The sequence below is a fragment of the Rattus rattus genome, chromosome 7, assembly GCF_011064425.1.
Source record: "Rattus rattus isolate New Zealand chromosome 7, Rrattus_CSIRO_v1, whole genome shotgun sequence".
In the NCBI taxonomy this organism is placed as follows: Eukaryota; Metazoa; Chordata; class Mammalia; order Rodentia; family Muridae; genus Rattus; species Rattus rattus.
In genome coordinates this window covers 36,452,154-36,595,364 of record NC_046160.1, presented here as the reverse complement: position 1 = coordinate 36,595,364, position 143,211 = coordinate 36,452,154, and the positions used below count along the sequence as shown (strand labels likewise).

At 47.4% G+C, this 143,211-nt stretch overlaps 2 protein-coding genes across 2 annotated transcripts in view; one reads left to right on the top strand and one right to left on the bottom strand.

The window, feature by feature from the left end:
• Window positions 1-38,700: 38,700 nt before the first annotated feature.
• Window positions 38,701-125,528, top strand: Greb1 (growth regulating estrogen receptor binding 1). Its single transcript, XM_032907497.1, has 33 exons — window positions 38,701-38,782; window positions 56,499-56,850; window positions 61,516-61,635; window positions 63,315-63,491; window positions 71,999-72,181; window positions 73,464-73,607; window positions 75,888-76,016; window positions 79,637-79,750; window positions 80,153-80,296; window positions 82,305-82,490; window positions 86,526-86,876; window positions 88,138-88,266; window positions 88,985-89,113; window positions 90,062-90,259; window positions 90,876-91,056; window positions 92,566-92,761; window positions 93,708-93,844; window positions 96,680-97,019; window positions 98,057-98,172; window positions 99,614-99,810; window positions 100,704-100,808; window positions 102,281-102,909; window positions 105,471-105,573; window positions 107,244-107,402; window positions 108,732-108,874; window positions 112,881-113,042; window positions 114,901-115,105; window positions 115,758-115,932; window positions 116,889-117,107; window positions 119,337-119,472; window positions 122,276-122,476; window positions 123,171-123,309; window positions 124,520-125,528. The coding sequence occupies exons 2-33, from the start codon at window positions 56,694-56,696 to the stop codon at window positions 124,681-124,683; spliced, it is 5,868 nt and encodes a 1,955-aa protein (XP_032763388.1). The 5' UTR covers window positions 38,701-38,782; window positions 56,499-56,693; the 3' UTR covers window positions 124,684-125,528.
• An 11,360-nt stretch (window positions 125,529-136,888) lies between these two features.
• Window positions 136,889-143,211, bottom strand: part of Ntsr2 (neurotensin receptor 2) — a 6,663-nt gene continuing 340 nt past the window's right edge. The window contains 5 exon segments of the mRNA XM_032907496.1: window positions 136,889-137,218; window positions 137,220-137,388; window positions 138,788-138,878; window positions 140,311-140,584; window positions 142,907-143,211. The exon segment at window positions 142,907-143,211 is cut by the window's right edge and continues 340 nt beyond it. Coding sequence (XP_032763387.1) covers window positions 137,069-137,218; window positions 137,220-137,388; window positions 138,788-138,878; window positions 140,311-140,584; window positions 142,907-143,211 — 989 coding nt within the window. The 3' untranslated portion in view covers window positions 136,889-137,068.

Here is a 143,211-nt window from a genome sequence, read left to right as displayed (position 1 = left end):
TGTGAGGCATGTTTTTAGGTGGGACAGGAATGGGATGATCTGCAGGACTGTGGTCAGCATCTTCAATCAGGCAGTGTCTGGTTCGCTTGTACTGGCCATACTGTGTTATGGTCACCTTACCTTAATGCCTGCCCAGATCCTCAGAGGCAAGAATTAGGTCCTGTCACCTGGGAACTCACCAGACCTGAACCGAGGGTTAGGGCCTCCTGGAATTGGCCGAGGAATACATTCAACTCAATTATTTGGTACCAGGTAACTAACCATGCTTGCCACTGAGGTTGCATTTTTCTCTCCATGTCAGGAGATCTTTGAATCTTTGCAGGGATGTAGGAAGCTAACGGCCCAACAGATACAGTCAGAGAGGAGAGCGGCGGTGGGATTCCCGAGGGTGAAGTCACTTAGGCAGCCTGTCCCTTTGTTTCTGGACTGTAGAAAAGAGTTTTATTAGAGAATATGCTCCTGCATTCTAGTTATAGTGCACCTTGTAAGAAGATGACTTTGAGATGTGTCCAACAACCACCAACCATCACAAGTGCCAGCTTCTTGCTGTCTTTGATGTATTTTCAGGAATGACACACACCCTTGGTGTCCCCTTTCCTCTATGCTGCCAAACTGACTCTTACCAGAACCTGGGTGTTAGTGGTAACAAGGACTACCACTTCTGCTTCTGCCACTGCTACTGCCACTGCCACTGCCACTGCCACTGCCACTGTCACTGCCTCTGCCTCTGCCTCTGCCTCTGCCTCTCCTTCCCCTTCCCCTTCCCCTTCGACTTCTCCTCCTCCTCCTCCTTCTCCTCTCTCCCCTTCTTCCTCCTCTTCATCTTCTTCCAAGATTTAATTTTAATTATGTGCGTGTGTATCTGTGTATGGGTATGCGCACATACATGTATGTAGCTGAGGCAGCCAGAAGAGGGTGTCACATATTCTGGAACTAGAATCAAGGATGGTTATGGGCCACCAGATATAGTTGGTTAGAACTGAACTCAGGTCCTCTGGAAGAACACTGAGTATTCTTAACTGCTGAACCATCTCTCTAACCCCTGGATTTCTCAAGTTTTCAGAATTAGCATAATTTTTGCCTTTTTTTTTTGTTTCTAGATTTGCAATTTACTAGTTTATTTAAGTAAAGACAACAATTGCAAGCATGATGAGAATACTTACTATCCCAATACTGCACTGTCTGTTTTCTATGCATTTATATGTTTTGACATTCCATCTGTAGCACTTAGTGCATTAAAAGGACACACAACTGATTATTATAAGAGTCTACAAGCTAAGTTTTATTATCTATAGTCCATTCCCGAGGAAAGGCAGTTTAGAGAGCCTAGTGATAAACCATATTACTTGCAAGGGGCCCGATAGGTATTTTAAACCATAAACCCCTTGGGCCTCTGGTACCTCTGGGTTGTCTGGCTTCTGGAGAGATGTTATGATTTGAATATGAAATGCCTCTCAAAGGCTTCTGAACTTGGTTGTCAGCTGATGGGCTTTTGGGAAGTTGTCCCCTGACTGTTCTCTGACTTGATTCATGGATTAATTCCTTGGTGGATTCCCAATGCCATGATACTTTTGTAAGATGGTGCAAATAGAAAGTGAGGTCATTGAGAGGTGTGGTCTATGGGAGGTGTTCCCGTTGGGAATGTGGTCTATGGGAGGCGTGGTCTGTGGGAGGCGTGGTCTGTGGGAGGCGTGGTCTGTGGGAGGCGTGGTCTAGTTGGGAGAAGGTCCTTGAGTGTGTGCTTGGGGATAGGACTTTCCCTGTTCTTTCCTAGGACATGCGAACTGAGCTGTTCTTCTGTGCTCTCCCCATCATGTTGGATGAACTCTCTGTGAGCCAAAACAAATCTTTTCTCTCCTTCAAGGCCGAGGCAAGAAGACCATGAGTTCAATGTCAGCCTGATCTACATAATGAGGCTCTGTCTAAAAGAGAGAGAGAGGGAGGGAGGGAGGAAGGAGAAATTCCAAAATCTCCAAAATATGTAAGAGTTCAGAGAAAGGTACACATGCCAAGACCCCAGTGGATTTCAGAGTAAACACCAGAAAGCTGATTGTGTCCTTAATGAAATCTAGGAACAAGAAATCAATGAACCATAGCACAAGCTGTTAAGTGTCCCAACTTGTGAATAGACAGTGGAACAGAAGTCATGCTGTGACTAACCAGACATCAGAGAAAAATGACACTCGTGCTTGGGAAACACTAAGGGGTGATACAGGGATATGGAAGGGTGGAGACATTTATTTATGGTGCCACCCACAAGGAAGGATGGAGCTGGGGATCCAAGCCTGTGGCTGTTCTGTAAGGTGGTATCCCAGTGGCCTCCATGTGTCCCTGTGTAGATCTAGTTAAGAGTTGGATGGCTTGTGGGTTTTATGAGGCAGAAGGCCTGGTGCGTTTCTGTTACATCACCGTGCTTTCTGCTAATGCTATGTCTGTAGCATGTGAGAACGTGAAGGGCTGAGGAGTGTTCAAAGGGTTATCTCCCCTACTTGCTCAATCACTCCCTCCCTTAATGGAAGCCTCACGAGTCTTAGGTCTTCTAAGAAGCAGCCTCCTTCATGCTTGCAGACATATACATATACAAACACACACACAGAGATACACAGATACACATACTCAGTATACTCACAGAGACACACAGACAAAGGCACACACACCTCTTGGTGTCATGTAGACCAAGTGTGTTTGGTATTAGAGCAGAGAAACATACATACATACATACAAACAATACATATTATAAAGGGACATTGATTAAATTAGCCTATGAGGGGCTGAGTAGACCAGCCGTGGCCATCTGCATGTTGATCAGATGGTCCTCCCACTCCACACAATCCTTGTGTCTTGTGCTGGGGAGGAATGAGAGCAGTAACAAGTGGAATGCCCAGAAGAGCTGTGTGGTGATGACAGAGAGTAGCTTCCCTTTGGCTGGAATGCTCTGGGGCACTAGGTGAATGCTTGGAAGAGACCCACTGTCTCTGCCCTCCACGGTAGCTCCTGAGGGATCTGAAGATAGTTCCACATGCCTTCTGAATTATGTACCAGCTTTTAAAATTTAGACTGGGGTGCTGGCTTGGTTCAGATCTCTAGAGCCCTGGTAAAATGCCAGGTGTGCCAGTGTACACTTAGAACCCAGTGCTGGGAGGGCAGGGGGGAGGAGTGGAGAGAGGAGGATCCCTGGTGCTTTCTCTCATCAGCCAGTCGAGTCTGATTGTTGAGCTTCAGTTCAGTGAAAGACCCTGTCTCAAAAAATTAGGGGTTAAGACCAGCTGGTAAGATGGGTCAGCTGGCAAACCTGAGCCAACCTGAATTCTATCCCCCAGTGGTGAAGGGGGAGACCTGACTCCACATGCACTCCATGGCATGCATGAGCACAAGCACAGACACACCCTGAACATGCACACACACACACACACACACACACACACACACACACACACACACACACACACTAAATAAGTGAAGTATAACAAAAAGTAAATAGGGTGGAGAGCATGACGAAGACACTTGTTGTCAACTGGCTTCCACAGACACACAAAATTTAAAACATATATATTCTAAAACTTCATGTTTTTCTAGTGTGCTGGATAGTTTTATGTCAACTTAACATAAACTAAAGTCATATGAGAAGATGGAATGTCAATTATGAAAATTCCTCCATAGGATGAGGGCCGTAGGCAAGTCTCTAGGGCATTTTTTAATTAATCATTGATGGGGGAGGACCCAGCCCATTGTTGGTGGGGCCACCCTTGTATTGGTAGCCCTGGGTGCTTTAAGGGATTAGGCTGAACAAGCCAGGAAGCAGCACCCCTCCAAGGCCTCTACATCAGCTCCTGCCTCCAGGTTCCTGCCCTGTTTGAGGTCCTGTCCTGACTTCCTTCAATGGTAGATTACAATGTGAAAGTGTGAGCTGGATAAACCCCTTCCTCCTCAGCTTGCTTTTGGTCATGGTGGTTCATCACAGCAATAACAACCCTAACTCTTCTTGGAGTTTGCATGACCATAGCTATGGCGGACTGCCCTGGGGATGGGATTTAAGAGTTGTAATTATTCCCCACACACCAGTTTGGCTAAGTACTTACTTCTCTTGCTGCCATGAAGCAAGCTGTCCATCATGGCTGGGGAGTCTCAGTTACAGAGGCCTGAGGCAGCTATTCACACTGTATCCTTAGTCAGGATACAATGATGGGTGCTTATACTGGGCTACTTATTGGGACACCAGGATCCCAGTTCAGTATGGTAGCTTGAATAAGAAACACTGCCCCCCACCCCGAGTTGGACCCAGTTGGTGAAACTCTTTAGAGACCTTATGGAACCTTTAAGAGGTGGAGCCTTGCTAGAAGTCTGTCACTGGGGATGTGTGACCTACTTTTTGGCTACTTTATTGGTTTCTTATATCTACAAGCCTTCTCTACCCCCAATCTCTTTTCAACCCCACAACATTAGGTAGGCAAGAAAGAAAGTTAGAGGGGAAGGGGGCATAGATCTCTTCAGCCTACTTCCTGCTGATTAGTGGCATCAGGTTCCTTGGGGCAAGTCCAGTCTTCGTCGTCGGGATATCTCCAACCAGCAATCTATCAATCCAGCAAAAGCACTAGGAAGCAGAAGCAGCGGGAGGAACAGCTGCTGCAGCCTCTCTGGGTGCTGACATTTTATGCCCTCTCTAGAATCCCCAGAATTCCAAACATAACCTATCTTCGTCTAGCAGAATCAAGTCATGCCCCTGCCAGGGCATGAGGCCAATCATAGCTGCTGTGGACAATCCGAAGCACACCTGGGATTAAAACCAAAACACATTTCTAGAACATAACTGGGTTTTTTAAGAAACCAGAATTCTCACTACAGGGAAGGGCTTTGAGAGTTTATGCTCCCACCCCTATCTCCAGTTGGTGCTCTCTGCTTTGCGTTTGTGGTTGGACCTGTGATCTCTTAGCTCTGACCACCTTATGCTGTGCCTCCCCTGCCATTATGGGCTCTCCCTCTGGAACTGTAAGTGAAGCCAAATTCTTAGGTTGCCTTGGCCATGGTTGTTGTGTTTTATAAACACGATAAAGAAGCTAGGGCTATGGTTGGTGGAGGTGTGGTATGGTGTCGGTGGTAAGGTATGGGGAAAGGGGTGCTTCTGCAGGCCCATGCGAAGGCTTCCCTTCCCTCTGAGGTACCAGGCACACTATGGTATAGTATAGAATAGAGTTTATTTGGGGCATGGGGAGGGATGTTGAGGGAGTTAGGAGAGAGAGAGAGAGAGAGAGAGAGAGAGAGAGAGAGAGAGAGAGAGAATGAGAATAGATGAATAGAGGCCAGTCATGAGCACATGGAGAGAGAAGGGGGAGAGGAGTGGGGAGAGAGGGGGAAGAGGGTAAGGGAGCAAGAGCAAGAGGAGAAGAGGAGTGAGGAGGGGGTAAGTAGTACACCTGACTGTTGCCAGGTAACTGTGGGTCAACAATGGTACTTTATCACAACAGCAGAAAACAAATGCCCTAGGGACTGGTGCCACCTCCAGTGGAATGATCTCCTCACTTCAATTAATGAAGGTAATCGCCAGGGGATTCTGGATCTCACAATCTGAGTTGAGACTAACATCACAGCAGATAGTAAGCTTTGGTGTTTTCTAGTGATGAACCACAGTGACGATAACAATACTGTGTCCCAAACTGCTCTCTGCTCTGATGAGATACCTTGTATTCGGTATCAAGAAACCAAAAGAGAACAGGCACAGTGCCTTTAACAGTCCAGTTCTGTGCAGTGGGTATTGTTCTAATATTGGACTCTCCTGGCTTGAGGGTCCCACCTTGCTCTTTAGAATCCTTGTGCCTCTTTGGGTGTCTGTGTGGTCCTCTGCACTGATATACACAGAGGTCATGAAACTTGTTCCTTAGTTGTCATTCTTGTTCCCTCCCGCATTGACTTTGCAGGTACAGAAAGGAGTGTTTTCTGTTTCCCTTGAGGTTTTGTAACTAAGGATTCTGGAAACTTCCCTAATTCTTCCACCTATTTCCCTGAGATCATGCTGTATTGTTTTATGGTAATTTGTTGGATTGGCCTCAGGACAGAACAGTTGCCTGTCAAGCATAAACCCTTTACTGTGCAGGGTGGTGATGTCAACACAGCACTTAATCTCTAGGGGGTAGGGAGGGGGGTTGAGGGTGGAGCACAACTTTAATCCCAGCACTCGAGAGGCAGAGTCTGTGAGTTTGAGGCTAGCCTGGTCTACAGAATAAGTTCCAGGACATTAGGGGCTACACAGACAAACCCTGTCTTGAAAAATCAAAACAGCAACAAAACACAAACCAAAGTCACAAAAAGTACCCCTCCCCCTTTACCAGATGGGATTATTTTCAGCGGTCTTTACACATCGAGAGCTCATATCTCTATAGGAGAGATCAGTCCTCATAATGTAGACGGCAGAGAAGGGTCCTCTGGGTTCTTCCTGGATTTCTAGTTCCTGTCCCCACATGACCTCCTTGGCTGTTTTCCATCACTGCACAGTCCTCTCCAAGGATTACTGGCGGTTGGAATTTACATTTTCTTGAGCAGATTCCCCACTCCCTGCAACTTAGGGCTTGTCTCTGCCTTTCATTCCTTCCTCTGTACCCCTTCATTTGGGTGGGCACGAGTCTGGCATCGCCTGTCCCCCAGAGCCGCCTCCTCTTTCTCAGCCGGATGAAGCCCTGTGGCTTTTGGGCGGCATGGTCTCAGCCTCCTGCTTCTGCCCTTCCTCTGGCCCTCACCCCTCCTGCCCAAGGGCTGTTTCCCCACCCTTCCCTCCTCTCCACTTGCTTCTCCCTGCTGTATGACATCTGCCTGAGAAAGAACACACACAACCTCTCAAGAACAAACAGTCACTTTCCAGGACAGCTAGTCTAAACTCAAATTTAGAAGGAAAGAAACCAAACCAAACCATCCCTTTAAAGTCAACACAAGCCAGAGAGATTTAGCTTCAGAGAGAGATTTGGCAGAGATAATTTTTTTTTCTTCTATCCAGATCTGCAACATTCACATTTCTTTCAGACTTGATTTTGTATCATTACTCTTTCCATCTCTTCCTCCTCCTCACCTCCCAGTGCACGTTTGGGTGTGGGTGTGGGCATGCGCGTGCCTCTGTCCATGTGTGGAGGTCAGAGGACACCCTTAGGTGCTGATCTTCACCTTCCTTATTGTTTTGAGGCCCTGGGTTCAACCCCTCAGGAGTTCAGGATGCCTATATTCTCAGCACTGGGTAGGTAGAGGCAGGAGGATTAGAAGTTCAAGGTCGTCCTTAGCCACATAGAGCCTTGGAGGCCAATCTGGGCCACTTGCAACCTTATATTAAACAAACGATGCTCCCTGCCCCCAAGAATCCAAGGCCAGTGAGATGACCCAGAGGGTAAAGGCTCTGGCTGTTGAACCTGATGACCTGAGTTCATTTCACAAGACCCACCGGTGGGAGGAGCGAACAGACTCCTGAAAGTCCCGTGACCTCCACAAACGTCCTGCAAGACCTGTGCACTCCCCATGAACACACTAGCTAGTACCTGGTATGGTGGCATTGACAGGTGGGGCCTCCAGTGATTGATAATCACAGGAATATGGTTGGCATTCTAATAAAAGAGGTCCTGCCTTTGTGGCCTGTGTGGACACAGTAAGAAGGTGCTGTTTTTAAATTGGAGACTGAGCCGTCGTCTGACATGGATGGGGCTGTACTTTGATCTCCGACTTCTGGCTTCCAGCATGTGAACTACAGCAGGGAGAAGCAAGTGGAGAGGAGGGAAGGGTGGGGAAACAGTTCTTGGGTGGTGGCATTGTCTGAAGTGCCCTGCTATTGCAGCTTTCGTGGGCTGGACTGGTCACCTATCCCCTCAGATGCTTCATGAATACATCTGGGCAGTTAGCCTGGCCAGTTGCAATAAAGACCCAGCGTAACTCAGGTACTATTCTTACTTTGATTTTTGAGATAGGATCCCACTTCTTAGCTCTAGCTAGCCGGAAACTCACTATGTAGACCAGGCTAGCCTCAAATTCACAGTGATCTTTGAGTCTTTGCCTGTCGAATGCTAGGACTAAATCAGTGTGTCACCACACAAATGTTTGTTTTTTGGTTTGTGTGTCCCCGTGCATGTGCACATGTGTCTGCAGGCATGTGTGGCCCCGTGTGCACGGGCATGTGGTGGCTGGAGGCAGACGACAGACAGGCATCTTTCTCAATCATTCCCCACCTTGCTTTTTGAGACAGGGGCTCTCACTGAGCATGGAATTTGCTGACTTGGTTCGATTAGAACTCAACAATGTCCTATAACCGTGCACAGGGATTAGGGGCGGGCTGACCTTTGCCAAGCAGAGATTACAGGCACAATCCATGTGCTGACTTTTATCTGGGTATTGGAGAGCTGAACAGGTCCTGTGCTTTCTTAGCAGGCTTCCTACTGACTGAGCCAGCTCCCCAGCCCCAGGCACTGGCCTTCTTAGTAAGTTACGTAAGCTTCTCTTGATCCTTAGCAGTTTTCCTTGACATTTCTTTGTTGAAAGCTCCGGGTCGTCGTCCCCTTGGGACTTCTGGGTTCTTTCTCATTATGTGCCTTTTCCATGTACATCAGGCAACACTAATGAGATGGAAAAGCTCAATCAGATTTAGGCTCATCGTTGGTATGGTAAATGTCTGAGTGACACCTCAGGCTTCCATTACAGAATACTTTATGTCAGCTTGCCTATCCTTGAGGTGCTAGGATTGGCCAGTGTGATATGAGTACACTGTAGCAGTTCAGGCACACCAGAAAAGGGCATCGGACCCCATTATAGATGGTTCCGAGCCACCACATGGTTGCTGGGAATTGAACTGACTGCTGAACCATCTCTTCAGCCCTATTATTCTGATTTTTATATTTAAAAATTCCCCACCAATCTAGGCCTTCCATCACAGGTTGGTAATCCCAGCTACTCAGGAGGCTGAGGCAGGAGGATCACAAAAGGGCTGTATCCTGAGTTCAAGTTTATCTTGGGCATCTAAATGAGTTCCTGTCTCAAAATTTAAAAGTTAAAAAAAAGAAAGGTCTGAGATACAGCTTCAGTGGTGGAGTGCTTGCCCATCATGTAGGGAACCCCTAGGTTTAATCCTTAGTACTAAAAAAACATCACTCAAACCTCCATCTCTCCCACTGGATAAAGGCACTAGTGATAGCAATTGATTTTGCAGAGATGGTCATATATCCTGATTCACAGAAAGAGACAGAGAGAGACAGAGACAGAGGAGAGGAAGGAAGGAAGGAAGGAAGGAAGGAAGGACCTTCCTTCCTCTCCTCTGTCTCTGTCTCTCTCTGTCTCTTTCTGTGTCTCTGTCTTTGTGTCTCTGTCTCTATCTCTGTCTGTCTCTGTCTCTTTCTGTGTCTCTGTCTCTATCTCTGTCTGTCTCTGTCTCTTTCTGTGTCTCTGTCTCTATCTCTGTCTGTCTCTGTCTCTCTCTCTATCTCTGTCTGTCTCTGTGTCTCTCTGTCTCTCTCTGTGTCTGTCTCTGTCTCTGTCTCTCTCTCTCTGTCTCTGTCTCTGTCTCTTTCTCAAGTGCTCACATGCCACAGTGTGTCAGAGGACAGCTTGCAGAAGTCTGTTCTTTCAACCCACCATGTGGGTTCCAGGGACTGAGTTCAGATTGTATGTCTTGGTGAAACGCCCTTCCACTGAGTCATCTTACCAGCTCCATTCTTTTCACTCATTACAAAGGCCTTTTCTGTAGTCTACGTGTGCAGAAGTAGTGTGTGGTTCCTTTTTGCTTCTAGAACAATCTTCACAAGCTGACTCACCAGTGCGAGTTCTGTAGCTGGTGGTTTGTTAGTATCATGCCCTGTGTTGTGATTTAATGCATTTATTGTGTTCAGTCTTGCAACATAGTTATTCTTTTTTTTTTTAAAGATTTATTTATTTATTTTTATGTATATGAGTACACTTCAGACACACCAGAAGAGGGTATCAGATCTCATTACAGATGGCTATGAACCACCATGTGGTTGCTGGGATTTGAACTCAGGACCTCTGGAAGAGCAGTCAGTGCTCTTAACCACTGAGCCACCTCTCCAGCCCCCAACATAGTTATTCTTTTTGGTGTTTCACTTGCTCACCAGGGAGCAGTGGCTCCTGTACACTCAAGCTTTTGGCAAGAGCACAGGACTAAGGGGCTGGGTTCACTTTTTGCCAAGCTGAGAACAAAGCTGTCCTCTAGAGCAGTGCTTCTCAACCTGAGGGGTCATGACCCATATCCTGCATATCAGATACTCACATTATGATTAATAACAGTAGCAAATCTACAGTTATGAAGTAGCAACAAAAGTAATTTTATGGTTGGGAGTCACAACAACACGAGGAACTGTATTAAAGGGTCGCAGCATCAGGAAGGTTGAGAGCCACTGCTTTAGTGAATGCTTGGCTGTGGACACCCAGGAGTTGATGGAACAGCATTAGAAGGTCACGTTGTCCATTTCTCGGAAGACATTTTTCTAGAGGTCATGGCATTCCTGACATTGTGCAATCTCCCCACTTTATAACTGGCGAGCTGATACACAGAAAACTAAAGCCCAACTTAGGGAGTCAATAACGACAACAGGGAAAAAAAAACTTTGGCCTTGGGTTCCTGGGAGCCAATAAAGGAGTGAGCATGGGGTGGGGAGAGCATTCCAGGTATCAGAAGGCACATAGTAAGCTTGCTCAGAGAAGGCACAGAAGTGAATTCAGAGAACCCTGGCTTCAACCAAGAACAGCCCCATGGAGTAGGGGAGGCAACAGCAACACCATCTTGGAAAACTGGGATGTCTCCATGACAAAGAAGTAGCCTACAGACCTGAAGGTGATGGCCAGCTGAAGGGCTTGTATAGGTAAACACACTGGTTTTCCATAGACCTCATCTATGGGTTTGTTAGCCTCTTACCTCCTTGGGACATCAGCACCTTGAGAATGGAGAGCCCCCAGTGACTCATGGGTGCATGGTTGGCCCTAAACAGATACCCAGCACCCACTCTTACCTCTTAGGGTTGTGTGGTCCAGCACCTGCCTGAGCCAGGGGTACCCTTCCCCCTTCCTTTCTTTCAAACTTCGTATTTCTAAGACAGCTTGTCTGTTACCAGGTGATTTCTAACCTGTGGCATGAAGGTGTCTCCGTGGGGGCAGGGTACTAACTTTCTATTCAGACGCAGTGTTGGGAAAGTCCCAGTGAGCTGCCGGCATCTCTCAGGGTCCAGTGTACAGCAACGACCTTGGACATTACTTCTGGACAAAGGAATTGCTGTAATCTCAAGCTGCTTAAATTGAAGTTTATATAATTTATGAGCATTATATTTAAATCACATGTTATAATTTATGCTATATATAGTATAATCTATATAGTTTAAAATTCTAACAGCATAAAATTTACCATCTTAAAGTGGAGAGTTAGGAATTCCTGAGCCGGCTCAGTGATTGAGTACTCGTTACCCTTGCAGAAGATTCAGTACCAACACAGTGGTTCACGGTCTGTAACAACTCCAGTCCCAGGGGATCTGACACTCTTATGACCTCTGAAGGCATCAGGCACGAGCATGGTGCACAGACACACAAGAAGAAAAGACACCCATGCAAATGAAGTAATACAATAAATAAAACTAAAGAACTTGAAAAAGAGAGAGCAGTTGGCAGTCGTTCACCACTCACTGTGCTGGGTCATGGCACCTCTATCAAAGCAGCTTTCGTATTTGCTTCTCATTTAAAAAGTTTATTTAGGGATGCAAGTGCACTAAATTTCTCTGGAACCCCTTGAAAGAGCAACAACCGTTTCAGCTGTAATTACCCCACTTTTTTTTTTTTTTTCTGCCAAAGGTCACAGACCAACCACTGTGACAAATGACAATTACCTTGTGGCACTTGTGGCCTTTGCCCACCTTCTTCCCTGAACACACTCCTTTCTGGGAACTACATTTAATTTAGTAAAGCTCAAAGAAGGAATTTATAATTCTTTAAAAATTATCTTGATGTTATTTAATTTTGTGTATATGTATGTCTCTGTGTGGTACACGTATGTGAGCACATGTGCCTGTAGAGTTCAGAATGAGGCCTCAGACCTCCGGGAGCTACGGTTAGAGGCGGCTGTGATCCACTAGAATCTTACATGAAGTTCTGAGCCACCTGATGTGGGGGATGGGAACTGAATTCCAGTTCTGTACAACAGTAGCAATGCTCGATTATTTATTTATTTATTTACTTATTTATTTATAATTTAAAAAAATTAGACATTTTATTTATTTACATTTCAAATGATATCCTCTTTGCAAGTTTCCCCTCTGCAAACTCCCTATCCCATCCCCCCTCCCCCTGCTTCTATGAGGGTGCTCCCCCACCCACCCACCCACTCCCACCTCACCACCCTGGATTTCCCCTACACTGGGGCATCGAGCCTTCACAGGGCCATCCTCTGCTACATATGCAGCTGGGGCCATACAAACCCATTCAGCTCCTTTAGTCTTTTCCCTAGCTCCTTCATTGGGGTCTCCGTGCTTAGTTCAGTGGTTGGCTGTGAGCCAACCTCTGTATTTCTCAGACTCTGGCAGAGCCTCTCAGGAGACAGCAATATCAGGCTCCTATCAGCAAGCACTTCTTGGTATCCACAATAGTGTCTTGAGTTTGGTGTCTGTATATGGGATGGATCCTCAGGTGGGGCAGTCTTTGGATGGCCTTTGCTTCAGTCTCTGCTCCACATTTTGTCCCTATATTACCTTTAGACAGGAGCAATTCTGGGTTAAAAATTTGGAGATGAGTGGGTAGCCCCATCCTCCAACTGGGGGCCTTGCCTAACCTCTGAATATGGTCTCTACAGGTTTTCCCTCCCCTTTGTTGGGCATTTTTAGCTGATCTCAACCCTGTTGGGTCCTGGGAGCCTCTTGCTTTCCTGGCATCTGGAATGTTCTGGAGGCTACCCCCAGTTCCCCATCTCCCATTGCTACACACCTCTGTTCAATTTCCAGACTCTTTGTATATCATCCCCATTTCCTCCTATACTCAATCCTCCCCCTTCTTCCCCACCTCCTCTCTCCTTTCCAAGTCCCTTCAACCCTCTAACTCCTGTGAGTATTTTTTCCCCTTTCTGAGAAGGACTGAAGCATCCACACTTTGGTCTTCCTTCTTCTTGAGCTTCATATGGTTTGTGAGTTGTGTCGTGGGTATTCTGAGCTTTATGCCTAATATCCACTTATCAGTGAGTGCATACCATGTGTGTTCTTTTATGATTGGGTTGCCTCACTCAGGATGATATTTTCTCTTTCCATTCATCTGCCTTCGAATTTCATGAAGTCATTGTTTTTAATAGCTGAGTAGTACTCCATTGTGTAGATGTACCACATTTTCTGTACCCATTCCTCTGTTGAAGGGCTTCTGGGTTCTTTCCAGCTTCTGGCTATTATAAATAAGGCTGCTATGAACATAGTGGAGCATGTGTTCTTGTTATATGTTGGGGCATCTTTTGGGTATATGCCCAGGAGAGGTATAGCTGGATCCTCAGGTAGTACTATGTCTAGTTTTCTGAGGAACTGCTAGACTGATTTTCAGAGTAGTTGCACCAGATCTGCAATCCCACCAACAATGGAGGAGTGTTCCTCTTTCTCCACATCCTCACCAGCATCTGCTGTCACCTGGATTTTTGATCTTAGTCGTTCTGACTGGTGTGAGGTGGAATCTCAGGATTGTTTTGATTTGCATTTCCCTGATGACAAAGGATGTTGAACATTTCTTTAGGTGCTTCATGATCAGTCAATATTCCTCAGCTGAGAATTCTTCATTTAGCTCTGTACCCCACTTTTTTTTCGGAGCTGGGGACCGAACCCAGGGCCTTGCGCTTGCTAGGCAAGTGCTCTACCACTGAGCCAAATCCCCAACCCCTGTACCCAACTAAGGGTACTCTAACTTCTTGAATTCTTTGTATATATTGGATATTAGTCCTCTATTGGATGTAGGATTGGTAAAGATCTTTTCCCAATCTGTTGGTTGCTGCTTTGTCCTAACCACAGTGTCCTTTGCCTTACAGAAGCTTTGCCATTTTTTGAGGTTCTGTTTGTGGATTGTTCTGATTGTGGATCTGTTGTTGAGTGTAAGCCATCAGTGTTCTGTTCAGGAAAATTTCCCCTGTGCCCATGTGTTTCCCACTTTCTTTTCTATTAGATTCAGCGTGGCTGGTTTTATGTGAAGGTCCTTGATCCAGTTGGACTTGAGCTTTGTACAAGGAGATAAGATTGGATTCAGTTGAACCAGCACCATTTGTTGAAAATGTTGTCTTTTGTCCAATGGATGGTTTTAACTCCTTGGTCAAAGATCAAGTGACCATAGGTGTGTGGGTTCATTTTTAGGTCTTTACTTCTATCCCATTGATCTACTTGCCTGTTCCTGTGCCAATACCATGCAGTTTTTATCACTATTGGTCTGTAATACAGCTTGAGGTCAGGGATAGTGATTCCCTCAGAAGTTCTTTTATTGTTGAGAATAGTTTTCGATATCCTGAGCTTTTGGTTGTTCCAAATGAATTTGTGAATTGCTCTTTTTAACAGTATGAAGAATTGAGTTGGAATTTTGATGGGGATTACATTGAATCTGTAGATTGCTTTTGGCAAGATGGCCATTTTTACTATATTAATCCTGCCAACCCATGAACATAGGAAATTTTCCATCTTCTGAGATTATCTTCTATTTCTTTCTTCAGAGACTTAAAGTTCTTGTCATACAGATCTTTCACTTGCTTGGTATTTTATATTATTTGTGACTATTGTGAAGGGTGTTCTTTCCCTAATTTCTTTTTCAGCCTGTTTATCCTTTGAGTAGAGGAAGGCCACTGATTTGTTTGAGTTAATTTTTATATCCAGCCACTTTGCTGAAGTTGTATATCAGCTGTAGGAGTTCTCTGGCGGAATTTTTGTGATCACTTAAGTATATTGTCATATCATCTGCAAATAGTGATATTTTGACACCTTCCTTTCAAATTTGTATCCCTTTGGCCTCCTTTTGTTGTTCGTTTGCTCTGGTTAGGACTTAGAGCACTATATTGAATAGATAGGAAGAGAGTGGGCAGCTTTGTCTAGTCCCTGATTTTAGTGGGATTGCTTCAAGTTTCTCTCCATTTAGTTTGACGTTGGCTACTGGTTTGCAGTATATTGCTTTTACTATGTTTAGGTATGGGCCTTGAATTCCTGTTCTTTCCAAGACTTTTACCATGAAAGGGTGTTGAATTTTGTCAAATGCTTTCTTAGCATCTAATGAAATGATCATGTGTTTTTTTTTCTTAGAATTTGTTTATATAGTGGATTATGTTGCTGGATTTACTCATATTGAACCATTCCTGTGTCCCTGGAATGAAGCCTACTTGATTTTGGTGAATGATCATTTTGATGTGTTCTTGGATTCAGTTTGCAAGAATTTTATTGAATATTTTTGTATCAATATAAGGGAAATTGGTCAGAAATTCTCTTTCTTTGTTGGGTCTTTGTGTGGTTTAGGTAACTGTGGCTTCAAAGAAGGAATTGGTTAGTGTTCCTTCTGTTTCTATTTTGTGGAATATTTGAAGAGTATTGGTATTAGGTCTTCTTTGAAGGTCTGATGAATTCTGCACTAAAACCATCTGGTCCTGGACTTTTTTTGGTTGGGAGACTTTTAATGACTGCTCTTTCGTTAGGGGTTATGGGATTGTTGAGATGGTTTATCTGCTCCTCATTTAACTTTTGTACCTGGTATCTGTGTAGAAAATTGTCCAATTCATCCAGATTTTCCAGTTTTTATGGTAGGATCTGATGATTTTTTTTGGATTTCCTCACTTTCTATTGTTATGTCTCCGTTTTCATTTCTGATTTTTTTTTTTTTTAAATTTGGATACTGTCTCTGTGCCCTATGGTTAGTATTATCTATTTTCTTGATTTTTCTCAAGGATCCAGCTCCTGGTTTTGCTGATTCTTTGTATAGTTCTCTTTGCTTCTACTTGAATGATTTCAGCCCTGAGTTTGATTATTTTCTGCTGTCTACTGCTCTTGGTGAATTTGCTTCCTTTTGTTCTAGAGCTTTCAGACGTGGTGTTAAGCTGCTAGTGTATGCTCTCTCCAGTTTCTTTTAGGAGACACTCAGAGCTATGAGTTTTCCTCTTAGCACTGCTTTCACTGTATCCCTTAAGTTTGGGTATGTTGTGCCTTCATTTTCATTAAATTCTATAATGTCTTTAATTTTTTTCTTTATTTCTTCCCTGACCAAGTTGTCATTGGTAGAGAGTTGTTCAGCTTCCATATGTATGTGGCTTTCTGTTGTTTTTGTTGTTGTTGAAGACCAGCCTTAGTCCATGGTGATGTGATAGGATGAATGGGATTATTTCAATCTTCTTGTATCTGTTGAAGCCTGTTTTAAGATTGATTATATGGTCAATTTTGGAGAAGGTACCATAAGGTGCTGAGAAGAAGGTATATTCTTTTGCTTTATGATGAAATGATCTATAGATATGTGCTAACTTCATTTGGTTCATTACTTCTATTAATTTCACTGTTTCTGCTTCATTTCTGTTTCCATGATCTGTTTATTGATGAGAGTGGGATGTTAAAGTCTCCCACTATTATTGTGTGAGGTGCAATGTATACTTTGAGCTTTAGTCAAGTGTCTTTTATGAATGCCCTTGCATTTGGAGCATAGATGTTCAGAATTGTGAGTTCTTGGTAGATTTATTTTGATGAGTATGAAGTATTCTTCCTTATATTTTTTGATAACTTTTAGTTGAAATTTGATTTTATTCTATATTAGAATGGCTACTCCAGCTTGTTTCTTGGGACCATTTTCTTGGAAAATTTTTTTTCAGCCTTTTACTCTGCGGTAATGTCTGTCTTTGTCACCAAGGTGCGTTTCCTGTATGCAGCAAAATGCTGGATCCTGTTTATATATCCAGTGTGTTAGTCTATGTCTTTTCATTGGGGAATTGAGTCCACTGGTGTTAAGAGATATTAAAGGACAGTGATTGTTGTTTCCTGTTGTTTTTGTTGTTACAGTGGAATTATGTTTGTGTGGCTATTTTCTTTTGGATTTGTTAAAAGAAGATTACTTTATTGTTTTCCTCCGTGTGTTGGAGTTTTCCATTTATTATCCTTGATTTGTGGAAAGATATTGTATAAATTTAGTTTTGTCATGGAATATCTTGGTTTCTCCATCTACGTTAATTGAGAGTTTTGCAGGGTATAGTAGTCTGGACTGGCATTTGTGTTCCCTTATGTCTGTATGACATCTTCCCAGGATATTCTGGCTTTTAGAGTCTCTGTTGAGAAGCCTGGTGTAATTCTGATAGGTCTGCCTTTATATGTTTCTTAACATTTTCCCCTTATTGTTTTTAATATTCTTTCTTCATTTTGCACATTTGGTGTCTTGATTATTATGTGACAGGAAGAATTTCTTTCCTGGTCCAATCTATTTGGAGTTCTGTAGGCTTCTTGTATGTTTATGGGCATCTCTTTCTTTTGGGTAGGGAAGTTTTCTTCTATAATTTTGTTGGAGATATTTACTGGCCCTTTGAGTTTTTTTTTTTTTCTTCTTCTTTTTTTTTTGGTTTTTTTTTTTTTTTTTTTTTCGGAGCTGGGGACCTAACACAGGGCCTTGCGCTTCCTAGGCAAGCGCTCTACCACTGAGCTAAATCCCCAACCCCTTTACTGGCCCTTTGAGTTGGGAATCTTTGCTCTCTTCCTTTTATTATACCTATTATCCTTAGGTTTGGTCTTCTCATTGTGTCCTGGATTTCATGGATGTTTTAGGTTAGGAGCTTTCTGTATTTTGTATTTTCTTTGACTGTTGTGTCAATGTTTTCTATGGTATCCTCTGTCCTTGAGATTCTCTCTTCTATCTCTTATATTCTATTGGTGATGCTTGCATCTATGACTCCCGATCTCTTTCCTAGGTTTTCTATCTCCAGGGTTGTCTCCTTTGTGATTTCTTTATTGTTTCTATTTCTCAGTTTTAGATCCTGGATGGTTTTACTCAACTCCTTCACCTGTTTCGTTGTGTTTTCCTGTATTTCTTTAAGGGATTTATGTGTTTCCTCTTTAAGGGCTTCTATCTGTTTACTTGTGTTCTCCTGTATTTTTTTTTAATAAGGGAGTTAGTTATTTATGTCCTTCTTAAAGTCCTCTATCATCATCATGAGTTGTGATTTTAAGTCAGAATCTTGCCTTTCTGTGTGTTGGGGCATCTTGCTGTGGTGGGGAACTGGGTTCTGATGATGCCAAGTGGCCTTGGTTTCTGTTGCTTAGCTTCTTGCCCTTGCCTCTCACCATCTGGTCATCTCTGGTGTTAGCTGGTCTTGTTTTCTCTGACAGTGGCTTGACCCTTCTGTGTAAGTCCGTGTGTCAGCACTCCTGGGAGGCTACTCTCTCTGGGTGGTATTTTGGTATCGAGAGCTGTGGCATAGCTTTATCTCTGTGCCACAGATGGAAACCGGAAGCAGCAGCAATACTCTTAACCACTGAGCCACCTTCAGAGCCCCAAATTATGTCTTACAGAGATGAAATAGCTAGTTAACATCCCATTCCAAGACACTAACTCTATACATAAAAGAACTGATAATAGTAAAAGAAGCTAATTCATTCACTGTATATGTATTTAGATTTACTACGTTACATGTTTTTTGGTCTATAGAACAAAGCAGACATGAATCCTGCCAAGATTTTCTTTACAACAATCAAGCAAGAGAACTTACATTTTTACTAAATAACTCCCCCCCCCCGCCCCAAACAAAAACAAAAACAAATCCCATGCTTTTGCTGTCCAGGATTGTTGAGGACTGCTCGAATTGGCAGTAGGTGCAGTGAGCTGTAAGTGGGTAACCCAGTATCTTAGTTTTATTACTGTGAAGAGACACCCTGATCATGGTAACTCTGATAAACAAAAACATTTAATTGGGGATGGCTTACAGTTTCAGAGCCTCCTTCGGGTATTGTCATAGCCGGAAGCATGGCGACTTCTAAGCACGTGTGGTGCTAGAGAAGGAGCTGAGAGTTCTACATCTGGATTGGTAGGCAGCATAAAGACGCTATGCCTGTTTTTAGCATCTGAGACCTCAAAGCCCGCCTCCCCGTGACATACTTCCTCCAACATGGCCGCACCTCCTGATAGTACCACTCCCTATGAGCCTGTGGGAACCATTTTCATTCAGGTAGGGTGTCTGGGACCTCAGTTGTTACCAGAGTCATGTACTCAGACTTAGGAGTGTCCTCACCTTGAGTGACAAAAGGAAAGACTTCAGGTCTCATGTATTAATTGGAAGGTTTCCGTAAGACACAGCTATGCCTGGCACAGGAAAAGTGTGCTGTGACCCTTCTGAGATCTAAAGAATTCTCAGGATGTTTTGTGCAACCTAACTAATTTTGTGGTTTACTGAACTATCATTTAACATCTGTAGACAAAGCTGGAGAGTTGGCTCAGTGGTTAAGAGCACTGGCTGTTCTTCCAAAATACCTGGGTTCAATTCCCAGCACCATATGGCAGCTCACAGCCGTCTATAAATCTAGGTCCAGGAGATCTGAGGCATACACATGCAGGCAGAACACGAAAACAGCAAGATGGTAGGTGGGCACACCTTTAATCCCAGCTCTCAGGAGGCAGAGGCAGGTGAATCTCTGAATTCAAGGCCAGCCTGGTCTACAGAGAAAGTTCCAGGACAGCCAGGGCTACACAGAGAAATCCTGGGTAGCAGAGGGGTAGGATTTGTAGACAAAGACAGTCAGGTCATTCAACTACAAGGCAGCAAGGGAGAAGGCACCCACGGGGGCAGAAAGAATGTCAGATGCCTACAACACACCCCTGCAATGGCGAAGCAGATGAGCAAGCAGTCTGTCTCTGTCTTTGAGCCAAGTGGAAAATTTTTAAAGGTTTTTGTGGGGCCAATATTTTTCCCGTTTGTAGTTCCAGTGGGCGAGCAGCCCAGGGCAGGCTTTCAGACAATGCCCTGGTTGATCCTGGCAGCTGCCTGGCATTCCTTCTGTTTTTTTCAGTGGTCCTGGGACCTCTTAGAAACCACCCCCCATCATCTTGGTGGGATGTATTTTGATCCCAGGATTGAGGACGACCCCTGTCTGCCTTTAGAGTTTGCCATTGGAATTGGAGGCTGGGGCCGCTCTCACCAGCTGGAGTTCATTGTCCCTGAGCTGCCTTCAAAGTCCTTCAAGGCCACATCTTCCAAGAAGCTCTCCCTGGTTCCCTTGTGGTTGGGAGTTTCTTCTTTTTTTTTTTTTCCGGAGCTGAGGACCGAACCCAGGGCCTTGCACTTGCTAGGCAAGCGCTCTACCACTGAGCTAAATCCCCAACCCTGGGAGTTTCTTCTGACTCCCAAATGTTTCAGTGAACAAGAACGTCCCATTTCCCGGTCATTTTTAGATCATTGTTAGTTCTTACTCCTGCCTAAGAAATGTAAGAACAGTGGCTTCCTTGAAATAATTCACATCCATTTCATGCCGAGTGTTCATGCTGTACTATTCCCAGGTTTTGGTCTTTTGTGTATCAAAAAACTTAGATGTTGACTGAGGACATCCTGGCTTGGTATTTGTAGCCTCCCTTACCTGGTGGGGGGAGGTGGGGGAGCCATCACTCTGATGTTTCATTTAGCCAGTAGTGCATGCAGCCCTCCCTCGGTTCCTCCCAGAACTCATGCATCCCAGACTGGTCTTAGACTTGTTATATAGCTCAGAAAGATCTTAAACTTCTGACCTTCTTGCATCTACATTTCTGTCCTAGGATTACCAGTGTACACCATCGTGCCAGGTTTATGCAGTGCTAGGGGTCCAACCCAGGGCTTCATGTGTGTCAGGCAAGCATTCTGCCCAACTGAGATGCATATATACATACATACATACATACCGGAATTATATACAAACAAATGACTACAGTGTCACACACACACACACACACACACACACACACACACACACACACACACGGCCCCTAGCCTCTCAGCCAGTGATTTCTGGGTGATACTCTGGCAAGTGCTGAACTGAGCCTTAGGGTTGTAGATAATGAGTATAGCCTGGGTTCATCTGTAAGGGAACTCACAATCTAAAGGAGGATGGCAAGACAGGTGGGGTGAGAGTAGGGAGTCCTTTGACTGGGATACTGGGTCAGATGAGAGGGAAGTGACCTATATGCCAAAGGCAGTGGGAAGTAAATGATGTCCTCAAACCCAGGGAGGGAGATATAGGCTTAGAGTAACACAGAAGCCAAGTGTGTGTGTGTGTGTGTGTGTGTGTGTGTGTGTGTGTGTGTGTGTGTGTGTGGTTTGTTTGTATGTAATTCCCACAGAATATGTGTGTGTGTATGTATGTATGTATGTATGTATAGACAGAATCTCACTATGACACCTTGGATAGCCTGGAACTCAATATGTAAGCCATGCTGGCCTCCAACTCACAGAGATCTGCTTGTGTCTGCCTTGGTGTGTGTGTGTGTGTGTGTGTGTGTGTGTGTGTGTGTGTGTGTGTGTGTGTGTGTGTGTGCCATCACATCCAACATTTGAAACTTAGCTTTTGAGACAAGGTCTCATGATGTGATATCTTTGAATCATTTAAACAGTGCTGTTATATTGTAGCCTCCTAATACCTCCATGTGCACAAGGTACTCAGGGTCAGAGAAAATAGTTTTTCCAAGTCAGAGATGGCATTGTTGAGCCTGGACTTCACTGGCTGAGAGACCACGACTCCAAATCCTACATCACTCCTGTACCCTTTGTCAACCCGTATCACCATGTCATGCAGTATTACTGCTGCTATTGTTGGTGTGGTGTCCTTGGATTTCTATGCTTCTTGGTTACTGTTTGGGGAAGAGAAGATAAAGAGGATGGGTCTTGACTGCAGAAGGCTTGTTAGTGGTAAAGAACTGGAGATTACAACCAAAGGAATGAACCCGAAGGCTCAGGAAAGTGCACAACAACCTCCAAGGACCAAAGAGCACTTGCACAGTCTTTGTGGCTCAGCCTGTGTAACTTTTCTCCGTGCTGAGTCCTTTGCTCCCTCCTCCATGTTGTATGACTTTCCATGCACCGGTTTGTCAGTGGTGTTTCCCCTTGTTACTCTATGAGTGCCTTTGAAGTTGGGTGCAGGTACCATCTATCTCTACATCCCTCGGATTCATGCTGTGCTTGGCACACGATAGACACTTGAGGGCCATTGTTGAACCCATTCATCTACCCTCCCACATGCTCATCCATCTGTCATCCGTCCATCCACCCATCCATCTATCCATCCATCCATCCATCCATCCATCCATCCATCCATCCATCCATCCATCCGTCTATCCACCTATTCACCTGCTGACTCACCCACTGTTCATCCATCCAACCATCTGACCACTCACCCACGGATCCACTCACCCACCCACCCCGCCACTTATTATCCATCCACCTACATGCCCAGTTGCCCATTCATCCAGTCAGCTAGTCAATAGCTATTCATCCATCCGCCTACCCACTCGGGTTTTTGTTTTTGTTTTTGTTTTTTTTTTAAATAGGATACAGTATCAGTAGTGACAACCGGAGGGAACAGGTCAAATCTGACACAGATTGTGCTCACGAAGAACTCATAGGGGTGAGGGGAAAACCTTATGAATAGAAGAGAATGAATGATTGTGATGACTGGAAGACATTACTTGCTCCAAACCTGAGATACTTCAAGAAGAAATCAGGTTTTTAAACTTATTTCCTGTCCTGAATGGTATAGGCTTGAGTGAGGCAGCTCTGACTCCTGTCCTGCTTCCTCTGTACCCTCCTGTGGCGATGGTGGCAGCACCATCTGGCCCTCCCTCAGCTGGAATCCCAGTATGACATGTGGCTCTCCATGGGGGCTTGAGTATGGAGGGAGGGAAGGGACCATTGACTTGGTAGCTTCAAGCTGGCCGAATCCCTTTCTCCTCCTGTGTCTCCCAGGAGGGATTCTGTTGAAAGGACCAGGCAAATGTTCTGTGGCCAGAGTGATCACTCACTTGCCCTCTTCTGGGAACAGAAGGTGACAGCATACTTCTCTGAGAGCAAAGGCGGGGTGCTTTGATAATATGCTTGATCCAACCTGTTAGGAGTTTGTGACACATTCAGACTCCCCAGAGGCAGAGGAATTCTTTCCCCTTCCCTGGGCTTTGTGAAGGAGAGGCCCTCGTGGAGCTGCCCGCTAAGACTGATTTAGCCACAGAAGAGTTTGGAATGCAGCTAGGAAAAGCCTCACTGGGACCCAGTGTTTCATTTTCAAAGGGACTTCGCAAACCTGAACCTGGCATTAAATTGGAACTGTGTAGACAGCCCAGTAATGGGAACAAAACTGTCAGTGACTTGTGCCAGCTCCCTGGAGTGGAGTTAGATTTCTAGTTTCCTGCTGGGGGTCCCCAGGACACCATAGGCAGGTAATTGTCAAGTGTTAGGGATTTTCTTACCAGTTGTGTGTGTGTGTGTGTGTGTGTGTGTGTGTGTGTGTGTGTGTGTGTGTGTGTGTGTTGGCCTTGCTGGGAGAGGCAGCGTATTCTCTCTCTCTCTCTCTCTCTCTCTCTCTCTCTCTCTGACCCTGGCATGGGACCTTAGCTGGGGCTCCTACCAGGGTGCTTCCATGGGACATATTAAGGTCCCTGCAACCCCAGAGTACTTTCTAGAACACAAATCTGGTCTTGTCACACAGGGTCCTCAAACTCTGCCATGGTTTCTTTTGGGAGTGAGAGAAGTTGGGGGAAGAGGAGGGGTGAGTGGGATAGTGTGGGAACTAGAAAGTCATCTTCCCATTCCCTCTCCAAGCCCCAGCCTTGTAAATGGAGCTGAGAGTCTCCTATTTTTCCCTGCTGAGACTATGTGGCAGGGCCAAATGGACTTGCTAATGCGCCTACCCAGGGCTTTGGGGTAGAGCAGCTGGGGGCTTACCTAAATAGAGGTTTCACAACTGCAAAGGGGAGGACAGCTCCCAGACTGGGAAGTGTCTGACTGGAGGTTTTTCCTCTGGAAGAGGAGGCATGGCTGCCTTTTTCTGTGGAGACAGGACCCTCCTCCTCCTTAGTGAGGTGTGGAGAGGGCAGGAACCTAGCGTTTTGCTTTGGGGAAGGGAGTCTTCCTGCCCAGGAACAATAGGAACGTAGAAGAGGAAAAGAGGGCCCATTCTGTTATACCTGCTAGATCAAGTCCAAGTTCCTTAATGTGCACCATGGGCAACCTGACCCTGTCTGCGTTTCTAAGTGTTTTTTTTTTTTTTTTTTTTCTTGCCCATGTTTATAGAATGTGCAGGCAGTAGGCCCAGGATTATCTGAGTGAGGTTGTGCAAGTATAGAATGGGGTCACATTGTGGTGGTTCCTATTACAAGGCCACACTTGCCCTGCCCTTGATCTCCCAGCAAAGATAGTCTAAGGCTCTTTGAGGTCATTCAGTCACCACCATCTGGAGCCATCTTGTTCTTGTGCCACAACCTGCTGTGTGGGCTGCCTTTTGTCACTGCCACCTCCTAGCTGGGTCGGATGCCTTTGTTTGAACAGAATCAGGTTTTCTTTGAGATGTCTGAAGTCAGCCACTCAAACCAAGCTGTAGCTACGAGGTGTAAGAGCTAGAAGGACTTGGGTGACGGCTTTGCAGGGACTTGCTCCTGTCCCCACCACCATGCTGGGGCTTAACCTTCAGGATTCCTTTAACTCCTTGTGTAGTCCCTTCCCATGAATTCCATGAGCACCCAGTCCTCTCCTCCCCACTTCAGTGATCAACCCTCACTGCCTAACATGGCCCACCAATGACAACAACCCAGATACCCTTAGCAGAGGGTTGTTAAGGCTGCCTGTCACATCCAGTCATTATAGGCGGGGGTGTGGACACTGCTCATCTATCCTTTCTGAGTTCAAGAGATGGGCAGCCCCTGTGACGTTGTTATCCAGGACAAGTCTCTCTGTAGGTTTTAGGGACATGTAAACTCTAAGCCTTTCTCCTGGCTTCTAGGATTACTTGGCCATGGGAGCATTAACTCTAGTCTTCACATGGTTCTCTCTCCTCATGTGTCTGCCTAAAAGTTCCTTTATAGATGCTGGAGAGATGGTTCAGCTGCTAAGAGCACTTTCTGCCCTTCCAGAGGACCTGGGTTCAATTCCCAGGACATTGGTAGCACATGACCACTTTTAACTTCAGCTCCAGGGGATCCAATGCCCTCTTGTGGCTTCTGTGGATTCTAACCCCCCCTCTATATATATAAAGATATATATTAAAGTTTATATTATATATAATTTAAAAATTAAAAGTTCCCTTTTAAAATAAGATTGCTAGTCATATTGGAGCAAGGGGTCCATACTACTTCACTATAACCTCATATCTAATTTTGTCTACACTGACTGTGCTTCTGAGAAGCTTGTATTCTGGGGATAAGAATTCCAACAGGAGAAATTTGTAGTTTAACCCATTATTGATGCCTTCTTGACTCAAGACTGAGTGGCATATTAAGAGTGAGGGAAGCAGAGAGGAGGGGCCATCCCTTGAAAGCCTGGTGGACTAGGGGACTCTTCATACCATTAGCTCAGTGGGTGGTTCATCCACTTAATAGCTTGGTTCCTGGGACAAACTTGAGGACTTTGGGACAGGTATTACTTTAGATCTCTGACCTTGACCTGCCCACTGCCCTCTCCTTCTGGCCTGAGGAGCCTCTCTAAAGGACTCTTTGGCTGTTTGTATCTCTGTAATCAGTGGGGGTTGGAAATGCACTTGATTGATGGGGGAAGCCACTCTGCTGGTTCATAGTTTGCGACAGACAGGCTCTGTTTATCAAGCCAAGAGAATAATGATGGAGTTCCCAACCTCTAGAATAATCTCCTCTGTGATATGTTCTCAGGGGAGTTAGGGGAGAGGACAGATGTGTGAGTACCTGTGAATGTTCAGGGACTTCTGGGTCTTTCTGCAACTCCTGAGGGTCACTGTCCTCTTGGAGGTACCATAGCTATTGTCACAGAAATCACTTACTAAGGCAATGTGTGTATAAAATAGTGAGGAACCTTTTACTATGACTTCTGATGAATTGTAATATACTTATTAGCCCACTGTTAAGTCTGCATCACAGACAGTTTTCTTGCATACTACGACTTGGCTTAGTGGCTGAGTACTTTCTCTAAAAACTTCATGATCCTTTTTTCCCCCTCTCTATTTGCTTCTGGTTTTAGAAATACCCAAAAGGTCATGTCTCTCTGCAGACTCTTATAAATTATCTGTCATACCATGCTGTTAGAACCTTTTGGATACTTGGACAATATGCTATTTTAAGTGGTTGTTCCTTGACATTTCGGCTGTGTGTCTTGTTTCCGTGTGACTGATGGTAGAGAAGATACTGAAGGGTTTGCAACCAATCAAGGTTTTGGTTATATCATTATTTTCCCTGCCAGTTTCTTTACCTGTAACCCTGTTGTGAAGTAGCCACTGTGCCCACCTGGGTATTCACGACAGCCGTAAAGTGCGTGACATTTATATTTACATAGAGGTTCTTAGACTGACCATTGTGTGTGCTTGTGTGCTGTGCTGTGCTGTGTGTGTGTGTGTGTGTGTGTGTGTGTGCATGTGCCTCTGTGTGTGTATCTGTGTGCATGTGTGCATGTGCCTCTGTGTGTGTTTTGTTGTGGAAGTGAGAGGAGAATTTTGAGTGTCTTGCTCTGTCATCCTCTGCCTTAGTGCCCTGTCACATCATCTGTTACTGAACCTGAGGCTTGATACTCCATTTAGATTGGCCATCAAGTTCCAGGGGTCCTCATCTCATTACCTTTCAGTGCTGGGGTTCCAGCTTTTCCATGGGAGCCAGGTCGTCATACTTGCACAGTAAGTGTGAAGCATCTCCCCAGTCTTCCACCCTGTTTCATATACTAGTTTCCCTCCAGCCTATGCTTGCTCGTAATTCTTATTTCTGTGACACTGGAGAACTAGGACTGATGTATTTAGGAACAACAGAAGGGAACTGGGACTTCGTGGAACTAGAGAATTTCCCAAGGAGTAGTTTGCTTTCTTTTTTGATCATTCATTTTCAGGAGGTGTTTTATTGCCCATCCTTCATGAACGAAAGAACTAAAGAGCCTATAGCTCTAACAAACTGACACATGCCCCTTAAATTACTGCCGTTTACCCTCTTTTATGGTGGAGAACCTACAAAAGGAAGTGGCCTCACTAGCACAGGTTTCTGATGTCAAGGTTGGTAGAAATATGAAGATCCATTCAGGAGGAAATTTGTAACTTTATAATCATCGAAAGTAGAAATGTATTAGGCTGGTGGGTGTAGTGTCTTATACCTGTAACTTTATTATTTGGGAAGCCAAGGCTAGAGGATTGCTGTCAATTTGAAACCAGCTTCAGTTACCAGAATAAGTATCAAATCAATAAAAGGGTTATATAGTAAGACCCTGTCTCAATCTTCTCACCCCACCAAAAAGTCCTACAACCACCATCAACTATATCATCATCATCATCATCAACAACAACAACAATAAAACAACAGCAGCAGCAGCAACAGCCACCTATCAGGAGTGATGGCTCCTGCATATATCCTAGCTCTCAGGAGGCTAAGGCAGGTGGATCATCATGGATGATGGCCATCTGAGGTCTGCATGGGCCTCAAAGTGATTTCTGGGACAGCCTGGAATACCAAGTAAGACTATCTAAAACAAACTAGGAAATACTATATCAAACTTATTCTTTGGTATACAACCATAGTAATTTTTCTTTAAAGGTAAATTTGGCTGCTCCTAGGGGTTTCTCATCATGTCTAGACACTAGAGTTCCAAAGTTAGGGCCAGGATATCTAACAGGACACAGCTTAGCTGAGCAGCAGCGTTAGGGGACAGTTAGAGATGGCTGGGTCTGAGCAGGGTAATCTAGTCCAGGTCTACCTTTTCTCTGCCAAAACACTACACCACTGGTGATAATTGGTGTCACTTTGAACAGGACTCGCAAGGGCAGTCCATTCTAGTTCTAATACAGAAAGAGATGAAATGGGAAATAATATTCATAAAATATAAGACTGTGAATTTTTGCATACAAAATGCCCTCAGAAGTTTTATCTTTTTTGTAAGAAAATCTGTCTCTCTCTCTGTCTCTCTCTCTGTCTCTCTCTGTCTCTCTCTCTGTCTCTCTCTCTATCTCTCTCTGTCTCTCTCTGTCTCTCTTTGTCTGTCTGTCTGTCTCTCTCTGTCTCTCTTTGTCTGTCTGTCTGTATCTCTCTGTCTCTCTTTGTCTGTCTGTCTGTCTGTCTGTCTCTCTCTGTCTCTCTTTGTCTGTCTGTCTGTCTGTCTGTATCTCTCTGTCTCTCTTTGTCTGTCTGTCTGTCTCTCCCTGTCTCTCTGTCTCTCCCTGTCTCTCTGTCTCTCTTTGTCTGTCTGTCTGTCTGTCTGTCTCTCTCTCTCTCTGTGTGTGTGTGTGTGTGTGTAGAAAGACTATAGGATTCAGAGGGGATGGCGGACACCAGGAGAACATGCTTATTAGTGAATCAGCTAAGCAGGACTCACATAGGCTCACAGAGACTAAAACAGCAAGCACAGGCCTGCATGGGCCTGTGGCAGGTTCTATGTGTATGTTATGGCTGTTAGCTTAGTGTTTTTGCCGGACTCCCAAGTGGGAGCCGGTGTGTCTCTGACTCTTTTGCCTGCTCTTGGGACCCTTTTCCTCCTTCTGGGTGGCCTTGCCCAGCTTCTCTTGTCTTATTGTTTCTTGTTTGTCTATTGCCTCTTGGAGGCCTGCTCTGTTCTGAAGAGGAAATGGAGAGGGAGTAGATCTGGGGGAAAGGAAGGTGAGGGGACAGCTAGGAGGAATGGAGGGAAGGAAACTGTGGTTGGGATGTATTTATGAGAGAAGAATATTTTCAATAAAAAATATTTATTTACTTTGTGTGCGTGTGTGCATGTGTGCGTGCATGTGTGTGTGTGCATGTGTGTGTGTGCGTGCATGTGTGTGTGTGTGTGTGTGTGTGTGAGAGAGAGAGAGAGAGAGAGAGAGAGAGAGAGAGAGAGAGAGAGAGAGAGAGAGAGAGAGTGAGGAGTTAGTTCACTCTGGGATTGGGTAGGTCCCAAGAATTAAACTCAGGTTTTCAGGCTTGGTGGCAAATGCCTTTACCCACTTGACCATTTTGTCAACCCTAGTCTCGTCTTTTTGATGACAGGTCATTGGTTGTCTTTGTCAGGAGGGACCAGATGATTGCTGCACTCTCTTAACCACACTAACTGCGTGGCGTACAGCAGGTCTATATCAGTGCCTTGAGGCACTAGAGAAGCCGGGAGGTCAGACAAGCTTTGTCAGTTCCCAAGTTGAAGGTCCAGCCCATGCCAACATATTATTAGCATAATGAGATGTTTGCGGGGACAGGTTCTCCCAGACTCCTGCTAGGCTGCTTGTCTAGCCTGTTCCAGAGATCCACGTGTCTCCATCTAGTGCTGGGGATTGAACTCATGCCTGCATGGTAAGAACTCTGCCCACTGAGCTTCTCGTCAGCCCTAAAATTAGACGTTTAAACTGCCCTCTTATGTGTTAACGTCAGTTCTAATGAGAAGGAGCCCTGTGATAGACACCAGTGGAGAACGTCTTGCAGAACAGGCTTCGTAAGCCTCTGTATTTGAGCCCTGAGGGGGCGTTTTGGATGAGCTAGGACTGCTTTCAGTTAGACCAGACCTAACAGACCTAGCAGTGCCACCTAGAGACCACAGTGATGAAGTGCCAGGGCAAGCAGAGGGCTCTGAGGCTCTGCGGGGCAAAGCCACTGTCAGAGAGGCCAGTCATCCTGCCTCCCAGGAATGCTGGAGTGGAAGCTCAGTCTGTCTCAACTCTGGTATAAACAGAATGGGAGGCAGGGCCGTGTCCGGTCTCTCAAGATGAAACTGAACAAGAGAAGGCTTGGTGTGGGAGCATAGCAGGTTCATCTCGTGCTTCCTACCCGGGTGACCTTGTGCGAGCCCTGACTCTTTCTCCTCTTTGCCAGCTGGGATTATGTGGTGATGGAGTGAGGTGGTGTGTGACACCCAGGCGGGAGTGTCCTGTGCGGACAGGCTTTGTGCTGTGCTCATGAGCTGGAAAGGGCCACCTCTGCAGGCTCACAAACTGTGCTCATACACGGTGCTATGAACATAACACGGCCTGTCTGAACATCCTCTTCTCCCAGAAGGGTCAGCGCGACCTCCACGTCTGGGACGGGTTTGGCCTTGGTCTGTTTGGTCTTATCGTGGCTTCTCATGTCGTGCTTTCCAAAACACATCACTCATCCCCTCGGACACGGGCTGAACGGACACTGGGCTCCAAGGCCGCCTGTATTGCCCACTCCTCCATCTTGAGCCCTGTCTGTATTAGCACAGAAAGTGCCCAGCCAAGCACCCTTGGGGGTTGAAGTGGCCGTGAGGCTTCTGGCCAGTGCTTTGTCAGCAGAACCCACTGGGTAGGGCTTCTGGCAAAGCAGTTGTTTTCTGGTATGGAGTCTTTCTGCTTTTATCCTTTGCCCTTACTCCTCCTCCTGGTCTGGAGCAGGAAGCAGTCGCCTGTCTGCAAATGGCTGAAGGCGCTTTGCTCATTGAAGTCATTGCAGGACAGAGCTCGGAGGTTAAGCTACCAGGGCTGGGTTCTCATTCTGTGCAACCTGGCCTGACTACCCGTAAGGGAGTGTTTCCCTACCCTCAGCCTGACAGCACGCTAAGGATTTAGTACTGCACATTTTAACAAGTGTGTAGGGTGTGCCCTTGTTTCCTGCGTATTTCCTTTTAGAATGACGGCCTCTCTTGAGTTGCATGAGCCCTTGGCCAAGACTTCTGCCGACTGTACTTACACAGACTTCTGCTTCTTGTGATGAGATGAGGTCATCACTCTTGGGGGACCTGCCCCTCCTGGGGCTTCACGGAGTTGAAAGAATCTTGTGAAACTCGAGTGCAGAGTGGAGCTCAGGTATTGGTGAACAGCATGCCTCTTGGCGTAGCTGGAGTTCCTCGTTTGTGGGATGACAGAAACAGAATAGAGGTCATTGGTGAGATGGATGCTCCAAGGAAATGGACAGGTTGACCCAGGAGGATGTGTCCCCAGTCCCTAAAGCTAAAGCCTACTCCTTCTATTGTTCTGTTAATATGGCGTCCTAAACTGCTGTAGGGTCTACCAGCCCCTTCAGCCCATAATTTCCCTTCCCTTTAGCTTTTATGAAGGCTAATCTCCTTTCTGCTGTGTGAGATTGTGTGGAACCAGCACGCAATCTCAAGGACGGTTGTCTTGGGTTGTAACGTCAGTTCTTTCTCCAGCTATATAGGTCAGGAAAGTGGTGCACAGAGGCCGTTTTGGACAAGCCTGGACCTTGCCGTGTTGGTTGGGCAAGGGTCCTGAATTAAAGGTTTTTGCTCTGTGTCTGAAAAACACATTACGGAAATCCTGGTGGACACTGTTCTGATAGGCTGCAGGCTTGTCACTCCTTTGCATCAACTCCAAATTCACACACACAGAAGTTTCTTATGGGAGAACACTTTCCTAATGTATCCCAGATGGCAGTTTACAAACTACAGACAGCCTAGCCGAAAGCGGTGAATTCCCGGAATTCAATGCTCTATTCTCTGCCTCTGACATAATACTGTTTCCTATTATAAAACCAAGGGGCTTGGACTGAAGAGCGATTTTCAGCCTTTCACTGTCCGAAAAACCTACAAGGAGCATTTGGATGTACAGAGTTTGTATGTCCTGGGAGAAATCTGGACTGCGAATACTTTTATGAACTGATATATGTACACCAAGGTGTATTTTTCTAGCCAGAGATACAGCTCAGTGGCAGAGTACTTGCTTAGTATGGGCAAGACTCTGGGTTCAATCCCCAGCATCGCCAATAAGTCTATAAGTTAAACAAAGTTTTCTTACTAGAGTTGGGTTAATAGAGATGCATGGGGTGGCTCAGGTCTGGGACCCCAGCTCTTAGGAGGCTGACACAGGAGGCTGGTAAGTTAGAAGGCAGCCTGGGTTATATGCTGAGTTTCAGGCTAGTCCTTTTTTTTTATGTTTATTTATTTCATGCAAGTGAGTATACTGTAGCTGTCTTCAGATACACCAGAAGAGGGCATCGGATCCCATTACAGATGGTTGTGAGCCACCATGTGGTTGCTGGGAATTGAACTCAGGACCTCTGGAAGAGCAGCCAGTGCTCTTAACCTCTGAGCCATCTCTCCAGCCCCAGGCTAGTCCTTTCTACAGAGTGGGTTCCCATTTCAACAGGCAGCAACAATAAAACAAACAGACAAAAAAAAAGTTGAAACAAACAAAAAGCATCAAAAAGTAGGCATAAATACCTATCTTATTAGGCCATTGAAAAGATTGAACAAGGAGAGAGTCACTTTCCTGTGTGTACGTGTTTGTCCTGAAAGAGTGAGTATTCAGAAAGGCAGGAGTAGCTAAGTGATTGAAGATGCTGGTTGCTCCTGGACTCTGTTCCCAGCACCGCAAGGTAGCTCATAACCTTCTGACACTCCAGTTCTGGGGGATGTGATGCCGTCTTCTGTGGGCATTGCATGCATACGTGTGTGTGTGTATGTGAGTGAGTGAGTGTGTGTGTGTGTGTGTGTGTGTGTGTGTGTGTGTATGTATGTATGTATGTATGTATGTGTACAGGCAAAACATGCACGTATATGAAATAAGAAAAAAAAATAACTCTTATATAATTAAAAGGACCGCCACACAACTTTGCAGAAGCCATCCAGTAATCAAGCAGGATGAAGAATTAGTTTCCATCAGTCCCCAGAAACCATATAAAATCCAGATGTTGTGTTGTATGACTGTAGTCCTAGCCTGCTACTGTGAGTTGGAAGGTAGAGACAGGAGATTGACTGAAAGCTTGTGCACATGGTATGGCAGAGACAAGAGAGACCTCAGTAAGGTGCAAGTCCAGAGTCAACTCCTGAAAGCTGACCCTGACCCCCACAGGACCTGGTCCCCAGGGTGCTGGGATACCCATATGCCTCTCTCTACCTAAGAAATTGTTTAAAGGAAAGAAATGGTGTTTTCAGCTCTAGCTTAGATCTACTGAAACAGAATTTTAACAAGACACCTCAGGCATTCCTATACATATTAAAGTTGACCTTTGCAAACCAGAAAAAAAAAATCAGACTAAGTCTATGTTAAATTTTAAGCTAAGAATTAAATGAGTTACAATGAAAACTGTGTGATGCATAAGAAGGAAGACAAGGGACAAATAAGACATAAAATTCAGGCTGGGCATGGTGGCTCATGACTTTATTCCCAGCACTGGGGAGGCAGAGTTAAGGTGGATCTCTGTGAGTTCAAGGCCAGCCTGATCTACAGAGTGAGTTTTAGAACAGCCAAGACTACATAGGGAGATCCTGTCTTTAAAAAAATAACATAAAGTTTGGGTTCTTGATTACTTGGGATGATGGACTCGGTAAAGCATGTGAGAGTGTTTGCTGGTGGGGACCAGACCTTCATTGTACACCAAGCCACTAAGTCTTTGCAACATCCATCTGTACAAATACGCCTTGCATCTATTTAAGTAGAACATACACTATTTTTTAAAAGAGTTTAGAGGATCAGGAGATGGCTCAGTTAGTAAAGTGCTTGTTCTGGAGGCATGAAGACATGATTTTGGTCCCGACATCTACAGGAAAGCCACATGTGGTGGTGATGCTTGTCTGTAATCCCAGCACTGGGGAGTCAGAGACAGCAGGATCCCCAGGGTTCATGGGCCCCCAAGTCTTGCTGAATCAGTGAGCTCTAGGGTCATTGAAAGCCTTCTTTCAAAAACTAAGGTAAAAAGTGATTGAGGAAGACACCTGACATTGGCCTCTAACCTTCATGTGCACTTGCACACACGTGAACACACAGGTGCACACAATGAGCATGTACACACACAAACAGAAGGAAGGAAGGAAGGAAGGAGTTAAAGTGAGAGTTACTTGGAGGAGGAGGAACTGGGGTTGGCCAGGAAGGGCTGGGGAGCCCGGTGTCTGTGAGGTAAAGGCTGCCCTGGCTGTCTTGGGTCAGAGACACTATGGGCTGGGTTATCTGTCTGTCCTGCGGCTGCCAGCTACGGGAAGCATAACTCAGGTGGCCTCGTGTGAAGGGTAAGTAGGCATCTCTGGTCGCCTCTTACTGACTTAGCAGACAGCTCACATAGTGCCCTGATTCCCATGTGGCTCCTTACAGATCTCCCCGTGGCCATGTGTGCAACTTATAGAAATTACCTGTGATTGGGGCCAGAGAGATGGCTAAGTGGTTAGAGCGTGTGCTGCTCTTTCAAAGGGCCAGGGTTTGTCCCTGGCACTTACGTAGTGCGAGCCACCTTTAACTCCAGTTCCAGGGGGTCTGATGCCCTCTTCTGGCCTCTGCATGCATTAGGCATACATGTAACACGCATATACATACATACATGTAAGCAAGACACTCAGACACAGGAAAAATGTTTTTAAAAAATTGCTTGTGTTCTTTTGCGCAAGCAAAATCAAATAAAGTCAGAGGATACACACATTAGGGAGGAGAAATAAAAGTGCCCATAATTTTGCTTTACTAAATATACCATGTTCACATTTTAGAATATTTTCTTCCAGCTGTTTTTGCCCTGTATATTAATGAACGAGAGAACATGGTGGTACTTGGAAGGGGGAGGATCAGGAGTTTAAGGTCAGCTTTTGCCATAGGGTGAGTTTGAGGCCAGCCTGGGCTAATAAGCTGTGTCTCCAACAAACAGCCAAACAATTCCATAATGGGCTAAAGGCGTGAGTGCTGTGGCTTTCGACCCGAGGGCATGCTCTCTGGTACTCTACTACTATTTCACGAATTTTGCTGCTTGAGGATCTCACCTTAAATGTGCAGCAGCCAACAGTGGTAATGAGTTAACACTAGCAAGAATAATGTGGAAAATGTTAATTTTTTCCCCCTTGGAAAGTTTTGGCAAGGATCTGATATTCAGGGTCACTCCATCCCCCCATACCCCCCGTTACTGCTGCCTCTAGGAGAACCTAGGAGACCCTCCTTAGAGACACTCGTGCTATTTATGTGTGCTCTGTGCCGGGTGATGGGTAAGATCTCTTGCAAGAAATTGTTATTGAGAAGTTGTGGTGTGCTCGGTGGCGGGGGTGAGGGTGGGGGTCTCTGAAAATTATACTCATGGTCAGTTGCAGCCAGAGACATAAAAACGCTCATGATTCCCTTGACTGGGACCTGTGACTCAAGGGCAGAGTTCATAACATTATTGTTTTGAGCGAAAGGCACCGAATCCTTATCTCTTCTTAAGCTGTTGTTGGAAGATCCACCAAAGACTGTATCAGTGGGGGAACAAAAAAAAAAAAGAAAAACCAAACCAAAACACAACACAACAACAAAACCGTGGCCGCTGGGTCATTCTGACCCAGAACTGCCTGGAATGCTTCTAATTGTGGCAGCTGGCAGTGCTGAGTCACCTAGGCAGCCCCAGCCTCTTCCGTGGTGAGCGTTCACAATCAGACTCATTGTTTTACAGCCAGGGATGCTTGCCGGAGCCTGTCTGGGTTTGTAGGAGGAGGGGGATGGTGCATCCAAGTAGTGAGCTGTGTACAAGCTTAGTGGGTACCAACAGAGTCACATTGCCTGGAGATCGGGTGAGACAGGGATGTGGCTCATTAGAGACTGTTGCCATGTAAATTGCCTTTGCAGAGCATTTAGGACGTGACAGGGTTTGTGAAGGGTTTGGTAGGATCCCACTGTCTTTTAAAACTCTTCAGCTCAACAGTCTTCTGGGAGTTTTTTTAGTCCTCGTTTTGCTGAAGAAAACGAAGACTCTGGGGAGTGGCCACTCATCCTCACTGCTTATCAGGTACCCCTAAAATGTTTACCAGAGGGAGAGTAAGTGAGAAAGAAATTCAAACGCCAGTGGAAGAAAAAGACCTTAAGGAGAGAGATTGGCTGATGTGGACCCAGAGTGGGTCCCAACAGTTCAAAGGTTCCTTCGTCTGCCAGTGACCCAGTTTTTAAGTTCTAGGTTCAAAAGATAGAAGGTGGGGGTTCAACATAGGCAGAGAACACGAGACAGATGAGGAAGTGTATTTATGACTGGCAGGGGTATTTATAATCTTCATTTAAAATGATAGCCAGGGCCTGGAGGGATGGCTCAGTGGTTGCAGTCATCTGTAACTCCAGGCTGCAGAACATCCAGGTTTGATTCACATCACCCACGTGATGGCTCACAGCGATCTGTAACTCCAGTACCAGGGGGTTCCAAAACCCTCTTCTGGCCAGCATGGGCACCAGGTATACACGAGTGGTGCACAGACATACATGAGGGCAAACGACTCATACACATTTAATTAACCTTTAAGGAAAGGACAAACACTGACGGCAACCACTGCCGAGTACGTCATTCTACTTAATCCCCACAGAGTCCCCATAAAGCATCATTATCTTCATGTCCTGCCAAGGAGGCCGGAGGGCGGGGCATGGGGTCTGCCATGGTTCACAAGGTGACAGTGGGTGGGCTGGGACTGGAACCCAGGCCCAGATGTCCCTGGAGACTCTATTTTCCTGTAATAGAATAAACCTATGCCAGGGGCGGACAGTTCACTGTGAGGTCTGAACTTTTATTTTGTCTTTGACGGAGGAAAGAGACCACGTGAGAAGGGGCTTCAGAGCCTTCTTTTCGTAGAACCAAACCTCAAGTATCGGTCCTGCTTCCAGAAGAGAGTCAGAGCAGAGAGCCAAGCAGGTGTGGAAAGTTCTCGGGTTAGGGTAGGAGTGTGAGGTGGAGTTTATGTGGAGTCCTTGTTTCTTTGTTCGTTTTTAAATTTTATTTTATTTTATTTTATTTTATTTATTTATTTTTTTTTTTGGTTTTTTTTTCCGGAGCTGGGGACCGAACCCAGGGCCTTGCGCTCGCTAGGCAAGCGCTTTACCACTGAGCTAAATCCCCAACCCCTTAAATTTTATTTATATATATAAGTACACTGTTGCTGCCTCAGACACACCAGAAGAGGGCATCAGATCTCATTTACAGATGGTCGTGAGCCACCATGTGGTTGCTGGGATTTGAACTCAGGATTTCCGGTAGAGCAGTCAGTGCTCTTAACCTCTGAGCCATCTCTCCAGCCCTCGTTGGTTTGTTTGTGTTATTAAAGCCAATACCAACATGCTGTCATCCTGGTCTACCCTCGTCCTTCACATAGATGCATAAATCTGAAACTTCCAAGTTTGTTTTCTTAAAATATCTCATATCTGTCAGACTGGCCTTAAACGTGCTGTGTAGCATCAAAGATGGTGTTGAACTCCTCACCCTCTTGCCTCTAGGGTGCTGGGATCATGGATGGACACATAACTGTATTTGACTTCTGCTGTGCTGGGGCTTGAACCAGAGCTCTGCATGCCAGGCAAGCACTGTACTTTTATCTCGTATGCAGAAATACAGATAGACTTTCTTACTCCAAGCGGGGGTGGGGGATACAAATAAACAGTCATTTATGCTTATAATACAACATGCATTCTTAAAAAATCATCGCACCATGGGAGACTGTGATAAAAACCTGTGTTTATTGGGAAGGGGTTAAGGACACAGCTCTCAAACACATCAGCGGCACATTTTAAAAAGAGATAAAATACTAATTAAAAGGGTCTTACACATGTGAAAATGGTTAAAAAAAAAGTCACAAACCCCATGGTGAATACAAAGTGCTACCTTGAAGGGCACAGGTAAATTTGGTGGAGTCATACACATGGAGGTGACCACTGGAAGTAGCCTGTGTTACTGTGGTAAGAGGAAGAAAGGAGCTGTAGAAATCCGTGGAAAGTTCTAATACCCCACGTGCAGGGCAGATCTTATAACTATATGCTGGCTGGAGTAGCTGGTGGGTCTTGAAGTGTGTCGGTGCATGCATGGTTTGTGTGTTTCTATGTAGCTCAGCCCAGCGAGGTGCCGTGTAGGTCCTCTTGCTTTGTATATCAAAATTGTGCCCATTTAAAAGCTTAAAAACAAGCAGATTGGATCGTCTTGTATCTATCAGTTCATCAGTCTGCCTATCTATCAGTCAATACATCTGTCTGTCTGTCCATCTGTCCATTCACCTTCCCACCTGCCCATCTACCCATTTATTTTGAACAAGCACATATTCATGCCTTTGTGAGGTCTACATAGTGGCTGCATGTTCTGCTTTCTCAGAACACTCTGTGCTTGGCTGTCTCCCTTAACATGGAGGGATCTGCAAAAGAATGTACATGTGTCTATCCCATGTCAATCAAAGTGCCTGGGAATAAAAGAGATCTGTGCAAGTTGTTGGCCCCTGAGCTCCAGACTCACATGACAAAGAGTATTTGGAAGAGCTTACTTGCAGTGGGTGCCTTTTACTGGGAAAGAAGGAGAAAAGGAAATGGCTCATGCCTTTGTGAGATCTACATTGTGAGTTCCAGGCCAGCCACGGCGAGTAAGACCCTGTCTCAAAAAAAAGAACTTGTTTCATTGCAATTTATTTATGTGTGTGTGTGTGTGCGTGCGCGTGTGTGTCTTGGAGTGATGTGCACATGGGTCACAGCAGACATATAAAAGCCAGCAGACAAGTGTGGGAATTGGTTCCCTCCTACCATGCGGGTCATTGGGGATTGAACTCAGGTCTTCAGGCCTGGCAGCAATCAGCCTTATGCCCTGAGCTATCCCATGGGTCCTAAAAGCAGATCTTTTTTTAATGCTGATTTCAGGCGGGGTCAGCTATGGTGAGTGTGATGGTGGAAATTCACTGTCAGACCAGATGTTTAAGTCTCCGTTTGCTAATGTCTTTCAGTTGACTACATTTCTAGGAGGGACAGCTCTCTCTGCTCTTTGATCCTGGCACCTAGCCCACAGGATGACAGTTGATCGAGCTCTATATAAATGAAAGGTAAATAGTTTGTTTATTGATTAATATGGTTTGAATACTTTCTTTTCCACCTCGAGCCCCAGAATTCTGGAATTCACTAATTTGAGGGAAGGCTCTGAGCACAGTCTAGCTGGACGGGCAAACTAGAGCCTCGACTTCCACGAGCACCCCCCAAAGCTTGCATCAGCTCTTCTTAACTCTTTGACTATGCCCAATAAAGTTGTAGACTTATAGTATTTTTCCTAAAAATGGGTATTTGAAGTGTTCATGCTTTGTTGTTGTTGTTTTTGTTGTTGCGTTGAGCTCTTTGCTCCTCCTTTCCCCATCTCCTTTTCCTTCTCCTTTCCCAGTGAAAGGCACCCACTGCAAATGAGCTCTTCCACACACTCTTTGTCATGTGAGGCTGGAGCTCAGCGGCCAAGCACATGCACAGATCTCTTGTATTCCCCGGCACTTCGATTGGCGTGGGATGGACACATGCACACTCTCCTGTGGATCCGTCCATGTTGGGGGAGACAGCCAAGCACACAGACTGAGCGTTCTGAGAGAGCAGAACATGTGTAGCAGGCTATACCAGGAATGGTAGGGCTGTGAAGGAAGGAGGTGGGGGAGGGGGTTCTGTTCAGTGCTAGAAGCAGGTCCACCATGCTCTGGAAGTGGTACTTGAGCTGGGTATTAAATAATAGTAGGGGTTCGTATTTTGAGTGGACAGTAAGGGCTTTACAGCAGAGCAGGGTGAGCGTACAGCAAGGGACTGCAGCTGCCATCTTCAGGAAGCGTCCAATGGGTGCTGGGTGGCAGCATCTCCCTGAGCGTGTTCCCGTGGAGCTTCATGTCCTAAAGTGACCTGTAAATTGCTCAGGGACACGTTTAGTCAAACTCAAGGCATGCTTACTTGTTGATGGTTGTTATCATCGGTTTCTGGAGCATTCTGTTGAATAAGCAGAGACTGTGGTGCTCCTTGAAGGTCATTACTGCTAGACTTTGTGGTTGGGAGGGAAAAATAAAAGCTAATGTGGTAGCGGCTGGTGTGATGGCTGTGCCCATGACCTTAGTGTTATGTTTACGTGGAAGGGGCTTTTCCACGGCAAGGAGCATTTGAGATGGAGAAGGGAGAGATTTAAATCAGGAGGACAATTCACACCGCACCCTCAGTAGCACTACACAGTGGTGGTAATGTTGAGGGGGGCTTTCTCCTGCCTTGCTATCACCCCCCCATGCCTCCCTTCCTGATGCAGGTCACAAGTCTATTTTTATAGGGAGGGAAAAGCAAAACCCTGTCAGCTTTGCTAAATTTCTTTGTAGGCTAATGTAAACCAACTTAAAAGTTAACTGCAGGGCTGGACAGATGGCTCAGTGGTTAGGAGCACCGACTGCTCTTCCAGAGGTCCTGAGTTCAATTCCCAGCAACCATGTGGTGGCTCACAACCATCTGTAATGGGATACAATGCCCTTCTGGTGTTTTGAAAAAAGTACTCATATAAATAAAAAAAAAAAAGTGTTAACTGGGGCTGGAGAGATGGCTCAGTGGTTAAGAGCACTCCAACTACTCTTCCAGAGGTCCTGAGTTCAATTCCAGCAACTACATGGTGGCTCACAACCATCTGTAAGGAGATCTGATGCCCTCTTCTGGTGTATCTGAGGACAGCTACAGTGTACTTATATATAATAAATGAATAAATCTTTTTAAAAAAGTGTTAACTGATTAGAACAAAAATGAGAAACCCCTACAAACACTTGAAATCTTCTGTGTAGAGGCGACTGCAGTTTTCTGTCAGTGCCTTTATGAGTTTTGCATATCCGCAGGCCGAGAACTCACTGATGATGGTTATGGCTTTACCCCTGCTCTGCCTGGTGTTGTAATGTACCAGGAACTGCTGTAAGCACTCTGTGCATAGTAACTTACTGAATCCACACAGTCCCTCAAAAACAGTCTCTTTTTCAGGTTCGGGGTACTGAGGTGCATTATAGTTAACTTGCTCAAGGTTGAATGTCCAGTAAATAAAGCACAAACCCTGTCGTGGGTCTGGAGCACATGGTGTACAAACTGCTGTTTAATCGTCCCTGTGTTACAACTGAGACACTACAGCGATCAGACTATAGTATACTATATACCCAAACACATATATATTAATTTAAAGGATACTGTATACAGCTATGGAATCGTTATGTTACGTCTATGCACCATTTCCCTGTGATGCCCACAGAGGCCAGAGGAGGGCATTAGATTCCCCTGTAACTGGAGTTACAGGTAGTCAAATGCTACCACGTTGATGCTGAGAATCGAACCTGGGTCCTGAGTAGCAAGTGCTCTTAGCCACTAAGCCATCAGTCCAGTTCCACAGTAGCAGTGTTAAACCTTTTGTGTTTTCTTCCCTTCCTCTCTCCCCTCCCCTCCCTCCCTCCCTCCCTCCCTCTCTCCTTCCTTCTTTGTATTCTTGTATGGGGACTGAACTCATGGCTTCTAGCTAAGCCTTCCACCCATGAGACATAGCCTCAGCCCACAAATCATCCTCTTGCTGAATGTTACAGCTTAGGAGGTTATTTGCAATGCCTTCGTGCACAGCTTGCATTGTACGTGGGTGTTGTAGGTTACCTGAGATCCTCCTTCTTGGATGTTTCTTTAGCCTCCCCGGTTTCACAGCAGCACCAGCAGTGCTCTGGCAGAAGGTCACAGGTGCATTATGTGTGGAGGTTTTTCTCCGACCTCCTTTGAAGGACAATGATGAGGACAGAGACCCCACAAAGCTGCCTCAGGGCTCCCGGAATTGCACCAAGCAGAACCACCAGGGGGCGCTGCTCCATAGTTGACAAGAACCTTAGGATGTGTGGTCAGAATGTCACCTTTCCTATGTCCCCGGTTTAGGTAGGGCTGGGGGTAACAGGGTATACAGGTGTGTTCATGTCTTAATTCCACCCCGTGGTACCTGGTACTTTGGGGGATGGCATTTCGAAACATCTAGGAACGGCCTTTGCTGACTCGAGCAATATTAAGAAAAATTCAACTTTTAGATCTTGTCACATAGGTAAAAAAAATTTTATGTTGGCATTGAAATTCCCAACATGTATTCAAGTAAGTTATCATTGTAGGCAGATCAAGGTTAAAGTTGTGCAGTTAGGTTACAGTCTAGAGTCCTGGATTCGTAGAAGAAATGCACAGGTGACTGTAAATACCAGCTGGGGCTTGCTCAGAGGTTTGCACAGCGGTAAAACCAAAACGGTGCGAATGAACGAGTTGATGTATGTCCCTTAGGGCCAGGGGGATGCTCAGTGGGCGCGAGCACTTACAGTGTAAGACTGACGATCTGAGTCCAGATCCCTGGCACCCATGTAGAAGCCAGGTGTGGTTTGTCCCCAGATCTCCCCACGAATGCCTTGTCATGTGAGCGTACCTATATAGACACGCCTGCACAAGCGTAAATAAATAAAAGCTATGCACCTTGTGATTCTCAAGGGAGTTCCCGGTGCCGGGGCGCGCCCTGTGTTTAGGAGCTGGTGACTCTGAGGGACACTGGTTGCTTCCGGTTCACGCTACTGCCCTGCGTAGCTGAGCTCTGGCGGCCACCGTCTGTTCTCCACGCTAGCATACTCGGCTTCGTGCTCCCAAGGACAGAAACGTCTATGTTGTTGCAAAAAGACCGGTGGAACTGCCTGCAATTTGACCAACGGGCCGTTATGTACCTGCAGGGAGAGCGCTGTGACCCATAAGTGCTTCGGTTCTGAGAACATTGACCCGGCAGGAGCGGGCAGATGGAGCTCCGAACTGCCAAGTCCCCTTTCTTTTCTGTGGGGAGTGGTTGCGGTGCTACGTGGCTGCAGATACCATTCGGTGTCAGGGCTCCTTAGCTATGGTGTCAGGTCGAGCCCCGCTCCCCGGGCTCCCTGCCATGCATCAGAGTGGAAGGGAGCAGCCCACCCTGTCCTGCCCTGTGTCCTGTTCTCCCAGGCAGATCAAAGGTGCCGGGTGAGCGAGGAGGGTGAGCCACTTCGTGCTTCCTGCCTGCCCTTAATGGGGATTTGCAACCTGCTCTTAGCTCGGTTTAGGGGCTGCCTGAAGTGACCAGCTTTCTTTAAGGTACGGTGGATTTGACGTTGGGGTTGAAGAGGTCTGTGTTGGCTCTTGTTTATTTATGACAGCATTGGCTGGGATAAGCAGATTAGCCGAGGGTATTAGCCTTTTGTAAGGTGGGGGGTGGTATATAATTAGAAGGAAGCACACTTAATTGTGTCCTTGGGACTCTTTGCCGTGGTATCTAAGAAGGGGGTCAATGATTTGTTTTATGCAGGGTGGATACAAAAGCCACGGTCAGAGCTATCACAAAGGGCAGGCTAAGGAGACTTAAGATACTGAGTCTGATTTAAGAGTCCGATTTGCTGGCCCCGGAGAGCAGGCTTTCCAGTGACGTCTTCTTGGTTTTGTGATTCCATTCACTGTTCACTCCGGCCAGAATGAAAAGCTGCTCTTTTTGTCATTCTTTTCGAGAGCACTCAAAGATCTGCAAAGAATCACCCTGACCTTCTATGAGCAGATGTCTGCAAAGGGCGCAGTAGGTCGATGTAGTTTCCCCACAGGCTCAGGGGAGGAGGGCTTGTAGCTTGGTCACCAGCCACCTTCCCTGTCCCCCCAACCCCCCACCCTCTCTTTCCTCCATAGCACCTGTGGAGTTCATGAGTTCCTGCAAGGCAGACCAGGGAATATACATTCGAATGCCCCGTTTCCTGCCAGCAGGGCCGCCAAAGAGTTTATGGGATGCAATTCTGCAGTTTAGTGCCTTTATTGCCACATCATATACAGGACCTGCTACTGCTATAGCATTGGAGCCACTAAGCCTGCTGGGAGTGACTGGGAGGGATGAGCATGTCATCCTCAGAGGGAATTGCTTTGTTCCGTTCTAGTCTTCAAAACTTTGCTCTCAAGTCAGCAGGATGGCACAGAGGGGGAAGGCTCTTGCTCCTGAGGCTGATAACCTGAGTTCGATCCGCCAGGCCCACATGGTGGAAGGAAATAACTGATGCCTGCAGGTTCCTCCCTGGCTTCCACATGCAGTGTGGAGTGTGTGCGCTCATGTGCATAGGTAGGCATGCATGTTTGCATACACAAACATATACATGTACATATTCACAAACTTTGGGCTCCTGGGACTCGAACCCCTCCTATTTTTGTTGTCTGGAGGATCCTTCTAGTTGGAATCTGTCCAAAGGTTGGAAGATGGAGTCAAAGTTGTTGGTGGCCAGAGCCTGGGGTCTATAATGAGACCTTGGGTGCTCTATGACCGTGTGGCTGTCTCTTGTCCTCATGTATGGTTCTGGAAGGTGGGCAGAGAAAGATTCTGGGGGAAGTGTCCTCTGAAAGAACTAGAACTCAGGGAGGCCTGGGGATGGTTTGGGCTGCATTCGGAACAGGAGGGCAGGGGGAAGGTTGAGAAGGGAGGCCACTGGGGAGCCATGCATAGGCCCTGGCCTTGGAGCCTGGCCTTTCTTCTCAAGGTAAAGGGGAAATTGGACAGTGGTGGGGATATATGGGACTGGGCCCCATGAGGCCCCATGCAGGGAGTATTTCAGGCCTGGGTGAGGACTCGGAGGGTTAGGAAGGCCTGGTTTGCTGTGTCGTTTACACCAGTCTCCTGCTACTTCTCTGTGTTTTCTGCGTTGCTGAGACCACTGCTGGCTTCTCACTTTTTTTCTGAGCCAGCTGAGCGCCCTCCGTGATCTTACACAGGGTGAAGTCTTTGTGTCCTCTGTACTCTCCCTCTATGCAGTTTCACTAGGCTTCCCTACACCTTTGTGGCTTCTCACGGCTCTTTCTGAAGGCTGGAACTGTGTCAGGAGGCCTGGCTAACCTGAGAGTCTTCTGCTCCCCCTTCTCTTTCTCTAGGAGATGAACACCATTGGTGTTCACACCGACTATCTGTCTGGCCTGCCTAACTGAGGGATGTTTTGGGGCAGGATTGTGACCTGTGCACGTTCTCTTAGCTTAAGGTGGGAATGAGATACTTCCACTGTGCACCAGGCTTAGGTCCTGGAAGCACTGGACTCTTGTGTCAAACTGGGAGGAAAATGATCTTTGCTTCTCATTGGAGCAGGGCAGGCCAGGCCAGCCATGCCAGGCTACAAGCATCTGTGGTTTGATCACATCAAACACCTGATCTTGGGCTTTGAGACTCTTGAGGCAAGCTGTGCTATCTCTAGAAGTCTGGGGTGACTTCGGTGGTGGAGAGAGAACCTTTCTCCATGGGAAACTGTTTCGGGCACCGAGGGAGATGGGGACAGAAGCGAGTGGACAGGAAGAGTTTGAGCAAACGCTTTTGCTGCTGTACTTCAGGGGAGCTGGTAGCCGTAGATAGTCTCTGTGGCTTTTGGAGAACAGATCCAGGTCCGTGTGGAGATGCTGGCAACTCACTGGGGGTTGGGTTGGTGAATTTTAGATGAAGATTCAGCTGAAGGAAGACCATACAGCAATGGTGGCTGAGCAGCGCTGGGTGTGCTCCGGAGGGAGGAATGCACACCGTGCTCCCTGATGCTCAGGAAAACGCTTCTCAACCGTGGTTGGAGCCAACAGCACTAAGCTCTTCAGGTACTACCTGAGGGACAAGAGTCAGCCAGAAGACTCTGTAGATTGTAGCTGGGAGTTGTCCTAGGGACTCCTGAGGACCTCAGTTTCAACCCAGCTGTGTTCATCTGATGCAGGTCGCATCTGAATGCTGTCAACCCCATCCTCCATCCTCCAGAGCTCTCTGTCACCTCCCCTCACTCCTGCCTCTTCTCAATAGTTGGTGTCTAAGGTCTTCAGCAGCCTAGCAGCATGGGACCTAAAGAGAATGAATATATCTATATATCTATACATATTCATATTTATATCTATGACACACCTACTGATTTATAAATTTAACGCATAGACTAAATGTCATTAAGTATTATACTATGAAATATAAATTACAGACTGGGGAGATGGCTCAGCTGATAAGGGTTCTGCTGTGCAAGCATGAGGGCCTGAGTTCAGATCCCAGGGACACACTGGAAAAGCTGGGTATTCTGGCATTGTCAGAGACAAGAGGATTCATATAACCCGATGGCCGGTTGCACAAGATGGAGATGCTGCGCTTCATGTCGAGCCAGTGGAGAGTGATAGAGGAAGACATTCAAATGGACTTCTAGCTCCTTCACAGGCACACGCGAGCATGCCTCACATACCCAAAATCATTAAGAAATACATGCTGAAAGTGATGGAAATGAACAGGTAAAATGGCTAGACGGAAGGCTTGTGTTTCTGTGTGCTGTTGGGGTTTGTGGCTGTGATGAATCGGTTCTGCAATCAGGTCTATGTGGGTGCTGTCTGGAGGTTACAGCGGGATAGGAAGAGCCTTATTCTCTGAATAGTTGCAGGATTTTCTTGACTCTCAATGTGACAAAGGGGTAACACCAAGCTTTGAAGTGAGTGCATGCTTACGTTCTTTAGGCCAGTATCCTAGCAGGTGTCATTTGACATGATGTGTCTGTGCTGAAGAACCAAAAAAACTGAGTTACGGAAAAGATGACAAAAGTCTCTCCTAATGTTTTAAGTAAGTCTACAGTTTTGTGCTAGGTCACATTCATAGCTCTTTATGGCTACACACAGTCACAGGCTAAGGTTTGCTAGAAGTTGTCATTGCCTATTATAAAATTGGGCAATGTCATGTCACCACTAGAAAAGTTACTGGCAGAGATGGTTATGTAGGTTTAGCCATGAACACAAGTGTGCCTGACATGCTTCTATTTACTGTTTCAGCTAGTCAGAGATTCTTTGTGTGTGTGTGAGTGTGTGAGAGTGTGTATGAGTGTGTATGTTTGCATGTATATGTGTGTGTGCATGTGTGAGTGTGTGTTTGCATATGTGTGTGAGTGAGAGTGTGTGTGAGTGTGTGTTTGCATGTGTGTGTGAGTGTGTGTGTGCATGTATGTGTGTGTATGTTTGCATGTATGTGTGTGCGTGTGTGTGTTTGCATGTGTGTGTGCGTGTGTGAGTGTGTGTGAGTGTGTGTTTGCGTGTGTTTGCATGTTTGTGTGAGTGCGTGTGCATGTGTGTGAGTGTGTATGCATGGGTGTGTGTGAATGTCTGTGTGTATGAGTGTGTGTGCATGTGTGTGATGAGTGTGTGATGAGTGTCTGTGTGAGGAGTGTGTGTGATGAGTGTGTGTGCAAGTGTGTGTGATGAGTGTTTGTGCATGTGTATGTTTGCATCTATATGTGTGTGTGCATGTGTGTGTTTGCATGTGTATGCGTGTGTGTGTGAATGTGTGTGTGAGTGTGTGTGTGTGTGCGTGTGTGTGTGTGTGCGTGCGTGTGTGTGTGTGTGTGTGTGCGTGTGTGTGTGTAGGCCTGAGAATAGATTGTGGGGGTTGGTTCTCTCCTTCCACCATGTTAGGTTCCAGGGACCAAACTCAGATCGTTGGGCTTGGTGGCAAACATCTTTAATTGCTGAGCCATCTCACTGGCCTGTTTCCTTTCTTGATTTACCTTTTGACTTTCAGATAATGCCTTGTGCTGCAATGTTTCATTTGTTTCTAGACCGTCTTTTCATTCTTTCAGTAGACTATCAGAGTTTAGCTTCCTTAAGTATTCTGTAGCAATTAAATATCTTTCTTCACACACACACACACACACACACACACACACACACACACACACACACACACACACACACACACACACCCTGAAAACACACATGTATCCAACCACCCTATCAAATATAGGAGCATCAACATGCGTGCATGCATCTGAACACACAATGATAAGCACGCATCCATGCTTGCGTGTATCTAGATTCACAGCTGTGTAAGACAGGCACATACTCCCCTCCCCTTCCCTCATTTTTCAAACAGGGTGAGTCAGTCTGCCCTGTGGATTTACAGTCTATGAAAACTAATACTCCCATGTCATACTTCTCTTTTCCCTGCAGATACTGACTGGTTCATTTCTAGGCTTCAGATTCTAATGAATCTCCCAACACTCCATCCCCATATTTTCGTAGAGCTCAAAGAACTTCCAGTGTGGTGTAAAACACCACACAGTCCAGTCACCTTGGGACATCCTTCCTGGAGCTCCCGAGTCCCCTGCCACCATGTGACTTCACAGCTGTTGTCACAGGTACCTGCGAGCACCTTTACTGTCTCCTGTGTCGGGGGTCCCTGTTCGTAGGCTCCACAGCTGCACGTTTCCTAGTAGCTTCTAGAGACCTAGAGAAGACATCTAGAAATGTCTTCTCTCATTTCTTTGGATCATGATTTTGATTGGGTAAAAAGTTCTGGGTAGAAAAGTTTCCCTTGGAATTCCAAGGTATTACGTTATTATTTCAAATGTCTGGTGTTGCTTTCGGGAAATCAGAGACGCTGTGGTCATTTCAAATCTAGAATTCGATTTTTTTCTCTTCTTTTCCTCATTGGCAACCTAATATCTCCTGGCCATATACCTCAGATCATGTTTTTGTTTCTTTTTATTGTATGGGTACTCATAGGGTTCTTTTGATCTAGACTCTTCTATCCTGCAGTTCTCTGTTATTTCTTGTGTACCATTACTCTCTTGCCCGTGCTCCTCTTCCTGGAACTCCTAGGAAGCTCATGGATGAGTCTCAATTTTCTTTCTTTAACCCCTAACCTTAAAGAGTATCTTCTAGAATGTCAACAGGATAAAGACATTGAAAGAAAACATGGAGCCGGGCGGTGGTGGCTCATACCTTGCCCAGCACCTGGGAGGCAGAGGCAGGAGGATCTCTGTGAGTTTGAGACAAGCCTGGTTGGTCTACAGAGTGAGTTCCAAGACAGCCAGAGCTACACAGTGAGACCCTGTCTCAAACCACTCCCTCTCAAGAAAAAAGAGAGAGAGAGAGAGAGAGAGAGAGAGAGAGAGAGAGAGAGAGAGAGAGAGAAGGAAACCATGAAAACACTTTCCTTTGGTATTGGTGCCTGCCAAGGTCTTGACCACCTTTCTTGAAATGGGTGGGGGGGTTAATTAATTATATAAATATTCTCAGTGACTTTATGAGATGTTTTAGAGAGCCTAAAAGCAAATACTGAAGTTAAAAGAATCAGAGGATAGAAAAGATAAAACCATTTGAATTATTTAGTTATATACTCGGACAATTGTAATATTAAGCTAACTTTCTTTAGTAGTTAAGTATGTCATTGTCCTGTCGTACTTTTAGGCTCTCCCACTGAAGCTTAAATTTCCTATATTTAGGCAGCTTGGATGAGTTCACTGCTGTTTTCTGCATGTTCTTGTTTTGTAACATTCTGTTCTTGTTTCGTGAGTACCGGGTCCCAGTGAGAATCCTAATTGTGGTAGATTCTATTTTCTCTGCAGTTTTGTTCTTTGGCTGTCTCTTTCGTCTTGAGCTTTGAGGGTAAAGAATTTCCCAATAGCCTTTGCGACGTGCAGTTTTTTTCTCTTACATCACACAGGGACTGCTGTGCTGTACTGTGTCATTTACCACATAGGATCTAAAATTCTAATCCTTTAAATGAGTGAACGCCCTGATTTAGCAAGAAAAAAAAATGACTAACCATGCTATAGGTACTATGTTGGACACTTCCAGATTCTATCTCTTTCACACTCTCTCATGACTGACCCTGCCTGTCTAAGCCCTCACTGTTGAGCTGAGCCTCTGAGGAAAGTTCTTTGCTTTGTCCCAGCTTCTGTGGACTGGTGAGGACTGTGTTCTACTGTGGCTACCACTCTGCCTGTCAGAGTCTCTCACCGGGAGAGGCTTCAGATTCCGAAGGCCAAGAGTACTGGGAGGGACTGCTCTCGGCTTTGGCATGTGGGCAGTGTGTCAGGGCAGTGAGGGACTTCAGAGGTCCTTTGCAACCTTGCATCTGTGACTGCAAGAAACTAACGATGCCGTGTGCTCAGAGGTCAGGGAAGGAAGGAACCCAACTCAAGGAAGCCTTTTGCTGGCCTTGAATTCCATCCATGGCACACTGGTCAGAAATTGTAAGTTGCATTTATTTATTCTGTGTGTGTGTGTGTGTGTGTGTGTGTGTGTGTGTGTGTGTGTGTGTCTGTACGGCACACATGTATCATGGTACTCATGTAGAAGTCAGAGGACAACTTAAGGGGCAACTCTGCTTCCACCATGTGGGTTGTGTGGGCCAGACTCAGGTTATCAGGCTGCCGAGCCATGCGGGCCAGCTACCCTCCTGAGCAGTTTTTAAGTGCGAGTGTTGGATCTTACACTAAGCCTTTATGTCCAGACCTTTGGTTCTCACGGTGAAGTGAAGACTCTGACTGGGCTGCTTTCCATCTCAGGTCAGGTCAACCCCTCCTTAGCTGGCAGGTGAGATGTCCCGGCCATGACCTGGCTATAAGGTGGAAAATTGCCATGGTATGTGGAAAGTGCCCACACCGCTTGGTTGTGGTCCAGTAGGGAAAACAAAAAGGGCCATGGCATTTCATAACATCCTTAGTGCTACTTCGACAGTCTTATCTATCAGGGTGTCCTTATTGCTGGGATGTCAGCAATGCCTGCTGATAGGGAGTGTTGTATATTTCTCTCTTGCTATCGCTTGTAGATATTAAAACTTCGGTGTTTGCTTAGGGTTGTAAGATAAAATTCTCCTTTTCTTTTCTTTTTTAAAAATTTATTTTATGTGTGTGAGTGTTTTGCCTACATGTTTGTGCACCACTATGTGCCTGGCGTCTGAAGAGGCAAGGAGAGGATATTAGATCCCCTGGAACTAGAGTTATAGATAACTATCTATATGCCTACATGTATCTGTATCTGTATCTGTATCTGCATCTGTATCTGCATCTGCATCTGCATCTGTATTGTATCTGTATCTGTATTGTATCTGTATCTGCATCTGCATCTACATCTGCATCTGTATCTGTATCTGTATTGTATCTGTATCTGTATCTGTATTGTATCTGCATCTGCATCTGTATCTGTATCTGTATTGTATCTGTATCTGTATCTGTATTGTATCTGCATCTCTCCAGTGATCCACCTACCTCTGCCTCCAAAGTGCTAGGATTAAAAGCATAAGCCACCTACACTTGGTCCAAAGTTAAGATATATATATTTTAGAATTTTATATATGTATATATAATATAACTTCATTATATATATATATATGTACATACATCCACATGATCAAAGTCCCTCCCCATTATATATCTGTATATCTGCATGCCATGTGGGTGCTAGAACTCAAATCTGGGTCCTCTAGAACATCAGCCTTAACCCTGAATTATCTCTTCTGCCTTTTTTCTTTTTCTTTTCTTTTTTTTTTATGAAACGTTCGTTTTTATTTATTACTATTATTGTTGGTGTGTGTATGTATGTGTCTGTTTTGTATGTGCATGATGTGTGTATAATGTGTGTGTGTTTGTATGTGAGTATGGTGTGTGTGTGTGTGCATGCGTATGGTGTGTGTGTGTGTGTGTGTGTGTGTGTGTGTGTGTGTGTGTATGAGATGAAAATGTGAGCACAGATAATGTGTGTGCTGTGGCCCAGGTGTGGAGGCCGGAGGACAACTTTTAGGAATCCGTTTTTCTCTTCCACCTTGGGTTTTGGGGAGTGAGCTTAAGTCTTCAAGATTGGATAGTAAGTGCTTTTATCCACTAAACTATTTTGTCATTCCAGCCCTTAAAACTAAGATTATTTTTTTAAATAAATGTTAAATGGGGTTTAGAAATGAACTAGCCTTTCACTTAGAAGCTACATAAATTTTGGTGTTTTGAGACAGGGTTTCTCTGTGTAGCCCTGGGGGTCCTGGAACTTGTCCTCTAGACCATGGTGGCTTTGAACTCAGAGCTATATAAATGTCAATAAAATATTGTGCATAGAAAAATCTAGAAGGATAAGTGTCGACAGTAAGTGGATTTCAGCAATGGGTATACAATTAACTGTCTTTTACCCTTTTAAGTGTTTACCATAGTTTTAAATTTTCTATAGCATTTTATGTACTTTTAACAACAGAAGTAAAACATATAAAATCGAGCAATTGTGTCCATAGTGTAGAAGTGAAAATTATGTGCACACAGAAAAGCTTTTTTTATTTGTTTATTCATTTATTTCCAGTCAGAGTCTCACTATAGATATCTCTGGTTGGCCTGCAACTCACTATGTGGACTAGGCTGGCCTTCAACTCCCAGTGATTCATCTGTCTCTGCCTCCAAAATGCTAGGGTTAAAAGCATAAGCCATCTACATTTGGTCCAAAGTTAAGATATATATTTTTATAACTATATATATATAAAAATAACTTCATTATATATTATACACACACACACACGTATATAATGTTCTTTGATCAAAATCCTTCCATTATCTTCTCTTACCTTCTCTTTCCACTAAACTGTTTCTTCTTCCCAAGTCCTCCCCACATTTTCATGTCGTGTGTGTGTGTGTGTGTGTGTGTGTGTCCACTGCATTTAATCAGTGTTTCCTGCATAACCGTGGGTATGGGTTATTTGCTTGAGTGGAGGCAGTGTGCTGGTGATTGTATCACTGAGGAATGTGACCAAAGGGAAGGACCACTTAGTCCTAGACCCTACCAGATCTTTCAAAAGCAGAGGAATTTACAGCCTTGCATGAGAAGATTAAAACCTTTTTAAAAACAGACATTTACTTTAATGTGTGTATGTGTGTACATGCATATGTGTTTACAGATGTCACAGGATACCTAGAGATTTGGTTCTCTCTCCCCACCATTTTGGTTTTGGGACTAGAACTCAAGCCCTTAGGTTTGGTGGCAATCACCACTGAGCTATCTTGCTGACTCCCTGAGAACATTTTTGTATTTTATGTATGTTGTGTAGCAAAAGCAGATAGCCAGTTTGATTTATACATCATTGAGTTCTAAATGTTCTGTGCATAAATTAGTTTCCTCTGCATGCTGAAAACCATTGTTGTGGTCAGAATTCCATGCTGTGGATAGATGTTTACTGTACTCAGCAGTGTCCTGTGTCTCTGTTAAATACCATGAAGGTTACATAGTTCAAGTAATAAACATTGCAATTGGAGAAGAATAGGAAACTTTAATTTATGCATGCCTGTCTTAAAACTTGCTGTCATGTCCGCTCTTCCACTCAGAAAAACATTCCTTCTATGTTGATTGTTTGGAACAGGGCAGTGTATTTATTTTAGAAAGAAAGTGCTAGTGTGCCCTTTGACACTTGCAAACATATATACAATGTATCTTGTTTATATCCGCCTTGTCTCCCCATTCCCGAAGTTGCCATTTCCTAAGTGTGAGAACTTTGCTTGGCCGTTGCTCTTAACCACAGGCACCCTTTTCACCCCTTCCCCTCCCATTTCAAGTCTTTCAACAAGGGCTCCCTCGGGTCCTGCACCTCCAGTATTAATTTATAGTCAGTAAAATGCAGTGTTAATTTTAAGGGAACAAAATATGTGTTCGCCAGCCACCACTCCTGGGAAGGAGGGAGGAAGCCTGGAGCCTGGCTCCCGAGGACGGCTGTTCTCTGTTCCCCTTTACTGCTCTCTCCGCCTTAGGTATCAACTGGCATGGGCTGTAGAGTTCCCTGGGCTCTGGGTGCCAGTCTGGTACCACCAGGCAAACAGATAGGGTTGTGGGTGGTTGCGGTTTGCAAGGCTCCATGTTGATATGCTAACAGCAAGCTCCTCTTGTGTGCCTGGGGCTGTTCAGCCAAGGATACTGTATAAGCAGGAAGGTTTGTGATGTTATTAGTGGTGGTTATTAATGGTGGCAGCTTAGGTGGACCACTTGGAATTGGGAACTACACAAGCTCCCCACCACCCCCAGTGTGTTCCTGACCCTGAATTGAGAACCATACACCCTACCCCCCATCCCAATGCCCCCCAACTCCACCCCCAAGGATGACCAACTCCCTCATGAATATCTTGAGTATGAGACAGATAAAACAGGTCAGCAGCAAAACAAAGTAGCCTGTGGACAGGAGGCCAGGTCCTTTCCAACCATCTTCGAGAGTGTCCCCTGCTGACCTCTCCACTCTGGAGCACTTTCTCTTTGTTGATTTCTTGAACAATATATTCTTAGGTCATTCCCTGGCTGTGGGAGAGCTGGTGGAGGGCCTGTGGGCAGTAATTCTTGCCATAGGCAAGCAGGAAGTGGTTAATAGGGAGAGTCTCTTGACTCAGCTGGAAGAGGAAGGCTGTTGGCCTGCTGCAGGAAGTCCACAGACCATATTATCCATTTGCCCTTCAGGTTGGAAGTAGAGCGTCTTAAGTTCTACAGTGATGTGGAGCAAAGATCAGGAGAATTTACAGCACAGGTTTTAAGGCAAAATTGGATGGGCCACATTTTGCTGGGTGGCGAACCTGAGTGCCCAACTAATGTGTGTATTATATATTAGTGTGCTATAGACAGAAACTAGGAACTCCTGTCTGGGTCCCCGCTCTTGACATCTGGTGCTACTCTGTGTATCTTAGGTTATTTTAAAATTTAACACTATACTAGAGAAGCATGCCAGGACATACAAGAAAGGGATTTGACTGCTTCCTATAGCTCTCGCCGCACATGGACAGGGTTTGTGTGTTCTCTTCTGTATGCAGTATTCTTGTAAATCCCCTCAGGCGTCAGTCAGAAAGAGGCCTTAAGAAATTAAAAGGAGTAGAGCATCTAAAGACTAGCCTTAGTTATAATTTAGTCCGCAGTCTGAGACCTCCTACATCCATTTTGATTATTTAGAATTTAAACTCTCTTTGATAAACTTTGGACAGAAGATATACCCTGCCCAGAAAGAAATGAAAAGCTAGGCATGGGGGTGCGCATCCATCATCAGGAAGTGGAGGCAGGGGGATCAAGAGTTCAAGGTTGTCTTTGGCTTGAGTGGGAGGCTGGGCTACTTGAGACCCTATATCATATATGTGTGTGTGTGTGTGTGTGTGTGTGTGTGTGTGTGTTTGTGTGTGTGTGAGTGTGTGTGCATGCACATTCATGTAGAAAAGAGGAAGGGAGTGAGAGGGAGAAGAAGAGATTGATTGTCTGGCTTTATGGTTAACTTACATGCCGTAGCAAGGAAGTGGCCAGAGGACAGTGTGGCCCTAATGTCCCTTTTGTTGAAGTCACATGAACAAGTAGTTATTTTCTAGGAGTTGGAAGGAATTCAACAGATGAGGATAAAAGGAAGCAGAGAGAAAGAAATATAAACCCTGAGCTAACATTAATGTCAGAGCCTAACACTGGAAACCATCAGGAGGGTATAGGACACTGGGGGCTTGCTCTTGGATCAAAGACAGACATTTAACCATAAGTACAAATCAGAGAAGTGTTTGGGCAAGTGTCTGGGTTTTCTCTCAATGGGATGTCATGAGCCATTTTAAAAGCAATGATTTAAAAGGGGGATGAGGCATGTCAAGTGATTTAATTATATATGATTATCACTCTGTGGACACAGTCCCTTCCTAGCCAAAGTCCTGAAGAGAATTAAATTTGTAAAAACACAGCACAGTGGCAGGGCTGGTCCAGACACTCAGAGGATACGCTCTCTCTTAGCAGGTGAGAGGCAATGGGTTTCATCCTCAGGGCTGCAAACAAAACACAAACAGATCAAATCCCTGTGGCAGCACACTGCTGATTCATACCACCATGCATTTGGGGGGGGGTGTTGTTTTTATTTTATTTTTAAGACAGGATTTTGTGTGTGTGTGTGTGTGTGTGTGTGTGTGTGCGTGTGTGTGTGTGTCTGGATGTCTTGGAACTTGCCTTGTATAGATCAAGCTGGTCTCAAACACACAGAGATCCTCCTGCCTCTGCCTCCTGAGCACTGGGATTAAAGGTGTGCCTTGCCACTGCCACCTGGTTCCATAATGCATTTGTGTCTTGGAATCTCTGGGCTAAGTGGGAGCTGATGGCAGAAGGCTTCCTCACCAATGCTTCTGTATGAGCAGTAGACAGAACAAGGAATGAGATCTGCAATGACAGAGAGCAAACTTGCTGCAGGGCTGGGGAGTGACAGCCTGGGGATGATGATCATGTCACAGTTGCACAAAATGGAGAATAGAGTACAAACCAACGAGTTGTCTACTTTGCTCTGTGAATTAGTTATGAATTTGCCACAGATAAAGCAAGGGTGATTGTCTTGTGGGGATGGAAATATCAGTGGTTTCCTCTTTTTTCCCCCTAGGTTCTGGGATTGTTCTGCATGACTCCTTATGATAGAGACATTCAGTAAACTAAAATATAGTCTAAATGAGAGGTTCTCAACCTTCCCAATGCTGTGACCATTTAATACAGTTCCTCATATTGTGATGATTCCCCACCATAAAGTTAATTTTGTTGTTACTATGTAACTGTAATTTTGCTACCATTATGAGTTGGAATGTAAATGTCTGTTTTTTTCTAATGGTCTTAGGCAACCCCTTGGACCCTAAAGGGGGTCATGAACCACTGAGAACACTTTGGACTCTAAAGGGAGATTTTTAATAATCAGCCTTTTACCAGAAACAGTAGAGATGGAGGCTGCTAATCTGGCCTTTAAGTGTGTGTGTGTGTGTGTGTGTGTGTGTGTGTGTGTGTGTGTGTATGTCTCCTGTAATCCTAAAGCTTGGGCTCATCCTCTCCTGTTGTCATGGATATGAATAGTCATTCCTGGCAAAAGTTATCTCATTTGCCTGGGGACCCTTGGAGGCAGGATCCTGTCTCTGGGAAAATCAGGAGAGCCTAAACTCTTCCTTGTGGGATATTCTAAGAGGCAGTGGGCTCTGAGTGTGGAATCAGTGGGGGTTGTTACTTATATAACTTCCTGTAATTGCCTGGCAGTAGCTGCAGAGAGCCGCCCTCTTCTGTCTGGGGCTGAGCAGAGGCCGCAACCCGTTCCTTCTTGCTGCTGCTACCTACTGCTGCTGCGGCTGCTCTGTTTGCCTCTCCATCGGGCTTTGTGGGGAGTCAGCCCTTCTCCGCAAAACTGAAATGTCATTTTAACCAGAAGACTCTTATCCTCTCTGTGCTTTGGAGATGGGCAATTCTTACGCTGGACAGCTAAAGAGCACGCGGTTTGAAGAGGTCCTCCACAACTCCATCGAGGCTTCCCTACGCTCCAACACCCTGGTGCCCCGGCCCATCTTCTCCCAGCTGTATCTGGAGGCCGAGCAGCAGTTGTCATCATTGGAAGGTAAGAGACTCTCACTTCTTATGTCTGTGTGTGCGCGGTGTTTATTATGTCGGCTAGCTTCAACGGCCCCATTCAGAAAATCTAGAGTCTAGTAAAAAAGAATTAAACTTGCACACAGATTTTTTTTTTTTTATTTGTTTGAAAGTAAGTTTCAAATAAAAAAAAAAAAAAAAAAAAAAAAACAAAGAAGAAAAATCTTGGACTTCTGAGAGACAGGGAGAATGCTGCAGGCGAGGCTCTCCTGAAAGCAGGGTTTGTATCTGATAAGATAAGATTTGTGGGTAAGGGATTTTAATACGTCTGACCCTCCTTTCTTTCCCCCTGTGATTCGTGGTTTTTATCTTTTGTAAAGATCACTTAGAGGTTACGTCTCTGTATGGTAGCAGGTGTAAGAACCTCCCAAAAGCTTAAAGGAAGTTAAGAGTAAGCCTTTATGAACTTTACATGTGCTAAGACTTAAATTAATAAGTGATCTGTAAGTATGGGGAGGGCTTGAGAATTTCCCTTCTCTGGAAGGTAAGCTGTGTGTGTGCTCAAGTGAGTCGCCTGACTCAATCCATAGGATGAGACAGCTGCTAGTCTAGAATCATTTATTTATTTGTAAGCCCATGCTTTTTGCTTAAAATTACACGCAAGTGTCAGTAGCGTTTGAAGTAGAAAAGGTCATGGTTTTAAAGTGCAAAAAAAAAAAATCATTAAACAAGAAAAGAAAAACGTCTGTCAGGTTTGTCCTATGTTGGGCTTCAGGGGGGCTGTGTATGGCGTGCCTGTCTTGAAGCAGCCCTGTGCCCAGCAAGCTCGTGGATGCCAGCACGCCCTTATTTTTCTGAGAGGACAAAGTGAGCCTCCTTACAAATGGCACAGATAAGGACCTAACCAACCTGGGTCTATGTCTAAGGGAAATTAGATCGTGCCCAGCACTGTCAGTGAGGACAATATGAAATTCTCTGATGCTCATTAAGGGAGTGCCGGGCTATAGGAAGTGTCTCCGTGACTTCACGGGGAGCAGAGAAGTCCTTAGATACTAGTTAATCGATCCCACTACAGGCTTCTGTGAAGGACGGTTTCCAGGGACATCCTTAACTACTTACGGTGTTGACAAGCCTTGCTAGTGTCAAATTGAGAGCAGCCCTCATGCTGATAATTTAGAATACTCGGGGCAGTGTCCTAAAATCTACACTCTGTTCACCTGCTGTTGCTGAGGCCCAAGGCGACTTGGAGATTTCGAGGGTCTCAGAACTGCTCTCTCAGCGCTGGCTGTCGGTGTTGGGACAGACGTCTGGAGAGTCAGTACACTGCTGCTCGCACAGGAACAGAGAGAGGCAAGGCGCCCATGGAGCCTTCCAGTCACCTTCTCTTGCAGCTGAAGATCTCCCTAAGAGTCCCAGCTGGCCACCTCTAGTTGTAGGGAGGTTGCCTCTGCTTAGGCTCTCTTCTTTGTTCAGTGTGTGGTATTTTCCAGTGATCTCCCCCCCCACCCCCCACCCCTGCCGCCCTGACTCTGCCAGAACCCGGGAGTTACTTCTTGCTTGTTCAATGCTCTGCCTCTGAGCTTCATCCCAGCCCCCAGGGACAGTGTGGAGACTTATGAATTTGATTACTTAGGTGCTGAGTGTCCCGAGCTCCTTGCCAGATGTCAGTGGGATTGCTCAGCCTTTGAGTTTGGGTGATGACTTGACCCAGCCGCTCTGCTCGGCAAATAGCCTGGAACCATCCTCGGGGATTTTGTTTGCCCAGTTGCAAAAGTCAGCCTGAGGATTTGGTGGCGGCGACCTTTGGGCTTGTTAGATGCCACCATACACCAAACACTAAGCTTGGGCCGTATCTTCTGCATCATAAACCTTGGAGCAGACAGGCATGTTTTTTGGGGGGGGACCTATCTTGTTTTGTCTGTCTGTCTCTTGTCAGGGTCTTTTATCTGATGGCTGGCCTTCCTCAGACAATACCATTGTTGATGATTCTTATGACCAAGGTGCCGGGACACTAAACACCCGGGGATCTGGTAACATTTTATGTATTTGTGGGGGCAATTTAGCGGGGGCCTTATAATAGCTTTGTTCTTTGAATTAGGGCTCTTATCTACTGCCCCCCCTTTTGGGGAAAATCCTTTTTACGCAGTACTGACTTTTCAAGAGAAAGCCCAAGAAGTCAGATAACTGCATCAGCTCTAGGCATCGCAGATTTACTATTTGAATGGAATGGGGTCAATCTCTATAACCCTGCCTGCTCAGAATGATGAACGTCTCATGGCATGGAAAGAGACTTGAGCATAAACCCCAGAGTAAATGGCCTTATGTGTCTGTAGTCAGGGCGCTCTGGGGTCCTTGGATTTCTGTTTTATTATTAGTGCACTAAGCCCTGATGGTTTTGTCTAAGACCACTCTAAGGCTCTCACCCTGCCAGGAGACCTCCGTAAACATGTCTGTTTAGTCTGCTCCAGGCTTATGCTGGCTGAGGAGTCCATCAAAGTCCGGAAAGTCTGCCGCAAAGCAGACCTTTGACCTTTAACCCTGCCTGCAGTTTGAGCCCTTTGGCTCTCTGGGGCTTAAGACCCTCTTCTCTTGTTTCTTTCTGAGTGTGTTGGAATGTCTGCTCATTGGGTTTAGCAGAATAATGCACAACCCGTTCTCTGTGGCTGATTCATGCCTCTGGCTTTGGTTCTTGGGGGAATCTTGTGTGAATTTCCACTCCAAGGCTGGTTGGTGTCTGTGTCACTCTGGGTCTGCGCAGAGCTGGATCAGAGCTCCATGTGACCTGTGCCATCTGCTGTCGTGCTGGATGCTGGTGCCTGGAGTCTGGTGGAACGCTGAGATGTGGTACAGGGGCTAAACTGTGCCTACGTTAAGTATGGGAAGACGCCAAGGAGATGAGGCGGCTCGGCTCACCCCTCCCGCTCTGTGTGTTCGTCTTGTGCAACCTTTCCATACCACTTGGTGTTTGTCCTCGGCACCCACAAGGTCCAGGGCACCAGGAAGGATAGAGAGCGGTTATTTCCCTCTCAAGGTCTTGGCTCCAGTCAAGTAATGTCCCCGGTAGCTTGGACAGTTATCATAGGTACAAAACTTGGTGTCACTCTAAGGTGGCACGTTTTCTAGCACAGTGGATCTCTGTCTTCTTAATGCTGTGACCCTTCAATTTGGTTGCTCATTGTTGTGGTAACCCCCACCCGGAAAATTATTTTCGTTGCTACTTCATAACCAATTTTGTTACTATTATACTGTTGTACTGATAGACAACTCCTTTGGGGGAGGTTGTGACACATGGGTTGAGAACTGTGTTCCAAAATATGTAAGTCACAAGGGCCCTAGGGCTCACCTGGTAACCAACATGCTTTGCACAGAGAGGTAAGTTGAGTGTCCTGTGGCCACACAGGCAACAGCAAACTAAGAACTGAAATGTGGCTTCCCAGAGCTGTGGTCTAGACTTTTCCATTACACATAATTCTGTTGTTAACCTAAAACCTTTGGAGGGAGGGAGGATATTAGAGCTAAGTATGAGAATAGTAGGAGACATGAAAAGAAGCCAGCAGTCAAGAGACAGGCAAACAGGAGACAGCCATATTTAAGGGTGCTTGTAAGGACCCTTTCCACAGTTAATCTATGTGCTGTTTGGTACTTGAAATATATAGGTATACTGGGAAATATTTTTAACCAAGACACTGTGAGAAAAGACAACGGAAGGACTGGATGTTAGCAGCCTTGAAAAAGTTAATCTTTGTGAACCTCCAGCTTTCTCCAACTGTGGGAAAGGCTGATACTTACTTGGAACCGTGAGCTGCTCTTTCCTCAGCGTGGGCCCTGCACTCAGAATCTTGCCGGGTGCTGGATCAACGAGGAAAGACAGGAGTCGGGGCTGCATTAAGCTCACCATGCTGAGGGGTGGTCTCAAGGCCCAGGCTTTCCCCATCAGTTTCACAGTCGCGGTTCCTCCTTTCTTAAAACAAATAATAGCATGTCTGGCCTTATTCTAGAATGTTCTGGAACACCCCCTCCCCTGTGTGTATTTTTGCATTTCTAGCAATGAATGTATGCATTCTCTGGATGAACTCTAATGTAGAGCACAGCAGCTCTCTCATGCAATGTTGAGGTCATGCTTGCTACTTCTGTTTGCAAGAACATCAGAGACACCAGCAGGCTCAGCTACAGGCCCTTGAACAGCTGTGGGTCAGCAACTCTCTCTCAGCCCCAGATTCCTTATTTGTGATACAGGTTACATGTTACATGGTGATACTTTGTAGTGAATGTTTTAGGAATGCCGCTGTGTCTTTGTCCAGGTTCAGTCTTTAGCAAGCTTCCGTATCCATAGCAACTCCCTCGCACCCAGGCAGACACTGCAGCTGTGGTGGCTACAGGAGAAGTGAACTTGATCCTGAGTCTTTGTGCATCTTGGGGAGTCATCCTCCCTGAGACAGCCTTGCCTTTTCCTCCCAGTTCAGAAGATCAGGATGCCCAACTTCCTAAGGACCAATGAGTTACAGAGCAGCAAAGGTTTACCGAGTGCTTCTTAGAGCAGTGTAAGCCTCATTTCCTTTGCATGATCAGTTCCCCAGGCCCTGGGTCTTTATTGAGCTTGTAGCTTCAGGTTGAGGGAAAGGTCCCAGAGCAGGCTTTCGAAGCCCTACGGCAGCTTTCTTTTTAAACCATCCCTGTTGTCTCCCACATCTAGGCGGCAGCCGAGCAGACAATGAGGAAGAAGAAGAAGATGGAGAAGGAGGGCTAGACCCCAGCAGTCCCCCAAATGCCTACCAGCTGCCCCCTCCTCCTGAAGGATGTTGCACCACAGATGGTAAGACACTGTACCCCTGCTCGGGGTCTACAGCTGGGTCATAGAGCTCCTTGTCCCCTGAGATGTGAACTGGATTCATGTTCCTATACAGGCTACACAGGAGGCTGAGAGTTGGCCACAGTAGACAGCCTCAAGTACAAGAATGGCATGGGGCCCAATAGTCATTGTTTTGGGTCTGTTGTTTGGAAGTCAGAATATACTTTCTTTACTCAAGTTGACCTTGCAGGGTATTTGATTTGGAATGGGGTTGGGATGGCCTTTCGTGTCTTGTCAGTTCTTGGCTGTGAATCCAATGTATTTGCATTATCTCGAATCTGGGCAGGCAGCAGTATCATTGCTGTTTTGCTGATAAGGAACAGAGGCAAGGCAAGGCACGGTAACCTCTCAGTGTAGTGGTGAGAGCTTATGTTCTGTACTGGGAGAGGCCCGCAGGTTCATATTCTAGACCCCGCTACTCTGTAAACCAAGGGTTGTCCACCACTGTTTGAATAAATAGCGGTTGACTTATTGAGCCCTTGTTCTGGAAGTTCAGGGGTTAAAGATGAGAACTTGGGGGTCATCTGGGGGAGACAGATGCTTTATGCCCAGTGTGTGGGTGGTATGCTTGGCAGCATGGGGACTGAAGGAAAACTCCAGATGTAGGCAGAGAGCTTCAGAGAAGCTCCCTGGAGAGGAGGATCCTTCCTCTGGGTTTTAGACAATCTGCACGAGTTAGCAAGGAGACTTTCATGGGTTGGGGAAGCTTGGGAATTGCAGATGAAGCAATAGTGCAAAGGCTTATGGGGTGAGTTGCCTTGGAGCCACAGGTGACTGAACAGGGCATTCAGGCAGGGCCTGGGAGTGGTGACAGGCTGGGACTGGAAATCGATCAGGGTAGCTGCCAGTGCCCTTTGCACTCTGAGGCCTGACCTTGACCCTATCCCTGACCCCGACTCTGAGGGCCAGCTGATGTTACTGGGACAGAGAAGTCAGTACAGCTGTTAACAGGAGTCCCCAGAGGGAAGGGTGAGAAGGGCGGTCATTAAAATGGCTTTCTACATCACTACAGTAGACCCTGACTGCCCAAAGTGGGCTGCTTGCTGGGCTGAGAGAAAGTCTGATGAGGGACCAGTGCAGAGAGCCCAGAGCAGCCAAAGAAAGGGAAGTCTGTGAAGGTTACAAGGGCCCAGAGTTGACTTCAGGGATGGGAAGGGAATCTCACATCTCTCTGGTGGTTATCAGTTCAGGAAGCCTGTGACGTTAGCTCACCCTCATCTAAGGCAAGGCTCAGGAGAGAACCTGAGAGATCCCAGCCATCCCCCTCTTCTTTATCTTTTCTTGAAGACTTTTGAGAATTTACTTTTCCACATAGGGAGTATATTTAAAAGTTTTGTAAACACAAGGTTCAAAAGATGTCAAGAGACTTCTGCTGGGGACCTCAAGCTCCCACTGGGGGAGCTGAGGAGGCTCTGGTCTGGCCCTTCCCCTGAGTGTACCCATTCTGCAGCCCCATAAAGTGTATATAGTATGTGAGAGATGAGACAGCTCTCACTTTCTGATGGCTTTGTCTTGTTTCAGAGGTAATTAATGTCAAACCCCGACTTGGCAGAGACAAGGGTTGTTGGGTGTTTCTTCTGCCCCTAGGACCTTGGTTTTGGGAGATCTCAGGACAGTGTGTGAGCCCTGTCTACCCCTTCTAGGCTTCTGTCAGGCTGGGAAGGACCTACGTCTTGTCTCCATTTCCAATGAGCCCATTGAAGTGCCTGCAGGCTTCCTCCTGGTGGGTGCCAAGTCTCCCAGCCTACCGGACCACCTCCTGGTGTGTGCAGTGGACAAGAGGTTCTTGCCCGATGACAATGGCCACAATGCCCTGCTCGGTGAGTTCCTTCTTTTCTTTGTGGCTCCGTCTGCCTGTGGTGGGGTAGGGAAGGGAGGCTGCTGGTGAGAGGGGTGCTTCGATATTCTATACACATCTTTTCAGCTCTTTTGGTACATTTCTTTATGGAATGGAAGGAAAATGGGAATTACTTTAAAATATGAACTGGCTGCGACTAGTGAGATAGTTCGGTTTGTAAAGTGTTGCCATGCCCCTACCTTGACCTTTACCAAACTCCCTGTGAAAATTACCTATGAGGCTGAGGGAATCTCTGTATCTCTGAGGGAGCTTGCTCACCAGTGCACGCAGTCCTCGTATTGAGACTGGCTTTTGATGCAGTCGTGTAAAATGCCAGGTCTGATGGCTGTGCTTTCAATAACTCCAGACAGACAGATCCCTGGGGCTTACTAGGTAGCCGGTTCAGCTGAATTATCAAACCCAAGGATATCTCGAAAATCAAGCCAAATAGTTCTTCAGGAATGACAGCCGAGGTTGACCACTAGGATCCCCACACACATCTGTATTTGCTTACACACATGACATGTAAAAGATGACTGGTTGCTTCCCTTAGTATTAACTTTTTTCATAGTTTGCCTTACAAACTTACCTTTGCCTGTCTGGACCAGAATAGTTTTAGACAACTACTAGGCAGGAGAGTGAGGCTGTGAGGTGTGTGTGTTGTGTGTGTGTGTGTGTGTGTGTGTGTGTGTGTGTGTGTGTGTTGTGTGTGTGTGTGTGTGTTGTGTGTGTGTGTGTGTGTGTGTGTGTGTGTGTGTGTGTGTGTGCATCCCTGCCATTGGGTGGTCACATCTGGTTGATTAGCAGACTCTCCAGCTGTCTTCTGCTTTGATTTGCAGCTCCACCTAGAGAGGCGGCATCTGTCACAATTCTGTGGGAGAGCTTAGACTTGTTCGTGAACTTGCCCTAAGTCATGAGAGTGAAGAAGACACCAGGAGCCCAAGTTCACGTCTTTTAGGCTCTGAGTTCCTCCCTTCCTCACTGTGCCCTCCATGCTTTTGCTGTGGTTAAAGTTCAGTTGGGGTTGTTTCTTTCCCTTCTGCCCATGGGAACCTGCCCATAGTTAGTCCACTAAAGTCCTGATGACTCATCGTGATGAGAAGACCAAACCTGACCTCTTGCTGAGATGACATTACCATGTTCTTACTGTGTACCATGTTCCCTTCATGTGCAGCATCAAGGAAGAGGCAATAAGACCTGGCAGAGGCCAGGGCCCAGAGATCTCTGTTTACTGTTTACGCACTGACTTCCACATGGCCTCTTTTACCTCCTTCACCATGCAGTAGAGAGGGCTTTGGATATATGCTCCAGCCTTGTTCTTGTCTAGTGACTTTGGCTTTGCCCATTCATCTCTTTGGAGGACTGGGTAGTGGAAGACTTGGCAGTGGTCTGTTCTCACATGGGGCCTCATCAAGGTAGAAGAGAAAATTCCTGGGACAAGGCCATTACAACCTCCTTCATATTCTCCATATGACCCAGTCCTTTAAACATCCAGTTTTGTGCTTCTTATGGTCCCAAACCAGGCGTGTGTGTGTGTGTGTGTGTGTGTGTGTGTGTGTGTCTGTGTGTGTGTATGTGTGCGTGTGCGGGGGTGGGGTTCCTGAGGCAGGTCTGTGCACTCATTGAGATCAGTTCTTTACGAATAATGCTGGGAAATTACCTATGAGGCTGAGGAATTCCTGTGTCTCGGTAGGAGCTCGCTCACTGGAGCACGTAGTCCTCGTATTATGGCGGCACTTCACACAGCTGGCTTTTGATCTGCTGGTGGGGTGGGGCGGGATGAGGTGGGACAAGGTGGGGGGGATCTTGTCTGAATTCCACCCCTTTGTGACTATACGGGAATTGCTGGGGCAGTAAATCAGGGAGGGTCTGCCTCTCGAGCCTGGGAGACAAGCGTCTTCTTCCAGCCCCTTCTCCTCTATCCCCTAATAGCCTGGCTCCTCCCCAGTGGCTGGAATGCCCAGGAAGGAACTTCGTTAATTGCTGGCAAAAAGCCATCCGGCATGAAGAACAAGGGCTGGCTGGAAATAGCCTGTGCCTTCTCCTTTGAACATAACTTTATGCTCTCTGCTTGGACACTTAACACTGTTTTGGTTTCCTGCTATTAACCCGAGTGGCTGCCCAGGACAAGGTGGTCCCCACATCTCGCGCAGTAACCAGGCTCAGCCCTGTTTACTGATCCATAAAACAGGGTCTGCGGATCGTCTCGGAGGAATATTGTTCTAGCAACTTTGAAGCTGTTGAGGGCTTTTGTCGGAGAAAATTGAAAGATTCACATTCTAGGTGTGTTCTTCAGATTTTGCTGTTGCTGTTGCCCGTGATCAATCTGAGTTAACCAATACTCTGATGGGTAACATCAGAGAAGACCACATCTGTCTTCGTGGCAGGCCGATTTCTTAGGTGAAAATGGGGCTGTAGTTTAGTTAGTAAGCACAGTATTCACAGGTTTGTTGAATGTATAAGGTAGAGCGAAGCCTGGTGTTTAGGTATACCTGGGAACTCAACCCTTCCATTGGGAGCCTCTGCTTTGATGGGGAGACGCAGGCAGAAAAAAATTTGGGGGTCCATCGGGACCCATAAGGTCCATAGCATTTTACCAGGCCAGCAAATCTTACACCCAACCTTACGGCATTTTGCCCTCAGGAGGTCAGTCATCAGACTGTTGGTGATGAGGAAGGTGTTTTAGTGGTAGCGGGGTTTAAGACAGGCCCTGAAAGTGAATAAAAATGTTCAAAGAAGCAGTACCAGTGGCAGCAACAGCACTCACATAGTAAATCTTATTCTTTGAAGACATGCCTGGAACTGACCGGAGGATGTAAAAATTAAAAAAAAAAAGTGAGGTAGAGATACTGTAATCTAGTGTTCATATGTGACACACAGGAGGCACAGAGCATCTCGAAGAGGGTCACCCAGGAAGCAGCTGGGAGGCCTTTGATTTGAACCTGGGTGATGTGGTACAATCATAGAGAAAAGGGAGCATCTCAGAAATCATGGTTTAGACACCCGGAGAGATGATGTGTGAAGCTGGGCCCTCACTGGGTCGGTCCTGCAGGGAAGTCACCTTTGACCTTGAAACATGAGAAAAGAGTACAAGGAACCTCTGTGTCCTTGGCGTTTAGTAGTTTTAGTGTAGGGTGCAGCCAGCCCTGTGCCTTGTGACTCCCCCTCCTCTTCTCTCCACCAGGGTTATCCGGAAGCAAATCCCACCCCCTATGCACTCCATCTGAAACTACTGCCATGCGTATCTGTCTCTAAAGGGCAAGGACATTTTTCCCCCTGGGAAGCCAGTGCTATTACTCTATGTAAAAAGCTAAAGCATTCATAAATATTGTTAAATACTCAGTGAGTTCAGATTTTATCATAAGCTTTTTTAAAATAAAAGTTGATTTATTAAATTCAAGAACCAAAATTTTCTAAAAGCTTTTTTCATTTTTTTCTCTTTTGACTTTTTAGTATGTATTTATATTTTGAGACATATGGCCTTGAACTTCCGATCTTCCTCTTCCTCAGTGCTGGTTCGTAGGCACACTTCACTTATACCCAATTTTTATGCCGCGTTGGGGTCAAACCCAGTGCAAACCAAGCAGATGCTCCCCCACATGAGGTGCATCCTCAGCTCCTGTCTTTTTAAAATTACATGTCCTTTCTCCTTCGTTTTTTCCCTCCAATTTATACTTTTGAAAAATACTGGTGGTGTTATGAATAAGGCGATTAGGGGCTGCAGAGGTGCCTGAGTGGTTAGGGGGGCTTGCTGCTTTTCCAGACTTTCTGAGTTCAGTTCCTAGTACCTGCTCTAGGTCTAGGAGATTCAATATTTTCTTCTGGTCGGTATGGGTTCCTTCACATATATGAGCATTCCCTCACACAGTTACACAAACACACACACACACACACACACACACACACACACACACACAAAATAAATACATCCTCTAAAAGTGAGGCGGTTATTGTGTTTTAAAATGACTTCCTGGGGCTTACACATATAACTGATTTTTCTCAGAGAAGAAATGGAGGCAGAGAAGGAGTCTGAGGTTAGTATAGGACCTAATGTTACTATGACGTCTTCACTGAAACTTCAAGCTCTTCACATTGTACCCCAGCACCCTGCCCTGGCCCCTGTCTCACTCTGGGTCAGTCTGACTCAGCTGTGCCTGCTTCTTCCACACAAGTAGAGTGTTTCTGCATGGGACTGGGATCAGGCTCAAACATCAAGGGAAAACTCCAAAAATGTCTCTCCCTTTCTTTGCTCTTGGAATGTGTTCACATTCACGAACAGGAATGCTTATGACCACACACGTCTCTCACAGGACTGTCTCAGTCTTTAGGCTGTGCTGATGAGGGTTCATGAGGGTTGGATGATGGAGACCCCCCTTTCTGCAAAGGACGTAATCTCAGGATGGCCCATCCCTAATGGCCATAAAGCCGTGTGCCCAGATGCCACCCACCAAGTCCAAAGGAAGCCACTGTCGGGGCTTCTAGGAAGAATCGTGCCACTCCAGTCTGGAAGGAAATGGCAGCTTTTGTCTGCCTTCCCTTCTGTCTTCTGTGACTGGGTAATGGAAACCCAGGCACGGCCACTTCTTATCTCTTGCCGCCTGCACTCTCCTCTTTCTCCATTGAGTCTGAGGGAAGGAAGAGGACACCATGTTCTGAGTCTGGAACCTGTTAGATATCCAGGGGACACCTTCACCCTTGTAGTGTTCCTGTAGGTGGTTATGTGGAAGAGATGGCCTAGTAGAATAAATCAAAGCTAGGCTCAGCCCCTCCTGCCACACCAAGCTGTAAGTCACTTCTCTGCACCTGATTCCCCTCGCCTGTAAACTGGGGACATTAAGGGTTATTTTTCAGGTTTTGTGAGATTCAGCGTGGGGCGTGGATACACACAGCTTAACACACAGGGATTGTAATAAATGTTAGTTCCGGTCATGTTTGCTCATGATGAAAATGAAGCTCAGAGATGTGAGATAACCTGGTGTATTTAAGTCAGGACTCAAGCCTGAGTCCTACTAACGTCTGTATTCCCACATGCTTGCTGCACGGGAGGGTGGTGCTCTCCCCATAGGAGGGCAGGCTTCTCACAGCAGCCTGCAGGTGCAGCATCCCTTCAGGGGTATGGTCCTGAAATAGATAGCCCTCTAGTTGCCTAAGGAGCCCCGTGGAAAGATCGGGGTGCTGGGGTTAGAAGAGGGTTATTTGTATAGACCACTGTGGGTGGCATAGTGTCTTAGTCAGGGTTTCTATACCTGCACAAACATCATGACTGAGAAACAAGTGGGGAGGAAAGGGTTTATTCGGCTTACACTTCCACATTGCAGTTCATCACCAAAGAAAGTCAGGACTGGAACTCAAGCAGGTCAGGAAGCAGGAGCTGATGCAGAGGCCATGGAGGGATGTTGCCTTACTGGGTTGCTTCCCTGGCTTGCTCACCCTGCTCTCTTATAGAACCTAGGACCACCAGCCCAGGGATGGCACCACTCACAATGGGCTGGGCCCTCCCCCCTTGGTCACTAGTTGAGAAAATGCCTTACAGCTGGGGCTCAAGGAGGCATTTCCTCAAGTGAGGCTCCTTTCTCTGTGATAATTCCAGCTTGTGTCAAGTTGACACACAAACCAGTCAGTACACGCAGTAACTGCATAGTCCTTATTCCTAGGATCCATGCCCAGCAAGAGTCTGAGACTTAGCAGACACTTCACTTTCTGGTAAGGTCTTTATAAACTTTCAAGTCCCAGGGTCGATTCCCAAAAGGAAGGGCTCTGTGCTGTACTCTGTCTTGAAAGTGTCCATTGCCCTTCAAAGAATTTCCTGAAGTCTTAGGATGACAGCATCTGCCCCTCTGATGGCTTGAGCCATTCCTTCCCACAAGGCTGGGTCCTGTGCTCTCGCCCTGGCTTCTTTGCTTATCCCTCAGGTGTCTCTCAGAAAAGCTATGTCCCTAACTGCTCACTGCCACCCAACTGTCCACTGTGCAACTGGACCAGGAGCTTAGTCTCACCTCTGAGCCATCAGGAGCTGCTGCCCATGGCCACTGTCACTTCCTGCTGAGCATGTGCGATGACACCGTGAGGCCCCCATGTGCATGGCTTGTAACCTGTAGCCTGTAGCCTGGCTAGCTGGTCTCTTCAGTGTCCTTGACCTTGGACTTCCTGTCTCTTGCTCAGCGTCTTCTCTATGCTCAGGCTTAGAATTCCTCCTCAGGAACCCTGGACATTTCTCAAGGTTGTCTTCTTGAGGGCCGGTCAGGCTGTGTGCATCTCAAGGTTTCCAGGTTGGAAGCCAATAGATAAATAGAAGGGTTAATTGTTATTAATTAACCGGCTAATTATGCCCCTCTCTCCGACCTTCTTGATAATGCTGTCCCATGGTGCTCCCAGTCAGCACACACCCACTTACAACTCAACGCGTGAACAGTCACACCAGCACGGCCCTTTGGAAGAGAGCTACTAAGGGGACAAGGCATACATCTCCCTGACGCTGAGCGGATTCCAGGACTCGGAGCGAGATGAGCGTGCGAGCCTGGGAAAGTGCCAGTTTCCTCTGAGTCAAACGAGAGATGGCTGGACATGTGTAGGGTGTTTGTGGAAGAGAAGGAGACTGGGCAGGGCAGGGTCGGTTGGAGTGGATGAGATAAGAGGCACCTTGTCTTAGTGAGAAGGTGAAGCTAAGATGGGTGGGGTAGTTCACAGCCTTGGGTGCCTGTGGACCAGGACTTCATCCTTCGGTGGAGGTTAAACGCCACTCTTTGTGCGACTGATATGAAGGATTCCACAAGAACGTTTTGTTTTCCATAGTGACTGGCAATGGGTCGGTTAAGCCGAGGGCCCTGGGCATCTGACAGTGAGTGGCAGTGTGCCTGGCCCTGTGTGCACATTAGCCTCTCCTGAGTTACACACAGGATTGTTCATGTCATGCTATTACCTGTTCACACTGGTGCCAGCAGGATTTCCATGGTCAGTTCATCCTGTAACTATCCCTGACAGGCTGGGGGTTTTCCTTGCTTCTAAGGTCTTTTACAGAATATGAAACTGCTCACGATGTGAGATTAGAGATCTTTGTGCAGTATGGAGTCTTCTCTGGGGCAATGGCTTTTAACTTTCACCTCACCTACCGGACTTCTCTTGAATACTAGCCAGAGTCCCCAGGGACAGCCCGTTTAAGAGCAGAGCTTATGTACAGACATGACAGACATGTGGTTTTTATGGCCTCACGCAAAATGACCTCTGGAGACCATGAAGCAGAGAGTGTGATAAAGTAAGAAAATCTGGCTCTGCCCCAGGCCAGGGCCTCCCTTGACCTAGGACCTTGGACTCACAGGAACCAGACCGGCTATTGGCAGAGCAAGGTTGTTTTGGGATGGCTTACAGAGGAGCAGTGGGTAAATGGAGAGTTGTCATGTGTCTCTCGTATTAACCAGTGCCTCTGGCTGGTTTCACTGGAATGACTTTGTAGAGATCCTTTGAAACACACGCTCTGCATGTTTGTCTCTGATACAAGGAGGTTTCTCATCACTACCCGGATGGCCTGTCTAGGGCTGTAAGCCGGCAGAGGCCTGTCTATCATAGCAGGAAGACAGATAAATAGATAGTAGGAAGACAGATTGCCTTCCCTGACATAACCGTGGCAGTGTCTCCACTCTGCTGGCTGCTGAACTTTGGGTCTCACTCCCAGGGTCCCCACCATGCATTTGGTATAAAACAATGGGTTTATTGTGACCTTTTCATGCATGTATATTATATTTGCCCACAGTTGCCATTCCTGGTCCCTCCTTCTATCCCCAGTGGTTCTCTTCTTCCTTTCAATGTTATCCCTTTATTATAGATCTAAAGATATATATATTATATATATCAGTATGTCACATATATAAAAATACTCTGATTCTGCATATCAGAGAAAATATATAATTTGTCTTTTCCCATTATCCTCAGAATCATCTTCCTCCCCCTTTTAAAGACACACACACACACACACACACACACACACACACACACAAAGATATATATGTATGTATAGCTACCCACATACATAAATACATACATATCCATATAGGTTTAAAATATAGATCTGCATATGTGAGAAAAACGTTTGTCTTTCAGAGTCTGGCTTATTTCACTTAACATAGTGACCTGCAGTCCCATTCATTTTATTTCCCCTTTAGATGATACAATTGTGTTCTTCGCTGTGGCTGAATAAAATCCCATTGTGTATGTAGGCTACATTTTCTTCATCCATCCACATACATGGAATTTTCACTGTGCCCCCAGGAGGGTGAAATCTCTCCTGTTTGCTCAGACTCACTTCTGTGGCCCGGTCGGTCTCTTCGGTCCTGTTGAGTCCAGGGTGTCTTGACTCCCTGATCCGATTGCCATGACAGGTCCTCTGCCTGTGGCACTCTCTGGGTGATGGTATGGGGTGCAAATTGTTTGAAGAGGAGGCTGGGAGGGAGTTGAAAGGGAGACAGAGAGGCTCATGGCTTGCTTTCTCCTGCCCAGGTTTCTCTGGGAACTGTGTTGGCTGTGGGAAAAAAGGCTTCTGCTATTTCACCGAATTCTCCAACCACATCAACCTGAAGCTGACCACGCAGCCCAAGAAACAGAAGCACCTCAAGTACTATCTGGTTCGAAATGCACAAGGGGCACTGACCAAAGGACCTTTGATTTGCTGGAAAGGCTCTGGTGAGGGAGGGGCTTGGATCTGGAGGGGCAGAGGGATAGGGAGCTGGGTATGCACTCCCAGTGGGCATTGTGGGGCTAGGAGGGGTACAGGCCATAGCAGGAGCATGGCACTGAAGATGCCCCTTGGGGTCAATGGAACTTGGACAGCTTGCATGACAGACTCCCTGGGCTGGGTAAACACTAGCAGAGGGCCATCTGGCATTGAGCCGGCATCTTTTTGGTGGGAATTAGCGACAGTGGTTCTTGTTCCCAGTGGACATTTATCAATGCCTGGGGATGTTCCTGATGTAAAGACTAGAGGCTGCTGCAGGCATTTCCAATACTGCTAAATACCCCACAGTGTGTAAGATAGCCCCCGGCAAGAGCCTCCTAGTCTCAAAGTGTCACAGGAGGATGCTGAGAAAGCTGAGCTTGAACAGTGCCATGCCTTCACCTCTCTCTGCATCCCTGAACCCTGCTCCCGGTGACCAAAGAGACAGCTCTGTGGTGCCGGTCCCCAGGGGCGAGCTTGGCTTTACCAGGCTGCACTGTGGCCCCTTAGTCTCCCTTGTATCTCTCCTATCCATTGTGTCAGCTGAGGAAGAGCAAGGGCATTGGCTGTCCTGAGTCCTGCCCTGGGTGGTGGAGCATGTCCAAGAAGTAACTTCTCAGAAGTAGTCAGGAGAGCTGTCCTTTTGTCCCCTACTTTTTCTGAATCTTCTGGAATCTTCCACACTAGTTTTTTGAGTGGAAGGAAGAAGAGGTCTCCGGTGTGAGCGACTGAGTGCGCTTCCTCTTTTCCTCTCCTCCCTCATTTTTTCTTCCTCCTTTACTTTATTCTATGACTGCTTAGTAAGTTCCCAGACCCTGTGGATGAAGCTGGTCTTCCCGGTGGGTGGAGTTCTCTATCTTGTTCACAGGTTAGAGTTGCTGGGAGGTAGTATTTATGAAAGAGGACGTGTAGGGGTGGAGGGAGGGGCTGACTGGTCTGTGGCCTGGGGTGTTACTCTGCGTCTCCTTGGATGTTAAGCACAGAGCTGAGATAGCTCAGTTGTGTAAGCTGTGTTTCTTGTTCCCCCCATCGGACACTCTTATTCTCCCTGTTGATAGGGCCGCCCTTAGGCAGGGAACTGTTTGTGGAACACAGCACCTCTTCCCTGCAACACAGGGAAACAGAGACTAGCACGGCGCCGGCATCCTTTCTAAATACTCTTGTGCCCCTCTCTCCTATAGACAGTTCTGTTCTAGGAAGTCATTGGAGAACAGCCTATCAGATTTCACATGGACTTCTTGTTTCCCTCAGAGTTCAGAAGTCGGCAGAACTCCACCAACACCTGCTCCAGTTCTCTGTTCCCACCGCTGGAGAGTTCAGGGTCCCTGGCCGCCTTCCCCACTGAGCCTGCTCCTGGGACAAACCCCAGCGTCCCAGTGGGAGCTCAACAGGCAGGTGAGACCTCAGAGTGGTGTCCCAGGTGCTAAAGCCACTCGTCATCGTCGGCATTCTTTAAAACACTACGTGTTGTCTCCTTCTATGTTGTTTTGAGTCTAAGTTTCACTTTGCATGTTGTTGTTCTGTGTCATTTTGATTCTGTAAGTTTTTAGCAAAGTGTACATGATGGCTTTCATTGGGAGAGCTCACCTGCTCTCCTGTTTGGTAAGGAATGAGATCCCCCAGTGGTGGGATCCCATATCAGAGTTTACCTGAATGTTCAGGTCACAACGCACAGCTCAGTGGATGACAAGCTCCAAGCCAGCATTTCAAGTGGGTTTCTAGCAGGGGCTGAGGTTAGATTCTTGTCATTTATCCCTAGATGGGTGTGCCTGTTCTGTCCCTGCACCTCACTGAGGCTCACCATGCCCTGTGAACAGTGGTGTGTTTGGAAAATGGAGGCCAGTGGAGGCTAAGGCTTGCCTGGAACCTCACAGGGATGGGGAGTTTGGGGGGGAGGCAAGTTTGCACATCAGGTGTTTCTATTTCACACATGTGGCTCTGAGCCACAGAGAAGATGTCTATAAGTTAGCATGGTTACTGTTACCTAGCGACATCAGCCTTCCTGAGGACTCCAAAGCCACTGCTGGTTTTCATTCCTCCTGCCCAGAAAGTCGGTGTGGTATATTGCCTGGGGAGTAAAGCCAGTGTCCTGGGCTCTGCTCTAGCACCCATCCATCCCTGTGGCTAGAACATGCTGTCCCCCCAAGCCTTTAGGCTCCATTCCACAGGCTGGCCTCTGGCCTCTTCCTCCAGGGTCCAGACCCTTCAGTCCCTTTTTCACTGTTTCCTGGGGAACCTGCTGGTTTTGTGTCTAAGTACCTGCTGTAGAGGCCAGCACCACCATCCATGCTGAATGGTTGTGCAATTCACTTAATTCTGGGAACTTAACTCCTTCCCCTGTGTAAACCCGGGGTCCTTTCCCATCCAGCTCACAGGGTGAGCTAAGTGAGATTATAGTGACAGCAGCCCCCAGCGGTGCCTGTCCCGTGCCAGCTCTGTGTCATGTACTGGACGTCTGTCCACCTGAGTCCCTAACACAGTGGCTCTGCCAGTTGCTACCCTGACCCCCATTCTATGGAGGGAACGCTGAAATTTGAAGACATTCAGTTAGTGTCTTAGGTCACATAGCTCATAAGTGGTGGGACCGTGGTTTGGACATAAGGTGGTCAGCCCCCAAACCACATTCTAACTGTCACGGAGCACTACCCCTACATGCTGCTTCTACTTGAAAGCCTTTCAGTCTCTTCCTGCCAATGGAGGCCTCCTTATGACCAGAATCCATGGTTGTCCCCAGAATTATTCCCCAGACTTAGGGAACCTGAACCCTCTGAGTAGCCCAGACGCTGTCAGTAACCCTCTGCCAGCCTTGATCTTGTTTTTTTTGTTTTTGTTTTTGTTTTTTTGTTTCCTTTTGTTTTAGAAACAGGGTTTCTCTCTGTAGCCCTGGCTATCCTGGAACTCACTCTGTAGACCAGGCTGGCCTTGAACCCAGAGATCTGCCAGCCTCTGCCTTCCAAGTGCTGGGATTAAAGGTGTGCACCACCACCAACCAGCCAGGGAGTTTGCTGTATTTTGATGCAAACTGAACTGCAAAGGTGGAGGGAGGTAGAGGCAAGCAGAAGCATCCATCTCAGACGTGGGGCCATGCGTTAGGAAGCCTGGCCATGCATGCACTCCAGGTCCTTTCTTCATCCCCACTAGACCTACTGGGGTGAAAGCAGAGGTTCATGGTGTCTGTATGCTCACGTTTGTATGTGTCTGTCTGCTCACATGTCCATGTGTGAGCAGGAACACGTATGTATTTCTAAGTGTGCATGCATGTATTTGTGTATATCGGTTCCTTGTACATTTGCCTGTTTATTAAGTATGTTTCTGTGAACCCAAGTGTGGAAACAGGAGAACATGCATATGCTCCTATATGTGTACCCGTGCATATGTGTACATGTTTGCATTCATACGTGCACATGTATGTCCACATGGGTAAGAATGGGCACACAGGTGTGCACATGTTTCTCTATGCATGCATGCATGTGCATATGGGCTTATGAGTGTGTAAGCAAGTATGCACATGTGAATGCATGTGTGTATCTGTATGTGCCTATGTGTTTATGTGGCAGAAACACTATGTCGGGAACCCTCCTTTCCTGATGGGATTCTCCAGCAGAGAGCTAGTGTGTTTCCTCATCTCTTAGTGCAGCCTGTGGTCTGACCCCTTTCCATCCTTTCTGCTTTCAGGACCAGCCTCTGATCACCCCTCAGTGACCACAGCAACAGGTCCTGCTGTCTTCAATGGCAAGGATTCCCCCAAGCACCCACAGCTGGTGAAGAATAGCCTGTGTGCCGTGCCACGCCCCACAGCCTTAGGTAGTGCGGCTGACCCTGGGGGTGCTGGATGCTGGAGTCCTTCTTTTCTCTAGGCCTGGGCCAGAGGGGCATGGGAGCTATGGGACTGGGGACATGGAGCCTCCGGAGTCCAGTGTTGCATTAGTGAGCATCAGGATTGGTGTCACATGTCCTCCCGTCTGTGCCTGGGCCCGTGCTGTGTAAGACGTGTGTGGGAGGGAGGCACCATGTGTGCTGAGGGGCAGTGAGGGCTCTGTGCTGATGTCAGGTGACCTCTTCTGAAGTAGGTGTCAGGAAGATTAGGAGTGTTGATGTCGGAACAGATAAGAATAAACTCGGAGCCCAGCTCTGTCTCGTAAGTCACGAGACCTTGCAGTCTCAGCAGTTCCTCCTTGGGAGTTAGTATGCTACCCTGAGGATGGTAAGAGGCTCTCCAGATGCTGCATGGGATCACTGCACATGTGGGAGATCACAGAATGATACTGGCTGTTATCAGCATCCGCCCACCGCTCAAGCTTGCCTGCCCAGTGAGTACCTGGGAGGACATAAATGAGTTCTAGAGACCTGTGGGAGGAAGGAGGCAAGGAGACCTTCAGACTCCGGTCCAGTGCTCTCCCACCATTGCTGTTCCTCAGAACATGTCTTAGGGACAAGACCTCCGCTGTCAAGCCTTCTTTCTGACAGCAAGTCTTCTCTGCTCCCCTTGGTCCCTCCCCGTCCCCGACCCGTGAACATGACTGAGCTGGAGCTTAGGGTCTGAGACACTACACCGGAAGGGGCCTTAGAAAGTGTCCCTCCTAGGGATAGAGTTGCAGCTCACGGGTAGAGTGTGGTGCCTGAGTTGTATTTTTACCACAAAGGAAGAGAAGACTGAGGTCCAGAGAAGCACCCTGGGCTGGAATATAATTCCGTTGGGCCTGAAGGCTTCTCTGGCCCAAATCTGTAGATTGTGCAACCACTCTGAAGAAGAAAGCAATCCGCCTGCCCTGCGTGCATCCAGGATTCTTCCGTCCTGACGAGCTTCCACATTCCTGGAGCCTTTATCATCCCCCACCTTACCCTCGAGACTCCCACCTGCCTCCGGGGGCTGTTTCTTCTCCAGGTGCAGATGCAGGCAGCCTCATAACCGAAGACGGGCCCTTGGTCATAAGGACAGGAGGCCCCTTGCTGTCCATGGCTTCTCCCCTGAGCTTAGCTAGAAAACGCTCAGTTCTGGTGTCAGACAACTCACCTCAGACAACAACGCACCGGCTCCGCTCAGCCTGGGCACCGGCTCCGCTCAGCCTGGGCACCGGCTCCGCTCAGCCTGGGCACCGGCTCCACTCAGCCTGGGCCCGCCGGACCTCTCAGCTTTAGTCAGTAGCCTACAGGGGCTCCTCCAGGATTGGACTTGAACTTCCCAAGCCTACTCTGTGGAGTTGTGTGGGGGATGGAGATCTTTAAATTCCAGGCTGCTGGAGCCTTAAAGGTTTCTGAAATCAGGCGGTAGAACCTCATTCTCTGCCTTCAACTGTTTACGGCCTTGATGGCTTCAACATGCTGTCCACACTCTGCCCCTGCCTCTCAGTGTTCACCCCACCTCTGTTATATGGCCTTCTAGAGCTCAGCTCACAGTATCCTCTCCCACAAAAGAGTTCTTGGAGTCAAAGCAACCTACTGTGATTTTTGACTTTTGAAGGTAGCTTGGAGTTCCCAGCACACGGCTCTGGTAGAGCCTGACACAGAGAGGGACTACGTCAGAGACACTGGGTGACCTGGGTCACAGAGTTGAGCACAGGCATATATATCAGAGCTACTGTGCCTTCTCTGTCCTGGGGAAGCAGGGGTGGGGGCGCTCAAAAGCAGTGTGTAGGGAACTCCTTCCGGCTAACACTCGCTGCGCTCAGTGAAATGCTGCCCCCTGCTGGAAGATACAAACTAGGAGCCTGGTCTCAGATGAGTTCCCAAGTAGTGGGGGTGGGGTGGGGGTGGGGGAACAGGAAGCTAAAAGTCCTGAACTTCCTTCTCAGAAATGCCAAACAAGGCCCCTTCTTTCAGATACACTGGTATCTGATGTTTTGAGAGTACTTATTGATACAGAGTCCCGGTAGAGGCATTTCCGGTTGACCTAGAGGAGGAGGTGGAGAATCCTCAGCTCCAGCCCTGCCCTCTAGTAGTAGTTCAGGACCACTTCCTAGAGAAGCCAGCAGTCCTCTCTCTGAGGAGCTCTTCCTCTGTTTCTGGGGCCAGTATTGTGCGAGCTGAACACTTGGTGCAGAGGTGCCTACCTCTGAGGCAAAGAAGCCTGCTGGTTTGAAAGGGCTTTATAGAAAAAGTACTTCATACCCTTTAACCCTGTGCTATTTTGTTTCTCTATTTTCTTTTGTTTGGGTCTGTCTCTTTGGAGGGACTCTACTGCAGCCAATCTCAAACTGCTTCAGGCTTCAAAATAACCTGGGCACTAGTGACAGGGTTTGTGCTCTTACTGTCACTTCAGAGGCCCCCTGTAGTAGCTCTAGGGAGAGCCTAGGAAGAGACAGCTTGGATGAGCATCTTCCAGGTCTGCGTGTACTCTCTGCTTACCCTGAAGGAGTGGTTACCCTCAGCCTGGGTTCACATCACCCAGGAGTTCCAGGTATCAGGAGGATTCATCCCCTGAGTTCCTTGGAATAGGCTTGTGTTCAGACAGACAGGTTTTTGTTTGCTTATCTTGTTTTTAATGGCAGGGTCTCACCATGTAGCCCTAGCTGGCCTGGAACTTACAATGTAGACCAGGCTAGCCTTGAGGTCAACGGAAATCTGCCTGTTTCTGCCTTCTGGGTGCTGGGATTAAAGGCATGCACCACCACCCTTGGCTAGGTAGTTTTAAAAGTGTCCGGGTTGAGTTTAAAGTGCAGCAGGGTTGAGACAGGGAGCTCTAGATCTGTGAAAAATTGTGTCTGGATTTTCAAGAAAATATAGTAGCCCATTCTTGGTACGTTGAATAATTTACATATAGTTTTAGTCCTGAGCATGTTGCCAGCTAGAGTGGACAGAGACTCACATGCAATGTTGGGTCCAGCCTCTGGTCTTGCTTTTAAACATGTGATGTTAGCTTTTCAGGTTGGGTGGGGGTGAGGGCAGGAAGGGCATGTGCAGGTGGATCAGCACTGCCCTCAAGTGGCAATACTGTGCTGGTGCACTGAGCACTGGCTGTTTAGGTAATGCGGTTGATGCTGGTGGCTGCCGCTTACTGAGCCCAAATCTTTGGCTAAGCGTGCCATTTAAGTATTTTACTTGTATCTTCTCTACTTCTGATCAAACCACTTTCTCGGTAGATTTTATTATTGTTTTGGTCATTTTTTAAAGCCTTAAACTTAGAGAGATGCAGCCTAAACACAACCCTGGTGTGAAACGTTTATAAAAATCGATAGGGTGTTTCCTTTTGCCTAGATGCTTGACCAGAGCTAAAAACCCATTATAAGGCTGTGATTTAAAGACCACCAAAGGCTGTATCTCAGTGGTAGAACATCTGCTTAGCATGTACAAGTTCCTGGATTTGAGCCCTACCTTTGTAAACAGAACAGAACAGAACAGAGCAGACGTGCACTCCAAATCAGGGGAGGTTTTTATTGGCACCAGTTTCCAATGGTGATCTAACTCATGCTCTGACTATTGTCTAGGTCTCTTGCCAAACTCTGGGCCTCCCAAAAAACGGCACAAAGGGTGGTCCCCAGAGTCTAAATCAACCACAGATGGGAGCTTCATCCAGGCTGTCGGCAACAGAGCTAAACATGGTAAGTAGCTAGGGCCTTGCCCAAATCCCACAGTTGGGTGCCACAGGTGGTGGCCTGCTAGCAGCATGTGTGCATATGTGCACATGTGGGCAGGGAGATGAATGAGGGAGTTCTGGGCAGCTGGACGTTGACCTAGCAGAGGGACCGCTTCTCATGTGTCTGCTGCTTCCTAAGGTCTAGACTCTCATGATACTTCTGTTTTAGCCCCTGATCTAGAAAGGTCTCCAAGAAGCTTTTCAGCTGATGGTGCAGTGTTCATTGGCAGGGAAGGTGGGCCTGAGTGAGCCCACAGTTTATGGGGATAGGTCAGGCAGCGGTTTTGTGGGGTGGGTGGACGTTGGGCAGGCTGGGGACAGATGCCTCATTTGCTGCGTCTTACTAATATGCTTGCTGTGTTCCTAGAAGGTGCCAGCATGCCTTGTGTACCCCAGGCTGGCTTGGTGGGACCAGCTTCAGTCACCTTCCCGGTGGTGGCCTCTGGCGAACCAGTGTCTGTTCCGGATAACTTGCTGAAAATATGCAAGGCCAAGCCAGTGATATTTAAAGGCAAGTACAGCTGCGCGCCCAGCCGTGGAGGTAGGGAAGCATGCGAGGAACTCCCACACCAAACTGTCACCTCATCTCAGTCCAGCTCCAAAGGCATCATCGTCCTGAGCCAATCTGAACGCTATCCGGGGCAATGATCAGACGAAGCGGAGCCAGTCTCCAGAGCGCTGAGAACGACAGAGCACGTCAGTTTGTCTCCACCCAGGACGTTCGCTCGTTCGCTCGCTCCCTCATTTGCTGCCCTTTCCTTCGTTCTCTCTGATTATCTGAACCCCCTGCTGCAGTTACCCAGCTACTGCTGAGGACTCGGGAGACGGATAGAGCAACCTGTGACTTATTCCCTTGTCACCCAAAGCCACGGGCCATTTTGGACCGTGCGGCACTCAGCCTTAGAAGCATTGGATAGGATAGGGTTTGATCCCCTCAGTGTGGTGGCTATGCGCTACAGGGAGGAAGCATTGTAGCTCAACTGAAGACATCCTTTTGGGGTGAGCTAGAGACTGAAATGGGGAGCTGTGTGCAGGTTCAGCAGTACCCGAGCTGCTGGGGTGTGCAGGACCATATCCCGCTGCCTTAGTTCTACATTTGGCATCTTGCTTCTAGGAAGAGAGGTGGAAGCCTGACAGGAAAATGCCAGAAGCAGCAGCTGCTCATGCTACAGGGCAGTGCCTTCCTTCCTAAAATAAACCAGTACCCCCAGCCCCAGGAATGAAAATGGCACAATATTCAGAAAGGAGGGTACAAAGCTGACCTTCAGTGCCCTGGCCTTCCATGGGGCCCTGAAGGATCACCTTCCATCAAGACCCATGTTCTTTCATGTGTTCTGTGGGTGAGTGGGGGAAAGAGACCGGAAAGCATAGAACCGAGGCCGGCTGCAGGACCCAGAGGTGGACCCCGGCACCTGTGCTGAACAGGATGTGTCATGAAGGGAACCGCACAGGCCGGCATCTGGCACTGAGCAGACTCAGAGGACAGATCCTCTGCTTTGCTCAAGTATGCTCCCTTCCCTGACCCCACCCCCTAGGCTTCTCTGCCCGGCCAGCGGCTCTGTAACTTGGCTTTCATCTGGTTCTCAGGGCGGCTTCCGGCAGCCCCTTGCATGAGAAGCATGGGAACCCTTTTCTAAGGCGACCACACTTCATCCTGTAGGCTGGCACATTTGCGAACGGTGCTGTCCAGCTGGTCCCACACCCCAGCATCAGAGGAGAGTAAACGGAAATTCAAATTCACTGGCCTGCCCAGAGACAGAACACACGCTAATTCTGAACTTGGAGACGTGTGAATCTGTCATAGTTTGAGTATGAGACACAGTTATTTTCAGGAAGTGGCCCATCGAGTCCCACATGATGTCTAACCATAGCTCTACATAGTGAGATTCAGGGAGGAACACCCATTCTCATCATGGCTGGCCGTTTGACATTTTCCCGTTGTGCAGAGGCTTTGAGAAGGTCAAGTTCTTGGCTAAGATCAGGTAGCCAGTGATAACAAGGAAGGGGCCAGACCTCTGCTTGGGCAGTTCTGCCCTGAGAGTTGTCATCAGAAGGATTCTAACATCCACTCCGGCATTACTCAAGGTTGTTCACTCTCTAGGTCTTTGGGTCTAGACACCAGCCTGTTTTGTTAACTCTGCTAGCTAAAGATCCTCAGGGGGGTGTGAGGCTTGGTGTTGGGACACAGGTCTGGTGGACAGTCCCCACTGCTACATACACGCATATACCAGCTGTTCTGAGATCATTGTCACTTGGTTCTGGGCAAGCTTCTTTAATTTGCTCAACTGCAATATAAGGGGACTGGACAGCGTGAACAAGCAAATGCCCTGCCTCTGGCTGGACATGACAGATGACATTTCTGTCCCAGGTTCTAGGAGGGCAGGGTAGGTATACTCAGCCAGGGCTGTAGCATTTCTCAAAAATGGAGCCTTTGAGAGACCTAAGAGCTCTCCTGGCTCTTAGCCTCAGGGGATCAAATCCAAGCCCAAGATCAGCTGCTCAACGGTCTTCTCCTCTAGGCCACGGGAACTTCCCCTACCTCTGCGGAAACCTGAATGATGTGGTCGTCAGCCCCCTACTGTACACCTGCTACCAGAACTCGCAGTCACTTTCCAGGTCCTATGAGCAACACGGTGCCTCCACCATGCAGCCCATCTCTGAAGAGACACAGCTGTTGCTGACCGTCTACTACCTCGTCCAGCTGGGTGAGCGAGCCTGTGTCCAGCTGTTGGTTAGGGATGGATCTGACTGGGAGGACGGACTAGACTCAGGATGCCAGAGAAGAATGTGAACACCAGATCTCCCCTGCCCTTCCCAGGGAGGGGTCAGCAAACAGAAGGGTTTAATCAACAGGGTGGTTCAGAGACTTCTCACGCACCTGCTGTTCCTTGGTTCCATACACAGAAGACACAGGTGATGAGGGCAAGCTGCTCCCAGAGTCAGCTTAGCCAGAGAGGAGACATAAGAGGGAACTTGATGGGGTGTGGGCATATGGGGTCCATTTAGGGTCATCAAGAAAGGCCTGGTCCAGCAGAAGGAACAGCCTTCTGAAGAGCGGAGGAGAGAGCACAGGTGGGGGTGTGTAGGTGAGTGGGAAGCCGGGTGTGAGTGGGAACACGGATGGGGATGGCTGGGGTTATGAGAGAGCACAGTAGGTGTGTGGGGGCGTGGGGTGGATGCAACAGGTTGGGAATACCACTCAGGTAAGTGAAATTTATTGGTTACTTCCAGTTGTATTGCTCTTGAGGCCAGCTGCCCTGAAGAGCGAGAGTTCTTAAGTCCCATAAATAAACTAAGGCCAAAGGTATAATTCAGGGAACACTGCCTTGATATAGTCTATGTGGAAGTGTCCAGGCCAGCTGCGACCCACTGTCAGCAGTCACTGGTGGACACTGAGAACCTCAGGCTTAACTCTCAATGCCTAGGTAGTCAGAGGCTCAGTGGTGAGGAGACTCAAGACAGAAGCACAGGATGGTCAAGGTTCTGGCAGACCCAGTGTCAAGTCTCTCTGAGGTTCCTTCCCAAGACCCACATATCTATCAACTGCCATAGCTTCATCCAGGATCCGGCCTCACCATCACCACCCTCCCCATCTCAAACCTCCATGTTTTTGAGAACCGTGGGCCAGACCACACATTCTTCCTTTTTGGAGCTCACTAGTGTTTTCCCAGGCCTGGTGGCTGTTTGCTTTCCACTCCCATCTTCCCACTCAGCCCCAGCTGCTGCTCCTGAGCAATGCTGGCCCTGCTGGAGCATGGTGGACTTGCAACTTCCCTGTGAAGTGCGCTGGTCTAGCACATATGTGTACTGGCCCCTTGTTGTCATTTGAGTTTTGACCCATGCACTACCTCCTCAAAGAGGCCTTGTTGCCACCACCTGGATCGCTCCCCACCCCCAGGCCCTCTAACATCTATCTGGTTGCCTTTGTGTTTGGAGCGATGTCACTCCAGGAGTGCATCATGGGCAATGTTTTCCTGAGCATCTCCCCTGCGTTAGGATGCATGTGCTGCAGGACAAATACTTTGTGTGTGGGTGCAGCCTCTGGAGGGACAGCTTGGTGCTCACTGAAGGTGTGTTGGGGGACTGGATTTGGGTTGGGGGGACTGGATTTGGTTGATACAGAGGACACCGAAGGAAAGTGTGCCAAGGCTCTCACCTGTAAGCCGAGAGCAGAATGCAGGGACAGCGGTGAGTGACTTGTGGGTTAGCTGTATGGAAGGTTGGCCCCCTTGATGAAGATATAGGAGGAAGGCAGTGGCAAGAGCCGTGGAAGAGCAAGGCAGAGAGAATGGAGGCAAAGTTACAAGGGTAGGGCATAGAGGCCACCTCTAACCTCTTCCTGGAGGTGAGGCTTTTGAGAGAGACGTGTGCGCTATTAGAGACAAGGGGCACGGCAGCCAATCGGCCTATCTAACGTGATTATCACTTCAAGTCACAATCAGAAATATCTAATAAAAATAAAAAGACAGGAGGGCCAGTGAGATGGCCCAGGGTGTCAAGGTGCTTGTCACCAAACCTGAAGATGAGTTTGATCCCGGAACCCACATGGCGGAAGGAGAGAATGCTCAAGTTTGACCTCCACACGTTCTCTGGCGCTGTGGGTGGGAAATTCCCAAGAAATAAATGGGAAAATAAGTGACGCTATATGAGCCCATCGTATTAAACTCTGGCGCAGCCCTGAGCTGCTAGTACAAGCTGCCTTTCACAGGTTGGGAAGCTGTAATAGGCTTGACCAACCTTCTGACGTTTGCAACAACAGCATTGTCCCCGCAGACAGGAGAACTGTGCATTCAGAGGTTTTAAAAGTGTCGTGGTGTTTTAAGAAAGTTTATGATGTTTGTCTTGGGCTACATTCATAGCTGTCCTGTGGGCAGAGCAGCTAAGGTCCCATAGCTGGTGTAGGGATAGCTGAGTGGAAGTCTGATGCCCTCCCTTGCAGTGTCTCAAAGGCAATGCTAGACTAGAACACCCAGATAATTCACAAAGGAGAACACCCATAGGGACTCTGAAAAATGTTTGGCCTCGCCAGTCATTGAAGAGAGGCATATGAGCATTGAATCACTTTCCCCCTCGGTACCCAACAGATGGTACCCACAGATGCGGAGGATACTGGACCAGAATTGCCACACCAATTGTGCTGGAGGAAGTTGACTTTTGAGAATTCAGCCATAGGCTTTCTGTTGTTGTGATAAAACACTGTGACCCAAAGCAATGTGGGGTGGAAAGAGTCTACTTCAGCTTAGAGTTTCACATCGCAGTCCATCGCTGAGGAAAGGCAGGACTCAAACAAGGCAGGAGCTGATGCAGAGGTCACGGAAGAGCCCTGCTTACTGGCTTGCTCAGCTTGCTTTCTTATACAACCCAGGACCACAGGCTTAGAGGGAGCACCATCCATAGTGGGCCGTGCCTTCCCACATCAATCATCCATCAAGAAAAACGCACCATAGGCAGGTCTGCCCAGCAGCCAGGGCAATCTGGCGGTCATATCTTCTCAACTGAGGTTTCTTCTTTCCAAATGACTCTACCTTGTGTCAAGTTGACATAAAACTACACAGCATGCCCGCCTAGGAAGTAATGTGGTGTACTTCAGACATGCACTTCAGAAGTACCTAGAGAGGAATTTCTTCAAGAAATGCAGAGATCTGCAGTAGCAACAAGGGTGACCAAACGGCCCCTCCACACGAGAGTTATTTATACCCATCAGCAGTGCCATGCAAAGAGACCATAGCATATGGAAACCTGTTTGTAGGGTGATGGTTAAGAATCAAGTTGAGCCGCATGAAGCTCAAGAAGAAGGATGACCAAAGGGTGGGTGCTTCAGACCTTTATAGAAGGGGGAACAAAAATACTCACAGGAGGAAATATGGAGACAATGTGTGGAGCAGAGACTGGCCCACCTGGAGGATCCATTCCATACATAGACACCAAACCTAGACACTATTGCAGATGCTAAGAAGTGCATGCTGACAGGAGCCTGATATATCTGTCTCCTGAGAGGCTCTGACAGAGCCTGGCACATACAGAGGGAGATGCTCACAGCCAACCATCAAACTGAGAACAGGGTCCCCAATGGAGGGGTTAGAGAAAGGACTGAAGGAGATGAAGGGGCTTGCAACCACATAAGAACAACAATACCAACCAACCAGATCCAGATCCCCCAGAGCTCCCAGGGACTAAACCACCATCCCAAGAGTACACAGGGATGGACCTATGGCTCCGGACACATATGTAGCAGAGAATGGCCTTATCAGGCATCAGTGGGAGGAGAGACCCTTGGTCCTGTCAAGACCCCTAGTGTAGGGGAATGTCAGGGCAGGGAGGTGGGAGGGAGTGTGTGGGTGGGAGGGGGAGCAGCCTCATAGAAGTGGGGGAGGGGGATGGGATAGGAGGTTTCTTGAGGGGAAACTGGGAAAGGAGATAACATTTAAAATGTAAATTAAAAAAATCTGATAAAAGAAAAAAAAAAAAGACTGGAGTTGAGCACCCACGATCCGTACAGTAGACAGAGAGAAAGAGAACATGTTCTTTGTGGGACTCTCAGGATGGTGGGTTTGTGGCTGGCTTCGTTTTATAGCCTCTCTTCTCCAAGCCTGGGCGACTTGACATCACTATCTCAGGCTGTGCGAGTCTAAGTACATCCGCATATTCTGGGACGCGTGCAGCAGCACTGGTGACAAGCTGCCCGCCCACCTGCCCAGCAGGCGCTGTCGTCATCTCTCTGCCACCTCTGTGTCTCGCAGCTGCAGACCAGGTGCCACTGATGGAGGACCTGGAGCAGATCTTCCTGCGCTCCTGGCGAGAGTCACATCTGACGGAGATAAGGCAGTACCAGCAGGCGCCTCCACAGCCCTTCCCGCCAGCCACCAGCACAGCAGCGCCTGTGACTTCTGCACAGCTGCCCTGGCTGGCCGGCCTGGCCGCCAGCTCCTGCAATGACAGCGTGCATGTCATCGAATGCGCTTACTCGCTGGCTGAGGGCCTCTCCGAGATGTTCCGGTTGCTCATCGAGGGTAAACTCTCCAAGACCAACTATGTGGTCATCATCTGTGCCTGCCGAAATGCCGCCATTGACTCCTGCATCGCTGTCACCGGTGAGTCCTGGCCACCCCTTGTCCAGTGGGAAAGCCACACTATTGATTGCCCAGTCTCCCCGAAGAGTGGGTCTCCCTCTTTTATCTTGGGGTTCTGGGTTACAGAGGCAGTTAGTTCCTTAGTCCATGCTGGTGTCTGTAGGAGGCGGCCTTGGTCTCAGCTGCTCATCCCTGGAAACATGCTTAGTTACAGACAATCCTGCCATCAGTGGCTGTGTTAGCATTGCCCCTTTAGTCTCAGGAGAGACTGGGGCCAACTTTGGAGTTTGAATTGCCTTGGCTACAAAGTCTGATTTAAAAAGGAAAATCCACACACACCACCAGTCTGGCCCCATTATTTAAGGACCAGACTGAGATAAGAAACAATGATCCACTTGGATAGTTAGGTATTAAAAATTTCCCCAAAAGCCTACCATGTGCAGCCATTGCTCCTGGGCTGAGACTCAAGATGGGGTGCCGGAGGGAATTTCCCTGGTAAGATAAGCACCAAGCACACGGGCTTTGGGGGTGCGTATGCGTCTTGCGTGCGTGCGTGCATGCGTGTGCATGCGTGTGTGTGTGTGTGTGTGTGTGTGTGTTCTTTTCAACGGCTTAATTTATTTCTTTTGTATGTGCACTTGTGTTTTATCTGTATGAGGGTGTCAGATCCCCTGGGACTGGAGTTACAGACAATTGCGAGCTGCCATGTGGGTGCTGGGAATTAAACCCAGGTCCTCTGGACGAGCAGACCACTGAGCTAGCTCTCCAGACCCCTCCGGGATGCCATTTTAATATTCGTAAATGGTATATATTTTCAACCTGAGGTTTTTGTATCATTTATACTTAAAAGTGCACACTGCTTTTATGCAGCATCTTGGTAACTTCTTCACATTTTCTGCTCCCAAACTGACTGGTCTTTCTTAGTTAATTTTCTGGGTGCGAGTCCCACCATCTTTAATAAGCCCATAGTTCTGCAGTGTATCCGGGACTATTGCCTGTGTTCTGTGAGGCCAGCATTTATGTTAACCAATGAGGATGCTGGGTCTGGGAAGGCTAGACCAGCTGGCGGTGGTCTACAGAGTCAGGCCCAGGGCTTTTCTCTAAGTGATACTGGCCTTTGTATGTTTGCCTCTTGATCAAGGTGTTGCAAACCTTTGACTCATTTCTTCATCAGACATGGTGCTGGTGCTTGGGGTTGGTCAGACATCCTGTCACCTGAGAGCTCACGCCAAGGGTCCAACGACAGCTGTTCTGTTTTGTTTGTTTCGCTTTTACCTTTCAGGGAAATACCAAGCCCGGATTCTCTCCGAGAGCCTCCTCAGTCCTGCAGAGTACCAGAGAGAAGTCCACTATGAGCTGGTCACTGGCAAAGTGGACTCGCTGGGGGCCTTTTTTAGCAGCCTCTGCCCAGGTAAGCTTTGAGAGGCAGGTGCATGTGCACACGCTGAGAAGAAGTAAACGGGAGGGGAGGTGCTGGGCTCCCTCACACCTGGGGTCCGCTGCAGCTGAGCTTTTGAGTCCGAATCCCCCATTCTGTGCTCTGACATGTGCTCCACCTCCTTCACAGGGCAGTGCTTTGGCTGTCTATCTGTCTTCCTGCTCTGGCTGTAGAATACTAGGGTTGGGAAAAAGTTTTGCGCTTCCTGTCTGTCCATCCATCTGTATCTTTCTATTTGGGACAGGGTCTCTCTTTATGGCCTAGGCTCACCTCAAACGTTCAGTCTTCTCAGGTGCTGGGATTGCAGGGAGGGGCCTCAGCACATGGCTCTCCCTGTGTTTAGCTCCCCCTTGTCTTTATCTCTGTGGCTCACTCAGACTCTCCCTCCCGCTCCTGCTTCTGGTCCCTCAGGAGCTATTTAATGCTCTTTAAGAAAGCTCTGTGGACCAATCTGTGCCTGGGAAGGCTCAAAGGCCTTCCCTTCTGACCTCAAGTACCCTATTTCTGTTTGGCCCCACCCCCTGTGGAGTCACAGTATGCTCCACCTTGTGGATACAGCTTCTGGATAGGAAGACCATGCCTTCTCCACACATGACTTCAGGTCAAGAGCAGACACAGTAGCTGGTTCAGAGAGGTTTGTCGAATGTCTCTGAGATGCAAAAAACCCACTTCTGTTCTCTGTTTTGGGCAGAGGGTGACATTGACATTTTGCTGGACAAATTTCACCAGGAAAATCAAGGCCATGTCTCTTCCTCATTCACTGCTTCCTCTACCAAGAAAACAGCCGTGCTGGATGCCAGTGGGGTTCCCGTGTGCACAAGTGAGTGGTGAGGAGGGGCACAGGCAGGCACAGTAAGCGACGGGCGGGGAGGATGCAGGTGGGAATAGTGTGAGTAACAGAAGGAGTGGCTGTCCTGTGCACAGGCAATGGGGGCTTGTGTGTAAGTGTGCCCAGTGAGCGCTAGGCTTGTGTGTAAGTGTGCCCAGTGAGCGCTAGGCTTGTGTGTAAGTGTGCCCAGTGAGCGCTAGGCTTGTGTGTAAGTGTGCCCTTGTGTGTAAGTGTGCCCAGTGAGTGCTAGGCTTGTGTGTAAGTGTGCCCAGTGAGCGCTAGGCTTGTGTGTAAGTGTGCCCAGTGAGTGCTAGGCTTGTGTGTAAGTGTGCCCAGTGAGTGCGAGCAGGAGTATGCACAGGTGTGGACAGCGAGTCATAGAGCGAGAAGGCTCAGGTGGTGCGTTCAGCACGTGACGAGGAAGCCTTCAGGGATGGGTCTAAATTCTACAGCATTTGTCCCGAAGTCTTGAGACCTTGAAACTTCCGAGGGGCACCTGGAAGGCAGGTTATATCCTTAGCATTAAAACAGACCTGCTGCCAGTTTTAAAATGGGAGGTTTTGATGCGAGGTCCTCTCTCCTCTATGATTCTTTGTGCCGATTCTCTCCCCCCAGTGCTCTGTTACATTTGTTCATTCAGATGAGGGTTTAAGGAGCTTCCGTCATGTCTTTCCCTTCCGGGGAACATGATGCTCCTTACACAGTATAGCACCATTGCCTGAGTGCTCTCTCTATATTCTCTGAGGAAGGAGGATGTCTGAGAGGATGCCCCAGGGTCTGGCTGACAGAGATGCACTTGATGAATATGACAGTGCCTCTTTCCGGATGGCTTTGTGTGGCGAGGCCTCCCCTCCTGCACTCTGGGACTCATCCATCTGTAGCCAAGGGCGGTAGCTGCCCGCCATGCTCATCGGGGATCCCTCGGGGCTCTGGCTGCAGGTTACCATCAGGAGCCACGGGGCATCCGGCCCTTTCAGCTGGCGGTGGCGCAGAAGCTCCTTTCCCACGTGTGCTCAATCGCAGATTCCAGCACCCAGAATCTGGACTTGGGGTCCTTCGAGAAGGTGGACTTTCTCATTTGCATTCCCCCATCAGAGGTGACCTACCAGCAGACCGTGTTCCATGTCTGGCATTCAGGTAGGGGGACCCTTCATGGAGGTGTGAGGCCTGGGGGAGGGGCTTTGATCCGCCCACTGTCACAGAATGGACGTTGTCACCATGCTTTGCCGTGGATGGATCAAGTGTTATCGTTACCTATCTATTGTAGACCATGAAACGTATCCAAAGACAGCCATTTTCCTCGGGATTGAAAGTAGAACCAATAGCTGGCTATCTCTTTTTGCGCTCTCTCTCTTCCCGTTCTGTGACTGGCTGCTGCTAATTGGCACTCCTACAGCATGTCTTACCTCCTCAGTGGCGTGATGTTGGTTGGGCCTATGGCTTGAACCTGAGATAATTCTGTCAGGAGCTTGGGCATCTCCCATCTCTTAGCGCTAACTGTCTGGGAGTTGTGGCTTTAGGGGACTTGCTTAGCTGGTATCCCTGGGAGGGGGAAACTATAACTCTGCACATAGTCAGACCTTTGCCCAGCTACCTGGGCTGAAAAGTTTGGAGAGACTCTCCCGCCCACGTCTCTCTATGTATGCCCTCCTGCTGTTGCCCTCTCCCATCAGGGCAGGCCACACAGGCTGACCCGCGGTGTGTCGGTGGCGAATGAACCCAGGAGCTCCTGAGGTGTTCTGCTGTGTTGCAGGGGTTCTGCTGGAGCTGGGCCTGGAGAAAGAACCTGTTACCAAGCAGAGGGCAGAGCAACACGTCCTGAAACTAGACACGGAGGCCCAGGCAAGATTTAAGGCCTTTCTGCAAAACTCCTTCCAGAACCCACATACGCTCTTTGTCCTCATCCACGACCACGCCCACTGGGATCTAGTGAGGTCAGACCTCCTGGTCTGTGACGGTGACATATTTCTCCTTGGGGATGAGGGCACAAGACTTGAGTGAGATACTGGGGCTCAGGGCTTGTAAGCAGAGGCTGTTGGGAGTTTTCAGCATCTCAGAGCATCCCACTTGAGAACACTCAGCGCAATCTCTAAGTGCTGAGGGCTGAGTCTTGTAGAAGGGGGATATCAGGTGGAGTCAAAAGCCAGCTTGGAGGTGTTGGTGGAAGGGCCAGGCCTTCAGCCAGGGTTTCAGAATTCCAGCCTGAGATTGTTGGGCGAAGCCCTCCCTGCTAGATAGAACTCTGGGCTAGGTCCATGGGTGGTGGCTGGTTTGGCCCTTCCTGAAGGGCAGCTGCCGTTTCCTCATTTGAATGGATCTCATCCTAGATGTGCATGAGGTTGTTCAGTTAGAGACTGCCGGTGGCCGGTCTCCTTCAGGGGCTTGCCCTTGTAGCTGACCAGCTAGCCATCCCTCTGGTGGGAGGCGAGGAAGGAAGGAAGAAGTTCCTGGACCAGGTCATAGAGTAAAGCTTTGGACCTTACACATTGTAGCTGTTTAAGCTTGCCAGGGCCCGGATAGTTGGCATCTAGAATCTGCGTGCGTTTGGAGGAATGGAACGTCTGGAAGCCATTGTCTTTTGGTTCCTTCTTTTGGGGACAGGTGTCTCAGGTGGCTGCCTGGAACCTAGAAGACGAAGCACTGACTTCTTTATCCTGTCCGCTAGATTTCAGAGAGTGCCAAGGCCATTGTCTTTCAAAGAAAGCTTGGGCCAAGCCTGACTTCCAAGACCCCAGATCCAAGATGCTTCCCATTCCGTTAATGTTGTTTTGTAAAACAATGTAGAATTTGTTCTCTTATGTTATCTTTGGGTCATCTCAAGTCAGTAGGACTTTATGGATTTATTATTATTATTATTATTATTATTATTATTATTATTATTGGCAAAACCTGGTCTCCTGTAGCCTAAGCTATTCTCGAACTCAGTATATCACCAAGGATGCCTTGAATTTCCATCTCCCTGCCTCCACCTGCCAGGTGCTGGGGTCACATGTGTGCACCACCATGCCCTGTTTTACCTTGTGCTGGGGATCAAATGAGGGCTTTGCACATGGTAGGCAAATGAGTACTCTACCAGCCAACGTCCTCTGTACATCAAGAGGACATTAGGAGGCTCATCTGGCCCCTGAGTCTCCTCCCTTCCCCACCCACATCCCCATTGCCTCTTGACACAGAATTAATCATTGTTCTAGAGTATCCACATTATCATGCAAGAAGTCCACTTCTTCCCTAATAGCTTTCCTGTACGTATCTATTTTTAGAGTCTCTGACAGATACAAAGTCTAGTCACTTTTTCCCCTTCTAGTCATAGGCAGAGCAATAAGCTCCAATTGCAGGTGCCGTTGGGGAACTAGTTATAAGCTTAATCTGCTGCCTTATCCTGGTAAGGTTATCCAACAGTGTTAGTCATTCTACTTAACATTCGTTTCCTTTTCTCCCCTCAGCAGTGCTGTTCATAACATCTATTCTCAAAGTGACCCATCTGTGGGATTAGTGGACAGACTGCTCAACTGCCGAGAGGTGAAAGAGGCACCCAACATTGTCACTCTTCATGTGACCTCCTTCCCGTATGCGCTGCAGACTCAGCACACGCTCATCAGCCCCTACAATGAGATCCACTGGCCCATCTCCTACAGCAATGTGAGTGCTGCTGGGCGATGGCGTAGCCAGTGTGCTTAGGTTTACAGACCCTGGCTTTAATGGTTGGGAATGAGTGGATTCCAGCTCCTTAGATCTTTGGTTTGGTCTTGGGTTAGTTTAACCCCCCTCCCACTCCCGGCCTTTTGGAGAAATTTCTGAAGCCTGTTCATGGGTTGTCCCATCTTAATTGTGGTGACAGTACAGCTGATTTTGACATTTCCCCCAGGAACTGAGGATCTTCTGACTTACAAATGGCAAGAGTGGGAAGAAATGGGCGGGCCACTTGCACAGGACCCCTGTTAGGGGATGACCCAGGGACAGGCTCCTCGGTCCTAGTTCTCACCCTCTCTGCTATTTTAGAGCAGAGTTAGGCCTTTGCATTTTGCACAGTTTCTCCCAACTTTGCTCGGCCCAAGTCGGAGGAGTTCCTTCATTCATTTGGAAAGAAGTTTATGTCAATGTAAGACACATTAGATAAAGTTGAGTGGAGACATTGGGGCCAAATGAATGGGAAACGACAGGTGGGAACGCACCATCTTTGTTTTTAGCTCTAGGCCTGCCGGATGATGCTTATAGAGCCCACCCCCATGGGATCACAGGATCAGTACTGTTTAGAATCAGTGGTTCTCCATCTTCCTAATGCTGCAACTCTTTAATACAGTTCCTCACAGTGTGGTGACAGCCAGCCATAAAATTATTTCATTGCGACTTCATAACTAGTTTTGCTACTGTTATGAACCATAATGTAAATGTCTGACGTGCAGGGATATCTGATATGCGACCCTTGTGAAAGCATCATCCAAGCCCAGAAAGGGGCAGCGACCCACAGGTTGAGAACCACTGGTTTGGATCAAGCTGCCAATCAACACTGTCCACAGACCTGATCTGTGAGCCCCCAACTTTCCCTGTAAGTGTGACATTTGAGTGATGGTGCTTTTCTGTTTAGGGAGTGGATCTGTATCATGAGAGTAAGAAGTACTTTGGGCTGTCTGAGTTTATTGACTCCACCCTGTCAGGACACAGTCTTCCTCTGCTCCGGTATGACAGCTCCTTTGAGGCCATGGTCACTGCATTGGGGAAAAGGTATGTTTCTCTTCAGAGTTACTAGAAATGCTCGGCAGCTTCAAGAGTAGGTGGAATGTGGAAGTCTTTGCACCTGGGCCACGAAGTTCTAGGAGGGAGTTCACTTCCCTCCCTCTCCGGTGACCCAGTCCCTCCATCAGAGGAACTCTGCATCTGAATCACCTTGGGTCGGTGACACTTCTGTCATGCTGCTACTCCAGAACATTGTAGATCATACCCAGTTCGGTGTCTGTTTTATCTTTGTTAACCATAAGTTTTATTCTGGGATACAGTGAAGCATTTGAGAAGCTGCTATAACCTTCCAGGTCCTGTGTTTAAAGTTTGTTGGCTGGTGAATCTCTTGTTTCATAGCTTTGCTCATGACTAAGGTGAGACCTTCTTAAATTCTTCACACCTTTCCCCGACTCTTGGGGCTTCCATGTGGCCTGTGGGAAAGGTGGATATTCCTAACCACATGTGAGCTCAAATCAAGTGCTTGCTGTGCAAGCAAAAGGGGCTGATGCTGGATCCACAGCACCCACAGTAAAAGGTCGACTGTAGCAGTGTGCATTGACTCTAGGGTGAGTAAGTAGACGAGAGTGATCATGGAGGTTTGCTGGCTAACCAGTCTAGCCAAATGGTGAGCTCCCGTTCACTGAGAGACCCTATCTAAAATAATAAGGTGGAATGTTGTTGACTCATCCAAAGTTGATCTATGGCTTCCACATGCTTACTCATACATGTGAACATACACTTGTGTGCATGTGCACACACCCACATGGACATGTACATACACATATAGTCTCTTCCCCAACTAATTTTTTTTAACAGTAAGTCTTTCCTTGGCCCGGGGTAGTTTCCTTATGTGTGTGGCCCTATCGCTGCTCATTCCTGTGGCTCTTTGACCTGAGATACCTCAGTGCTCTAACACCTCTCCCCAGCTTGTGTGGACCCCTGAGCTTTGCCTGCTTCAGAAACTCTGAGAGGAAGCTGAGGGTTTACCTCCTCCCTGTGTTGCAGGCCCAGAACCAACCTCTTTCACCGTCTGATATGTTCTGTCTTGAAAACATGACTTTGTGTATCTCTTCCTTGTGGGAAACAAAGCTGATTCCTGTCGCTCCACCTTGGCCAGGAGCAGAAGTCTCTACGTGTCCTTTAGGCAGAAGACATTTCAACATCACTCTTGTGATTTCTGTGTATTGTTTGTCCAATGCACCAAAGTCCGAGCAAAAAAATCCCTGGGCTACTCAGTACCTTTCATGCCAAAAATCCCAGGGCTGTGTATGCCTTCCTGCGACTACAGTGTCCATTTCTCAGGCTGTCTCTCCAATGCACATAACCTCTAAAGTCACTGAGGTGCTGAGCCATGAAATGGAGGTTTGGACTGGAGGAGCAGGTGATGTCATGGTTAGGGAAAGTGCTATTAGTAATGGTAGGTAGCAAGCTAGTTGCCTTGATGGAGTGCACATGGTAGCACTGCTTATGGCTAACACACGGCACTGTGTGTGGCTCCTGAGGACTTATTCCAGCTAGAAGAATTCCCCATGAGCATCATGGATGAACATGACATTAGTTCATTCATTTCTCTTGTGAGGCACAGTGATCATATACAGAGACCTGGTTTAGAGGTCTCTCTCTCTCTCTCTCTCTCTCTCTCTCTCTCTGTGTGTGTGTGTGTGTGTTTGCATATTAATGTGTCTTAATTCAGATATGGATGTGCTGTGCCCATGTTTGGAGACCAGAGAACAATTGCCTTCTACCTTGTTTGAGACATGGTCTCTTGCTTGTTTGCACTGAATGTGCAGCCTAGCTTACCTTTGAGCTTCCTGGAGTTCTCGTGCTCAGGAATACTGAGATTCCAGCTGTGGGTGCATCTGGCTGTGATGTGGGTGCTGAGATTTGTACTCAGGGCCTTATGCTTGCACAACAGGCGTCTTAGCCACTAAGCCATCTCCCTTGGATCTGTTTCTGACACCCAGGTTAGAACTGTTAGTCATGGGAACAATCAGTGCCCCTGTAGGGGCACAATGTGGTAATCACGGTTTCTGAAGCAAAGGAAGAGTTCTCGCCCTTTCTGTCTATGTACTGGTTTGTAATTCATTTGTCAGGTTAGACATCTGGTCATGACTCTAAGAACTCACTCTAATTTAAATGACCCCAGTATAGCCTTTAGGGCGGTCCCCACCTCTGGGCATTTGGCAGCTGTGTGTTCTCCCATTTCTAGTGGGGGCCTGGGACAGACTGCCAGCTGTACTAGTTTCCTTTGTCACTGCTATGGTGATGCACCTGACCAAAGCATGCCAGGGAAGGAAGGGATTATTTTGGCTCACCACCTGAGGGTGCAGTCCCTCATGGCAGAGGAGTGTGAAGCAGCTGGCTCCATCACAGCTACAGGCCGGAAGCAGAGAGAGATGAATGCTGTTACCCAGCATGCTTCTCCCTCTTTATTGGGTAGGACTCCAGCCTGTGGGACAGTGACACCCACATTCAGGATGGTTCTCTTTCATCACTTAAACCTCTGAGAAAACCCTCTCACAGACATGCTGTGTCTCTGGGCTGGTTCTAAATCTCGTCAAGGTGACAATGGAGACTGACCATCATGTCTAGCTTCTGGGGTGAGGTGTCTGAGCTAATGACAAGCACGTGTGCAGGCGTGAGGCAGGAGCGTCACGCCCAGTGCGTGAAAGTGCACAAACAGAAGCAACAGTGACAAACCTAGGCTTTTGCCTCCCAGCTGGGAAAACAAAACAAGGACAGATTTCTGTCACATCTGTAACTTGGGAATTGCCTATGTCTCGGGTGGCAAGCACGGCCAGCCCTGGGGTCATGGGCATGGTCTCTTTGTGTTCCTTGCAGGTTCCCCCGCCTGCACAGCGCGGTGATCAGGACCTTTGTTCTTGTGCAGCACTATGCGGCCGCCATGATGGCCGTGAGTGGCCTCCCACAGATGAAGAACCATACGTCAGTGGAGACCCTGGAGATCACCCAGAACCTCCTCAACTCCCCAAAGCAGTGCCCCTGTGGCCACGGGCTCATGGTCCTGCTGCGCGTGCCCTGTTCTCCTCTGGCAGCTGTGGCCTATGAGCGACTGGCCCATGTGCGGGCACGGTTGGCTCTAGAAGAACACTTTGAGATCATTCTGGGCCACCCCAGCTCCGGCATCACTGTAGGCAAGCACTTTGTGAAGCAGCTCAAGGTAGGCATTGTACTCAGGGGCAAGAGCTGCAAGAGGGGGAGGGTGGCAGTAGGCCCCTGAGATGTGACCACCCCTCCACCTCCTCTGTTGCTTCACCACTTCTCAGTCCCAGTTCTATGTCCTCCCTATGTCTTCCATATCAGTCCTTTGATATGAAACATGTTATTTTTCTATTCTGGAGGTGCTTTTCTCTCCCTTTCCCTTAGCTGATGCTTATTCCTTCAGAATTCAGCTCAATTTCTCTTCCTTTTCTAGGAAGCCATCCTATTTCACACTTGGGAGAGTGCCTCTATTTCTGTGCAAGTGGTGAAGGAAGGGCAGATCTTGGTCCTTTAAAGTCAAGCACAGTGCCTGGTCACCTGTAGGCTCTTATTAAGCACATAGATGACAGAAGATATAGAAGGGGTAGAGAGAGTTGATTGAAAGAACAAGTAGTTGGAAGCTGCGAAGGGTAGGCACAATCAGCACCACCAGAGAACACGAGAGGGATATCAGAGACAACTGGGACACCCACTGTCTTCCAGATGGTCTCATACATCCTGCTGCAGGAGACAGATGGGAACAGAACAAAGCTCTCCAGCTGAAAACACAGTGACTCACCACACACATGCAGACCCAATCTCTTCCTTTGTATACGAGATGGATTGTGAGGGTCACCCATTAGTGGATGGAAGTCAGAGTGTTCTAGAGTCAGGCGGTTAGGAAGAGGCCAGTGTGGATTTTACAATTGAATGTCTGACTGGTATGTTTTATTCTGCACTCATTTGTTTGTTGGTTTGTGTGTGTGTGTGTGTGTGTGTGTGTGTGTGTGTGTGTGTGCACGTGTCATAGGATGCGTGTAGACTTCAGGAGATAACTTTTGAGAATTGGTTTTTCCCTTCTACCGAGTGGGTTCTGGGGACTGAACTCGGGTCATAAGGCTTGGCAACCAGCGCTTTTAGGGGTCAGTCATCTCACCAGCACAAGTCGGTGCATTTAGCCCACAGTGGTGTACTCGGATCCTTGTGACCGTTCACTCACATCTCTCGTGTCTGCAGATGTGGCAGAAAATTGAGGATGCAGAATGGAGGCCTCAGACTTACTTGGAGTTGGAGGGCCTGCCCTGCATCCTGATCTTCAGTGGGATGGACCCTCATGGGGAGTCACTGCCACGGTAAGTCAGGAATCAGGGCCCCTGGGGTCCTGAGGAGAATGGGAGGACATCCTGTGTTACCACTGTCCAATCCCAAGTGAAGAATTTCACACTTCCAGTCAGCACAGGTGGCATGGTTGGGTTTTCAGAGTAATATGTCTGGGTCGTGGACAGTATTTCCCAGTTCTTGGATGGTACTATTAGATGGGAGTAGGGACTTGGAAGACGAAGGGCAAATGAACTCTGTTTGGGGGAATCTCTGTGTATTAGAGGGGACAGCTCATGTAGGACTGTGACCGTCTTCCCCAGAACTGGGGCCAGTTATCCTGCTTCCTTGACCATCGCAGTGACTGGTGGGACTGGTGGGAGCTGGGGGTGGTGGGGAATTTCGGATGCCACTCAGAAAGAGTAGGTTGTTGAGTACAAAGAGTAGATGTCTTTCTGAGTGTTCTATTGCTGTTGAGGAGATACTATGACAAAGGCAACATATAGAAGGAAACTTTTAATTGAGGACTTGCTTACAGTGTTAATCCGTGATCATTATCATGGAAGGAAGCATGATACCAGGTAGGCAGGCATGGAACTCCACTAGAGCAGTAGCTGAGAACTTACATCTGATCTGTAAATTAGAGAGAGAGAGAGAGAGAGAGAGAGAGAGAGAGAGAGAGAGAGAGAGAGAGAGAGTGACTCTGACTGGGCTGGCATGGGCTTTTGAAAGTTCAAAGCCCAATCTCAGTGCTACACCTTTTCCAAGGAGGACACACCTTCTAATCCTTCCCAAACAATTCCACCAACTGGGAAATATTCACATACACAAGCCTGTGGAAACCCTTCTCATTCAAACCTTCCTGTGTCTCTGCAGTTACCACAGGCACATGACCTTTGAGTAACTCCTCTCACTGTCTAGGGTGCACACACTGAGGACAGGAGGTCACTTGTCCTCCTACAAGGCTTTCATAGCAGTGACTATGTCTGATCCCATTGCTGTCATATTCCTAGCTTCCAGCACAACCCCGGGGAAACACTGAGTGTGGATGGCTTAGTTGAATATCCAACATTAAGTCTCTAACAGAGACCTATGTACACATAGGTCCCGAGGACTACTCAGTCTCATCTAAATGGGAAAAACCAGAGCCTCCGGGAAACGGCACATCTTGTCAGAGTTTCCATCCCCTCTGGGAAGTGGCAGTGCTGGGGTGCAGTCCTCACTTCTCCCAGCCTGATAGTCAGTGGTATCTCGATTACATGCCCCACAGGAGTAGATCCCTGCTCGGTGCCCTCTGAGACTTAGTGTGAACTTGGCTTTGATGTGATGAGCTCATGATAAGCCTCTCCATGTATCCGAGCCCTGTGGCCTAAAGAGGGAGGCAGGCATGGCCCTATTGCTCCGTCCTCTAGCAGCAGAACCTCCTGGGGGTTGGGGAGGCATGCGATGGATATGAATACCTTCTGTCCTCCCCAGGTCTCTGAGGTACTGTGACCTGCGTCTAATAAATTCTTCCTGCCTGGTGAGGACAGCCCTGGAGCAGGAACTGGGTCTGGCTGCCTACTTTGTTAGCAACGACATCCCCTTGGAGAAGGGGCCCAAGAATGAGGCCTTGGAGAGTGACGGGGAGAAGCTGAGCAGCACAGACGAAGATGAGGAGGCAGGGACAGAAGGTGAGGGTGGCCTGGCTGTACCTAGGTGTTCTTACCTCACAACCCCCTGGGGTATCTGCTAAGTGATAGCATCCTTATAAGGTTCAGATTCTGCCTTTCTCCCTGCTCTGTCATTCTTGGTGGTGTGGGAACATGGGAATTCCTTTATGTTCTTCTATGAACTAGAATTCGTAAAGAACAGGAAGAAAGTGGTGACTTCTGAGGGTTCACATTCATGCTTTGTTTCAGTGCTGGTAGACTCCCCCACTTGTTGCCTCTGTTGGAAATCAACTCACCCACCATTATGCTAAACACTGTTGAAGTTCGTGAGACCAAGGCAGTAGCATCTCCAGGAGTCTCGTGCCATATTTTTAATACCAAATAAGAGTAGTATCTGGTTTTAGACCATAGTACAGTGGGGAAATGGAAGCTGTGTGTTTGCCGGTACAGAGGTCAAAGAAATGAGTGTAAAGGCCTCTTACTCCTCTGCCTGCTGACTGGGCGCTGAGACATGACAGGCTAAAGTTCCTCTTGGTTGCAGCTTGTCCTACAAGATGGCAAGGCCTTCTCCCCACGACTTTTTGGGTGGTGGCTAATTTTAGCATGACTGCAACCATGGCATTAACTTTCTCCATTTCTCTGTAGCCTGTGGTGTGACTGCACTCACTGGTCTTACCTGACTCACTTCTTCCTGTTCTGTTCTTAACTCTGTTGTAAGCTCAGTCTTGCTAAGAGTGCAGTGTGGCATTTAGTGTATGGTGTGCGTGTGTGTGGCGGGATTGGGGGCGGAGTGGAGGGTGGGGGAGGGGCTAAAATGGCAGCAGGTGAATGAATGAGAGAGACTCATTGCCAGGGTGGATGAGGGACGGTGGATGCCAGGGTGCTCAGGGACGGTGACTCCTCTGTGTTCTCAGGGTGTTTTGAAGCAGGCTCCACCTCAGAGCAGAGGGGCCCTGTGAAGAGGGAACGTTCCCACTCCCATGACTCGGCGTCTTCATCTCTCTCTTCCAAAGCATCTGGTGAGCCTCCACTTGGGAACATCGTATACGGGACTGCCTCCGATTTCAGAGACTGGGAAGAAAGCACACAGGGGTGTTTGCTTAGTCTAGGCTTCCAGTCAGGACCTGTGAGAACCGGCTCTCTAGAATACTCTAGAACTGACTAGAATAGCCTAGAACTAAACCAGACATCTGAAGCCTTGAAGACATGATTGGACTCTAGCATCCGGCTGTTCCTGCTGGTAGGAGAGAATGAGGCTGCCCCTGGCTGCAGAGTGGGGCATAGTGTCCTGGCCATGTGGATGCACCTCTTTGGGTGTCCCTTTCACAGATATTGCTTTCAAGGATACTGTCTGGGGAGAGCAGGTGTGCAAAGACGTGAACATAGGAGACTTCATGAGAGAAGCAATGAGGCTCACAATGCCTGTACCCAGGAGGAGCTACTAGGAATAAAGTCTCATGTGGGCACCAACCCCAACAGATCCTTGGTCTCTGAGCTCATCCAAGATTTCATACGCAGGAAATAACATTGCCTAAAGTGTGTACCATAGTGGCCATTCAGTGTAATCTGAGTGCTGAAAGGTGAATTCAGCTTGAACTCTGCCCTTAAGAAATGTCATCTGTGGGGCTCAGATGCCATTCAGTTGGTGGAGTGCTGGCCTAGCATGCACAAAGCCCTGGATTCAATCCTCAGACCCACATAAACTGGACATACTGGCACGTACCTGTAATTCCAACACCCAGAGGCAAAAGGATCAAAAGTTCAAAGCTATGCTCAGCTACGGAGGACGTTTGAGGCCAAACAAAATAATCAGGGTGGTGGGGTTGGGGAGCAGTGGTCATAAGCAGTGGTCATGTGGTCATCGTCCACATAAAACTAAGGATGTATGCTTTATGGAAATCTATTACTGCTTAAACCAAATAAGAAATACGATTGAAACAGAGCAAAACTAAATTCCTCTGTGCTTATAAACGCCAGTGCAGTGTTAATCCTCTCTGCGTACAGAGTCACAGTAACTCCTTCGTGTTGTCTCTCATGTAGGACAGATTTAGGGCAGTTGTTCATTGCAGGTTCCACAGAATAGTCCTCTCCGTGTAGAGACTCAGTGGAAGAGGTGTTCCTGGGTAGGGAATATTCTAGGCTGAGAAGCTCAGGGCTATGTAGGCTGTGTGTGGTTCCCTATCTGAGATTAGGGAACACCGGTCTGTGGTCTGGGGTAGGGAGAGCTCAGGACCTAGCAGATTTGCTTTAGAAACCCAAGAATGACAGCAGGTGCCGTGAATGGTCTGCCCCACAGATATGCACACCCTTCGCATCAGCGTGGCGCTCCATGGCTGAGGGAGGATTGGTTTGTGGAAGGCAAGTTGGCTAAATGTACGCCCACCAGCTTTGGCTTAAATCATCCCAGCATACCTGGGGTGGGCACAGGAGCAGCTGTGAGTTTGACAGGCTGTTTTTGGGATGCCTATCATTGTATTCTTCTCTCTTACAGGCTCAGTGCTCTATGGTGAGTCCCTGGCTCAGCCCTCAGGACTTCCACAGGGAGAGTTTGCCCGATCATCTCCACCCTGTGGCCCTGCAGAGGAGGGCAGGGCCCCTGGGGAGATACAGCGGCTCCGAGTGAGTCAGGGACCCACAGTCATCAGTAGGCACAGCCCTGGCCTGGTCCCACAGCCTGATTCTAGCCTCAGGACTGGCCGGAGGAGCCTGCAGGTGCCAGCCGCCCCATCCTCCCAGCTGTCCTCCTCCTCCTCGGGCTCATCGTCCACATGCACGGTGCCCACTGCCAATGTGCTAGTCCTTCAAGCTTCTCAGTGCTCCATGGCCAAGGCCTGCCGGCAGCCACCCATTGTCTTCCTGCCTAAGCTCGTGTATGACATGCTCCTGTCCACTGACAGCAGTGGCTTGCCCAAGTCTGCCTCCCTCCTGCCTTCCCCTTCGGTTATGTGGACCAGCTCCTTCCGCCCCCTCCTCAGCAAGATGATGACGTCAACTGAACAGTCCCTCTACTACCGGCAGTGGACAGTGCCCCGGCCCAGCCACATGGACTACGGCAACAGAGCTGAGGGCCGTGTGGACAGTTTCCACCCACGCAGGCTGCTGCTCAGTGGGCCACCTCAGGTGCGTATCATGCCTGCTGGCCCTGCACAGGCCAGGCCTCCAGGGTCATCTTTGGTTTCACCACCCCCCCACCCCCCCAGGACAGTCTTGGAGCTGAGGGCCATGTAGCTTCTGTGGATATCCTGGTTTCGTTTCTGTTGCTATGATAAAATACCCAGGCACAAAAGAGCTTAGGGAAGAAAGGGTTTGTTTTAGCTCACGATTCCAGGTGATATGACAATCCACCATAGCAGGGAAGCCACAGGCAAGAACTTGAAACAGCTAGTCACATCCACAGCCAAGAGCAGAGGCCTGTACGTATTTGTGCTTGGTGCTCAGCCACTCTTGAACCACACCCAGGAAACGGTGGTGCCCATGAAAGGCTGTGTCTTCCTATGTCAATTAACATAATTAGATAAGCCCTCATAGACATGGCCATAGGCTAACCTGATCTAATCAGTCCTTCAAAGGCCAGCCAGGTGTAGTGGCGCATGCCTTTAATCCCCCATCCCACCCCCCACCCCACCCCACCCCCGCACTGGGGGTGGGGTGGGGCAGAGGTGGGTGGCTTTCTGTGAGTTCGAAGCCAGACTAATGCATAGTAAGTTCCAGCACAGCCAGAGATACATAGAGACCTTGTCTCAAACAACAACAACAAAAGACTTCTCTATGCAGTGTCAAGTTGACAATTAAAACTAGTATGACAATGAAGAATCTGATGACCCAGAGTGAGCAGGACGGTGAGGAGAGTGACGTTAACATTCCATCCCTTGCCAGGTTCTTCCCATTGCCCAACCCCGGTTTTCTCCCCTACCTGTGTGGGGCATAAGGAAGGTGTCTGGATGGAGCTACCTGGAATTTCACGTTGAGTTCGACCTTTACCATCAGAGTCTCTGAATACCTTTGCAGTTAGATGCCAAGTGTCAGTATGTGCTGGAAGGTTCTCGTGACCTGGTGATGGACAGTTGGACTCCGCTTGCTATCAGTTCACTGTGCATCCTTCAGAGATCACGTTACCTGACAAATCCACAGAAAGCAGCACTGGGAGACCGCTCTGTTGGTGAGGTGCTCACTGTGTAAACACAGTGACATGCTCCCAGCACCCACATAAAAAGCTGGGTGTGACATCAACACTTATTATCCCTGGGGAGCACTGACCTGCTAGGATAGCTGCATTAGTAAGCTCCAGGCTCAGCAAGAGACTGGGATCAAAAATAGGGTGGGGAGCCGTTGAGGAAGGTACCCAATATTGACGTCTTGTTTTTATGCACACTTGCACATACACACAGATGGACACACCCACACACAGAGCCCCAAGGGTCTGAGTGTCCCTTGTGGTGGGCAGGGGAGGAGGATGGTGGCGTGATCTTTAGAATAGGTCAGGGACTGAGAAAAGACTCGGGTCCACGTGCTTGAGACCACATTTTGTCCAAACATCTCCTGACACACAGCAAATTTTGATCTTCCCAATTAGAGATGTTAGAGGCTTGGAGTATTGCCTGACTGATGCCAGAGTGCACAGCGACTGCTCCGTCTGTTTTACTACCAGTTGAACATGTACTGTCTTTCCATTCAGCACCGGGAACCTATCCCAAGAAATCCAAATCCGTAAAATACGTGGAAGACCACTCATTTTAGTGTTGTTCATACCGATGAGACATGATCCAGAATGAAAGTGCCCTTGGCTAAGTCTCAGCTGAACACTTTTTGGGACACCTGTATCCTAGCATTCAGCCACAGAAAAATTAGGAGGTCTCTTTATTTTGCCAATGAAATTTCTCTAAGAAATATAACTTGAAATCAACTTTCAGAATAATACACACCTCCCCACTCCATAATATCTTATCAATTAGGAAAAAAATCACTGTATATGAACACGTCTTGGGAAGGGTTGATTCTAACTCATTGTCTTCAGAGGAGAGGCAGGATCAGCAGTATTCTATTTTATTGTCAGTCTGTAAGTTTTCTCATTGTCTGGAGTGATTATACATTATTTTTTTCTAATTGAAAAATAGAAAAAATGGAATTGGGGTGCCGGATCTGTTAACAAAGTGCTTGTCATTCAAGCATGAAGACCCCAGTTCTAGGCCCCAGCACCCACATAGAAATCCAGGCCTGGGGTTCACACCTGTAATTACAGTGCTAGGGAGGTAGAGACAGGAGGATCCCTGGGATAACCTAGCATAATTAGCAGGTTTGAGGCCAATGGAGGGACAGTTAAATGAGGTGGATGGTATCTGAAGAATGACACCCAAGGGTGACCTCTGGACTTTACATGCATGAACACACATAAATGCAATAGTAAGATTGAACATATTGGATGTGACCATTGATCATTGGTCCTTTTTTAAAATAATTTATTTAGTGTGGTACACACACAAACACATGCATGCATGCATGCACGTCATGCCCCTGGAAGGCAGATCTAAGTACACATCCTTGCTTTGTTCACTGCATTGGTGAATCCACATGTCCACATGGTTCTCATTTCTATGATGTGCCTTTCAGTGAGACTGCAGGCGGTAGGAGAACGTTCTAGTTGGTGTTCCTGTCTCTGGACTCTGATTCTAGTGTCTTCACAGATTGGGAAGACGGGTGCCTACCTGCAGTTCCTCAGTATCTTGTCCAGGATGCTTATTCGGCTGACAGAAGTGGATGTTTACGATGAAGAAGAGATCAATACCGGTGAGTTGTGTCTGGTGACCCTTGGGCTTGAGCAAATATCCTTCAACCTTTGTCAGTGACCCTGGTAACTGTGTCTCCCTCCCCCTTTCAGGATGGACTCTCGGGTTCACAATATGGCTTATCTCAAGGGTCTTTTTCTTGTAGTCATTTTTTTTCCTCAATATGGAATGATACTTCTGAGAATTTCCTAGGGATAGAGTTACTAATGCCACACTTACTTATTGAGTACTTTCCATGGGTCAAACACTGTGATGAATACTATCTCCATTTGCTCTTCAATACAGCAACCCTGTGAGCTGGGCTATTGACTTCCTATGTTAAGAGCTCAGCTAAGCAGTACCAAAGCAGGAACGGGGCTTCATTAGCTCGTGGCCTGTAGCATGTGGAAGTCTTCATCAGGGAGGGGCCCCCAGCTCAGGCAAGCAGATATCTAAGACAACATTTGGAGGAGAAAGAATTGTAGAAACTAGGAGAAGGAGGTGTCTGGGTCCCATTTGCTGAGTAGACTTGATTGGAATAAGGCAAGCGTCTTTCTGCACACGCCCTATGCTGACAGTAAAGCTCACTCTGTTTCCTCCTCATATCCTGCCCAGGATATATCTGTATTTCCTCCTGTGGCCTTGTCCTGCAAATAAACCTGTGCCCTTGTGTAGGGGGAATTGACTGCCGTGCAGCGTTCACCAGCTGCACCACACTGATATCAGAGAAACTCCTGTGAGCAATGTCTGAGGTTGAGCTTGGCCAGGAAAACTTTGAACCCAGTACTCCCACTCAGCCCTCAGCTTGTGGTTTCTGTGGTTTTCCCACACCAGGAGCTGTTGAGTGTCCATCATCTTAGATAGAACAGTGATAAAGACAAGATTTGAACACACTTAATCAAACCTGAAAGGGCGCTTTCTTAACTACTCTATTCCACCAGGTTTTTTTTCTTGCAAAATACGGATACTTCCTCTTTCATGGGGTATGATGTACCTATTAAAGATCTAGTAAACTCCTTCCTCCTTGTGGTCATGTCTACTGCCCAGGTATATGGCAAATACTTAGATTGGCACCTATGATTTTCTCTATAGTACACATTCACCATAATACATGATATCAATATATCATGCAATTGGAATTGGACCAGTTAGACTTTTTGACTGGCTGTTCAGCCAACAAACTTTGATGAACAGCAGAAGACTGTACCAGGTTTAGCATAAGAGGGTGCTGGCAAGTATAAAATATGGGTTATGCTGTGAGTGTTGCTGACCTCTTCAGGGGAAAGCAGTAGCTCAAGTACTTTCTAGAGGTGGAGGGACACCAACTGAGTCACACTGGCTGGGCAACTTAGGTGATGGAGTAAGAAAGAGACTTGTACAGGTACCACAAGTACAAGGATCTCAGGCTGTGGGTGAAGTAGGTGTTTCTGGAAAGGCAAGGTTAGAATCTAGTGTGCAGAACAGAGAGCAGACCTGCGTCTACAAGAGTCAGAGTGAAGGCTGTTCACTTGTGTGGAGACAGATCTCAGTGTATGACCTTGTCCTGTTAGAGCTGTGTCAGAAGATTTCTAGATACAGTAGGGGTCCCCAGAAAGCCATAGATTGACAGTGATTCGGTTCCATGCATCATCCTTGGGCACAGTTAAATCACTCAGCCTTATATCTTGTTTCTCATGCATCCCAATCTCACAGGCCTCCAAGAGGAATCAGATTGGCATTACCTCCAGCTCACCGACCCTTGGCCTGACCTGGAACTCTTCCAGAAGATGCCTTTTGATTACATCATTCATGACCCGAAGTATGAGGACGCCAGTATGATTTGTTCACACCACCAGAGCATCAAGAGTGAAGGTCAGGGGCTTCGGAAACAGCTCTGTTGGCAAAGTGCTTGCTGCCTACACATGAAGACCTGAGTTCAGATCCCCAGCATCCATGTAAAAAGATGAGCATGGCCATGCATGTCTATAATTAGGGGAATCAGTTGAGACAGGTAGATCTCAGGGACCTGCTGACCAGCCTGTCTAGCCAATTGGTAAGCTTCAGATTCAGGCAAAATATTATCTCAAAAAATAAAATGGAAAAAAACTCTTGAAGAAGACGTCTGGTCAACCCCCAGCTTCTATATATAACTATGTGTGCATAAGGATAATGAGTAATGAAAACACACACATACACACACATACACACACGCGCGTGCACGGAACAGGCCACGCTAGATGTCTTACTTCACTCTTGTCTAAAGTACATAGGCTAAATTGCTTCTTATGTATTAATAAAAGTCAACTGGCTTGAGATGTATCCTGTTAGAGGTACTATTTGGTATTAAGTGAGAGACTTACCAGAACCTGGTTCAGCACTGACACTGCTCCCTCCAGGTAGAAGGGAAGAACTACCACCGAGCCCATGAGATCCCCAGGAACTTGTTGTGATGGGAATATGCAGAAACTTGGTTAGTGGAGGTTAAAAGATCTGCATTTCTATTTATGAACTTGTCACCAAATGAGTGTATGTGTTTCCCTGTTCTCAGCCTCCTGTTTTCTCCTCAGGGACACTGACTTCCATGGTATATGAGGGCAGCCTTAGCCAACAATGCTGGGAGTGTGTAGTGGGATTATTAGTGTAGCCTGAGAAAATATGGTACCTGTCATGTCAGGGAAAACAGCTTACTTACTAATGGTGTTGTAGTGAACACCTGTAATCCCAGCACTCAGGAGGATCAAGAGTTTAAGGTTAGCCTAGATTATACAGCAAGATCCTGCTGGCCTGGTTCCCTGCCACTGGTGGGAGTGTGTGTGTCCCTTCCCATGATAAGCACTAAAGAAGGCCTAGGGATGTAATCTTAATTTCTACCAAGTTGCTTGAGGAAGCTGGGGACCACCATGTATGTTGTTAATTTTTTTTCCAGTTATGTAAGGGTTCCTTCAAAAATGTTTATGAAGTGCTTTTAGGTCCACAAATGTGAGGCCATGCACTCTGAGTTCTTCCTTGTTAGCGTCTCCACTTAGACACTGCCCTCCTCTGGCCAGGACCTAGGGATGTAACAGACAGTCTTCAGGGCATGCCCAGCCTGCTCATGGACTGCCTGCTTATCCTGAACACTGCACTCATTTGAGTTTAGCAAGCAGGGCTCAGGTGTTTGCTCTGGGCTGCTGCTCCTTAACTCTTGGAATATCTTTGCAGACAGAGGGATGTCCAGGAAGCCAGAGGACCTGTATGTGCGGCGTCAGACGGCACGTATGAGACTGTCCAAGTATGCGGCATACAACACGTACCACCACTGCGAGCAGTGCCAGCAGTACATGGGCTTCCACCCCCACTACCAGGTAGGCCTTGGGCACTGGCTGGCTCTCCTGCTGGTGCAGCATCACAGCCATGTGCTTATTTCCCTGAGGCTTCCTGATAATATGTGATATTGTCAGGCTAAGGGAAGAGAGTTCTAGAAGCTCTTGCTTCCTGAGTTGCATGCATTCTAGTTTCACCTCATAGGTTGTGAATACATTGTGGACCCTACAGGACAGTGATTCCTCTGTGGTCATCCGGGCATCAGTGGCCAAGACTAGGGTGTTGTTCCTATCTTTAGGCTCTAGAGAATCCAAAAGTTACTTCAATGCTAGCAACACTCACTGAATATTTACTACAGGATCTGGGAATGCAGACACAAATAAATCTTGTTCTCATCCTTTGGGTTCATGGTCTCGGAGGGAGATGGGCATCCGTGTAAGATTTCAGAAGAGCATGAAGCAGGGAGGAGAGTTACGTGGTTGAGGCATAGAGATCACAGAGCTAAGGGAAGAGTTTGCTTTAATGAGTACCTACTGTATGCCAGCAGGAAGCTTATGCCTTTTGCATGCATCAGCCCTTCCCACCATGAATAAGTAAATGGATAAGTTACTGGGCTAGACCTCTGGCCATCTCAGGCTTTGGCTGGCCATCAGGGCACTGTGTTAACACCACACCAGTAATTCATTCATCCTAGCTGGGTTCTTACCTAAGCATCCTCCTCCTCGCCTTACAAATGAAGATGTAGCTTGAACATCCCTCATCAGAAAATCAAGTCATACTAACACGATGCTCAAAATAATTCAGATTTCAAAGCCTTTGTGATTTTAGTCTATAGATGCCCCACTAGAAGAGTACATAGAAATGTTATAAAATCTGGAAGTAAATTCTAATACCTTCGGGATCAAACATTTCAGATACGGGATATTCAACCTTTATAATTCAGGTGGGGTAGAGAAAAGATTTTGAATGATCAGTAGGAATTTGCCAAAGCAGGGGAAAGGGAAATAGCATAAGCAAAAAGGGTTGGGCAGAGTTTCTGGGGATGAGAAATGATCTCAGTAGGGCGTGGCTGGAGTACAGAAGGTGGCCCGAAGAGACAGCCGTGCACTGGGAAGCAGGTAGGGCTCTAGGGAAGGTTCCATCTTGGATGGGCTGTTCCTAGCTTGTTGGTCTTTGCAGAGGACTGCAGGTTAGATATTAATAAATGTATAGACTCCAGTAGTTTAGATTTAAGAGTTTCATCTTAACTCAGACCCAAGGAGGTAAAGCAGGACATAGAAGGTTGGAGAGGTGGGAGCCAGGGAGACCTGCTCATGGTAGGGAATGGAAGACTGTGGTGTCTGGGAAGGCAAGGAGTCCTGCTTATTTGTCCTGTTTACAAAGGGAAGCACCATCAGTCGCTTTAATTAAGCTTGTCTTAGGCTTGGCCACCCAAGGTACAGCAAATGCCTTTTGTAGAACTACATTTTTAAGTACATGACTTCACTATAGATGATACTGGAAATCATTTTTAACAGGTCAAAGTACTAACACTATTCATGTCAGATAAGCAAAGACCATTTCCTACCATATCGGACATGAGATTTTTAAGAATTTACAACCATGTGAAACCATTTTCTCTTCTTTTCCTTCCTTCCTTCCTTCTTTCCTTCCTTCCTTCCTTCCTTTTCATAAGTCACCACATTTCACTGAATTGAATTATTTTTACCATTGGGATAGAGTCAGCTCGGGTAGAAAGAGTTTCTATTTTCTTTACATTGAATTTTAATGCCTTGGTACAGGCGATACGCTCTGACGCATGCCTCAGCCCTTCCCTGCAGTAGCTGTTGCATCTATTGCATGCTAAACTGTTGAAGGCATTCAAACTCGTGACCATTTACCCCAAACAATGCTCTAAAGCTATCATTGGGCATGCTTCCTACTTAACATATTGGGGATTTTCCTACCTAAATATAGAGAATTTTTTTCATATCTTCCTCATGTGCATATAGAAAATTCACAAAACATCAAAATTATAAAAGCAATTTCTCCTGTCTGTATACTCTTGACAATCAGGATACCACGTACCTGTGGTGAGTCTATTTACTTGATTTTTGAACTTTAATAAACCGAAAAGGACTCACATGTTGTAATCACTAGTCACGGCAGTGACCTTCCACAGCAAATTGTTACTCAAAATCAAGGGCATACTCCTTCTTCTCTGCATTAGCGGAAGCCCAGAGCACAGGAGACAGGAAGCAGAGACACCCTGTGTTTAGATGGTGGGGATACTCCTGGCGCATGCTCACTAGGTATGTGGGTCTGGGGTTAGTTAAATGGGAACATGCTTAGGACGGGAAGAGGATCTGGATCCAGGCTGGTGAGGGATGCAGAGGCACTAGCTGCTGTCATCTGATTCTGGCCCCCTTGTCTCTACTTCTTCTCTCTTCTCTTTTGCCCTCTGAGAGTCAGTGTCTGTCTGTCTGTCTCTGACTATGTCTCAGTCTGTCTCTCTGTCTCTCACTCACTCAGTTTCTCTTTTAATGACTCTTCTTCCCATTGCCACCTTTACTATATAGCCCCCAGGTCTAATCCCCTTGCCCCCCAGAAGCCTCTATAGCTCTAGTAGAGCCCCAGTAGGAACAGAAGACAGCATGTGCGGGTCAGCACCTTCTTCTGCAGCTCCTGGCATGGAGGGCAGTCAAGTGGGAAAGACAAAGGCCAGGAGGATCTAAGAGGCTGCCAAAGCCAAGAACAAAAGTAGATGGGGTAGGGGTCCCTCCCAGAAATGAGTGCACACAAACAGTTGTGTGGGGTAGGAAGACAGTGCAGTTAGACTGGGGACAGGAGTGAGCCCAGGCTCTCTGGATGTTAGTTTCTATGTCCATGCAGTGGGATAGTATTCTTGCCTCCTAGGAATGGTGGTCCTTCCCAGGGTAGTTAGTGACAGTTGTTCTGGCACAAGGGTGAATGTATGAAGACATACAAGGTTATTATTTTTCTGTTATAATGCAGCTCTCATGGCTCCAATAAAAGAAAATGCCTCATTAGAATGAAAAAAAAAAAAGAAAGAAAGAAAGAAAGAAAGAAAGAAAGAAAGAAAGAAAGAAAGAAAGCTGGGTTTAATGGCGTAGACTTGTAATTCTAGCTACACAGGTGACTGAGGGAAAAGGATCATAAGTTCATGGCCGGAGGTTGGGGATTTAGCTCAGTGGTAGAGCGCTTGCCTAGCAAGCGCATGGCCCTGGGTTCGGTCCCCAGCTCCGAAAAAAAGAAAAAAAAAAATAAGTTCATGGCCGGCCAGGGCAACTTAGGCATTAACTCAAAAAGTTGAAGATGGCTTAGGGTTGTAGTGTAATGGTAGAGTGCTTGCCTAGTATATGTGAGGGCCTAGGCTTAATATGCCATAAGAAGAAAAATTAAAAGCAAGGTCTAGGGCTGGTATGGTAGATTGTTTTGTTAATTGATTGCCTTGCTAACGTGAAGCCCTGAGTTTGATTTCCAGAACCCACAGAAAGAAAAAACTGGGTGTGGTGTTGGATACTTGTAATCCCAATGCTGGGAGGATAAGCAGGCAGATGCTGGGGTAGCTTGCTTAACTTTGCAGGTTCTAGGCTAATGAAAGAGCTTGTCTCAAAAAAGGAAGGTGTGCAGTGCTTGAAGAGAGACGCCCAAGGTTGTCATCATATATACACACACATGAGCTGCTACACACACACACACACACACACACACACACACACACACACACACCACGAGATCTGCATGAATGCTTTATTTGCTGACCCTTGATGGGTCTCTAGGTCAAATCTCAAGGGCAGAAAGGCTTGGTGACATAAGTGACAGGGAATCAGTGTAGAGCCAGACTCTAGCCCTACCTAGGTGATCTTGGGTGAGCTCACCCAGTAGCCAGCTCTGAGCATCTATGTTCTATGCTATGAGTCTCTTGTACTTCGGGGCAGAGGTGGGTGTGACCCGGGTGTAGTCATGGCCAGGCTGGGCCTGGGTTCTTTTGGGAAGCAAGTTGGACTGTGATGCTAAGCTCTGTGCTCTCCCCTCGCACCCCAGCTCTCTGAGTCCACCCTGCACGTCTTTGCCTTCTCTTGCTCCATGCTAGGAGAGGAGATCCAGCTCCACTTCATCATCCCCAAGTCCAAGGAGTACCACTTTGTCTTCAGCCAACCCGGAGGCCAGCTGGAGAGCATGCGCTTGCCCCTCGTCACAGACAAGGTACTGCCCTGGAGTTCCAGGGGGCCAGGCGATCGCTGAGTTGGGGGCACAGACACATAGCTGCCTTATAGAGTGGAGGGCATTTGGAGAAGGGCGCAGAAATAGTATGGTGACTGAACCTGGGGGACGCTGCTGAAGGTGTGGCCTTGGAAGTCACTCACGCTTGAGCCTTGTGGTAGCACTTGTTATTTATGCTGTCACTTAATATAGCTGAGCCTCGGTTTCCCCGCTGGTGAAAGTGGACAGTGATAATTCATTTTTAAAAGCTTGCTGATGGGCCTGGAGAGTCGTTAGATTCCTTGCCTAACATGTACAAAACCCTGGATTCTCCAGCGTCACACAAACTGAGTGTCGACTCACTCTGTAATCCTAGTACTGGGGAAGTGGAGGCAGGAAGATGAGAATTTCAAGGCTGCATAGGTATTCAAGTCCAATCCAGGCTGTATGAGTCCCATGTCAAAAATAGCAATAGTTGCTGTAAGAGTCCCTTAGAAGAACCAACATGAGGTGACCACAAGACCTGGAGCACACCACATGTTGGTGAGATGTCCACCCTTCTGTTCTTTAATGTTTGGTCATGAAATGTTAGGCTAGGTTAGGCTGAAGTAGAAGGAATGGGAGACAGATTCCAAGACTCCCTCAAGACCTTTCCCCCCAACGTCCACAAAGACTAACCCATAGCCAGTGGTGTTTTCTCTCTCCTCTTCTCTTTCCTCATGTAATTTTGCAGGGAAAAATACCCTCAGCATCTCACCATTCCTCCCATAAACAGTTCAGGGCAGGTTTATAAACGTGTCCTCACCATCTCTCCCCTATCGAGATGTTCCTCGTAAGGTTCCTGGCTTCCCAGATCCATCCTGACAACCTAGGGATCAATGTTATTTACCAGCCCCTGTCAATCGACATGAATAGGAAACATTGCTCCTGCTCCTTCACTGTCCTGACTCCTACCAGCTGTCAGTCAAGCTGGACTTGACCTTGCCAACCCAGCAGTTGGTTGCCAACAAGGCAGATCTCTGTACAGCACCGAGGGGTCTTGGCTGCTAAGACATCTCAACCCTGGGATGTGGTGTTGCTGTGGCCTTGTTGTTGGTATACCAGACAAGATTGTTCTGGACTCGGCTCACTCTCCCAGCCTCCCAGCGGTATCCACAAACACATTGTGTATGTAGTAGGTGCTTTGAGGAATTCAGAGGCAGCATGAACCCTAGCTCAGTCAGAGTTGCTTCTTGAACAAACAGCCAAAAGAGAGTTGTTGACATGAGACATTACCACTCCCAAGTGTTGTATCTAGGCTTCACGGGATGTCAGAGTCCATAGTGAGTGGAGTGTTTGAGCATACAGGAATAACAGCTGCCAAGACCAGATTGCACTGAGATGACAATGGGTTTGGTTAGCTGATGGCTACCAATTAGGTCTTATTGTATAGCACCCATTCCTGAACCAGGCAATATTTGGCCTCTCATTCTGAGGCCTGCAGTGAGGTTTGGACGAATGGGTATTCTGAATTCGATCACATGTAGCCTTGTGTCTGGGTTAGCAATCACTGGGTGACAGCCAGTCAGAGGCATGTGTCTAGAGTGGTATCACTGGGATGTGCTTCTCTACCTTGTACAGCTCTGAGCCCCAGCAGGCGAGCCCAGAAAATCGTGGGCACAATCTGAGAAGACACATTCTGCTAGGCCAGGCTCCACACTGGGACAGCATAATTTTCCCCACGTTTTATCAGCTGTGTCCAGTCACAATGCTCTCTCTCAGATTAGCAATGACTGCCTCTTTCCACGGAAGATGTGAGAATTGGTGAGGAGTTATGCCAACATTTAAATATACTTTCCTTCACTCTTCCACTACTTTGCAGAGTTATGAGCACATCAAAAGCCCGACCTTCACCCCAACGACAGGCCGGCATGAGCACGGGCTCTTTAATTTGTACCATGCAATGGATGGAGCCAACCATCTACACGTGCTGGTGGTCAAGGAGTATGAAATGGCCATTTATAAGAAGTACTGGCCCAACCACATCATGCTTGTCCTCCCAAGCATCTTTAACAGTGCTGGAGTCGGTAGGTGACTTTGGCACATTGCCAGGTATGGTTTCTGTGGACAAAGACTCAGGAGGATGTCTTAGAGGGAGAGAGCTGAATGGTTGACATCAAATTCTTTGCTTGTGCGATGACCAAGCTTATGGGTTTGAGCGTGCATGTACAGATGTGTACCAGTGCACAAGCATGTGTGTGGAGGCTAGAGGACTACTCTGGTGTCATTCCCCAGAAGTAGTCCACCTTGGTTTTTGAAACTAGGTTTCTCATTGCCTGGATCTGTTGGCCTCTGCCTCCTCAGTGCTGGATTATGCACACAGCTCACTCTACCCCCATACCCACCTTTTTAAAAACCATGGGTCCTGGGGCTCAAATTCGGGTCTTTGTGCTTGCAAGACAAGTACTTTATCAACTGAGATAGCTCTTAGCCTCCATGTTAGAATTTTCATATGAATATCCTTTAAAAAAAGTTTGGTTATTCATTTAACTAATTTCCTCAGCTGTTAGAAAAAGAACAAATGCATATATAAACTACAGAAGGGGGTTTCCTTGGTGGTGGTCAGTGGTCACTGGAAGGGAAATATGTGATTTTGTGTCCGGTTTGTCCGGTGTGGGCTCTATCTCGTGTGTGTGGGTTTAGGATGGGACCCTGAGTGATGTCACTTGGCCATCGCAGGGGCTGCCCACTTCCTGATCAAAGAGCTGTGCTACCACAACCTGGAGCTGGAGAGGAACCGGCAGGAGGAGCTGGGGGTCAAGCCTCAGGACATCTGGCCCTTCATCGTCATCTCTGATGACTCCTGTGTGATGTGGAATGTTGCAGACGTGGACTGTGCTGGAGAACGGAGCAGGTGAGGTACCCTGGGCACACTTTCCCCTTCACTCAGAGCAGTGTGAAACGCAGTGATGGGCAGTCCCCTCTCAGCCTTGGGGGCCACAGTGCGCCGTTCAGAACAGAAAGCCAGGGCTCTGTGAATGGCAGAAGTGGATCCGATTCTTTGGTTTTTAAAAATTATTAATGAGAAAAAATTATTAATGAGATATGTAATACATACAAGACGTAAGGGCTGGAAAGGTGGCTTAGCCATGAAGATTACTTATTGATGGAGTTCAGGTCCCACATAACAAGAAAGCCATTCAGCAAATGCCTGTAACTTTCAGTCTAAGGATTCATATGATTCCCACATGGACACAAATATATGCATTCAAGTATACACAAGACAAAAATGTATAAAATGAATATTTAAAAAACAAAAACAGACAACATATACTTAGTGGGATACACACACATAAAGCAAAGTATAACATGTATACGATTTTTTTTTCACAAATCAAACATACCTAGTTAGCTAGCCCCCTATCAATAAATGGACATTGGTAGTCTCCCAAGACGTTCCTCAGGTTGTACTCTGGCCCTTATCCCACCCCTAAATCCTTTACTCTTCGCACTGGTTTTGCTTGTGACCTTCAGCAAGCAGCTAAATCTTGTGGAGTTCTAGGTTTCTCATCTTGGAAGGCTTTCAGTCTCTAGGTTAGAGTTCATTATAAAGATGAACTAAACCATCGTCTATATGTGGGCTCATATAGACTATATGACTATATAGTTTGACTATGGTCTGCACATAGAAGTAATAGTAAACGTGAAATACTTGCTAGGATACCTGGTGCCCCCTTGGTGGACGGTGCTGGGTTCAGTCCATATCAGGCCTGTCTAACACCCCATGCATGCAGTTAGGAAGCCATACCCTGGTTGCCTTTCTCTTGTCTGCTTGTCATCCAAGGACCCTGGCCTCTCTCCTCCCAACAGGGAGTTTTCTTGGTCAGAGAGGAATGTCTCTCTGAAACACATCATGCAGCACATTGAGGCGTCCCCTAACATCACACACTACGCCCTGATCGGCATGCGGAAGTGGGCCAGCAAGACCCGGAGCCGTGAGGTGCAGGAGCCTTTTTCCCGATGCCACGTGCATGACTTCATCATCCTCAACGTAGACTTGACCCAGAATGTACAGTACAACCAGAATCGGTGAGTACGGGGTCCTTGGAGTATGGGGGGAGCTGGCCTCACAGGATGCAGCCTCAGGTAAGCCTGGCAGACCCTCCTCCCCTGCACCTGCAGCTCTGTGCTGTTGCCATGGCAATTATGACCAAAGCAACTGGAGGAAGGAAAGGCTTATTTGGCTTGGAGTTTGACAGTGAAGTCCACCATGGTGGGGAAGGCATGGTGGCAAGAGGGTGAGGCAGTTGGTCACGTGGCCTTCCTGGTCAGGAAGCACAGAGAGATGAGAACTGGCACTAACCTCACTGTCTCTTTATTTGGCATGCTAGCCCAGGCCATGAGATGACGCTGCTCACAGATAGGGTGGTTTTCCCATCCCAATGAACACAGTCTACAAACTCCCTCAGAGACCTGCCCAGAGTCCTGTTTCCATGGTGACTCTTAACACCTATCTATCATGTTGATGATCAACACAGCCACTAGAACACCACAACACTGGCCATCCTTAGATGATGTATGCTTGTTCTAAGTTCATATAGAGTTATTCAACTCCATTTCTTCATTCATAGATACTTTCCTTAGTGAGCTACCTTGTGCTGGGTGTTTCTTTTGCTTGGGCTTCCTTACCAAATAAGTCACTTTTTAAATAACCTTGCCACCTGTCTCAGTTAGGGTTTCACTGCTGTGAACAAACTCAATGACCAAGGCAACTCTTACAAGGACAACACTTAACTGGGGCTGGCTTCCAGTTTCGGGGGTTCCGTCCATTATCACCATGGTGGGAGCATGGCAGTGTGCAAGCAGACATGGTGCTGGAGAGATATCTGAGAGTTCTATATCTAGATGGGCAGGCAGCAGAAACAGAGAAACACCAGGCCTGGCTTGAGCATTTGAAACCCCAGTGACATAATTTCTTCAGCAGGGCCACACCTACCAAAAAAGCCACACCTCCTAAACCTTTTCAAGTAGTACTATTCTCTACTAAATAAGCATTTGTACCTATGAGCCTGTGGGGGCCATTCCTAGTAAAACCATCATACCATCAAAGAAACGCCTACTATTTTTATACCCTGGGTTGTGATTGTTTCTTTTTTAACAGTTGAGTAGAGGCCTGGGAATCTTGCTTGCCTAGCACACTTGAAGGCCTGAATTTGATCCCCAGTAGCACATAAACTATACACAGTCCCAACTCTGGGGAGGTGGAGGCAGGAGGATCAGAAATATGAGGTCACCCTTGCTGCGTCGTGAATTCATGCTAGGAGAGTGGGGGTGCAGGAACGAGGTCATTTTCTCTGCTGGCTGAAGAATTGAAAGGTAGTAATGAAGTCATTGGAAATCTCGGAGAACCCCAGCAATGCCATCATAGGATACTGGGGGCAATCAGTATCCCCTCCTGGGGTTCTTAGTCTCATTAATACACAGAATGTACGAGCAGATGCAAGTGAAGGCTTGGGCACAAAGATAGACTCAAATGGAAACTTGAGGTTAGCTAGAGTTTCAAAGGAAGACCTGAAGGCACACAAGATGTAAATCTCAGAGGATGGAGAAGAGCTGGGGTGGAGGCCCGTCACCTGGCTGCAGACAGCCAAACTGTAGGCAGCAAGGAGCAGCCTTGTGTGTGTTAGTTAGGTAGTTTAAAGGCATAGTCACTGTGCACACAGACACACAGAGACACACACAGAGACTCTCTGTCTTTCTAGCTCTCTCTTTCTCTCTCTGCCTTTCTCTCTCTCTCTCTCTCTCTCTCTCTGTCTCTCTCTGGCTCTCTCTCTCTCTCTCTCTCTCTCTCTCTCTCTCTCTCTCTCTACACACACACACACACACACACACACACACACACACACACACACACACACACACACACACACACACAGAGCATGCTTAGGCCCTGGCTACCATCTAAAAGAAAAGAACAGAAGCAGAAGAAATAGTTATGCCTTTCTGGGTCAGGGCTCTGAAAAGGCAGGTAGACCCAGCGGAACCTCACAGTAGCTCATAGGGACTCAACCAGAGATCCATTAGTCTGGAAGGGAAAAGAATATCAAAGTGAACCTGCTTTCCTAGGGGTGGTCCCATCACCTGATCACCTCCCCCCACCCCAATTAACTCTTTAAGGGAGGAGACAAGAATATGTCTCCACCTAGAGGTAGATCCCATTATTTACCGTAACGTATACTTGGTAGCCCTGATGATGGGTTGTCTGGGGGCATGGGAGCTGTGCCCAGTCAGACCCGCTCCTCCTCTGGCTCTGAGCAGGTTTACATGTGACGACGTAGACTTCAACCTTCGCGTGCACAGTGCTGGCCTCCTGCTCTGCCGGTTCAATCGCTTCAGCGTCATGAAGAAGCAGATTGCCGTGGGTGGGCACCGGTCCTTCCACATCACATCCAAGGTGAGTGTAGTAGCTCTGACAGGCAGGTGCTCAGGCCAAACCCAAGTTCCTCAGGTATCAAAGCTGAGAGGAGGAGCCTGAGGATGGAGGGTGATGGCTCATCATTTAAGGGAGTCAGAGCATGGGGCACCTAGGACCAAGCCTTGGGAGCTACTCTCCACTCTAACATTACATAGCATCGAGTGAGACGCTACAAAGTACAAGACCACAAGCGAGCTTTTCCTTGCACTCCCGTGCGCCCACCCAGGCAGGGGATAACACACTAGACTTTTCTCCACACTACTGGATAGCCCTGACCTAAAGAACGGTCAGCTTCACACACCTGGCTAGCCAACTCAGTGGCTACATTTGCTCAGGAGCCAGGGTCCAGTGAGAGAGATGTGTGTGGCTACACTTGTCCTAGCTGAGCAGACCCAGATATTGAAGAAAAACCAAAGCAGATACCCCACATAAAGCAAGGTAAGCTGGCCAACCCTTGCCTGAAGGTCCCTCGGGGTCTCATTTATGCCTTGTCTATCTTGAATCTTGTCCTGATGTGTGACATCAAGGTGTCCTTTCCCAGAGTCTGTCTGTCCTTCCTAGTCTCCACCAACTCCTTGCAAATCGACCTAACCTGAGCTGGATCCAGATAACAGTTCTTTCTCAGAGAACAAAAGCCCAACTCAGATTAGAAGGACTTTCAAGTGTGAGGCCTGTTCTACTCCCAAACTTGAAAACCAATGAGTTAAGCCACTACCACTTGATTTTTAAAAAATTGAGTGTGTTACACTTGTTTAACTTAGACTGGGAACTTCCCACCAAAGACCCTGATGTGCCTTTCAGATTCTCAATTTCTTTTATTTTCCCATTGTTGCTTTTAAAGCTCTTAGGTTTGAGTGTGTGTGTGTATATGTGTGTGTGTGTGTGTGTGTGTGTGTGTGTGTGTATGTAGTGGGTGTATGCACGTGTGCTCATGTGAACTACAGTACACATGCAAAGGTCAGAAGACAACTCTCCTTCCACAATATTGGTCTTGGGAACTTAACTCAGGTCCTCAAGCTTGGCAGTAAGTTCCCTCACTTGCTGAACCAGCCCTAGGTTTTTATTATTATTATTATTATTATTATTATTATTATTATTATTATTATTATTATTGTTATAGATATTTATCCTAGTTTAATTGCATGTTGGTTAAATATAGGGAAGCTACTGCTATATTTTAACATTTTTTCATGTTGCCGAAATCACTTATTTTCATTTATTTTGTTAGATGTAATCTAGGCACCTAGTAGTCCCTTCTCTCTCAGGTATGCAGCTGAGGAAGAAGTCAGCCATACCCACTGAGGCCCCACTATTAGAAGCACCATGGAGCTGAAGGAAATGTCACAGGGTGACCTAATGTAACAGCCGGGTGATGAAGAATCTATGGAGAAAGAAGCATAGGGCACCAGGAAGTACAGCAGAAAATAGAAGTTTCTGTGACTGGCCATACGAAACATTTAGACTTTGCTGTAAGAGTGGCAAGAAGCCAAAGTCCCAAGGATGATGTGGCATGGCCAGGCTTAGTCCAAAAAACAGCCCTGTTTGTCTGATACAAGTTCACTATGTGAGCTAGCTTTTGTGACCTGTAGGAGAATGGCTAATGGAGCAGCTTAAGGTAGAAAGACTTCTTTCGGGGATTTCAGTAGTGGGATTGCCGTAGTGGAGATGGCAGGGTGGAGGGTTCAGCCTGTGGTGGTGGGAGTGCGTGATGGAACCATGCATACGGTGGTGGGCCATGATGTAGATAGAGTAGGGCAGCTAGGGGCTGGGATAGCCTTTAAAGTCCTGCTCCTAGGATCTACTTCTATCAGCTGGGTACTACTTCCTGAAAGCTCCACTCCCTCCCCAAACAAGGCCACCAGGCAGGGAATGAATCCTCAAAACAGCCAGAGAGGGCATTACAGAGTAAAACTATAGCAGAACCATTAACGATTTCCAGCAGAGGTCCTGGTTTGGGATTTGTTTCCTTTATTGAGCAGTCCCTGGCCACAGTAAGGAAACCGTCCTGGTGGTGGAGTAGGGGCTTGTGGGTAGATGGCTGGACAGTAAGGTGCAAGGGTTGTAGGGGAGATTTGGGAGTCAGGGAGAATCTGGTTTCCTCTGGAGCAGTGGTTCTCAGCCTTCCTAAGGCTGTGACCCTTTGTTCCTCAGGTTGTGGCGACCTCCCAATCATAAAATTATTATCATTGCTACTTTAAAACTGTAATTTTGCTTCTGTTATGAATTTTAATGTAACTATTTTTGGAGATAGTTTGCCAAAGGGATCACGACCCACAGGTTGAGAATCAATGCTTGGAATGCTTCTGTGGCCTAGGCTCTGAAGAAGAGTTCCCAGGGCCCACAAGTGCTTTTGTTTTCTCTGTACTAATTTTCTCCATGGAATGATCAGGGTGTATAAATCAATGTGATCTCATTAGTCAGTTTTTACAGGTTCATTTTAGCAAAGTGTGTGTGTGTGTGTGTGTGTGTGTGTGTGTGTGTGTGTGTGTGTTTGCGTGACACACATGTGTCAGCATGCAAGTGAAGCTGGATGTTGAAGGTTGATGTTGGAGGTCTTCGACTACTGCTCTCTTGCTTATCCTTTGAGATGCTCTGTAGCACTGAACTCCCTGATTGGCCCGTGGGCTCCAGGGAGACTCCCTGACTCTGGCCCTCTCCCAGCCCCGAGGTTACAGATATATGTGAACATACCTGGCTTTTACATGGGTGCCAGGGATCTGAGCTCAAGACACAGCAAGCTCTTTACCTGAGACATGGCTGAAGCCTGTCCTCTTCCTGGCAGGTGGCTGACAGCTCTGTGGCCATTGTGCCTTCCCAGTACATCTGTGCCCCGGACAGTAAGCACACATTCCTGGCAGCTCCAGCCCAGCTCCTGCTGGAGAAGTTCCTCCAGTATCACAGCCACCGCTTCTTCCCACTGTCTCTGAAGAACCACAGCCACCCCGTGTTGTCTGTAGACTGCTACCTTAACCTGGGGCCTCAGGTAACTGACTGACTCAGCTTGGAATCCATAGACCAGACGGCCGAATACCAGGAGTTCGAATCATAATTAGTGTCCCTCAGGATCCATGGAGATCAGCCTGGGATTCCATGGGTAATGGGAATTTGCATGTGTTCACATCCCTTGCGTAAGGTGGTGTTACATTAACATTACTCATCATGTTACATTAATATTACTCATCGCCTCTACATGACCTATATCCATCACTGCGTATGTGTTCTGTACATAGTCGTACTGCATTGTTTAATGAAACAGGGATGCAGAGGTCTGTACACGCACAATACAGATTCACTTCTTCAAATACTTTTGACCTGTGGTTGACTGAATCTATGGCTATGGAGGGGACCTATGGATCCTGAGGCCCTACCTGTACTTAATCCTTCATCACAGATGCTCATCCTGCTTGACCGCTGTCAAAATTGAGGCAGAGGGTCCTGTGTTAGTCAAATGAAATTTAGGAATCAAAGCCAAGTGATGGCAAGGCATTCCTGACTCAAATCAATTTATGGGTAAGATAGATTGAAACGAACCTTCCAGACCCTGTTTTGAAAGGATGTGATTTGGAAATTTGATGGCTGTCTTTATCCCAAGCACCAGGTACTTGTGAGATTTCAGTCCCACTGTGATCTAGTGCTTCCTAGAAGATAATGCTTCTCCCGGTCTCCTTCTCTTTCAGATTTCTGTTTGTTATGTGAGCTCCAGGCCCCACTCCTTAAACGTCAGCTGCTCTGACATGATGTTCAGCGGGCTCCTGCTGTACCTCTGCGACTCTTTTGTGGGGGCTAGCTTCTTGAAGAAGTTCCATTTTCTGAAAGGTACTCTACACTCCTAGCCTGGACCTGGATTTGATTGGCCACTGTCACCTGGAGTCTCTGATGACAGGGCCTTAGGCCTGATACTTTTTTGGCCAGTGGATAAGCTGAAGCTCAGAGGAGAGTGACAGCCTCAATTCTCAAAGGATCAGAAAGCTGGGACTGAACCCCAAGTTCATTCTCTTTTATCTGTTCAGTAGAGAAAAGACTTTTTTTGGGGGGGACGACAGGGATTTCTTTTGTCTCTGTTCTTCTCCCACCTCTGTCCCCATGTCCTTTATGTTGGTGCCTAGGGCCCTCAGAGGCTTCTGCGAGGTGCAGATACCGTGTGACAACCTTCACTTCTCCAGTTTTTCTCCTTTTCTTATTAGTGGTTGACACTGGAAATGGCTTGTACACAAGCACTTGTCAACCTGGGATTCCAGGCCTGCCCCATTTCCTTGCTGGTGCTCCGTGTGTACCTTGCCTGTTTTCCTTCCCTCTCATTTGTTTAATTAGCAAGAGTAGGGGGTCAAGGCTTTGCTCTCAGAAACAACACTCTAACAACTTGTCTAGCTTGTGACCTGGGGACTCCAAGAGCCTAGGTTAGCTAAGAATGTGCTCCCCCTCCCCCAAATGGTAAACCTACTTAAAATGTTGAGGTAGGGCATTTTGGATTAAAAAACAAAACAAAACAAAACCTTGGTTATTCAGAACTTTGTAAGTGTAAGCAAAATGATGTCTCAATGTGGAAAGGTTGGATTCCTGCCAGGCGTAAAAGGATGATTGAACACACGTAAGGAGGGAGGAAGAGAGAGCTGGCAGATAGATGGAGTGCTGTAGGCTGGGAGCTATGTGGGTGGAGAATTCCTATGGCTGGGTGTGTAGCAAAGGTGGGAGCTGCCCAAGGTCCACATGATTGGGAAACTGGGCTGAACTGAGATAGATGGTAGCATGAGAACCCAGGGCTAGAGCTGAGAGTACTTGAGTTGGGATCAAGCCGCCCCATCTCTCCTCCCCTTCTTTCCGTCTTCTCCATTCTCCTTTTCTGCTCCTGTCTCATCTTCCTGGCAAACCTGCCTACCATCCATGTTGCTGAGATTATGAGTCATTCAGAAAGGAACAGAGGCCACTGGGCACCTGGCATTCCCACCCAGCTGTTTGGTTGTTGTGAGTAGGATCCCCGAATGCCTCTCTTGGGAGAACTCACCCTTCTCTCTCCTTGCCTCTCAAGGAGCCACCTTGTGTGTGATCTGCCAAGACCGGAACTCGCTTCGACAGACGGTGGTCCGCCTGGAGCTGGAAGAGGAGTGGCAGTTCCGGCTGCGGGATGAGTTCCAGACAGCCAATGCCAAGGAAGACAGGCCACTCTTTTTCCTCACTGCACGACACATCTGAGAGACACAGACGCCGGCAGAGCTCCCGAGAGTGTGAGGTCATCAGGACCCACCTGCCACTGAGGCTAGCGAAGGTGCCAGTCTAAGGGGTGTAAGAACTCCAGCGTACCCAGAGATGGCCATGCACAGCCTCTTGTGACACATGTCACAATGTCCTGTGGCAGATAATGACTTAGAGCCACAGGCAGGAGTCCTTGATAGGCAGGCCTGAAAACCAAAGACTACTGTGTTCTGGGCTGGACCGCATGCCCTGAGCTATCCTGAAGTCCGTTATATGCAGAATGAAGTTTCGCTAAGTCTGCTGTCATCCATATGCTTCCGTGGACAAACTCGATTTGCTCTAGAGAACCTTGGGTTGTCGGGTCACGGTGCCTGTGACTACGATTTCACAAAGTAGGTTTCCTATGACTCCCTACAGAGCAATATTCCAAAGGAACATTTTAACTGTAAAGGCTGGCGACAAGAAGACAAAAGAGCAGATCATTTTAATAAGAATTATTTAATCACCTACAAGTTTACTTTGCAGGAGCTAGCCCAAAGGCATCAAATTTAATATGATTAAAATGAATTGCTTTACCTTAGAAACGATGTGACTCTATTCAAATAGTATGGGGTAAATACCCTACCTCTTATAAAGGGCAAAATGGAGAAGAAGTTTTCTTACAAACCAAAAGGGCTTTAGGGAGGAAATTAGGGTTGTAGCTGTGGACTGAAGAGTTGCCTTCCAAAGGAAAGAGGACCACGTTGCTTACATGATTAAAAAATAAGAAAAACCAAAGGGATACAGGAGACAATGAAAAGAGCTGGAGCAATGGCTCGGCTGTGTAAATTCAATCCTGAGGACTGTGTGTGCTGGTCAATCCTGAGGACTGTGTGTGCTGGTCAATCCTGGGGACTGTGTGTGCTGGTCAATCCTGAGGACTGTGTGTGCTGGTCAATCCTGAGGACTGTGTGTGCTGGTCAATCCTGTCTGTGTGTGCTGGTCAATCCTGGGGACTGAAATTCGGATGTCACCACACACTAACAAGCCACATATTCTGCAAATGCCTGTAATTCCAGCCCTGAGAGATTTGATGCTTTCTTCTGTCCTCTGTGTATACTCAGGTGTGGCGCATGAGTGTGTTCTCTCTCTCTCTCTCTCTCTCTCTCTCTCTCTCTCTCTCTCTCTCTCTCTCTCTCAAAACAAACAAACAAACAAACAAACAAACAAAAAACCAGTTAAGAACAAAATTTGTAATTTGTAATTTGAAGTTCACTTTTCAGTGAGATCAACCCGTGTTCTCTTACTCATCTTGGTTCATTTAGGGATCATCTTGGTTCATTTAGGGATAGTCTGGGCTTCTCAGAAAATGTGGAACCGGAGAGAAACAAGTGGCTGTGCGTTAATTACTGTGACGGTGTTTAAGTCGGTGCCACCTGTTAGCCTGTTGGTGTCTGGTTTTCCTGAATCCTTGAATGAAAGATGAATAGATTAGAATGCAGAGAACTCAGACTTTGGGAAGAAGCAGGACCACAATTCAAACCCCACGGTTCAGCTCCGTCCCAGACCACGGCGCATCAGGAGCTAAGGGAAGCACTGGGGTTGCTGAAAAGTTAATCAGGACGCAGTCGCCTGTGCACACTTAGACACGGCTGAGCACTGTGTGTGGTAAGAGTTCAAGGAGAAACCTGTCCAAATCGATGCCAAAGATTTCACTGCTAACCTTTTTCCCCAAGGAAGAAAGTATGCAAGTATAAAACATTTCCATCAATGTTTATAAAACAATCGTCTGTGAATGTCGTGATTCTTGTTTTGTAACAAAAGCTGATCTCCTCTAGTTCAGTTTGTCTTCTGTAAATAGCAGCTCCTATGCCATTCTCCCCTTTCTATTAGTTAATTTAAACGAACACTCTCGACTGTTCTAGTCTTATAAATAAAACGTATAGTGCACTTCTTGTCTGTGTGGTGGGTACGGATTGTATTGTTTTGAGGAGACAAAGTTTGGCCAGTGATTTCCTGGGGCTGCCTGCTTAAAATCTCATGGCAGGAAAGTATAGAGAGCCCCCCAAAAAACAAACAAACAAACAAACAAAAACAAAAAACAACAACAAAAAACAACCCAGTCTCAAGGTGGAAGGTGAGGATTGGCTGTATTTGTTCACTTTTGCTTTAATACTGAACTCAAACACAAAGCAATTCAGAGCAGAGGTTCTCAATCAGTGGGTTGTGACCCCTTGACTATCCTGTGTATTCCAGATACTTACATTTTGATTCATAACAGTAGCAGAATTACAGTCAGGTGGTAGCAATGGAACTATTGTATGGTTGGGAGGTCACCACAGCATAAAGAACTGTTTTAAAGGGTTGCAGCATTGGGAAGGCTGAGAACCAATGAACTAGAAAAAAGAGGGCGTGGTTAGCCTCCCTCTGAGATCGCTTGAAGTACACAGGTAAGGCAGTTGAACATGAAAAGGAAACAGGGACTGCAGAAATTAACACAATAAAGACCCAGTGAGAGGAAGGGGGAAGCTGTGTGGAGATGGAGGTAGAGAACCACATCTCACAAAGCAGGTAAGGAAGGGACTGGCAGGGGAGGAGGGATAGGGTGGGGGTTCGGGATGTAAAGGGAATAAATAAATAAAATTTTTAAAAATCGGAAAGAAGAGAGGCGATAATGTGTCTAAAACATAAAGATCAACTACAGGTCAGAGAAGGAAAATTAAATGCCTCCTTGGGCATTTAAGATGATGACAGGGGGACACTGCTACAAGCCAGCTAAAGGAATTGTCAGAAGTACACAGTGGCCTGGTTTCCCTCTCTCAGGCTTGACTGAGCAGTTGGGGTCCGGGAGCAGACTAAAGAAAACGTGAAGTGAAAGGAGGGGAGCGTGGCCCCTCCTAAAGCAAAAGGAGGGGGCGTGGCCACTCTGAGGGAATACCGAGGCGACCAAGAGACCTGGTGTAACCAAAATGGTTGGATTAAATATGAAAGGGCAGTCCAGCCCCTGGGTTAGAGAGTTCCGAGTAGGGAGCCGGGCATGCCAGCAAAGAGGGGCCTGTAACTGGGTCTGAGGGATATGTTAATAGGCACCTCAGCTCTTTGCCTTGGGTTTGAGACCCAGCAGCAGAAAAAGTGCGAAATGCTAAGTTATGCACACCATTTCCTCCCCCTCCAAATACTGTGAACTAGGTTAAGTACTCTGCCTGTAGGGAGCGGTAAATGAGGAGGGGAGAGAAACTAGAAGTGTGTTATTAGTGATATTCCCACCAGGGAGGGGAATCTCTTAACACATAGGGCTTGCCCCTTTACGTCTGTGATTAACATGGATGATCTCTTGGGAGATGAAAAACCTTGGTCTCATTTTTAAGACTGCTCACTGCAAACCTAGTGCTTTCCTTTTGACAATGCTGAAACCTGTGTATTGCCCCAGAATGTGGCTATGTATTTAGGAGGGAGGCCCAAGAAATGAAAGGGGCTAGAACCATAAACAGCCATCTTCTGCCTCTTAATCGTGTTCTATGACAAGAACCTCTACCCTACCCCACCCCACTAACCCCGGTCAAGCTCCTGAGATCTCAGAGTTCACTTGTTTAGACATAGTCTAATTGTTGGATCACAGGTTAGGTGGTCTCACACATTCAATGCTGGTTGCTCACTCCTGTCTCAACTCCCTGTGATGCTCAGAAACTTAAAGTATTACCACTTTGCTTGTTGCTATGAAAAACACCTGATGGAAGGCACTTAAAGAAGGAAGGGTTTATTTTGATTCAGTTTGAGAGTCATGATGGGGAAGGCATGGTGGCAAATGCGAGGCAGCTGGTCACATTGTATCCAGGCAGCTGGTCACTTTGTATCCAGTCAGGAAACTGAGAGATGAATGCCCGTGGGGGCTCAGCTCCATTTCTTCTCTTCATTCGATCACTACCGAACTCTAGCCCATAGAATGGTGTCATTTACATTTAGGGTGGATAGTCTCACCTCAGCTAATCCAGTCTAAAATTTTGCCCACAAACATGCCTAGAGCTTGACAATACTAACCTAGGTGATCCTTGATCCTACCATGTTGACAGTATTAGCCACCACACTTAGCAATGTATCATCCTATCCATTTTATTATGCGCCCACCAGTTATGGCTGACTGGCTGTCCTCAGACTTTAACACCCACACAGGTGCTTTATAACTAGCTCCTCAGCTGAGAAACTGTGGGACCATGGAGTCTGCCTCCCGGCGGAGCTGCCCGCCTTCATGGTTGTTTCTGTGCCATCACCTTACCAGCTCTGGTGAAGTCCTTAGCTCCCAGCACCCCCTTTCCTCATTCTCAAGTGCTTCCCAGCCTTGGATGCTCTTCCTCTCTGCCACACCCTTCTCTTGCCTCTCCTCTCTCCTTTTCCCAAAAGGCCCAGCACTGATTGAGGAAGAGAGACATCCCTCTCTTCCTTTGTATCTGTAGCCCCAGGACAGGAATGGGCAAGTCCAGATTGGAGTACGTTTTTACTATCTTGGACTCCTTGAGGCAAGAGAGATGACATCCATGTTCAAGGCCTGCCACTTTTATGTGCCAGGCAAATAAAATGTGTACATTTTCACGTAGTTAAGGAAATACACACTTATTACTTACCATTTATATAACACTTTCTTCATCCTGTTCTAAGTGCTAATGTTAACTTCTCTCCCTGCATGGAATAAGCCACACGAGGAGGTGACGTATAGCTCAGTTTTGTACCCCAGCCAGGACTTGATCTATTCACATCTGTTTAGCTCTCTCTGGTGACTTCATTCTGCCTGGACTTTCCTTAGTGTTGGCCCATCTTCCAATCACCTATCAGGGGTGCTTCTTCAGAAAACAGCCACTTGCTGTATTTCTACATCTCTGGAATAGTGTTTGAGGAATTCTCATTGGCATAGCAGGGCTTCTCCTCTTAGACACATCTAGACTCTGCAACCTCTTGCTGTAGCGGTCACATTGTTATGTTCTCAGGATTTTAACAGTGCCTGATATCTATCCCGCAGTTCACAAATGTTATGCAAGTGTTTTGTTTTGAGCTATCCATCCATTCCCATGACTGTCCCAGTTTTAAGGAGTTGCTCCCCACAATTTTCACTTGAGAATATATCTGTAACCTCTAAAGTCTATCTTTAGAGACTCCCAGATCCTATTCCCCTGACAGAGACACGCCTGCTGCTGTTCTTATGGTAGATTTGCATTCCCTCACCATTTCTGATCACAGTTAATATACATTACATCACCCCTGGATTTCCTTATGCCTTCACAAAGGGCAGCTGGATCTGGGTTGATCCCCATCCCCTGTTTTATATCCACCTTGACCGTCAACGCCTCATTTTTACTTGGAGTCTGGCCTAGTCCCTCAGAGCTCTCAACCCTAATAAGAACATCTCTCTTGGTCTCTGCTCCCTTCTGGTTTTATTTGTCTTTGTTGGAGACATAGAAACTCACGTGACAGGCCACTCTAGACCCTCCTGGGTGAGCGAGAATATGTAGAAATAGTTGATTTACAGCATTTGGTTGACATATGAAGCATGTGCAGTTTTGCATGTGCTTAGTGATTCTAACACCAAGCTGCTGACAACGGCCTCAGTGGGGAAGATTCATGAAGTACGCATGTGTGCGTGCTGAAGGAGGGGTCGCCATTTTTCTCTGCTCTTTCACATGGGTTGACTTTTTTAAAAATTAATAAAAGACTTGCCGGGCAATGGTGGCACATGCCTTTAATCCCAGCACTGGGAAGGCAGAGGTAGGTGGATCTCTGAGTTAGGGTCCAGCCTGGTCTACAGAGTAAGTTCTAAGATAGCCAGAGCTACACAGAGACACAGAGAAACCCTGTCTCAAAAACCCCAATCACCATCATCATTACCACCACCACCATCATCATCACCACCACCATCATCATCACCACCACCACCATCATCATCACCATCATCATGAAGATATAAGATTTCTATATAATTTTGTAAACTTTTTAAAAAGGAAATTTCACACACATACACATATTTGATAATGTCTGTGTTTCACAGATTTTACCCTATTACTTTTCCTATCAAAACTTTCCAATAAAGGCTGAGAATGTAGATCATTTGGTTAAGCGCTTGGCTAGCATGCACAAGCCCCTGTCTATCCCCCAAGTGATGCAAAAGCCAACAGACTTTCTCAGTAAACCAGGCAGCACTGTGTTCTGCTGTACTCGGAAGCTGAAGAAAGCCATCCAGAAGGTAGAACACTCATCTCCAGGGGCTGGAAAAAGTGAGCGTGAGGAAGGTGGGGTAGAGAGGTGTCAACAGTGGGGCTCCAGCACACAGAAGGAGATTCGTGATGTTCTCTAGCATGGGGGATGGCTGTAGTCAACGGTCACACGAAATGTCATTATAAAGATCTAGAATGGAGAAGCCTGAAGTCCAAAAACAACACAGAGGGCTACTAAATACCCCAGTTTGACCAGAGCATGCTGTAAGAATGCATTGAAATATGACAATGGAGGCTGGAGAGATATCTCAGTGGTTATGAGCACATGCTGTTTTTCCAGAGGACCCAGGTTCAGCACCACGTGGCTGTTCATAACTCTTTATAACTCTCATTCCAGGAGATCTGATGCCCTCTTCTAGCATCCTTGAGCGCTGCACTTGCATAGTGTGCATACTTAACAGCCAACACTCACGCATACACATAAAAGAAAAGAAATATCACACTGAATTCTAATCATGTGCAATATTAACACTGGCCATTTAAAAACTTTCTATCAAGTCCTTGCTCTTCTGTCTCAGGAATCCTGTGGTGCCTTGTTAGCTCTAGGATTGTTCCTCCACACCTCCCAGTTCTTGTCTCTCTGTTTCTCTTTCCTCTCCCAGGAAAACTCCTAAGTGGATCCTGAAGCCGTGACTCCATGTCCCTGCTGCGAGTTCCTCCATCCTGATCTTGCTTCCAGATTCTTCCTTTGGTCCCAGCGTCTTCCTTCCTTCATAGCTCTTTGCTGTGGAGGGACCATGTTTCTTTGTAAAACACGAAAGCCATGTCATCATCAACTCTGATCATAGTCACCTTCAGGAGTGTGCCCCAGCATGCCCTGCAGCACCCCTCCTCCAGGTCCTGTGTTGGGGTCATGTCTGTACTCATAAATAAAAGAAGAATCTGACCAGTTTGGTTTCTCAAATTGGCAAAGCTTATCTTGGCTTTGCTCTTTGGGTATTTTGGTGGCTTTGCCTGTTCCCCAGGAGGCAGGGCTGGTGAGCACACACTGCTCCTGGTCTCATTTCTCAACAGGATCCAAATCTGCTCTCTTGGATCGATACTCCTACCAGCTTCCTTCTGAATTAACATGAAGAGGGAAGGAACAGGCAGCAGAGACTTAGGGAGAGGCTCCCTGTGAAAATCTTCCATCTGCACTTAAACACCCAAATCCCAAGTGGCTTCCAACTTCCTCTGTAGCTGTAGTTGGCCATGAACTTACAGCAACCCTCTTGCTTCTGCCTCTGCGTGTTGAGATTCTAGGCATGTGCTTTTTTTTTTTTTTTATTAACTTGAGTATTTCTTATATACATTTGAGTGTTATTCCCTTTCGGTTCGGACAAACATCCCCTCCCCCTCCCTTCCTTATGGGTGTTCCCTCCCCATCCTCCCCCCATTACCGCCCTCCCGCCAACAGTCTAGTTCACTGGGGGTTCAGTCTTAGCAGGACTCAGGGCTTCCCCTTCCACTGGTGCTCTTACTAGGATATTCATTGCTACCTATGAGGTCAGAGTCCAGGGTCAGTCCATGTATAGTCTTTAGGTAGTGGCTTAGTCCTGGAAGCTCTGGTTGCTTGGCATTGTTGTACATATGGGGTCTCGAGCCCCTAGGCATGTGCTCTTATGTCTGACTTATGTGGGATCAAGGTTTCATGCATTCTATCAGCTGAGCCTCTCCACTTGTTCTGAACTGGAAGGCTTTGGTTTGCTGTTTTGGTAAAATAGCATGTATCAAAAATTAGTCAGAATTTGTAGTAACTATGTAGTTAGTGAGGCTCTAAGAGTTTTAGTTTTCACCCATGTTTTTTTTTTTTCCTGAAGTCTTGAGTTCTTCCCACTCTATGGACATGATATGAGAGGCAGTGTCATAGCCTCTTAGCCATGTGTCATTTTGCACAAAAGCCGCACTTAAGTGTCTCTGATGACCCGAACACAACCAACTGTTAAATACCCAATTTCTTCATGTAGGGAGCATTCCAAGATCCCCAAGATCCTTCCCACGATAGCCAGCTTGTGAGACCTCGAATTATCCTAAGACACTCACAGTGCTGGAGGCCTCACATTCAAATCTAACCAACTAGAATATCCTTAAAACCCAAGTATAATGTACCACACCAACCGTGGAACTCACTGTCTCCAGAGTACCACTCACCCTGGGTCCCCAAAGGGCGGGGGCTTAATTGGCTTTTATGGCTATGTGACACAAACATGCATGATGACACAGAATCCTCTAGTTCCTGACTTTAGAGATGCATTCTCCGTCCCTCATCATCTGAGCTCAAAAATGCCTTTCCGGTGGGGCTGGAGAGATGGCTCAGCGGTTAAGAGCACCGACTGCTCTTCCAGAGGTCCTGAGTTCAATTCCCAGCAACCACATGGTGGCTCACAACCATCTGTAAAGAGATCTGATGCCCTCTTCTGGTGTGTCTGAAGACAGCTACTGTGTACTTATATATAATAAACGAATAAATATTTGATGCCAGAGACTCCTCATTTATGACATTAGGTACATCGGAGTTCTCATGGCACCATGTTGAGAGAGAGAGAGAGAGAGAGAGAGAGAGAGAGAGAGAGAGAGAGAGGGAGGAGGGGAGCCATGATCCTTGGACTCCTCCCTCTGCCCTTGGCCAGTTACCCAGATCTTCAGAACATTTGCTGGTCACAAAGCAAACGCCAAGGAGTAGCAGATACCACTGAGCCTTTGCCATGTGCCAGGTATGCACTAGGTGACTAACATGACTTTCTATTAATGCAATGATATTCTGAAGTAGGTATTACTGGGGCCATCCTAACAAGTAAAGAGGCCAAGAGACCTGTGGAAGGTTACCCCGATGTCAGATGAGAAAAGAGTAGACCCAGACGCTCACCTTCAAGCACAGTAGCTCCTGTTAGCACTACAGCTGTCTTCCATCTTTCTTGTACAGATGCCATGTTATTTTAGAAGACACCGTTGCCTGCTCTAGTTCTGTATTGGATAAACATGCTAGTCCCATGCTTTTTCACTGGAAGCCCACTTGCAGGGCTTTATATGGAACATGAGTCTAGAGCAAACCCACTAGATTTTGCGTCATCTGCTGATGCCAGCACTGAAGTGTGTAAATCTCTTTTCATTCAGAGATTTGCACTGAAACCATGAGCGCTGGCTTCAGCTTCCACAGACAGCGTTATCTGAGGGAGGACCATGAACCAAGGCTGCCTCAACTGAGCTCATTTTTTTTCCCCCAATCTGCTCGCCTGGGCAGAGGTCCCAGCTGAGAAAAGATTAGCATCTTAATGGACAAATCCGTCAGAAAGGCCAGGGCAGATTTTTAAAAACCCTTCATGTCCAGAGAAGAAACAAGAATCCTGTGACCGCATTTGTCAGTCACTGAATATACTGACTGTCCCAGTTTCCCTCTTTCTTCGTTAAATGTTGGCAAGCTCTTGTATTCTCCCCGGAGACCTGGGGCCATGCTTGTGCCTATTCCTGTTCGACAGAAGGCCCTCTCCAGGGTCACATTCCTGCTCTCCAAGGTGGGTTTCTTCATGATCTTTAAAAGAGGCATTGTGCCCTCAACAATATACTTGTCTCACCTAACCCTCACCGCCTCAGGATTCCGGCCTCATTTGGGAATAGGCCATTAGTATTTAATTGGCTAAGGTTATGATAGAGCAGTGTTTCTCAACCTGTGGGTCCTGACCCCTTTGTGCGGGTTGGTGACCCTTTCATAGGTCAACTGAGACGCCTGCAGGTAACTCTGAGATGTCTTAAGTGGACCAGGAGGCCCGGCTTTCAGATCTGCAGCCTCCACAACTATGAGAACCACTTGGGGTTCTTGCAGCCATGTTCGTGTTACGTGGTCTCGGCAGCCACACACAGCCAGTGCAGGTAAGCACTACAGCTTCATTTCTACCTTGAGCCAGGGTCTTCTGGCCACTCAGGCTGGTGGGACATGTTTCCAGTCACCTTCTAGGTCACTTGAGACTTCACTGTGAGTCACTCCACCCCATAGGACGCTATGACCCCTTGCTGGAGAACTGGAGGTTAAGGAGCCCAGCATTGGACGGGGGCATGGGAGAACAAGGCCATAGCATCTGCTGGAGCCGCTGAGCCTATCGTAGGCCACCAGAGTGAGAGAGGGCTCAGTCTGGGGTGAGAGTTGAGGGGCATGCGGGGGGACTGTTGTGTGAGGGAATGTTGGGGATGTCTCTTCTATCTGTGGACAAAACCATCTTATGGCCCTCTTCTCAGCCATGGCAAAAATGTGAGGCAGTGCTGTGCTGGCTTCTCCCTTCTGGGGAACAAGTCTTCTAGTTCACCTACTTAGGTGGGAAGAAGCAGATAGGGGCGTGGCCTCATAAGAATAAGCTCTAGAAGCTATGTTCAGTCCCTCTGGCTGGCTCTCAAGGACTTGGATGGAGGCCAGTTGCCTCCAAGTTCATAAAAACCTCAGCACAGTGATCCAGGCTGTGCACCAGGGCAGCCTGCCTCCTGGTTTGAGAGCTTACCGTTGTCCCTTGTCCATTCATTTGTTTTCCCCAAGCAGTTACTAGCCTCTGTGTGTGTGTGTGTGTGTGTGTGTGTGTGTGTGTGTGTGTGTGTGTGTGTGTGATATGTATGGATATGTGTTATTTATCTGTGATATTCATATAATGACTATTGTTGTGGGTATGGTACATATATGTAATAATGCGTGATAAGGTATAGATATGTATGTAGGGTGTGTGGGGGACATGTATGTGTGAAATGAGTAAGCAGTGTTGGTGTCTGTGTGATATGTGCACATGATACATGCATAACACGTGTAGTGAGTATAATGCATGAGATATGTGATGTGGCATGTATGAGACATGTGACATGGATGTATATAGGTCATGTATGTGGTACATGTGTATATAAATCAGTGTAATAATAAAGATCTCTGGGAGATAGAGGGTAATAGTGGATGCTGAGCTGGGTGAACTTGAGGGAGCAGACAGGCTATCGATCGCATCCCCACTCTTCCTATCCCCTGTAGTCCAGAGCTTATCCGCCTCTCTCATAGCGTATTCCATGCCCAGGAAGAATCATCGGTTTCTTTCTTGGCTTGACAGCAGGCCGCAGTCTGCAATGGAGGCCTGGTGCTGTGTGGCAGTCCACAGGACTTAGGCCTGGCTAATACACAAGGCCTGGATTCCGGGGCGGGGTGGGGTGGGGAGGCTGCTGCTGAAGTGTAGCCGAGCCTGTGTGTTTGGAGGCCAGCACAGTATGCACTTGTTTCCCTCAGCCACAAAGCCATTGTTCTGCCAGCTCTCCTGGCTACCACGGATAAATACCACATAGCCCGAGGCTGGCAGAAAGCTCAGGATACCCCAGCTTTCCAAAGCCTGTAGAATATGTCTGTCTGCAAGCAGCTGTCCCCAACTAGAAGGGACTGTAGGTAGAGCTTCACTGCAGCTCCTGCAGTGCGACCACCCAGCCAGCACCCTGAGTGACACTTGGTTGTCATTTGTGAAAACGTATAGGACATCTGTGCCTGAACTCTATGAGCACAGAGCAACACAGGACTGCAGCAGATGTCCAGAGAACTCACACCAGCAGTACCGCTAATGCAGGAGCTGTAGCAGGCCTGAGCTGATGACTATCAGCAAAGTCCTTGTCATCGAGCTGGAAGACTCGAGTTTGAGTATAATAATTCATGGGGGGGTTGTTGTTGTTTTAAAGCTGTGTGTGGTGGCATGTACTTATCATCCTGGTGCTAGGGAGACAGTGGCAGGACCCTTAGCATTCTCTAGCCTGGTAGCCCAGCATGTTTGTTGAGTTCAAAACCGGTGAGAGACTATGCCTCAAAAGCAAGATGGACGATTAACCTCTGGGCTCCACCTACACGGGTACCTGGATACACCCATGTATCTGCATACACACGAGACCACACAACACACACACACACCAGAGAGAGAGAGAGAGAGAGAGAGAGAGAGAGAGAGAGAGAGAGAGAGAGAGAGAGAGAGAGAAAGAGAGAACAAAAATAGCACCGGGTTAAAATTTATTGAGTAGTGACTATGTACCAGGCCTGGCACTGGGCACCTTCATCACTAGGCGACGGTTCCTATTCTTCAACTCTGTTGTTCTCTGTGGGAAGCTGAGGGCAGGAGGTGTTATGTGGTTTGCCTGCAGTATGCACTGGGTCAGTAGGTCCACCTGGACTGTTAGTGATGGCATGGCTTGTCTGACGGGCGTGTCCCAAGCAGCCATTGTTTGTTCTCTTCATACTTGTATTTCTCCCAGGCTGGGGTTTCTTGGGGATCCCCAAAGCCGGAAACTGTACGTACTAGTGGTTGACTCTGGGGCTTCTTGGGGTAAGGGCACCAAGGAGTGCTGTTCACCACACAGGGAGCCGAGGGATTCCAGGAAGAGCTTTCTGAAGGAGGAAGACACGGCGTTGTAGAGGATTGGGGTCACTGCTGAGCTGACATAGAAGAGCGTGTTGGTCACCATGTAGAAATAGTGATAGAAATCATAGAGCTCACTGGAAGACAAACCCAGAGGTCCGGTTAGAGGCTGTCACCTCTCACAGTGCCCCCAAGTCCCCTCCGAAGTTCCAGGCGCGCAAGGAAGTTCTTTCTGTTGACAGGGCACAATGGAAATAGTACATACTTCTATTGATGCCCTTCCTGATGCAGTCATTCAGCCTCTGTGGCTTCCTGGCTATGATTACTGATCATCTAGAAATCAGACGACAACCCTGATAACAGAGGCTATCTGCTTAGGTCAGTGAGAACCTGGGAGCCCTGTGCTTCTTGGTGTAGTCGAGGAGGTATGGCTTCACTAAGAAGGGAAGTGGGTTTCCCCCTAGTCATCATGCTCCATATGGCAGAGTCTTTGTAGTGTGTATGAAGTGCTAGCTGCTCCTGAGGAAGAGATATCTGTGGACACAGCTAAGTCATTATGGGGTCTCTACTTTGCTGGGGCTTTGGTTTCCATTTATGACCACAGGCATAATGATTTTCAAAAGACTCTCACGTAGCTCAGGCTAGCCTTCAATTTTTTATGTAGCCAAGGATAACCTTCAACTTCAACAAGTGCTGGGGGTACAGATGTGCACCACCATGCCCAGTTTATGTGATGCTGGTGATCAAATATGGGGCTTTGTTCATACTAGGCAAATATCAAATACTAAATCAATTGAGCTATAGTTCCAGTCCATAAGTTTCCAGTCCAAAGAGGGTTCACTGGTCTCCATGTTGCCTTTGTCAACTCATGGAACTATGTTAAGTCTTTGATAACATGGCTATCACCACCCTGTCTGGGCTGCGGACTTTGGTCTGTTCTAGTGTCAAGATACTCATAGCCCTGACTTCTCTCTAGGAGGCCTGTCATAACTATGGCCTTCCCATGCCAGGAAGATTTTTATAGAATTCCCTGATCCTGCCAGGTGTGACACATTCTAGTTCTTGGAAAATGGAGGCAGAAGGACTGCCATGCTTGGCCGCAAAGAAAGTGGTAGGCCAGATGAGACAGTACAGCAAGACTGTCTCAAAACAAGCAAGAACACCCACAATACCTTGTTCCCCACCTCCAGCTGGAAGATTTAAAAAAAAAAAAAGATGTATTTATTTTATACAACTACACTGTGGCTGCCTTCAGACACACCAGAAGAGGGCATCAGATTCCATAATAGATGGTATGAGCCACCATGTGGTTGCTGGGAATTGAACTCAGGTCCTCTGGAAGAGCATCCAGTGCTCTTAACCACTGAGTCATTTCTCCAGCCCCACAGCTGGAAGATTTCAAAAGTATGGCCTGAGGAGGATCAGATAGACTAGAGGCCAAAGATTCAGAAAACTTGGCAGCCGAGGCTCCACTGTCTGGTTCCAGCCCAACCTAGCAGTTTCTTCTCAGTGACCAGAGAGGCCCAGCACACTTACTTAGTCCATCCATCATCGGGGATGTAGCAGTACATGAGTCGGCGGGCATGGTACGGCAGCCAGCAGATGACATACACAGCCACGATGGCTCCTGAAGGACAGTGGGAGAGAGATAGAGAGGGCATAGCAGACATAAAGCAAACGAGTTCTCAGTTACATCATTGTTGAGGGAAAAGCATGCCCAAACTGACATCTGCAATTCCCGTGGCATCTTCCTAGAGTCGAAGAATGGGAAGAGAATTTTGGAGTGACCGGATAGGAAATGAACTTTCCATGTACTTGGACACAACAGGCTTCTAGAATGTTCCATTGACCACTGGAATCCACTCTCAACTTAGGACTAGATATTCCCACCCGGCTGACTACATGTGCAGCCTCATATAAATGCCCTTTGTGCACTGCAACGCCTCTCCCTGAACTCTTCCTTTTCCTTCTGTATGGATGGTAATACCATCACCAGACCTCAAGGATCTTCTTAGCTCTCTATCCCTCCTCATCGTGCCTTTAAATGGGTTCTTCCTCGGTGACTGTCCACTCTGTTTCTTCCTTGCCTTCTCAGCTGCCACCCACCGTATGAAGCTTCTGTCTCTTTCTCACTGGACTCTGGCAACCTTCTCTCTCCTACCCAGAACAACCACCCACACATTACCCAGTGTGGCCCCTGCAGCAGTAGCACCCACTGGGTTCTGGTAGAAATGCAGAGTCATCAACCCGCTCAAGACCTCTTGGGTTGGAACCTCATGGCTGGGTCCTGCACTCTGGCTTTTACAATGTCTTGGATCACTGCTGCACCCCTTGAAGTTTAGGAGTCCTATTTGGCCCACATGCTAAGGAGCTATGAAGGCAACAGATCCTCCAGACGTTGGCTCTTGAACCTTCTGCCCAGCGACTATAGAGGGAAACCAGATAATGTCCTGGGCTGATTTTTTTCCCACTCATCACATCAGTGCATTTAGCACTTACATCTTTCCCCACAAGATGGTGATGTTGCAGAGAACACAACTGTCTCGTGGGATCCTCCCAGACTTCAGCTAGTGCCCAGATTTCAACTGGGGCATGATGGGTGCTTGGAGAGACCTGTTTTCCTATCCCTTTAAAAAGTGTGTCTTACAAGGCCAGATTGTTCTGGATCCATACAAAGGCAAGCAAGTAAACAGAAGAATGTTGTGAGCAGGAGAGGGGAGTGCTAGAGGAAAATGGAATTTGGGGACCCAGCCAGTCTGAGAGTCCACAATAGTCAGACTTCAGTCCTTCACTGGAACTACTTTTGGCCTTCCCACACAGCCCAACTTTCTGAAACAGAGCCAAGACCCTGGCTGTCTGGGTATGCTACTCCCTGCCTGGATCTGTACTTTCACGCATAAAATTCTGATTCTTTCTTTTAACTATACCATTGCGCTTTTGAGGTGAGGGAAGGAGGCCTGAGAGGGACAAGAGGTTGCCAAGGTCATCTAGCCAGGGATTGATGGAAGCCCTGGTACCTGGGCTCCTCTCCCTCATGGTATTGTGGTAGAGGACTTAACTGAGAACCTGGGCGCTGTGCTGGAGGCTGCGGATCTGGCTGGCATCGTTGTGTCTCACCAGGCTGGCTTGGACCCCCAGGGAGAGAGTCTTTCTCCACGTGATGAAGCCCAGGAGGCCTTCCTCACTCAGGAGCTCCAGGCGGCTGGGGATGGAGCTGACTTGGGCAGAAGCTGATGGTACCTGGGAGTAGAGGGCCATCAGGTGGTTGACAGTGATGCCATTCAGGAAAGCAGTGAGTGCCAAGGGAAGAGCGAAGGATACCAGCACATTCACCTGTGAAGGTAATTATGAGTGTTATGGGAGCAGCCACCAAAGGCCTGTGGGTCTGGACATCAGGTTTGCTCTTTGCTAAGAATCTGCATCTGCAGAAGTGGGGGACCAGAGGCCTGGGAGGCAAAGCTAAGGAAAGTCTCAGAACTGTAATGCTACATACAGTGCAAGCCCAAGGCCACAGAGAAGCCATACTTCCTTATGGACAGGAGTTAAATTCTCTCCAAGGAGACAGACTCATTACTGGATGCTCAACCTTCTCAGACTACTTTCTGAGTGCCCCATTCTGTTTTTGGAGTCTTTATATTCAAACAATGTCTTCAAATGGCTCCCACTGGAGAGATGGTTCAGTGGTTAAGAGCACCGCTGCTCTTGCAAAACACCAGAGTTCTGTTCCCTAACACCCATGCTGGGCAACTCACAACAGCCTGTAATTCCAGCCCTGGGGAATCTGATGTCCTCTTTTGGCCTCTGCAGGCACCTGTACTCATGTGGACATACCCATATCCCCAGACATATACATGTGATTAAAAATAAAATCAATTTTTTTTTTAAAAAAAATCACAGTCCTCAGATGTTGGGAAATGGTCGAGGAGGCTGTGGTAAATGTTAGCTCTGGGGGACGCCTCTCAGTCTACCCAGCAAGGGAGCAGCAGTATTTAGAGCCCTGTGGCGAAAGGGAGCCATGACAGAGCTGGGTCACCATGAGTCCCAAGTGAAGTGGGGCCTCCTGGACACACCCAGGGCAAAGATGGCTGACCATGGTTAAACATGGGCGCAACTCGCTCTTCCCATGGTTTCTCCTGATTCCTCTTGGGTGAAAAGGAAGGTGGTAAGTGAAAGACTGGTGAATCAGTCCTAGACTCCTCCCTCCTCACCCACCAGACCCAGCTGATACACACAGGATGGTGCAGAGGAAGACAGGGAGCTTCATGCCGGGCACTGCAACCCTGTACTGTGGCAGGAGAATGGGGGAGAGAGAAAGAGGCATCAAGATTTATATGAGAGGAACCAGTGGCAGAGAAAGGCTGGTGACCCTCACCCACAGCTACTCAAAAGAGATAAAGCAAGCAATAGAAAAAGACCATGAATTACAGATGTGGGAGAAGGCAGGTGCTTTGTAAATGACACGTAAAAGGTCACCCCCATTCTACTCTCTTGGTCAGCGCCCTTGAGCTCCTCACAGTTCCCTCCTCTTCCATTCTCTGTCCACTTTAGTTGCACAAGTGCTTCTTCCTGGTAAGTCATTCTGTTCTACCACCCCATGTGTGCCCCTAATCACACAGGGACTTGAGAATCTCAGCTGTGCTCTCCAGAGTCCAGCCCATATCTGGCCAGGGATTCAGTGCAAAAGATATGATGGTCCAGCCATCTCTGCAGCCCTCTAACCCCATATATGTCCTGATGCACTGGCCAGCATGCCTTTCTGCACTTTCATGTGTTTATCCTTCCAGATCCTGTGTGTGTTTGTTTATGGGTAGTGAAGGGATGCTGGCTGCACCCTGCTTTGGTCCTTTGGGATTCTGGGAAGGACCTTGGAGGGGTTGCTTTAGTTTCTTTCACTACCCCAGTGTGTGTGTGTGTGTGTGTGTGTGTGTGTGAGAGAGAGAGAGAGAGAGAGAGAGACAGAGAGAGAGAGAGAGAGAGAGAGAGAGAGACAGACAGACAGAGAGAGAGAGAGAGAGAGAGAGAGAGAGAGAGAGAGAGACTCAGAACCACTGCCTATTTGAGCAATGGCAGGTCAAACTTAAAGGGCCCTGAGTTATAGAACCACCAGAAACCTGCGACTTGGAGAGATGAGACTTGAGTTCAAAAAAAGGAACTGCAAAGTCCTGGGAGTGGGTCACATGCTGGGGTGGGGTTGGGGGTGAGGAACAGAAGAGACATCTTGGGAGCAGAGTGTTGAGGAAAGGCTTTCAGACAGGTGAAAACATTTCTAGGGTTAAGAAGAGTGGGAGAGGGAGGAACAAAGAAATGCTTGACCTAAATGCCAGAGAGAGGGCAGGCAGAGCTAGGGGAGAAAAGCAGGTGAGAGTTGGCAAGGAAGGTCTAGAAAGTGAGGCCAGGAGCCCCATCAGCCCCCGGAATACATGGTCAGAGAAACGTCCCCCTCGACTTCCGGGAGGCCCATTCAATAGCTACATAGTTGGAATGGCATAAGTGCAGAGTCTAATAGAACATTCTCACAGGCTCCCCTTGAGTTTCCTTTTTAAAAGTGTGTGTGTGTGTGTGTGTGTGTGTGTGTGTGTGTGTGTGTGTGTGTACTAAAGGCTAACTTTAGGGAGTCGGTTTCCCTTCACTGTGCCCCACTCCCCACCCCCTTACCTGGATGAAGACCTGAAGCGTGGCGCGGCTCACCAGCACCGTGCACACACGCGAGGCAGGCTCAGGCTCCCCGTCCGCGCTTTCCACTTCGTGCTTCTGTCCCATGATAACCGCCATGGGCAGGGCAAGGCCCAGAGAGGCGACCCAGACCAGTGACAGCAGGCGGCGGGTGCGGCGCGGGGTGAGCAGGCGGCGGGCGCGCAGCGGCTGGCACACGGCCAGGCAGCGCTCTGCGCTCAGGCTGGCAACGCTCAGCACTGTGGCGTAGGCGCACAGCTCGCGCACGAAGTAATAGCCACGGCAGC

Bases quoted from the DNA above. Each gene is read 5' to 3' on its own strand.
- Greb1 (XM_032907497.1), top strand. From the start codon at position 56,694: ATGGGCAATTCTTACGCTGGACAGCTAAAGAGCACGCGGTTTGAAGAG. The intron at 61,636-63,314 runs GTAAGACACTGT...TACCCCTTCTAG, and splicing joins AGGATGTTGCACCACAGATG to GCTTCTGTCAGGCTGGGAAG. The intron at 97,020-98,056 runs GTAGGCATTGTA...TCGTGTCTGCAG, and splicing joins ACTTTGTGAAGCAGCTCAAG to ATGTGGCAGAAAATTGAGGA.